The 124975-nt window shown below is 34.4% G+C and overlaps 1 protein-coding gene across 1 annotated transcript; it reads right to left on the bottom strand.

Annotated features, from left to right (window-relative positions):
- Nucleotides 1–2416: 2416 nt before the first annotated feature.
- LOC128994304 (roundabout homolog 2-like) lies at nt 2417–88021 on the bottom strand. The gene is made up of 22 exons (XM_054418747.1): nt 87923–88021; nt 86928–87158; nt 71077–71233; nt 70341–70480; nt 30938–31091; nt 22004–22134; nt 20928–21073; nt 20320–20446; nt 19389–19594; nt 18772–18951; nt 18127–18235; nt 17264–17514; nt 16646–16785; nt 15907–16090; nt 15053–15278; nt 11592–11707; nt 10489–10700; nt 9537–9706; nt 8813–9030; nt 8449–8590; nt 7634–7749; nt 2417–4711 (listed from the first exon to the last, which is right to left on the bottom strand). Exons 2-22 carry the CDS (start codon nt 87049–87051, stop codon nt 4490–4492), a joined length of 3471 nt encoding a protein of 1156 aa, XP_054274722.1. The 5' UTR covers nt 87052–87158; nt 87923–88021; the 3' UTR covers nt 2417–4489.
- Nucleotides 88022–124975: the final 36954 nt, after the last annotated feature.

Below are 124975 nucleotides of genomic sequence, written 5' to 3' on the forward strand. Positions count from 1 at the left end.
ACAGTACTGTAGTTATCCTCTGTACAGTAGTATAATTTTGTTAGGCTTTAAACTAAATTCATAATTATTTTTTCAGAGTGGTTACATAAAGAGGGTGCTAAAATTATATTATGTCCAGTAAAAGTTAGTTTCAAACAAATACTTGGACAAACAAATGACCACAAAATATAAATATAATATACTTGGACTGAATATGTGGCTATTTCTGCCTCAATTCTTACTATTGTCCAAATAATTTTAATCTGAAATGTTTTGATATTCATTCAGGGTTCAACTGCTACATATAAATCAGCTCAGTTGAACTAGTTTCTAGTCTTTATTTGACTTATCTAGTTATATACTGCGCCTCGAATTTTAAGGTCAACTATAAATTTAATCTGAAACAGGGATTTGCTCTAGTTCTTTTGTAGTTGAGCTATCTTCTTATAGGATTTTGCCTTGAATTTATAATGTCAACAGTACTTCAATCGGAATCAGCTAGTTTTTTTTTAATTCGCAACGTGAGCTGAATCATCTAGTTGTATAATTTCGTCTTCAGTTTATAAGACGAAAATATATTTTGTATGATTTAAAAAAATACCGATTTTTATAAACAAAAACCAATAGATAACCTTATTTGTCAAATTATATAACTGCTACGTTGTTATTTACAGACAAAAAGTTTTTTGAGCCTCAAACAACAAAGTAGTAACCCTAGGATATAGTATTAGTAATTAGTATTAGTAGTAACCAAGAAATATTGTTTGGGAAAATAAATAAACATTATATTCCAATTACAATCCCATCTTCTGCCAGTTTATTTCCACTTTGCATACAAAACAGTTTTTTACAAAAGTACAAAATATGCTTCCTTAATAAGCCTTATTTACAGCATTTCAAACTGCATTGGAATTCTATATCGATTGGTTTGTAATTTTTATTTTGGTTAAAAGTAGAGTATAAATAATTTATGAACTATTGAGAATTTCAATGATATAGCTAAGTATAAACAAATAAAATAAATTTGTAACTAAATTCCGCACCGATTCAACAAGGATTATTAATAATAATAGGTTCAAAGGTAAATAATCGTGGGTTTAAGATACACATATTAAGTTTAATGGTAGAATGACGATGATTTGAAAATAAAGAAACACCATTGTATGTCATTGTCTGAATACATTGTGAAACATTAAATTTAAAATCAATACCATAGAGAATAGTAAACATAAAATACAAATTAAGATCTTTTATTATTATTTACGACTTGTACAGTTTAAGCCTTTGCCTGCAAATGTCTTCTTTTCAGTCTATGTTACTAACAATAAATTATTTTATGCATCGACTTTTTATTTCTAAAACAAAATTAGAATTAGAATTCACCGTGGTGGCAAAAGGTTAAAAAATAAAAATTGTATAACTGCCTGGAATTAAAAAAGGGGATTAAGTACAACCATAGACAATTTGTTTGTCTATGGTACAACTCTAGTCTCACTAAGGTATGACTGTCCAAGTCGTAGACAATATTTTAACAGTATAATATTCAGGGAATCAAAGATCAATTATTTTATTATTGATATTCTTGTAATAATAAGTTTAAATTGTTATAGAAAATAACAAATAGGATCGTAATTTATTCGAATTGATCCTCACCATGTACAATTAATGATTTATAGTTGTAAGAGATTGAACCCTTTAAATAAATCAGTTGAATAATATTGAAGAACTATAAGATATATTTTTATTCTTAATCTTCCCAACTATACAATTATTGGAGTTAAACACATTTGAAAATACAAATAATTAAAATAATATTTTTGGACAGAGTTACTTATTTTATATACTTTTGTCTGCATTCAGTTATTCTTCAGCCCATTTTTTACAACACTAATTGATTGCATTGTGCAATTCTAGTATTCTAGCTATTCTGATATGTGTCGTAGATATGTGACAGAATTTTGTGCTTTTGCCAGAACCGTAGATTGTGTTGTAAAAATCTATATAAACCTTTTAAATATGTAATTTATATAGCTTGCATTTGATGGTTTTTGTATTTTAGACACAAAAAATGTATTTAAACTATTCACATAAAAACATAAGGTACTGTACATGCAATTTAAATATAAAAAATGACTCCAACGAATTATATATTTGTGTGAATTTTGGGTACTTTCCTTTTAAAGGGAACATTCATTATTATCGATGATTTTTTTCTCGATGAATCGATATTAACAAATTGAAACATATCAGCTGACAACTACGATAAATATTGTTCAGTATCAACAAACAATAATAAAATGAAACTGTTAAAAAAACCTAACATAACTAACCAAAATTGCTGTGTAACATTGAAAAATTCCGTGTTTACCTTGTCTTTTCTGATATCAAAAGGAATTTTTAAATAGTACAACAAGTTTGGTTGGTTATGTTAGGTTAGCTTAGAACAGTTTCATTTCTTAATCCATTTAATAGTCTATTTTAGCCTAAACAAGATCAGTTGTCAATTTGTAATGGATCGGAAAAAAAAATATCGATATATTGAAAAAAATCATTGATAATAATGAATGTTCCCTTTGACAGGAAAGTACCGAATTTTGTTTGATGACTAGAGTCAAATGGTTTCGATAGATTTTTACAACAAATTTGATGATTATCTAATTACATGAACATAGTTTTTTACACATAATTCTAACCACCAGGCAATTTTGTTTAACATTCTGGCGCGGTTTCCTTTATTGTGCTGGAGGTCCTACGAAGGCTACACCTGGAATTTGTTTACAAAATAGTGCTATTTTCATGAATTTCTAAAGACTCAAAGAACCATTCAAATGACAATTAATTGACAGAGGACGTTTGGCACATTTATTATACATTATGTATTTTACTCAGGTCTAAGCTAATTTGTGTGATTTCAAAACTTATTTGAAAACTATTATTGTGCGTATCTATGGTGAAACTATGTTATCCCGAAGCTTGTCCAAGACTACTCAATATATTCTTACATCTAAATTTGTTTGAAACAAAAATAAATTCAACTTTTTATAAAAATAACAGCAGCGAAAGAGTCACAAAATTTTATAAGTCTAAGAAAAGACACTTGACAAATATTTTATGACGTAAGCATGAAGAAAGACACGTTTCGTCTATTTTACAAAATTACATCACCTAACATTGAGTATAGATACAAAAATGATATGTATACAAAATGAGAAGTTGAAACACTCATTGAATAAATGAAAAGCTTATGAGAAAATTTGGCTGATTTTTTTACTGGTTTCCCCAAAACTTGAGCCAATATGATATGTAAAATATTGGACCATTTCTAGGTGGACGGATGAACAATTTTGCCAAACAAAATGTCCGAAGAAAGATAAATCATAAGTTTTTCTTGGTTTTTATTATCATGTGCACTTTGCAATATGATATTGCACCATATCAGTATTAAAATAGTTATTTATCTTAGATTTAGAAATGCTACTGATGTATACTTAAGAGAAATATTTGAAACCTAAAAACAAAATGTTCGCCAAGCCCCAATTGTTGGCTTGGTACGGACCTTATGTTATTGGGGTACAATTTAAAGTGTTAATACTTTTAGATACATTAATTAATGTTTATTTTGCCCTAAAAATGTTTCCTTAACATTACCAAGAGAGACCTGAAAATTAATGATTTAAACCAAGTATTTTCTGTTAACCACAGTTTCTGTTCCATTTCAGAAAGAAGCTGTAGCATATTTTATACACTAACTTTAATTAAATTTAACGTAGGCCTATAAGAAAATATGACATGATAACTTAAAAAATATTTATAAAATTTCGAACATCGTGTGTACTTTTTTCAGATTTTCCATTGTAAACGTGCAAAACCCAGGATCTTCACTCGAGTTTCTTATCAAACTTCTTTATAACAACCTACGAACACTCTTCACTTACTGAAGGTTGGGAATATTCTTCAAGGAATATATCTTCAAGGGAATATATCTTCACGGTTTAAAATATTCTTTAAGGTCGAGAGAAATATTCTAGATTGAAGATTATGTTTGAGGTTGTCAAAACACTCAATCCTTAATGTTAACCATACTCTTTAACTTGTCAAGGATGAAAATATTCTTTAGGTCTTCAAGGTTAAGAGCACTCTTTCCTAAGTCTTCAAGTTTGATAACACTATTTGCCCTCAAAGGTTGTGAATAATCTTCAAGTTGACAAAACTAATTTTACGTCTTTAAGTTTAACAACACTCTTCGCCCTCACAGGTTGTGAACAATCTTCAAGATTGAAAATACTTAAGTCTTCAAATCACCAACTTTCTTCGACCTTAAAGATCTTAAAGGTTGAGAACAATCTTCAAGGTTGACGATACAATTCAAGTTTCCAAGTTTGACAACACTCAGTCAAGTTGGCAAAAATCTTCAATTTCGACAACCTTAATTCTTCAAGTTTTACTCCGTTCTCCTTGTCCTCAAGGTTTATCAAGGTCTCCAGTCACACCAGTCCTGCACGCGCTGCTGCTATAACCTCGCCTGGTAATGCTTGTTGGAGGGTTCGCTTCTAGCAGAGTTGTGGTAAACTGGGTTGTAGCCTCGAGTAAAGGTGGTGAGGGTGTTGGATGGGTTGGTGTAGCCTCCCACCCCGACACCTTGTAGCCTCCACCGCAGAGAAGTGGGGGAAATTACGTCTGGAGGAGGATGTGCCGGAGATTGGGGAACGGCTACGTACTCCCCTAGGCGATCCTGAAACATATTAACAAGTCGTGTATTTAAATATACTAGTGGTCGTCCTGTCGTCGAAACTCGACCAAAAATAATTAATGTACTTACTGCTCTATTTTCTCCCCACACTGTAAATAAAACATGTGATTGGGATTTCTTCCATTTGTTTTGATTTTCTGTTTACATTTTGTTGTTATTTCGTCACCATCATGGCAACCCAGTTGGTCCATGTTAATTTTTTGAAGTTTTCAAATTCGTTTTTTGTGCTTATTTTTTGGCCTATTTTAATTTATAAAAGGATTCTGCACATCTACAGGCTAATATCTTTCTAATGCGTAGTATGCGTAGATTTCCCCTGCGATGCACACGAGCTGAGAAAAAAGGTTTTAAAGAAACATGCTTGCCTATTAATATACAGGGTGTTCATTTGAAAACTTTCCATATCTGTTGTGTGCAAAGGTAAGGCTTTTAACACTTGTTTGTTCTCAATTCCCCCTAATTTGGACATGCCAAATCCAATAAAATTATTTTCAATTTTGAAAAATGCCCCAAAAGGGCCCAATTTGGGGGGTAGGGGTGCTTTTTGAGAAATTTTCAAATGTAAACATGGGTTGTGTGATACATCAATTTAAAGCTCTAATCACCCCGATCATTTTGGTGCAAAAAAAGTTTAATTATCTTTAACCGTATTTACAGGGTGGGTCAAAACGTTTTAAAAAAGGACTTTGAAGTTAAGTACCGTATTACCCTAACTACTGAACGGAACAGCGCCAAATTTCTTTCCAAGCTTATTCTTGAGCTACTCTTTAAGATAACTTGTAGTAAGGGCATTTTCCAAGCTATTATCTAATTTTAAAAAAATCTCAAATTTTAAGAATTAAAGAAAGCTGAAAACTAAAAATTCTTAAATAGCAAGGTATAACAAACTTCATACCACGTGAAAGGTCCTTTTTTAACAAACATTTTACGTATTTAAGTTTTCTTTCTATCTCTTACCGTTTAAAAATTGCAGTGGAAAAACATAATTTTCTATGGTAAAATTGTAACTAGTTTTCTAATAAAACACATTGCACTTTGTACAACGATGTAGTAGGATTCATAACAAATTGATCGACTACTTTTACGTGTGTCAGAATTCATCCTGTTCTTTTCTCATTGGTAACTGAGCCAGTTTCAGAAAACTTCCTAACTAAATCATTTACAGCCATATGACTCAATGTTATACCTGGATATCTATTGTTAAAAACTTTGCAGTTATCCTGGAACACTTTTGTTGTGACCAATAAGTAAAAATGAAGTCTATTTTTTTAAGTTTACACCATATTTGATTAGGTACTACAGGAAATGGTACTTTTGAAATTAGTACTACCATTGACTAGTCAATGGTACTACAGAAAGCGGCCCACGCTTGGGTTTTTCTCATCAGCTATAAAACTTGTTTTTCACAAAGTAAAACGTAATGACTTGTTTGCCTATCTGCCTAAAAATAATTATGAATTGTTTCCTTCAGTTATTGCACCACTTAATGTGTCTAGAGACGAATTTTGGCTGTTTTATTAGAAAACTAGTTACAATTTTACCATAGAAAATTATGTTTTTCTACTGCAATTTTTAAACGGTAAGAGATAGAAAGAAAACTTAAATACGTAAAATGTTTGTTAAAAAAGGACCTTTCACGTGGTATGGAATTTGTCATACCTTGCTATTTAAGAATTTTTAGTTTTCAGCTTTCTTTTATTCTTAAAATTTGAGATTTTTTTAAAATTAGAAAATAACATAGAAAATGCCCTTACTACAAGTTATCTTAAAGAGTAGCTCAAGAATAAGCTTGGAAAGAAATTTGGCGCTGTTCCGTTCAGTAGTTAGGGTAATACGGTACTTAACTTCAAAGTCCTTTTTTAAAACGTTTTGACCCACCCTGTAAATACGGTTAAAAATAATTAAACTTTTTTTGCACCAAAATGATCGGGGTGATTAGAGCTTTAAATTGATGTATCACACAACCCATGTTTACATTTGAAAATTTCTCAAAAAGCACCCCTACCCCCCAAATTGGGCCCTTTTGGGGCATTTTTCAAAATTGAAAATAATTTTATTGGATTTGGCATGTCCAAATTAGGGGAAAATGAGAACAAACAAGTGTTAAAAGCCTTACCTTTGCACACAACAGATATGGAAAGTTTTCAAATGAACACCCTGTATAGATAGATAGATTGGTGAAAGATACAATTGGAGACTTGTACAAACAAGTTAGTGCACACAAGAGTTTTCCAGTTATTGACTTATTGGTGTTAAAGAGAGGCAGAGTTTTACACCACGATTAAAATGAAACAATAATTCTTGATTAAGTCAAAAGATTTACATATCAATTTGTGGATTTCATTTAGACTTAATTTTGGGAAATCACCGATTTATGATTTTTAACATTATATAGAACATAGGTTGGCCTACTGACAGTTTCTTGCTCGACGTGACTTTAAATATAAAAACAATACGTGTACGTAAAAGATACAACGGTTGTTAGAGAACACAATCCTCTCCGTGAATGAGTCATTCTACGGTTTATGTAGGGGTTTCTACGTGTTGAATAAAAAAGTACAATGTTAGTGACACTAAGACTGATAAGAATGAAAGTTCAAATTCGTGGTAGGCAAGAAGAAGCTTCATTACCTGGTGACTTAAGACCTTTAATAAGAGGAGTGTGGTGACTGGTAGGAATCTTATTAAAAAATACTGAAAATATAATCGTTGACATTGAATAATGAAAAAAGCTCAATTACTAGATGATTGAACGATAAACCAGACTCGAGAGAAAATGTTAGTCGTTAATGGCGAGGGACTTTCTTTGAATATAATCCTCGCCTGAATAATTGATTTTAGAAGACATAAAAAAATATTAGCACACCTTAAATAGGATCAAAAAGTAATGGTTACCAAACTTACATTGTAAAACCTATGGACAGGATTGTGGCGGTGTCTGGAAGGTCTGCGTAAGGTTTCTGTTCTTTGATCTCTGGCATGAGAGTCTCGGCCGAGTAGAGGACTGTTGGAGCAACTCCCTGTAAAACAGTTCATTTTGGTAAAAAATGTTATAATAGTCGTATAGAGATATTATACTCGTGATCAGATTGGGAAAATGATTGTGAGGGGCTTTCTTAGAAGAAGATCCATCTTTGTTGACCCATAACTTTTAGCAGTCTGAAGAATGCTTCTTGTCAACAATGGCAACCCAGTTGACTCTACCAGTTAAAGTGACTATTTTAGAGTAATTAGGAAGCCATAATTGTTTCAGTGTATCCAAGAAATCACAGATGGTTAAGCATGTTAAACATCGTAAGCAAGACTTCTCAGTACATTATTTGCGATCCTAAACGAAAATTGACTTGTACATCTTCTTCTTCGTGATGTTAAACAAAAACCAATTTTGTTTAAGAACTATGTCCTATGCGGTTGTCTTAGGACTATGTCTGGGTTGGGATTGCAGCTGTGACAGATTCTTAGTCTTCGGACAACCTCAGTTTCAAAACCAACGAAACGATTTCACCTGATGTTTCGGCCTTGATGCATGTGCCATTCTCAGGGCGACTTACACACTCTTTGCATTTTGCATAGATTTTAACACGGACCACGAAGACTACAAATTTACAATAAAAGGTCACAGCTTAGAAGCCTATCCAGTAAAAGTATGCCATTTTAGAAATCGTTTATATAGCTGAGCATACTTATACTTTATGGGAAAATCTATCCCTCAATATCACCTGTCTGGTAGTTGTACGCCTGATGAGTTCTGGTCTCTCCGTTGAAGCTTCCAGGGTAATGATGAGGATCGTACAGCCGCCCTGGACCGTACATATCAGACCCTCTGTACAACTCTCTACTGGACCCTTGGCCTGACCAACTCTGAAACAATCAAAACCATGTTAGTACTAAAAATTACACTAATTTGTTTTAGAAGAGAATCCATTTTGAACAAGATTGACATTTGAGAGGACAGATACGACAAAATCGATATGATTGAGAATGCCGGGATTCTGTAAAGCAAAATCACAAAGGGTATAAACCAGTTTAGTATATTATAGTATATCATGTAAGAATTGTGCTGTTAAGCGTTGAATTGCTCACCATCATTCGGTTGGACGGTTCCACAGGCGAGACGAGGGTTGTACTGGCGTAGGGTTCAGGTGAACACGACCTCTCCCTCTCGCGGTATTGAGGCGGGGGTTGCTGATGGGTGACCTCCGCGTAGTCCGGGGTCGTGACCTTGACTACAGCGACCTTGAAGTCTGACAGAGGCTCTGACAACAGCGGTTTCGGCTCCTGCAGAACTGTCACTGTGTGCTCTGGCAAAACAAACCGATGTTAAAGAGAAAACCTTTGCCCTAACTTTGTCACCTTAATGAAAAAGAAAGTTACCGGTCAAGCAATCCTTCCAAAAATACCAAAGTAAACAGCAGTAAAAACGGAAAATACTACAAATGAAAATGCTTTTAACTATCCATTTTATTGGTGCACTAAAAGGTGCAGGTTGATACGACAAACCCAAAAAATAATAGAGAAATTTAAAGGAGGTATCTAAATAAAAAGTAGGGAAAGGAGAATGGACTAACTAGTTGGAAAATTACTGATTGAATTACTGAGAGTTGAAAAAAACTTGAAAATAAAATAGGGATTCAATCAAATAGAAAATACAACACAAAAACAGGTTGATGAGCAAAGGAAAAGAAATTGAAATTGAGGAGCACAAAGATCCGGAAAAAATTGAATCAACAAAAACAATCTATAATTTATGTAACAAACAAAAAGAATAAATAAACCTTATTGTAATTGTGAGATTATGAGTTTAAACCTGGAAGAGCGGTCATCTTTGCATCCAACTGGCGTCTGCGCACAAAGAGAAGAGCAGCAAACAGCAAACACATGATGGCGACCAGTGACATGAGAACAACCACGAACCACGTCTCCGTCACGAACTTAGGAGTCGTCGTGGTGAACTCGGGTTGTTCCAATGTGGGGTACCTGAAGAAGAACAAGGTCGTAAGGATAGTAATAGAACTGTTGACATGCTAGTTGTATCACAATATAGATTGGAATATAGAGTGAAATGAAATAAATTATCCGTATATGGAAAGTCCAGAGATTTAATAGACGCTTTCGTATTTTGATTTTCCTTACTTCATCTCCAAAAGACGTTTTGAGAGTTAAATGAATATTTTGTGTTCTTACTTGTCTTTGAACAATCAGGTGATATTCCAGAGTCGAATATCCACGAATGGAAAGTAAAAAGACAAGTGGTACAAATATTGTTTTTCCGCAACCTTTCTTTGTTCCATCCATCTTCAACAGACTTTTTGAGGTGATTTTTTTTGTGCTTCATTTCCTTCAATTAGCAAGGTCTGATACTCTAGACTAGGTTATCCGTGGAAGGTAAATGTTTTTTTCTCCTGCGACCTTTACTTTCTTCATTGCAATAAATCCTTAATGATAATTTTGTGTGATTTATTGCATTTGATAAACAATAGTTCGATTTTTAGCGTCGATGTGTCAGATTTGCGGTTGTTTTAGTCAATAAGCTGGAAACACTCTTATTTAGAAGTTTAATGAGTTTCTAAAATGAAGATGGCGCATACCTTTGAAGATGCACACCTCTTATTTTCTTTGCTTAAAAATAACCAGTGAAGCAGTGAATAAGTAGTAAATCGGCACCTTTCATAAAAGGTATTGCAATGGCATTCAGAGAGATGGCGTTTGTCTTCCAAGAGATTTAATAGGAGAAATATCATTTTTTAGCTGCATCTCACCTGTAGTTGTTGAGAAGTCTGCTATAAGGGTCCAGCCTCAAAGTGGCAGGGCTGCTGTACGGACCTGATCCTACCCTGGTAACTGCAGCAGCTTGTACCAAGTACATCAGCCCGGCAGTGAGGTTCGTCAGCAGCAGTGATGGAGATGCAGCATTCACTGTCACATTCGTCAGCAATGTGCCGTTGAGCGCTGGGCCTCCGCGCACTACCACCTGCATAAACGAAAATCCCTCTAGATGATTTGGATTCAGCTCGACACAAACATTTCATAAAGATGGTTACAGCACGATTTGGAATGAATATTTTCAAAGAACTTATCAATAAAATAAATCACAACTGCGACTATCTTGCGTAATAAGATACGTTATTACGGCTTCATGGAACAGGAAAAAGGACCGTGAAGGAAAGAACAACGCATCTAAACTTTGTTAATGTTTTCATAATTTATTTGGTAAATAAATTCAAACTAAGCATATAGGTTTATATACATATCAGAAAAAAAACTCTGCAGAACGAGACGTATTGCCAAACAAGTTTAAAATGAGTTGATGTTGGTGAATACAATATTGAAATGCAGTTCAACCTTACGAGTTTCCGGCTTACATACTTTATCCTACAATACATTTGAAAGAAGAATTGGAGCGGTCGTGGCGGTCCACGGAAGGTTTAAGACTAACAACAGAAAGAAATCACCAAAAGGTTTAAGCAATTATTTAGGACTTTAGCAGACAGTATCAGTGATCGAACTAACAAAAATTAATTACATTTAAGAGTATATTAAACGATGTATTGGACAATAGAGAAGTATTAATGCCAGAGGGAAGAACGAGGTGTAAAAAGAGCAGACACGTAGAAATAACTTAAGTCATAAATTACTTTAGTCTGTATGATGGGACCTGTCTCCTGATCCTCCATATACCTGGACCGGCCCAACGGCTTAAGACCCGGGCCAGTCTCCAGGTAAACGAATGGTCAGGAGACAGGTTCCATCTTACTGGCTATACTGGGGTAGAGAGATGGTGTTATGTTCGTGATAGCTTCATCAGGCTATGATTGTGTAAAATTTAAGATTCTTATGGGTATACGTTGATGGTATACTTTACCTGATAGTAGCGTATAACCCCACGATGTGTATGTTGAGGCGGAGGTTTCCAAGTGACCAGCACAGCTGATCCGTTCAGCAGCTGTGCTTCCATCTGTGTTGGTGATGCCGTGGGTACTGGAGAAAAAAAAAAACATTACAAAACACTACATGTACAATCATTACAGTGATAGGTGTACAAAAATACACTTACAACGCACTGCACTTGAGAAAGCATTATTACAACAAACTGTCCGTAGCGGATCATCAGTTGAATTATTAAATTCTGAACTAGACTAGACATCCCATCTATATGGACCAGCTGTCACCAAATATTTACTAAAAAAGAACGTAGTTATGCGAGTTATACACGGAAAGAGCTGGTGTCAAAAACTCTATTTTCTTCGTTATTTTTGTTGCTGACATAGTTTGTTGCTATGCCTCACAATAAATTGTTCCATCAGTTTGACTTGGTGAAAAGGTTTGTGTGTTCGAAAACAAACAGGAATTTAGATCAGCACAATCTGACGGTGGCTCACATCAACTACGACGATTTTGATTCAAATAAAAATCTGGTGACAACTTCAACATGGGGATGGAATGTCTGGTTGTATGAAAATAGTCAAAGGTTGAACACACTGCGCTAAAGGAAATACTGTATAATGGCAACCCACTATAACCAGAGCAAATTATCCAGTGCGCAGAGCAAACTATCACTAATACCATAGACTAACCAACACAAGTAGACTTCTCATCCCATTGTAAATTTTGAAGCTCGTTTTTCGTGTCTAGTTCATGTACGCCACACTGGGCGCTAGTGTCGACGAAATTTTGTTTCTATTATTATAGGGTTAATTTATTTATTTGTGCTTTACTGTTTGGTTAAATTACTAGGGGACAATTTATTGTTTATGGTTATATCGTATTATTTGGCTAAACGAGGTTTTAAATGACTGTATTAACGAGAAACAAATTATAAACAAAACACGACCTCTACATAAACCGTACAGAACTAACAAGAAAATTGTCTTCAGCTGTTCCATTAGGATGAGAAATTTACTAAGGGACTATGTTTTATGTATGCTAATACGCACTGAGCAGAGCAAACATCTGAGGATTGTATTTATTAGTTTCTAATTGAATTGAAATTAAAAATAAGATTCGTAACAAAATTATTCGTGATTATCACGAAGAAAATTATATAATTACCAGAAGGTATAATTCAGCTGTTGAAATGTAGCACTTAATGGTTAGAAAACAGGTCAAGCAGTCTAGCAGGTGTTGTTTTGAGTGAGAGAGGCAAAAACAAAGGATCAAGGGGGGTAAAATGTAACCCTTTGTTGACGTCCGTGTGGCCACGTCTTGTTTTACAAAGCACAGCTGTTCAGTGATTAAAGAGCTCAAATAACTTCAGTCTTTTTGAATTAATTTAGTTGATAAGCTAATTAAGCCTATACTGAGATAAAATTTCAAACAATTCGATTTGTTCACTTTTACCAAATATGCTAATGTTTTTTTTTAGTTTTTACTATCTGTAAACGTGTTTTGATACTGTCTTCAAAACGATGTGTTCTGAAATTTATGATTTATCATGTCTTATCCATATATATAAATACCAAAGTCCCATGAACTTTTGAGAACACTAAAAGTCACATCCCCATAAACCATATACGTAAAATGTTCATCATGACGAGAAACCTTGCGCAAAATTATCCATTATTTAATAAATTGCCCTTTAATGTCGTAATTCCTTTCTAAAGGAAGTTTTCTATTATACCTAATGCTAAAAATAGCTCATCTGTTCTTATTTGCTTATTCTTCTTTCAATTTATTAACTTAACTTTTTATTTTCTAATAAAATCAGTGTATGTTAGATCGTGAAAAATATTTAAATGAGAGTAGTTTGTTGATAGGGGTTTTAGGGGTATAGTGATATTATATTGTTTAGGGATTGGCAGTAAACGAAATATTAATACTAGTAGTACAAATTAAAATTACAATTGACGGGAAAGATACGATATTTTGGAATACTCTTTAAAATCAGGCGGAAGCACACCTGGGGGGCTGTTTTACGTTTTTACTGATAAAATAATAAAATTTGATGACAACTTTTTATAAATACATTTTATATAAAAAGACGGAGAAGTCCACAACACCGACACAATACTTGCTCAAGACCTCTCGACATCTCGGAGTGTTACAATTTGGGCTCAATCTCACCTTCCTTCTTTCATTTAGGTTTTTGTTCCTCTTAAATTGCCTTTGTTCCAAATTTAATCAGCTTCTCTAGCACGTATTGTTCTCTTCAGGTTCAAGTCTTAATTAAATGTTGTCAAATTTGTTGAATTATAGATTGTTGAGATTTTTGCCATGTATATTTTTTGTACTTTTTAATAAAACTGTAAAAAAATGAAACTGCAGTATATGCGAAAATAAACAGTTTTAGACTTATTTATTTTAAACCAACTCAAACTTGACTATTATCATTGAGTATAAACCTAACTAATAGCATTGAGTTAGGTTTATACTCAATGCTATTATTCAGTCAACGAACAAATCCTCCATATGCAGACTCTGTATTGATATTTTATTTATAATTAAAATAATACGTCAGTAATTAGTTTATGGTTTATTTAGGGACGACATAAGAAACACCATGCAATTGGTTTTTATGGAAAGTAAAAAGTATTCATTCACGCATTCTAATCGTGCTAAAAAATTTTATGAACGAAAAATGTTTCAGAAAAGATAAAATTAATTAAAAAATAATTGTTTTCCATAGCTGTTGGTCAATTTAAATGCTTGGTATCTTAGTATATTTTCACTAAAATAAAGCCCATCTACCACACTAACAATCATATAATTCCGTAAAATTTCATCGACCCTAAATCTATTCTGACCACATAAAATTATTCATCTGTAATGTATCTTCTGGCAGCATAATCAAAGAGTAAATTGTAGGTAACTTAAAAAATAAAACTGAAAATGATATTTAATTCAGGATTATTGGCCATTAAGAACTACACATTGAAACATATTTCAGATTATACTTGTAAAGTAAATAATTAAACATATTTTTTGTAAATTTTTCTTTTGTTATGAATTTATTGAAGACAATTGATTTAGTGCGTTGATGTAATTTATTTATTGTTATTTCTCCTATAATTATAAATCCGTTTAGCTTATCGAGCAGCATACATGTTTGTAATTCTACAATAGCACAAAGAGTGTTTGTGGTATCCATTCAGAAACGTTTTTGTCCTAGGTCAAAATAAAACATGTATACATTCTTTTGCGAAATTCTTTTTCAAAGTTTAATATGGCTATTACCCCGGAATCGTTTCCTTCAAGCTAGACCCAGGGGTCGCGGCCTTATCACTTAGACAAAATCAATTGGTAATTTGGCTGGATTTGAACCCAGGATCTCATGGACCGAAGTCCAGAGCTGTGCTACTAGACCACCCCATCCATTCATCAACTTACCATCCTCCAGAGTCCTGACAGTCCGTGAGTTAGATGGTCGACCGTCGATGTGCTTGTAGAAGGGTACGAGGAAGAACTGGTAGCGGGTGTAAGGCATCAGACCTGTCACTATGAAGCCTGACGTGTCTCCGGCGTGGAGGACCGTTAGAGCGTTGGTCGTCTTGGATCTAACGTCGAGACCTCGGGAGTAGATGTACACTCCCTCCACAAAGTCAGAGATCAGTATCTAGAGACAGAGACATGTTATAGTCTGTATGATGAAACCTGTCTGCTGTGAAGCCTGACGTGTCTTCAGCATGGAGGACCGTGAGAGCGTTTGTCGTCTTGGATCTAACGTCGAGACCTCGGGAGTAGATGTACACTCCCTCGACAAAGTCGGAGATCAGTATCTGGAGACAGAGACATGTTATAGTCTGTATGATGTAACCTGTCACTATGAAGCCTGACGTGTCTCCAGCGTGGAGGACCGTGAGAGCGTTGGTCGTCTTGGATCTGACGTCGAGACCTCGGGAGTAGATGTACACTCCCTCCACAAAGTCGGAGATCAGTATCTGGAGACAGAGACATGTTATAGTCTGTATGATGTAACCTGTCACTATGAAGCGTGACGTGTCTCCAGCATGGATGACCGTGAGAGCGTTGGTAGTCTTAGATCTGACGTCGAGACCTCGGGAGTAGATGTACATTCCCTCCACAAAGTCGGAGATCAGTATCTGGAGACAGAGACATGTTATAGTCTGAATGATGAAACCTGTCTGCTGACCCTCCTGATTTTGGTGCATTAGGCATTTCCCAAACGTACAAAATCACGTTAAACCCAATTACAAGTGTTATTTAAGACTTGCAATGCTCACCTCCCAGCCTAGCTTGATGGATGTAGAACTGATTGGAAATATAGAGGAGAGCTCCAAGATGTTGCCTGTAGAAAGGGTGGCCATTGCTTCCCTCACTTCCTCTGGTAAATCAGCTGATTGCTCAGGCAGAGTAACGGGGGATGAGAGCGGACTGGCGGGAGAGAAACCGTGGGCGTTCTCAGCCCTGGAACAAGTGGTCAAAAACGTGTTTCAACAAACATAACAGTTATAGAATCGTGCAATTGCAGTAAGGTTATTTTTACTTAGAGCTTTTGTATGGTTGCGTGATCACTAGGGCCTATTTTATATACAACAACCTCGAAAAACACCAAAAGTCACTTCAAATGAGTACAATTCTTTTTCAGTGGCCTCTTTTTTATCAGTCATGAACAACAGTTTGTATTATTACATATCTTGTAAAGTTGAAATTGTCCCAACCATTGAAAAAGAGAAGGTTCAGTTCAAACAAGAAAGTATGTTATTTTATGGTTCAAACTAGCAGTACTTGATCAATGGGCTTTCATTATCATCATCATTTGGGGAGACTTTACAGGTTAATGTGTGTCAGCACTTCGGGCATTTTCACTTCCCTGAAAAGCATCTAGAAACTTAACTGACCTGCAAGCCTGATCTTTCATATTTACTTGGCTAGAGCTTCCTGAGGAATTTTCTGTCCCTTATTCGATGGGATTTTAAGTATGATAAACTACACCTTAAGTAGAGACCTCAGAGTACCCACCTGACAAGGAAGACGTAGGTCATGTTTGGCAGAAGGTGGTGAAGTGCGTGAGTAGGACCAGGGACCCTGTGAGCCACGGTCACCCATCCCACTGTGTGTCCTCCAGGCTCACCTCCAACAGGGCGTCCTGACAGTTCCACCTGGAATACAGGAGAAACGTGTTGAAATGGAACATAGGGATTACGGCTGTAGTGTAGTAGGAAAACATTTTGGTGTTGTGTTTTTTACTTTGTGTGAATACATTTCTATGGATTATGCAAATTGTTTATCAGCATTTTGTTATGCATTCCAAAACTGCGGAAAAGCATCACACACGTCATCTATTGATAATTGGTAGATCTATTGATCTATTGATAATTGGTTACAAACTAAAGTTTGTGCAGTATCTGCCATAGAGATCGACTCTCTGTGCAATATCCTCTGATTAAATATATACATGAAAGAGGAGGTTAAAGTTGAAATCGTTAGAATTTCGCTGTTGGAGCAAATCACTTTTTTATTTGGTGTGGTTTACAATTGAGTGCGAATCACATCATAATCAGTCGTTAATAATATAGTTTTATTTGGTGTAGCCCCTACCTAAGCCCCCATTCGAAATTCAAACCTCAAAGTCCCCACCTGATAGCCTAGAAGGGATGACGAGCCTATCTGCGAGTGGCGGCTCCAGGAGAGGGTGACGGAGCTGCGGTGGGCGGCGACCACCAGAGGGCGGCTGGGCGGGCCTGGGAGGGCGGCCAGGGTGGGACTCCTGAAGAACGCGATGTCAGAGTTCCTGAGGGACTCTAACCGCAACTTGGCGGTCCAAGTAGCCTTGCCGTGTTGAGATGCGGCCACACAAGTATAGAGGCCCTCGTCTGTCCGCTGCAGATCTGGGGATTCATAAAGCATACAACTATAAAAAAACTTCCCTATTCTTCTTTGGATTTCAAACAGTATAGTAAGCGAAATAAATTTTAATGAAATGATTTTTAAGTAAGTCACTGATGGCTAAACCTTTGTATCTACCACATTCTCTTGTATTTTGACTGTAAGGACTGTGGCAGTGTTGACTTCAACGTTTATCCTTTTTCGTTTTCACAATTTTATCTTCGTGTCTGTGTTTTCTTTTAGTTGGTAGCTATTTAATTCTCTTAAGCTAAGACTTCTTCAGTGCTTCCCAGTTTGTGTAATAAGCCTGCAATTTTAGGTTCCCTCATCAGGTTTCCGATCCCAAAAAGTAGCGAAACTTGTTTTTTACTCATCAATAAATCTTTTTACTGACCTAATCTAGCCATCAATTGCAATAAACATAGCCAGGAGTGCAGTAAAATGTCTATTTGTAATGTTAATTTAAGTGTACCATTAAAAATCCTTGTTGAAACGCAAAGCATGTTGAATGTTACCAGCTGTGTTTAGACAATGGAAAAAGAAGAATACAAATGCACGACAAATGCATATGAATCCGACAGATGAGTCTATGCTACATAAGATGAATACTGTACCTTCAATGTAAAGAGTGCCATTGTCCAACACAGAGATCCTGGGATGCATCGTGAGCACTGGGGAATGGTCCTTGTACCACGTCACTTGTGGCGATGGCTCTCCACGGACCTGTCAAACAGTAGAATCAGGGCAAATGAATGAAATGTGACACACTCTTAATGACTGATATATTCGATACTTTAAATCAAAGATTGAGAAAAGTCATTACCACAACTCAAGAGAGAAAAATCATGATTGACAGAAGAACCGGTCACTCTTCCTGGGTGTTAGTGTGTAGATTTTTCGATAGGGTTACTAATAAAGCTACACATTTTTTCGCTGAGCAATTCATCTCGCGCTTTTGTAGCCTCGATATTATAAATAATGGCTTCTTACTTTATGTATGTCTTGTACCAGACGATACTCATGAGTCATTATTCTTTCAAGGTGAAATTCTAATTTAGAGGGCATGCAATTCGTCCGACAGGCCACTTTGTCGACAAGCCAGTTAAGCAAGTGACACGTCGGTTAAATGTTGGCATCCTAAATTCATTCAAAATATTAATTAGAGTAAAAGAGAAAATTGTAATCTCAGAAACTTGATTAGCAACAAAGTCGGCAAATAATATTTCTGAATCATATTTTGGACAACTCGAATGACTAACCTCGCACTGGAAGCTGGCCTCCGTCTCCAAAGGTAGTGTCTGGTTGGCCGGGCCGAGGACGATGACCGGAGGAGGATGAAACCCTTGTGTCACCGTCAGTCTGGCAGCCCAGCTGTCAGATCCGGCGGAGTTGATGGCGTTACAGACCACCCCGAGGCCAGTGTCGTTTCTGGTCACCTCCTAAAGTAGATTTAGAAAATAATATGTTTTCAAAATAATCAAACTCAAAAGACGAACTTTTAAGAGTCGTGGCTTTTGGTTGTAGTGTTGACACCTTTTACCTCTCGTCTCAGTGGTGGTAGAGAAAACTTTTATATTAAAAATTCTCATTAAATATCTTTGACAAATAGTAACCTTAAAAAGGTGTTTCAATGAGACAACGAACTTTTTCTGTCCCCCCTCCAAAAATAGTTTTTCATTTTAGTTCTTGATTAGTTTACTACTTATTTTTGGCCAAAATGCTAAGTCCATTTAAGTTTTGTGGCAAGTATCCTTATCCGTTCAGGCAAATTTTCTCTTATTATTAATTTACATCTTGTACCACAGCTTACTTTAATAAATTAAGTCCAGGTAACCCAAAATTTGATACGTAGTCAATCCCTCCTCACTTTTCTTACCTGCACTGAGAGTACGTTGATCCCGTCGGTTCCCAGGGACGCGGTGAACCTTCCAGCAGTCTCCCCCGGGAACAGCAACACCCTGGACCCCTGGACGGTCCAGAACACCGAAGGAGAAGGTTTCCCCTGCGCCTCACACTGGAACTGCGCCGTTTCTCCTGTGGCCACGGTCAACTCCTCGGGTCGCGAAATGATCACCGGTGGTGCTGCGCACACAACGATGAAATAACTTAATCAAACTTGATAGATACTGAAAATCCGCGATTTGCAGACTAAGATTTTGTCATGGCTTGTAATAGAAACCAGTTTTTGTAAAATCTACCACAATTATACCCCGACCTGTACGAGATGTGATGGATCTCTAAAACAATTCCCATTGGGTGGGAGCGAGCTGAAAGTAGTGGTTAGAGCGCGGGACTTCAGTAAAACAGTAAACAAGTGTAAACTAAGTCATGGCCCTCCCTTTCCACTTTCCCACACTGGTAGGCTCAAGACCCGAATTTGTACCTACCACGTGGAAACTATTTTCAGTGTAAATATATAACAAAAATACATTATAAAATAATACAACACATAAAATACATGCACTAATATATGTTTTATTGTTTCAGACTCATAAAAACGATTCAGAACGATTTCAGATTCGTAGACTATAGTGTCTACGATTAAAAATACAATTTAACACAAGATAAATAAGGCTTCATGATTGTAAGTCAAACCTGATTCATGATATTAAGAAAGCAAACATAAAAGACAGAAGAAAGAAGAACATATAATTAAATAGTTTATTTTAAACTTTTTGCTCTTCGATTTTTAGCCAAATAAATGATTCACCATTTTAAATCTTTCAATTTTTTTCATTAATGCTATTGTTTAGAAAAGGTTTTCTATTGTTCCAATAACATATTTTGTAGTCATGTAGTATACTCACAATGCACAGTCAGTGTTGCTGAGGCTGTTAGACTTCCAACAGCGTTGTCGACTTCACAACTGTACTCGCCCTCGTCCTCTGGTACCACAGAATCTAGCCTGAGACTACGATCTTCCAAAACGTGGACCTAAAGAAAAACAAAACTCAGTAGGAAAAAAAAACAAAAACTTGTAGGAAAATAAGACTTAAGACTGAGACTACAACTTTCCAATACGTCGAACTAGGAGGAACGAAACATTCATATACGTTAGATGAAACTTAAGACCTAAGGCTAAGACTACAAACTTAAAATAAATGGTCATAGGAGGTCCACAACAGTACTAGCCAAAGATGAAAGTTAAATATTTACTGTAATCTGTACAGCTAAAGCTGGGTTTTTATTCAAGTTTTACATGCTATATAAATAGAGTAGCCATATAGAATAGATTTTGTCCTGTTGGAAGTGCTATTTTGGGAAAATGAGGCTCAATTACGCGATATTTACCTACCCATTTATTCATCAGAAGAGCTTTAGAGCATAATTGATCAAATTAAATCAAGTTGGCCTTAGACACTAGTTATGATTATTTTAAGATACATAATAACACCCTCCCTAGACCCATGCTCACCCTGCCTAGAGGCATGCTTCCACCTCCAGCGGTTCGCCTCCATAGCACGTCCGGTGGTGGGTCTCCAGCAGCCTCGCAAGCGAACACTACACTGGCTCCTGCCAGAGCCACCGTGTCCTTGGGGCCTCTCAGGAGGTGGGGCTTAACTGTTGGGAAGGAAGAAATATTAGTTTATGTATTAGGGGAACAGAGATGCTGAACGGGTGACATCATTCTTCTCACGTGGTAACTTGCATTGCTGTAAGCTGATAACGTCACGTCTGGCTCAGAAATCCCACTTTACTACTACTTTTAGCGAGTATTATGTACAGCAGAGTGAATTTGGGGTGGATATTCTACATAAACTGAATTGCTCTACCCTGAACCCACTCGTGAATCAGAGAAAAAAAAACATAATGTGAAGAGCAATTATCAAGAAAATGATTATAGGTTGGAAATAGAAGTTGGGATAAAAATTATTAATTGTACTAAATATGTTTAAGCATATATTAAAGGAGTAGAAAATGTCCTACTCGTTAAATGCCTACTCCTCCTCTGGTTCAAGTTAGTAATGTGTGTACAGCAGTGAAACGAGTTATGTTTTAACTTTTTAATTGTGCATACAGTAAAGGACAACATTTGTTTTAAATACAGTTGTTTTAAACATAAAAATGTATGTGATCAATGATTATTCTAGGTTTTGTTATAATATTATGTGAAATAATATATAATGGAGTCCCTGACAAAGTTTTAGAAGTTTCAAGGAAAAAATGTTTTTCGACATTAAAATATAAATTTTTATTTAATTGGTTGGTTTCAATATTTTTGAATATTTTAATTACGGTCATCTAATAAACTATCGATCAATATATTCGTCATTTCATTCGAGGACCTAGAAGACTCTAGAAGCTCTTAATTTAAAATGCAACCAAAGTCAGATTACTTAATTATTATGAAGTGCAATAGATACTGTGTTTACGTAACCAATGAAATGTACTGGAATTAACTACTTGTTTTCTTTCCAGGATGTGTTCAGAAACTGATTTGGTTAGCTATCCTTTAAACACCCTTTTGCCGCTTACTCTGTATATACTTACCATGGACCTTCAGCTGGGCCACCTGGGACTCCCTGGAGCCAACGGTGTTCTTGGCCACACACTGGTACCTGCCTTCGTCCCCTGGTCGTGCCTCCTGGATAGCTAGGTTGCCTCCATCCACAATCTGTAGTCTGCAACATGTGTAAAAGCCAAAAAATGAGTTTACGTTGAGGAAACTGCGATTACGTTTTGGCTAAAAAACGAGACACAACTGTTTCTTCCTTTCCTTAGGCGTTAACACTATATAGAACATACTCTATCGATGTACCTTGTAAGAACGATTTTCACCCACTAGGTGTACAATGCAGTTGTCTGCTTGCAAAATTGAGCGGAGCAAGCATATAAATCCAACGCACAGTTAAGTCAATGCTAAACACATTGACTGGTTCACATAAATGAAACGCCTCCCTGCAGTATCCAAAGTCAATAGTACGTCTGGACGTAAATGGAATGTCTACTTTCAGTATCCAAATTCAATGGTGTATAGCCTATTTTTTGTTTATACATTTTGTAGTTAATATGCTCTACGGTTGCTACATTTAATTGATCCGATTGCGGGTCCCTTTTGTTCTATATTTGCTACGTGCTAGTTTAGATGACATGTTACCTTTGAGAACATTTTTATTGTTTTATTGGAAAATACTGACATGGCAACCAATCAACCCTTAAGGCCCATGTTAAGTTTATAAAATTTTAAATAACCGTAGGGAAAAGTCCTGTCCTGTAGTCTGTTTTGTACCATTTCAGATTTATACCTTCCCATGATTGTTTACTATGACTGTGCTAAATTTCGTGCGTATTGCCTCAATTGCCTTTCAGGAGGAGTATTTGTAAAAAAGTAGAAGAGTTTTTTAAGAGCTTTGCTCACTCCTCTCAATAATTGTTCCAGATACACTTTTAACAACGATTTAGACCTAATATTGTTTCAACTAACCTTATATGAACGATTTCACCTATTTCCATTTTTAGCCCTATAAACGATTGTCGTACCTAAGTAATTTGAGCAAAACCGATAATTCTCTACGCCCAACGGATCGATGCCCGGCTAATGCCCGATTGTTGCCGGGGAGTTTCAGTCCCGACCGGGCAATAAGTTATTCAACAGAGGTAATTGCCCACATCCATCTCGCTGAGATGATCAATTCAACAATTCAACCCAACTCTCTCTGGACCACTTTATCAGTAAACTGTTAAATCCTCTCTTAAACTCTCGAGTCCATCATGTACTTACATTGGCGATTAAACACTAAAAAAATTTGTTAAAGAGTTTTTACGTAAGTAATTTAGTATTTTTTATTTTTGAGTTTGAAGTGGGTTATGATTGCACCTAAACATTTTGGGTAGTGGATTTCGTTAAACAGCATAGTGTGAAAAGTAAAGTTGAAAATACGTTGTAAGTAGAGAAATTAGTTGACCGGGTGTCCGATAGGGTAAAATACTCCCCTTACAATCTGAACATCGTTCAATACTGGACCAAAGTGATATATATCGGGCTGATGTGATTTCTATGGAAATGTTGGCGTTAGGTGATACGAGTTTTTGACGTACCCTTAAAAAATACATAAAAAACTCCATGAAAACTCTAAGACGCAAAAAAAAACTTTTGAAAAAATTGTATAGTCATTGTAACGTTTTCAAAAAAGAAAATTAAAAATACTTACATCCTGAAGAGACATTTTTAGATTTTTAGGTTGAATTTTAAGTAATCTATTTAAAGGTAAAAGATTTTTCATCACTCCGTAACGAAAGTAACTGTTTTCGGTAACAGCTGACATCAATGAAAGTAGTCGTTTCCTAAGCTCTAATTTAGGGCGAGGGAAAATCGATCAGCTGATTTTCCCTCGCTCTAAATTTACTTTCCCTCGCTCTCAATTAGTTCTACATTTATTCACTACGCGCGCTAGTGTTTTGTAATGGTTTAATTTAATGATTTGAATCAGCTGTATGCATTGTTCAAAGTTGTTTTATTCTTTTATTTTGACATTTAAACAAAATGTATTGAGAAATATGTGTAGGTTTCCTTTTATAAAATTTTATTTTATTTTATTTTGATGTTCAATCAAATTAATTGAGTAATAAAATAGTTGTAATATTACTGAGGTCTGCTATTCTGTGTTGGTGTATTTTTGCGTCGTGATGAAAAGTATCGTTCATAACTCGTACCGAAGTTATTATCCGGCACTTGCTCCATTATTCCCGTCCTCGGCTTCGCCTCGTACGTGAAAATAGCCCTCACATACTCGGCTTCGCCTCGCACGTGAAATTGGTGTTCCCTGTGTTCGGCTTCGCCTCACACAAAAACTTGAGCGCGCGACAGAAAATGCCACTTTCGGTCCTAGTAATGAAATATACTATTCTCTTACTATTCACATCCTGTGATTGTGGATGTTATATACAGGATTCGTCCAAAACTTTCTTAATTATAAAGATTATGCTCGGAATCGGTCTATGAATTTTCTTCAGCTTGGTGCTTGATGCAAAACCTGCACAACTCCTATACCACGGAAATATTTCACCGTAAAACTAAATTTTGAAAAATTAAATTAATAGCTTTATTTAGTTTGTGATGTGTTTATTCATCTTAATTCATCCATAAAGCGAACTCAGACACAACATTCGTCTTTTTAAAAGACTTGTATACTAAACACTGCTAACGCTACGAAAACAACACATTCTCCAATGGGATGGAAAGCAACCTTTTCAAAAGATTAAAGCGGGAATGAAAAACGAAATGAGAAGAAAGGAGAGGACAAAACACGTGGATCAGAATCGCTCAGCCGGGAAAATAGCCATTGTTGTATCTTAAGCAGCCAACTGGCGACAGGCCAGGTATTGAGTAGTCGACTGACGTTCTACAGCAAGTGTAGCAGATACAAGGCGAAACTCCGACAAAATACATTATTGAAGGTATAAATCTGACAATGCAGTGAAGAAATTAGTATCTAACAAAAAACCACTAAGTGGTAACACTTTCCCCACCAAGTCAGCAATCCAAAAAAGTTAATAAATCATTACTTTTTCCGCCAAGAAAAACAATGTAATGTATGTAAGTTTGGCAACTTGGCGGCAGACTTTTGCTTGGTTTTTTTCATTTAAGTTACGTTCGTGGATAATTTCACAAATCAACTTCCCTAATTAATTAGTCCAACTAAGTATAATTTATGAAATGTGGCACAAATAAGGTCAAATTTTGTAAAATAAGCTCTCACCTAGCAATGTACCAATGGGAGGGATACTTGCTCAATGAAACTAGTTTTATGGTATTTTTTTAAAGGGATCGAGCAAAAGTCTGCCGCCAAGTTGCCAAACTTACATACATTACATTGTTTTTCTTGGCGGAAAAAGTAATGATTTATTAACTTTTTTGGATTGCTGACTTGGCGGGGAAAGTGTTGCCACTTAGTGGTTTTTTGTTAGATTTTATTTATTTTTGTAGAAAATTAACAGTTAAAATAAAAATCCTCTTTTCTCTGATATATAGACCACGGCACAACTACATCTCATTTAATTTCAATAATATTGTTAATGTAGAACTAAATTCTACATTTTTGGTCTTATCTGCTTTAAACAGATTAAAAACTTTTTGACACACGTACCAAAATTACTATTTAACAAACCCACTGGGCTTAAACTCAGTTTCAAATTTCATCAATGCTCATCTTGAACAACATAAAATGTGTTGATGTTACAAAGGTGTTCTAATAATTAAACCCGTATATCTAAAGACTAGTGTAAATTGAGCCCTTATTAGAGATGTAAAAATGTAATCAAACTAATTAGGTTTGTTAGAAATAGCATAAGGCAAAACAAATATTGAATAACTCATTTATCCTAAATTTACATATCACTTTTTAATTGCTTGTTTAACGTATGTAGAGTGATTTTCCCGATCGTTTTATTTGTTTTAGTGTATCAAAACATAGAACAAACCTTAGTACTAGCGTACTAGTACTAAGTTTCAAGTTCCTAGGTTTCATATGTTTTGATAAGTAGTATTAAACTGTTAAAAATGACGAGCTGCTGTACCAGTGTACCATCGGTACACTGCATTTTTCAATGGAAAGTATCGGGGAATATCACTGCTCTAAGTAATTTTATATAGTAAGTAATTCAAATCATTCAGTATACCTGAAAAAAATACTTTATAAAAGTATTAAAATAATTTTTCAGCTGTTCCTATGAATTTCTCTAACATTTAATTAATTAAGATTTAATCGCAGCTGGTCCTTCTTTTGTTTTGATTTTAATCCCATGTTATTTAAATGGGCCAAACTCGTACTTTGAGGGCTTGCCAAGGGTTTATGGGTCAACGCACCGACTTGAGACCCTCAAAAGGCACATCTACACGCTAAGGGCTTTCAAACAACATAAAAAACATTAAAATTGAGCCAGTGGTTTGGGCTGTAGGTCCGTCAACATTTAAGGAGAAGAAGGAGAACACGGAAAATTTGTGAATTTTCAAACTAGTTTTTCTTGGCTCAAACACAACCGTTTTTTAAATTCTTTTTTTTAATTTTGTTGAGAATGATTGCCCCTATCCAGTAGATGAACAATTATTTTAATAGCTTTTGTTTCTTCAGAGCTATAGACGAGTAAAAAAGCCACTTTGTCACGTCATGTATATATACACTGCAGCAGCTGTGTACCGCTGGGGGACTTGGCGGGGCGGAACGCTGCCGCGTTCCTTAATCAAGCGTGTGGTATAACTTACCAACTAAATGTAATTTGAAATACCTTTGGATGCATAGTAAAAATGTCTTACACATGCCAGAAACGACTAAGAAAAGGAGGCACGAACTCTAGGAATGAAAAAACATAAAAGATGGTCTATGCTATAAAGCATCAACCTTCTGTTGAAGCTAAACTGCTCAGCTAAATTCACAATAGAAATGAAAATCATAAGTAAACGGTATCAGCAATCTGACACACTTCATCCTATTAGGTTGTCGATCCATTATTGGAAGCGGTGGAAGTAACTATGCTATTTTATGGGGGAAATCACAAAAAATGCAATTACTCTGAACCGTAATGTTTACAGCATTGGTTATAGTAGGCTACCGTTTTGTTTAGCCAAAAGAACTAGAACATTATGAGTTTTACTAAAATTATTCGACCAGTCTTAAATCAGATATATTTTATGGAAAATACACTCTTTGCTCATGTTTTATGTCTTCGTGGCTAAATATAAACAGAGTCTGTGTCGAAACTAAGATTGAAAAGGAAATCAATGTATAGTTTTAGCATTATTTATTTTGGCATAGTAAGAGAGAACCCCCCAATGTGAGGCATCGGTTACGTTCAATTTTTCTTCTTCTTTACTTCTTCGCGATGGCACAGTTCAGAGAGCTGAAACCATCTGAAACCGTAATGGAATGAGGCTGTTTTAGGACTATTATTCTTGCGATACTGAAGTAGACATTCCAATATAAACCAGCTGCGGTTATTTTAAACAATTACAATATATCTTTGGTGTTCATTTTTGTCTTTAGTAATTCGTGAACTAGTTGATGAGGTCTACAAGATGACGTAGTCTTCAGAATATGCGTCTAGATTTACATGTTTTACAAGTTGGTAGAGAAGACGAAATCGTTTACGTCTGTAGTATCATTTTTGTCGGTATAAGCTACTTGTCCGATTCGGTCCGGTCCGGTTCGGTTCGGTCCTACCCGGAACTAAGTTTAAATCGAACTAGGTTTTTCTTTATTCTGAAGCGTTATCAATGTATGAATAGCATGACAACTTACGGTAATATAATCAACTAAACAATATTCGTGTTTAATTAGACGATTTGTTTAGGATTTATGTAAAATGTTTTATGACCTAAATTGAGATTTTGCAAAACATATACAATTCTTGCATGCGGTGCGATTTAACAAATAACATTTGTTTTCGTATTAGTAATTTTTACACAGTTTAGAATTCAGTACAAATTTCAACATCAATGGGGGATACTTTAAATCTATATAGCATTAGAGTAGACACCAAGTTAAAATAATTCAACATTAGCTGGGTGTTTAATGTGTTGGACAGCTCTTAGAATAGAGCTGAAGAATGCCACTAATGCATTGTTGAGAGCTTCTAGGGCTTTTGTTTGTCTTGTATGTTATGCTTGGAATTAAATGTAAAAGTTATAGCTAAAATTAGTTAAGAACTAAAGTGTTCTACAAAACGTTTTTGACACAAGCCGCCACGGTTCAAAAATACATCGTGTATAGTATGTTTCTAAATGGGTTCAGTCTAATTTGTTCTACATATAGTTTGTTAGGGGATACAGTGTTGAAAAAAACAGTTGTATGGTAGTATGTAATGGTATACTGCGTAAAAAGTCTTAAAATATGATAAAAATCTACGTAAGTATTGAACTTTTTGGGCTTGCTGAATTTAGGATGGTTGTCGAATTTTTATTTCATTCCATACGTATTTTTGAGATCAAATTTAAAAATACAATTGTTTGATTGTTCCTAAAAAAAAATACATATATGGTTTGGTGCCTACTCTAATTTTATATCAGTATTTAGGATAGGACACACAACGAAGGTACGCCTAATGTAGTTCAGTTACTAAGACCTGCTGTTTATTTAGCTAGTCAATTTAAAAAGTCCAATAATTACCAAAACATCCAGTTTAAAACATTTTAATCTCGGTTTGCAACGACGCTAATCCGAATATTATATCGCGCTTAGTACTTAAATATTTTATAACTAATTAGTCAAACTAGATTGGCCAACAAAATAGGTGATGCAAATATGATGTCTTAATTAATACATAGCAATGAATGAGTATGTATTAAAAAATATAAACGTGTTTCTTTAAGAAATCGTTTTTAGTTCGAGTCGATTAGTCGTTCATCTTTACTCTCAACTCCTAACTTGATCAATGATCATCCTTCATAACTCTGAAAGGATGAATGGAACACTTGAAACTTTCCTTTTCCTTCCGTTCATCTTTCCTTGAAGTCACGTCTAATCTCGAGACTTTTAACTGTGCGTTGAATCCTAATACACTCAATTAATTGTTAGAAATTATCATTTATCAATAGCCCAATGAAAATGTAACATATTATTTGGTTATATAACTGAATCTCCGTTACACAACTGGTTAATGGTTTTAGAGTGGAAGTTAGGTTCTAATGGCTCGGGTTTGAATCTCGTCTATCACCAATATTTTAAAGCATTGTGATAATTTCTTGACCACTCTGCACTTATAAAGGAGAAACAAATATTCCATCAAAGGTTTATCATTCTTATACATAATTTAAGGGAATTTTAAGGTTGGTTCTCACCACTTTTTCTAGAGAGCGTTTTGTTGTTTACTCCACCAAAAAAGGAGAAACAATAAATTAGTGAACACCAAAATCAAATGTCCCTAGCATAAAATTGTTATCAAGATCATTATTGTATTGTTGAATTTATTCTAGTCTATAAGCACAGAATTGATTATTATTGTCAGGATTATCAACTATGTATTCTAATCTTCCACTTTCAGTATTATTCAAACTCACTCTGATTTTGTTCCTATTTGCATTAGACTGTTTGTCTAAGTTTGTTTTATTTACAATGAACTATTTCATCCTTTCAAACTGTTTCTGTTGTGTTTGTTATATGTCCGGTATAAGCCATCCTGAGTTGTACTGATTCGATTTGTATGGTTGTAAAATGGAGATGCCCGTTGAAATAAATAAATAAATCGAAAAGGTTTTATAGTTTACAATGAAATGAGAAGTGTGAGTAGTACAAAATTCAGAGTTTACTGTTAAAGCAAGTTGTATCAGTATCACCGTCACCCCTTGGTGTGAGGTATTGTAAGAACGCCTCACGTTTTGGCTTTCGATCCATCAAGAGGGTTTTATAAATCGATGCAAAGCCAACTGTCTTATCTCCCGGGGGATCCTGCAAGTTGAAATATTTATCGTCCGGTCGTAATGGCTTTATCCATCACCTGACACGGGGAACAGCTGACAGGAGGTTATGGTGAAAATAACGAGGGTAAAATGCCGCGTTTTGGAGGGAAACAACCGAGTGTGCCCAGAGAACGGTGGGAAAATTTAACGTGCAAGAATCGGTCGCAATACAACAAGATTCAAATCTTAAGCTGGTGTCTTACATTTTCAAAATAGCAAACCCATAAACTATGGAACTGAAAATAATCGTTTTCAACTGTTTGTATCGTTTCACATAACGGATAATCAATTATTGACTTAAAATTGAATCAGCCACAGAGTATACTATGATCATAGTTTTATTTAAATACATATTAAAAAGCTGCAATTTGTTTGAAATTCCTTTTTGGTTAAGATTGAGGTTATGTAATGTAAAGGATTGTTGAGATCTTTACCATCAAGATTAGTGAAAATATTTTAACTACGATTTGGAATCTGATAAATAAAAAACTTATCTGTTAACTGGTCGTGAAAACTTTGATTTTTCTTACTTATCCAAAATGAAAATTCGTCTTAACAAAAACTTTTGAATTGAAAGCTATTTAATTAGACAGTTCACTAAACTTAATAAACAATCATACCAAATAAATTTTCCTAGACATGCAATGACGCAAAACTAATTCATACACTCCATTAACTAGTTTTACTAATTACAGTGTATTTTGTTTTATCAGATTGTTCATTAGTAGGTTCATTAGCTGGGAATGTAAAACCAATAAGCATGTCCATCAACCAATCCACTGTTGTCATACCCCTGTAAATTAGGCAGTTCTGGTTGGAAAAGGTTATTCACATTTGCCTGGTAAATAAAGCTGTATTGTTTTTGTTTAATGTTTCTACGCCATTGACATTTTTATGGCATACAACCCGTCCCTTCCGCACTTAAGTCCGAGACGCTAACCACCATAACCACACCTGTTTGTGATTGTTGACTTAAGTCAGTTTGAAAACTATTGCACATGAAACTCGATGGTAAACAAAGACCTCTCACTTACCGATGGTTGTTGTCCAGGTCCAGCACTTGGCCGTCCTTCCTCCAGAGGACCGTCGGCTCCGGGTGTCCTCTGGGGGGAGAACACTCCAGTACCACGGTCTCTCCTTGGGCCACCCTCTGGCTGTTGGGCTGGATACGGAACTCCTCCCTCAGAACTGTAACAAAAGAGTATCATATGTATCATAGATAAAACATACAGACTCCCTACAGATTTCTCACCCTTATGGATCATCTGAAGACATTTTTTTTAGTTCTGGCTGGTGCACTGTAGAGATCGTGTTTTGTTGACATTTTGTTCCTTGTTATTTTAGTCATTTAAAAACCTCGTTTGGCCAAATAAAACGATCTAATCATAATCAATAACTCGTCCCCTGGTTATATAACAAAACAATAAAGCACTCATCATGGAATTAACCCTAAAACAAAAACAAAATTTCGTAGACAGTAGCGATCAGTGTCACCGGACATGAACTAGACACGAGCTTCAAAATTTACAATGGGATGAGAAGTCTACTTGTGTTGGTTGGTCTATGATAGTACTAATATAAAACTCTAGGAGGATGTCCTACGTCATTATCGAAGAAGACAACTTGTTTTGGGTGGGATTTAAAAACAATTTAAAATACAATACAAGTTTCAGAATCTTATTGGCTGAACCGTTATCATTATACTGCATTGAACTCCTAGAATGCACTGAGAGCTGAATCACCGTACACCTAATCTGTATAGAAATCATATCCTTGACCGAACTAGATTATCACAAGTGGTTTACTAATTTCATCGTAAGAAAATTTGGGATACATAAAACCAATTTTTAATTGCATACAATACTGTTAGAAAGATATTTTCCAGTAGATGTACAGAATCAATTTATAAATTAAAATAGATTAAAAAAACAAAAAAAATTGATTAAAAATTTAAAAAAATAACATCGGCCTTACGGGTTGCCATGCTGGTGACGAAATATAAACAGAAAATCAAAACAAGTGGAACAAATTCTAAATACATGTTTTATTTACGCGTGGGGTAAAAATAGAGAAGTCTGTACATAACGTATATTTTTGTTCGAGTTTTCGACAACTGGACGACCTCTAGTATTAATTAATACACGTTTTTTGCATCTATAGCATTAATTATTATATTATTAAAAGGAAAAATCCACAAGGGACCAATTACAGAACTACAAGCTGGATACACTATGACGAATGTTGCCCCACTAAGCCATATTGTTCTCAGTCCTCCACGCACGCCCCTTCTCGAGAATAATTGGAGCGCCGACAGCCACCTCTCGACGGCTTATTCCGCACATCTCCAGTTTTTCTTGGATCACGTGACATTTTATTAGTTTGGGGTGAGGGTGCATCGTTCCGTCCCCTGATTGCACCCCTCAGAGTTAACCCTAATCTGTCATGATATGAGGAATGATTCAATCAATAAGATCGCACAGATTGCGTTTCAAAGGTTCCACCCCCAACCCGGCGACACTTGGTGGAGACAAAGATTTAAGGGGAGGCAGGTGGATGTTATTGTTTTATAGGGTTATTGGATTTCAAAGTGAATAGTTCTAGGGTTGTCAATTAGAGGTGTGATTTCATTGAAATCCAACCGGAGGAGTTGAAATAGCCCTTATTAATTAATTACTTAACATAGGTTTCGATTTTCAATGGTCTGCATGTCAAAAAAGCAAAAGTAAATGTGATAAATTATTATGAAGATATGACCGAAACTAACGCTTGAGGTGTTCCTCAAGAGTGTGTCATTTACTTTTATTTCAACCCTGTTCAATTTGTGACATTTGCACTCTGTATTGCTGTCTTGTGATCCTAGTCAGTAACCTAAAACGATATTTAAGTTAATCACAATTGTGCTTTTTACTTACAATTATTGAACAATTTTTACCTACAATTGTGCTTCTTGTACATACAAATTATTGTCACACATTACAATTTCTTTCCCCACCTGACGTATCGTAAATATAGTATGCTAAAGTCATAATATGTAATCAATTCAACATTATGTAACAACGTGTATATTCATTTAACATCCATCCAATCGTTTTTTATGTTTAAACAAACGTAAACAGCATGTAACAGGTAAGTGATAATATGTAATCAATTCAACATCATTTTCAAAACTTCGTACACACTTCCCAAACATCACACGTTTGTTTAGCACTAACCATCCCATTTTAACGGAAAACAACAGCACGTAAAAGTTTTAAGAACACTTACACCTAATGCAATTCAAAGTGTTTTAAGATAAAGGAAAAGAAATCCCTGGGAAAAGAAAGGCTGGTGGAAAGAAAAGAATTACGAGCCCAGGGTTAGGGAGCTCATTGCCTCTTATCACGAAAGAGATATTTCAAGGTCGAAAGCGCCTCAACGATGAACACCCGGTTTAATGGGGTTACTTATCTTAATTAACTGTGGCTTTAATTCTTTTTTGAGTGTCAGCAGATAAATAGACTTTCTAATAACAATCTAAAAATGTGATTTTAGTTAATTATTGCAAAGCAAAACCTGCAGTTTTTAATTTAATACAGGTTTGAATAAGTTGTTTAAAAAGCTGAATGCTTAATTTTGCGGTATTTTTACGATTTATGAGCAATTTAATGTATAGTTGTGCATTAAAGGTTTGTATAAAATTTAAGTGTCGTATTTTTGTCCTTAGATGAAAAAAATGAACAAAACTCCTTTCCTTAGACCGATCATGTTTGTTTGCGAACTCGTTTAAATAAATGTAGGTTTACACATTTGTACCAACTTTCGTCAAAATCGGATCATTTTTATTCGAGTTACCATGCTGACGGACATGTATTACTGATGCATTGGCATCTGCGGACATCAAATCGAAAAAGTAAATCGGTCCTAGGTCAAGCAAGGTCTTACCATGATACCTCGGTATTGTTCTCTATATGAAAAATAGCTAAATTCACGCACCACAGATAATTTATAAATAATGGTTTAAATACCAAATGCTCCTTTGTAGTCCAAATGCAACTGCAGTTTCGTTCCCGATGGGAACTTCATCAGGCTGTCAAGGACATCAAATTTCGTCCCAGAGGAACGAAACTGCAGTAGCCTATGTTTGGACTACAATGGATCACTTGATAATATAAGGTATTTAAACCATTATTTATTATTACCAGTCATCCGGAGGCTAACAACATGAAAAACAGAAAATTTGTACATCGTCGTATGAAAGTATAATATAATTGGAACACAAATAATAGTTATGTTTTCAACTGATACAATTGTTTAAAAGAAGTGCAATTTCTTTGACCGAATGCATTATACAAAATTCAACCGATTGTCAATAAGGTGTATGTATAGTGAGTCGGTGGCTCAGTCGGTAGCGTCGCGGACTTCGGGCCCAAGGCAGCGATGTCGGGGGTTCGGATCCTGGTCACTGCCGAAAACAATGTAGCAGTACAGTTCATCTTTGTACTGTACCGGCTCACTCCTTGCTTTGCTGTTAACGATCCACGCACGGGCGGTTAGTCTATGTGGACGGGCAAATGCAAGGTTAAAAGAGGCCACCAACCTCTTAAAAAAATTCAACATGAATTAAAATTATTTTAAAAGCTACGCTGAATGCAATGAGCTATAAATCTAATCAGTTTTCAATTACCATCCAACCCCTAGATAACGCAGCAATTATTTACACCGAAACTCGATACATCACGACAAATAGCGTGAGATATCTGAACAAGTTTTATTGCCTGTAAAACACTCCGGGGTTAATCTCAGGTAGATTTTTGGATTAGGGGTTTCTTTTTAGGGGAAGCAGACGATAAACCTCCCGTTTTGAGTTGTAAGGTAATAAATTGAAGTTGTAGAACCCAGATGGGTGTTACTGTGTTGAGTTGTGAGTTTATTTAATGTGTTTATTTTTTGAAGATACTCGTGTGTATCCTTCTGAAAAATATTATAATAATTTAAAACCACCGTTATAGAAATGCTGTGGACCTAGCACATTTTCATCAGTGTGACTTGATTTTCCCTAACATATTTCGTTATTAATGTCAGATTTACCTCCTAACATTTGGTTTAACGAGTATTTAGACAATGTGTGGTGATATTTTCATCAAATTTGACTAAGTTATTTATTTAATATTATACTATACACATTTTACCGAAAAACGTCACAGTTTTCCCCACCTCGTTTAACAGTAAACCTTAAACTCGTTTATCCTAAAGTCATTTAAGAAGGGCATGTTTAATGCAAAATAAGTTGTTTTTTTATACATTTTAGATCGTTTGTTTACAGAACCGGTTGAAAGTAACAGGGCTTCAACCTTTCTGTGTTTTTTAGTGTCCTAAAAACTTTATTTAAAGCAAAATTACTTTGCTTCATAAGAAATTCTCAAAATCCACCCCTAATGCTTAACCCCAATTAAATATTAAGCACTTTATCATCTCCTAATCATCTTTCTTCTATCTCCCTGATAGTTATTAGTTTTTTGATCTGCTCCCCTGATACTTTTTAAGCAGCTCTTCTGTTATCCTGATAGTCTGGACATCAGCTAAAGACATCATTACACGGTTCGTTTAGTGGAGTCTCTCAAGATACTCTCTGTGATCTACCCCTAAATAAGACGCTCCAAGATTACCTAGGGGTTGGAATGGCTGCATCTGTTCTTGTATCATCTACAGTGACAGCGGCTGTGTCTTCATTTTCTACTTTATTGTCAGTGAAATAGGAAGGAGCAAGTAATAAATTGTTGGGGTAAAGTGCTTAAGGAAAACCAGAAGTTGCTTATAGTATTAAAACGTGTTTTCATGAGTAAACGAAAAATAAATATTACTCGTATAACCATTTACTATTAGATTTTCTTGAAATATCTCAAGTGTCTTATCTGTTCCATTATAAAAAGCAGTGCAAATCACATAGTAGGTTTAAAGATCAAAAATCTTTTTAAAATTAAAGATTCACTCGTGGTCCTAACTGATATAACATCGTTACACATGAGTTTATAATTTATATAAGCAGGATTCTTATATTTGTTAGCAGTTAAATTTAAGGAAATTCACTCAAATATGTCTATTTCAGAATTTATCCTAATTTTTTAGTTTTTCAAATTTCTTGATCGGCAAACTACAGATACTATTTATTTAGGAATATAGAAAAAAATCAAGATTTTCAATTTCTCTTCCCTGATTTTAGTGATTTTTGTTCAGATGGATCTAGTGGATATTTTTACACCCAAAACTCAAACTCTAAAACTGTACAAAAATAATACTTTTTCCATATACTATGTATAATGGGAGAAATTAAAACATTGGTATTTGTTATAGTACAGACTTAAAAGTACAAATCCAAACAATATATCCTTATTTCCGTTTCTTGAGGTTCTGATCAGATGTCTTGTATAACCAGTATGTATATACAGTACTGCATATAACCAGTGATATATGTAGGCTATTCTCATCCATCATAACACCCTAAATCGGTTTTGGGCTTCATACAATGTATCGTCTTCGATTCGTTCTGTCAGAGTCCTCTTTTCTTCTGGGGATTTATTGGGAATACATTCATGGATGTAATATTTTTGTGTTTGTGAATCCCCCTCAATGTTTGGCGTTTTCGAGTGCTAACCACCGGTTTTAGTATATCTTCGCTGCTGTTATATATGTAGGTTTGGAACTACATTATTATAGTATGGTTTTTAAACAACTTGGTTCCTTATACAGGCTCAACAGTCAGAGAAAACCTATTGGAACCCAGTCTATACCCGTTATTAAGGATAATTTTATTGTAACTAGGTCGCTTAGTTTTCATTAGCTGTATGAACTATTAATTAACAGCTGTGGCATTTTCCTACAGTTAATGTACATGTTCTCTCATCGATTTAAGAAAGCAAAGTGGCCAATTCGCTCATCAGTGAGGCAATGTTAACAATGCAATGTCTCACTCTAATTACTTTGTCTCACTCCAGATTTGCAACGTGAAGGCACGTTTCTTTACCAATTTATTTGTTTTATTGTAACTGTAGGAAAAATATAATGTGCAACTCGAGTGCAAAGTGCAATCGCCTCACTCGAGAAACAATTCACGGCTCGTGAGTAAGGATTTCTCTCGAGTGAGGCAATTGCTCACTTTGCTCACTAGTTGCACAAATAACTATTTCAATTCATTTTCATAAACTATTTCGTGTATTGTTTACCATCTGTGGTTGAAAAATAAACTGAAGGATCGGCTGTTAAATTAAAATTCACATCTTAAACCGTTATAAAGAAAGTTGATCAACATCACTAGATATTTGAAAGCGAAGTATAGTGATAAATCTAACGCTAGGGGGACGAAACACAAAGAAATATTTAGTTTCTATTCGTCACTCTGCTGGATAAGCTTTACAATTTCACCTTACTTTAAACATCCATTAAGTTGGGACGGGTGAAAAAGGGGATTGTTTATGATTAAATATCATGTATGTATTAAAGATGGACACATAATTATGTTTAATTGATTTGAAATTGGTAGAGTAATTTACACGAGCTTGAATATTTGCCCTTTCCGAATGTATATCATCTCAGTAACGGTATCTCCATCACAATTACATCTCACATCCATGGCTGAGTTATGACTCTCCTGGGGACACTCTTGACTTGCACTTCCAAACTTCTCAGATCTTACAGACGAATGGCTGCGTTGGGTATCCTATCCTCAACAAGGGTGTAGCAGTTGTAGATGATTAGTGATATAGATGGAAATTGACTCTATATCCATATAATAAAGAAAGGTTCAATATCCTGTATTGCAAGTCAATTTAATCCTCAAAGACGGTTTGTAAAAGAAATGGTCAATAAAAGAGGAGGCTGTGTTGCATATCCAGATTGTTGTAATGGATAGCATATTCATAAAACATAATACGTATGGGATACCTTCGAAAAAAAATCATTATGTATAAAACAGATACAAAATCGTTGGATAAAATGTGAAAATTTATTACGAAGTTTGTAATAATTTTATTGTAGAAAGTTGAATCATAAGTGAAAGATTTTATCACTGAAGAAAAAAGGAATTACTTGTTCCTGTTATTTAAAATAATGTTATCAGTTGTTATGTTGTCAGTTGTTATGTCATGTGTTATTTAAAAACGTTGGTAAAATATTTAATATCATATCACGATGGTCTTATAAAATTTTTATTATGCATTTTAACGGATGGCGTTTTTATCGTCTTGGGACCTCAAAACGAAAAATTTAACCGATCCCGGGACTAGTCTTAATATGATACCTACGGTAATAGCTTACTCCCTAAGTAGGAAATTCTAAAAAAAAAAAACAATAAAACATACATACATTAAAACTAATAAACCACATAAGTATGTTGGGAATGTTACCAGTTTCGGTTTGTTCGTGCCAATCATGATCAATAAGACACCAAAGCTGTTTAATGTTCCCATCAGAGAAGTCAAACAAGCATCTTGGAACAAGGAATGGCTCGCAAACTAATTTAACTTTATGAATGAAGATCTTCAACTCAAGTTTAACTAACATCAATCTTAGCAAATATATCATTTCAAGTTCAAGATCAATTAATTAAAAGCTACATTAAACATTCAAAGTGATATTAATGATAAATGGATATTAGTTTAAAGATGAATTGTGTGTTTGTCTTTGCTACGGTGGTATACGTATATTTTGTTCCATATGGAAGCTGCTGATTATAGAATACATATATTAAGTTTTGTATTCTTATTAGATTAGATTCGATTAAATTTTATATTACTAAGAAAGTAATGGGCATATTACATATTTTCCACCCTTAAGTCATTAACCATGTTGTCTGCATGTATAATGTGACTAGTTGAAATTAAAAAAACTCCCATTTTAATATGTTTTTCCATCACGTACCCTTTTACTGATATTTTTCATAAGTAAGCCTAAATACTGTACATCGAATAGTGTTGGGCGATTATTTTTTTATATCCGTATGAGGTAAATAAATAAGCATGGGAACCAACACTAACCTTCACTAAGGAAATAACGTTCATACAAATTTCATTAACACTTATCCCCTGATACCCATGGGGCGTCCCCCCTGACCCCCTAGTCGTCCAACTGACGTACACCATTCCGTCATTTCATGCTTGGTTAGCCAAAGGAGTTTTAAAAGCTGCTTCCCTGATACTCACCCCCTAAATAAGACCGAGTAACAAATACGATTATGTTAGGAGATTGATACACCCTATATCATTTATGTAGGGTGTAATCCTAGCTTCTACTGTAGTGGTGTTATGGATCGAGAAGTGAGCTGGTGCTAAGGATAGAGCAAGGGTCTTCGGTACCCGAGGTCCTGGGTTCAAGTCCCGCCAATCAGCAATGGATTTTATCAATGTGATAACGCCACTAGACATTCCATCCCCATGTTAAAGTTGTAGCCAGGTTTTTAATCAAATTTGTCTTAGTTGATGTGAGCCACCTACAGATTGCGCTGATCTAAATTACTCATTTCTGCCGATTACATGATGGTTTTTACCAAATTAAACTGATGGAATGACTTATTATAAGCTATAGCAACTGTTGTGACCCAGCAACTATGTCAGTAACGAAAAATAAGTTACAAAACAGAGTTTTAGACACTAGCGCAATCTGTGACTGGCTCACACAACTACATTCTTTTTTAGTAAAAAATTGGCGACAGCTGATCCATATAGATGGGATGTCTGCCACAACCCACTAGGTATAGCCAGAAATAATGTGTAAAACAGTTCCGGGCTAGAACTAGCGTCCAAGGATGTGAAGGTGGGACATCAATGAAGAAGAAAAAAAATTGGAGGCAATTTTTTTCTTAATTGAACACAGACGGTTAATGCGTTGTCAATACGAGTAGTTATCTTCGACTTTCATCAGAGCCCATCCACATCTCTTTCAACCTGGCCCGACTTCTAATCCATAACAGAGTAGACTGACAGCCATTTGGGGTTGATAGTAGTTTGAGGGGTGGAAATAAGTGGGGGGATGAAGGGGGGGATAGTCACGTGAGAAAACCAGCGTGTTGACGCAATGATGACAAGGCGGGGGCAAAACGATGAAACACGCTACAAAACTACCCCTAACCAACATTCGTTGAAGGAGAACATTTATGTTTGATGCCGTAGCATTAACACCAAATAAAAAACCTGGTAATGTCTAAATTGGGAATACAATCATACCGTGATGTCAAAGTATTTTTAGCAATAAGAATAATTAGTTGTAATTTTCAGCTTTTGAAGATCGTGAATTTTACCAATTGTTCAGTTTGGATATGGTTAGGTGTGGGGGTAGACGTACAAACATCAAATATTTTTCTACAAACATAGCCTACGCTCAATTTTTGACAATCTGGAGTTTTATAAACTACAACTTAATATTCCACGTCTACGAATAAGATGGTAGAACGGTTTAATGATGGTCATCTTTTCTTGATCTCCAGTTCCTGAAAATCTCAAGTTATTTATAAATTTAATCTATACCAAAACCTGCTGACTTTGGTGATCAAACAAGAAAACGTTTGTTGGAGTTAGGTTTTGAACAAAGGAGAGAATATTTCCAAGTACCAATCAGTTTCAAGAAATTGTCCATGTAAAATACATAAATAAACTAAACTTACCTGTAAAACCTTGTTTTTGTAACTAGGTTTTAACAATTCTTAAATGATATTTTTTTAGTCTAAAATATTTAGGTGGGTGCATTGTGATCTCCCAGACAATTTGCAAGGCAAAAGACAACAAAGAAATGTTAAATTTTGTGAAATAATTCTATAGATCATAAGGGAGGATTGCAAAGTCCCGCTATCTGTAACGGTGCAGTGGATAAGGTTAATGTTGCGAGGGTTGGGGATTTCCTAAACGCTTTTTTATTTTGAATAACCTGAATTTTCAAAACAGTTTCAACGATAAAATAAACCATAACCAAAGTATGAAAATGTGTTTGCCGCCAAACCATATAATTTCGTAAAGTCTATTAAACTTTGGCCCTAATTTGGTTCACGCCTAACCCTATGCAGGGTGCTGCATGATAACAATTTCTGCAATAATGGTGAAACACACTTTTTGACAGAAGGAAATTATAAACTCGTGAAACACGAGAAATAGCGTGGAGATGGCGCTATTAACAAAGGCGGGAAAACTTAAAATTGCATCAATTACATCCACGGAGTTTTAACAACATTATCGTTAAAACGGGGTTTGATGGCGTATAAAAACTAAGTTTGTTAAACTGTAAGCTGAAGGTGAGTCTTGAACTCCAAAACATAGTATTGAAAATATTTGGAAAAAAACACAATTATTTTGAACTACTGTATTTCAAAAGACAATATTTTTAATATTTATGAATGTCACGACTGGCCAGATTTATTTTCACAATATCAGTACCAGAGTAAATATAATATAGCAGAGAAAGTTCAGGTGAAATACTTTCAGCGTACAACGTATTGTTAAGTTGAGGCAGTAAAAAAGAGTGGGGGGGATGAAAGGGGGAATAAAAGGGGGGTTGAAATAAGCGGGGAGTCTTAAGAGACAGGTTCCATGACATCTGTTGTCACTTATATCGGGAAATACGCAAAACGTGACAAAAATGCTTTAAAAGACTTTTGAGTCTCTACAATACTTAGATGCATTTTATTGTGAAATATCACAGCGTAGATTCATATTTTATCGACAATATCAACGCTTTTCGTGTTCTCAATGTAGGTTATTATTTTTATTAAAATACGTATATTGACGGAGATTGTGTTAGTTTAATTAACACAGTCTCCTTTAAATTTAAATCTAAGTTTGTTCTACAAATTTCACCTTGGCACACAATGTTATCCACAATTGTTATATTAATACATTATTGCCATTAAACACGTGGTTTTATCGATAGTAAAGTATATAAAAGTTTGGGCGTCCGAGTAGTTAGTTGTGCTCTTTTTCAACCCCGAGATTACTGGTTCGAGTAGGACCTATTCTGGACCTTAATGCCAGTTTTCATTGGACAAAAAGTTATTGACGAATTTCTAAAAAAGGAACATGTCTCCTTAAGCTCTGTCTACGTTGGGTTTAAGTCCCAGTTAAACAGAGGAGCAGGAGACATGTTCCAAAATACAGACTATACAACCGTTTCTCATACAACAGCAGATGTTAAAGAAAAAAAAATCAAGAACAAATAAAAAAAGATAAAAACGGAAGAAAATCTTGGAATTGGAACCAGTCAGTAAGATGAACCCCCCTGTCACTTGACGTACCCTCTCCCGCCCCTGGTGATACATATAAGCTGGAGTTACGCCACCATAAATGATAAAGGCACAGATGTATCCATTCCGCCCCTGAGGTAATCTTATTTTGGACGCGGTCTTGTTTAGGGGAAACGCTGGAGGGAAGTTTCTTAAAAACGTCTTTTGCTAACGAACCGTGAAATTACGTAGGCCAGACTGACGGGTATCAGGGAATCAGGAGACGTAAGTGTATCAGGATACCTAAGTGTATCAGGAGACTTATGTGTATCAGGATACCTAAGTGTATCAGGAGACCTAAGAGTATAAGGAGACTTAAGTATATCATGAGGCTTAATTGTATCAGGAACCTTAAGTGTATCAGGACATCTAAGTGTATCAGGACATCTAAGTGTATCAGGAGACCTAAGTGTATCAGGAGATCTAAGTGTATAAGGAGGCCTAAGTATAATAGGAGGCGATAATCGAGCATTAGGAGTATCATTGTTTACTTTTTCGTAAATATTTATGTATTTTTGTATGAAAATTATAATATTTTTAATCTGAAAATTATAATATCTTAGATATAATTATAATGGACGGATCTTAGATATATACTGTATGTCTTAGTAAAGTTGCAGTATAAATGTTTACAGATTGGGGTTCTTCAATTTACACTACTTAAAATCTAGTATGAAAACACGTTGGTTTATGCTTATTGTTAAGATCGAAATAAAAAATATAGTGTATACAAGGTACCTTCCATTGATTAATCCAAGCCTTCGAGGAGAGCCTATCTGACATTACAAACAAAATATAATTCATAACAGATTATAAATAATTAGAGATTGAAGAAACCTCGGTTTTATGAATCAATAATAGTAGCCTACTGTTTATTATTGTCACAAGTAGATAGGGATGAACAAAGGCCACTTATTCTTCTGAAGTCGTTAATAAGCGTATAACGTTGCTTAGACTAAACGTACTTTTAATAATCCTATAATGGTATCAGGACATTAAAATAAGTATCATTAGTTTCAAATCTACTATTAGCTGCATCAATATAAGAAATAGGATCATTTAATGAATGTTGGCTATTTCTCACTTAAACTTTTGTTGAAATTATACAATGCATAAAATGGAATTCCGGAAAGTCTTGATACCCAAATCCTCTTTGAATTATCTAAATCCAAGTTTATTCAGGTGCAGTTATTACTTTTCCCCAATAGGGATTTAATAAATCCAATATTTTTAATTTCTCATCCCAATGTTGTCGACCCTGGGAACAATCGCCAGCCAAAAGCCGTAAAGGGGAAGGAAGTCCTGCAAAATAAATCTGCAGGATTATAAGGGGAGGTTTATCAAGAGCCTGGTATTCATCTGTGGGATTAGCTTAAAGCGGACTGGCAAAAGGGATTCTGGAAAATATTTTCAACATTTCCTGTACGTTTTAATTTAGATAAAAAAATTTCATGACAAAATATTTCAGTAAAAAGTTATACGAAAAGATTTTTTAACTTTAATATGCTGGGTTAGAAAGTTGTAGCCAATTCAAAAGGCGAAGTGATTAAAAACCAGGATTTTATTGATTTACGTAAAATCTAATAAAAAAATAATTCTTAGTCTAGAAAAAATATCAGACCACAAATTACTACTTCACAAAATACAGGAATTTCGCTATTAAAACTAGATATTAAATTCCTGATTTCTTTAAATACATTTAAGCTTAGGCTAATCCTAACCGGTTTACGAAGTGGACTCTTCGGAGTTTACCATTTGTTTCCCAATATTTAACCACCATTAAAAACTAGTAACTAAATAAATGAATTAATTATACTATTGTTTCCATAAATAAATTAGTAAATAGCACACTGTGAAGTTATCTAAAATGTGTGAAATTTAACGTTTTATCCTTAATAATGACACTCAAGTTTGAAGGAAGGATTTGCAAAATAGGATGAGAACTTCACTCGTATCAAAAGTCAACGTGAATGCCGAGGTTTTCAAAAAGTTTAATCCCTAATGTGAAGAGAGCTAGGGGAGACTGAGTCGGTTTACTTGACATCTTTCAACGTTCAAATCAGACGAGATACGTGATACGAATTCTGTGTCGCTGATTTCAATGTTGCTTTGTTTGGATGTTTAAACACTCATGTCACAAGTTTTTATCCGTTCTCAATCAAAATTTATGTTGGATAATTTGTTAATATTCTTCGTGAGATGTATAGAAACTATTACAAATATTCAATTTTTGTTAAATTGTATTTATTTTAAAACTGAGATAGGATGGAATTATCTTTAAGTCGAAAATTGGAAATTCTAGCTAGGGATGGTGTAGAAAGCATTCTATAAAGGTTAAGGAAAAACCTTTCCCTAACATTTTTTCTCTAACCCTTTGCATCCTACGTAATATGTAAGGTATTTGTATGCGGTTTGTTGAAAAGCAACTGTATGTTTTGGACGGGTAGTTGCATACTTTATTTTTATCTAGTTTTTAAAGTAACTTATTTGATTTTGAAGGAACGCAGTTGTCAACCAAAAAGCACAATTTGGATAATTTTAAATGTTTTAATTGCCTCAAAATTTATTCATTACTTCTATGATTCGTTATGAGGTATTTCATAGACTTAGAAGTTTTGAAAAATTCCTACCACTTCATCTTTTACAAAAAAACTGAAGTGTAAACAGTACCGTACATGACACTGCAACTGCAGATTTGAATGGATTGTATTCGATTCGAACAAAACCGCCCCGGTAGTTTAAACCAAAGGCTGATTCGTGAGCAAGGTATTTAATAGTTTTGTTTCTGGTGAAAATCTGTTGGTAGCAGAAAAATTTCATTAAAAGCTTTCCATAAGTCAGATGGGTTTAGTCTCACACAATCAAAAGCTACAGCTGTTCTCAGAGTCGAACAGGCGACTTTTGTTACCTAGGCAAGACCACTAAGGACTCATAATAACAAGTTTTCGTCAAGTACTGTTCCACCATAAATTCCTGACATGCCTAAATATTCCGTTAGCCTCAAAAGCAACATAATATATCGCAGGAGATGGGGCAAGTTTGTGGGGTTCCCCAGAGATACATCATTCACCTGTAGATATAAGGCAAGAGTGTGATCAGAATAACTACCTTGCTCTAAGGCTAATCGATATCTTCAAGCAAATATTTATATTCATTTTAATTTTTATCGTCTTCCTTTTATTCAAATACTCAGGAATAGTCCTTTACTCCTATACTCTAATGAACTTTCTGGGGAATCTTTGTTATTGCAATATAAAATTTGTATTATTTGAGTTTTTCCACTTTGGCAAATACTGAACCTTTTTGAATATTTATTATCTTTTTGACAAGTCTCTTTTTTGGCGTTTTTCTATGCAGGGCGGTAGTTTTTTTTTTAATATTTTTATGGCTGGCAGTGGAGTGACCACTAAGACATTTATCTATTTCAAGAACCCCTTTTGCAGCAAGCCTGAGCTCGTTACGTTGTTTATATTTTCGCAGCTGCTTATTCATTAGTAGTTAAATTTAGAAGCATTGTTGGCAGAAAACAACGAAATACAAACGTTCAATTAGTGCTAAATCCAATCCGCTTTCGTTGGACGCACCTTTGTCGATAATTAATGTCAAATAATTAATTAAACAGGGAAAACATAAATTACTATGATCAATACCATTAGTTCATTATTGCACTTAAAATGTCCTACATCGTAAAACACCTCTACATAATAATACTACAGTTTTGCTTCATATGAACTATTTTGATAGGAAAACAGTATCGAGTAAATAACTAGAAAAGCCAATTATCAAATTTGCTGAATTAACAACGATCACAGGCTGCATAACACTCCCTAATACTTTCTTTAGTATTTTCTCTCTTTTGCATCTGAGAAGTAGAACAAAAACGGATTGAATTAATCCTACCACTCTAGAATGAACCTTTGAGAATTCATATATAAATCCCAAAATACACCCATGAACTTTTGAGAAAACTACTAAAAGTTACACCTCATAAACCATATACTTAAAATGTTCGCCATAACGAGAAACCTTGCGCAAAAATATCCATTATTTCATAAACTCCCCTTTAAGGTAGTAGTTATAAAGGGAACTTTCCATATACCTAATGCTAAAAATACCTCAGCTGCACTTGTTTGCATGTTTATCTTTCAATTTATTACCTCATTAAAATCGTGTGATTATTTGTTTGTATTACTGTATTCTGTTTAGTTTATTTCAGCTTAACTTAAACAATCAATCGTTTTATTGATACCCTAATACTTATGAAGTGAAACGGGGTTTCTAATAAGCGGTCTAGAGACTTCTGTTCCTTTTGGCTTTAAATAGAGATATCAAATGTTTAATTAGATAACCTTAGTTAGCCTATACTATTTTACATGGTTTGATGCTTATTTAATGATAAATTGCAAGAACAACAAATTACACAATACAATTCGACTATCACAAATTAAAACTGTACATGATCAGAAAAAATTAAATACTTCATCTATTTATTGATATTTTGTTTGTTATGTTGAGTCAATCAAATTAATATTAATAATTGTTATTTTATAAGGGAGTCTTTTCACCCTATATGCACCCCTCATACATTGTAAAGACATTATTCTGCAGTTAGAACTCATCTGAATCACATGAGCTTGTAGCAAATACAAACAATATAGAGGAAGGTTACTATTGTTTTTGTTTTTATCAAGAAATTCAATTACTTTCCTTCATATAACTTAATTAAATCTTCTAACTAGATTGAAACATTTTTATTAGACCTTCTATCACAGATATCCTTTTAAATGTAAATTTTGAATAAGAAATATACAAAAAATATATAAGTTCATATACCGTATTTAACTGTGAAATGTTGGTACGATAACAATGATATTATAGGACACGTTTGGGAAACTAAGTGAATTTTTACGCTACCGAAAGTGAAATGCATTACAATGTTCTTTAGCTAATTCCTAATCTAATCTTATTATTGAGTGTGCAGCAGCATACAAGGAAAAACAACGTTGTCATCTATGGGATACCAGAACTTCAGAGGGGGGCAGATGTTTTCCCGATATTACACCAGATTGCCAAACTACTCCAGCTCCCGTTTTATCGCCAAGCCATAAACGCTGCCCATTGGCTTCCAGTAATAGGGCGTGGACATAACCGAAGTCAGCCTATACTCGTTTCGTTTGTGTCGCGCCTCGTGAAAAATGACTGGATCTTTGCTAGACGACAGAGAAAAACCCTTAAAGCCAGTGAAATAGACGTCAGATTTCCCGAAGTACAGGTGTACATCAATGAACAACTCTCTAAGCAATCACGTATACTCTTCAATGCCGCGCGGGACATGGTAAAGAATAAGAAGTTGATCTCTGTTTGGACCCACGACTGCCGAGTAATGGTGAGAAAGACACCTGATGGTAGACCCATCCTCGTGACCTGTCTGCAGGATTTGGAAGTAGCTGCACCACCTGCGATGATCAACTCCAATCCTCTACCAGATGATCCTGCCAGCTCCACCCTCACTCCTGTTGACAACACCAGCATAGCCGCCACCTGCGACACCGACAACGTTACCACCTCACATGCCGCCACCAACGTCACAGCCTCCTATGCCGCCGCTACCAAGAGCGCCGCCGCCTCCCAGACCGCTGCCCCTACACAGCCCGACACTGAGTCCAGCCCTGCCAAGTAGGCACAATGAAAATAATAATTCTGGCTTAGTTATTTAGTTATCTTTTTTGTTTTATTTGATTGAACTGTAATATTGCCATTTCCTCTAATCATATCGTAAGTAATGTTTTTAGTGTTTTAGTATTTTATATCTAAAGAATATAACCCAGTACCTTTACATGTTTGCAAAATATAGTAATGTTTTTTTTCTCTGTAAGCTATGTGTCTGAAAAATAGTCTTTCTAGATCCACAATAGTTAATATTTTCTTCTTCTTTTTTTTTATAATTGTGTTCACTTTAAACCATATATTAGTTAGTCCATGGTCCACAATAGGTTGACCTCATTGCTAAGGCAGTTGCAAAAATACCACATAAGTCTGTGAATTTTAATTTCAGTTTATTTTATTTTAATTCAATCATTATTTTACTATCATTTAAAACATGTTGTCATATAAAAGGAAAAATGTGTTTTTGTTCAGTAAGAATTTCTCGTATCCGAAAGCCGCAGATAGGGTAACAGAAGCAGGCATTCCTACAGCCAATCCAGGCATGCCGAACGATACGCTAGCATTATCTATGGATAAGAATGATTATCAGGACAAACCTATTATTGAATGTCAGGAATTTTCCGATATAGATGAATTTAGAAATAGTTTCAATAGTTCAGATTTACCTTGTAACCAAAAATTCAGTTTTAGAGTATTACAGTTAAATATTCGGAGCTATAATAAAAACTTTGATGAGTTTTTAGTTTTATGGCAGGGTCTCCAGATTAAATTCCATTGTATAATTTTGACTGAAGCTTGGTTGAGGAACGACAGTGAGCTCACAGCCCTAGAAGGCTATACCCTGTTTAGAACATACAATAGCCTCAATCAGTGTGATGGTCTGGTTGTGTACTTAGATGACACGTTATTAGCAACATGTAACCAGATTTGTATAGGTGGAGTCGCCACCAGCTTGTCCATAGTTTTTACATGGGCCAATATTGATTGTGAATTAATCTGCATCTACAGAAGTCCCTCCTCGTCACTAGTTACATTTAACGACGGTCTTCAAACATTCCTTAGTATGACAAACAAAAAGTCACTTAAAATTATCGCCGGTGATATTAACTGTGACATTCGTAATCCATGTTTAAATTCACAAGAGGAACGATATCTTGACTTGCTTTATGAGTTCGGATTTATTCCTTGTATAGATAAAATTACGCGGCCAGTTAGTGATACATGTATTGACCATTACTTTATAAAACTGCCAAACAGGCTGAGTGTCAACACTTCAGTTTTACAAACTTACATTACAGACCATTTTATTGTTGCTCTTGAACTGAAAAGTAATACTGGTATTAGTAAGGGCAACGAGTTTATTTACAAGAATACTAATTGGAAAAATATAACAGAAGCTTTGAAATCTCAAAATTGGCAACAAGTTTTAAATTCAAATGACTTAGATGCAGCAACTATAAATTTTAATTTGATTTTGCAAAATATCATAGAGCAGAACACGTCCCAACACATATTGAGAGCTAAAACGGCTAAATTAAAACCATGGATTACAAATGGTCTTCTTACTTCTATCCGCAATCGGGATAAATTAAGTAAGAGAGTTAAGCAAAACCCATTCAACATACAGCTTCGTGCTAGATATGTCAGATACCGTAACTCATTGAAATCCTTACTAAAACGCGCAAAAAATGATTATTATAAAAATAAATTAGACGAATCTCAGGGAAATCCACGAAAATTCTGGGAAATTGTTAATGATGTAGCGGGACGTCCTGCTGGCAAGTCTAAATTTCCGTTGGAAGTTTTCCATGTGAACCGGGATACTGCCCCCACCAACGATATTAAACACATTTGTGATAATTTCAACGAATACTATGCCTCTGTTGGATCTCAGCTAGCCGGAGCGCTGCAGCCCGCCGGCCCCTTGGAGGTCGACGACGCTGACCACGCCACCGATTCCCAGTTCTCACTAAGGCCTGTCACCGTTGAGGAGCTTTTAAAAGTCATTAAAAGTATTAGAGGCAACTCTGCACCGGGATGGGATGGCGTTCCCTCAAAATTTATAAAAAATAATGTAGACTCTCTCATTTTACCAATATTATACATAATTAACCTTAGTATACGGGAAGGGAAGTTCCCAGAAGTGTTTAAAATTGCAAAAGTCATACCTGTTTACAAGTCTGGCCAAAGAAACCTAACAATAAATTACAGACCAATTTCATTAATTTGCACAGTATCTAAAATTCTTGAAAAATGTGTAAAACTTCAGCTATCGGATTACCTTGAACAAGAGAAAATTATATGTGACGCGCAGTATGGATTTAGACAGAACCGCAGTACATCACACTCATTATTTGATATAACCAAATTTATTTCTGAAGAAATAAATAACAAGAAGCGTGTATTGGTAACATTCCTAGATTTGGCTAAAGCATTTGATTCCATTAACAGACAATATCTAATTTCTAAATTGAGACTAGTTGGCATCGGTGGTCATTCATTAAACTGGTTTATCAGCTATTTAGAAAATCGTTTACAATATGTGTCCATCAATGGTGTTGATAGTGATAAAACTAGCATTGACTATGGAGTGGTCCAAGGTAGTACACTTGGGCCCATCCTATTCTTGATATATATTAATAACCTTTCAAAAGTCAGAATTAAAGGGAAAGTTTTTTTGTTTGCTGACGACACGGCCATAGTATCGTCTGGACGCACGTGGGACGAGGCATATGAACAAGCATCTACAGACATTTATAAAGTTAAACGTTGGTTAGACCAAAACACGTTAACCCTTAACATAAGTAAAACAAAAAGTTTACCAATATTTTTTAAGAATGAAAGTGACCCCAGCCCGAGGCAACTATTTCTTCATACATGCGGCGACTTTCGGTCAGCGGCTTGTACTTGTGACGTTATAGAGCGGGTAGAGAAGTACACGTACCTAGGCATTATAATTGATCAAAAGTTTAGTTGGGCTCACCACATTCATTATCTCAAACAACGACTTAGAAAGCTCATATATGCATTTTCTCAACTTGCTGGAGTGCTGACCACGGATTACTGTAGGACAGTTTACTATGCTTACGTGCAGTCTTTGCTTCAATATGGTATATTGGCGTGGGGCGGTGTCTCGGCCTCTATGCTTGAGCCTCTGGCTGTTGCGCAGAGGTCATTAATCAAAACGATACTTAGCAAACCATCGAGATATCCAACAGAGGATCTGTACTCAGATTTTCGTGTTCATGATATACGACAGTTATTTGTAAAAACTCTTTTAGTCTTTATTAGGTCAAACAAAAACATAATTTTTACCAATTTGCAGCATAACTATCCCACAAGACATAGAATCAACTTTGGTTACCAATTTCCTAGATTAAATATAACCTCGTTAAAAAGTAACCCATTTTTTATCGCCCATATCTTATATCGCAATCTTCCGCCACAAATCCTGCAGTATGAGGAGAGCAGTGTCCCGGTTTACAAAAGAAAGGTGAGTACTTGGCTTGCCAGCATTGGCCGGACGGCTACGGAGGCGCTGGTAAAATCCCCATATAATTAGGCTCATTAGAAAGAAAAAAAAAAACGTAAACATCTTAGTAATCTGCTGAGACCCTTTCACTGTAGCTATTGTAGCTTCTAGTTGCTTATTTTAATCTTTGGTTACATTAGGAAATTCTACTCTAAATTAATTTTGTGTTATTGTGTCTTAATTTTGTACATATTAACTTTTAAATTATGTTTTTATGTAATATATAATTATTTTTAAGAAATGTAGTAAATGTTTTAATTAGACAATAAAATTCACTGTTTATCCACAATATACCAGATAGCAGATTTAGAACTCTTTTTCCGCACACGGGCTTACGCCTATGCGGAAAAATATATTTCTTTTTAATTTATATCTGTTTATTGTATTGTTTATATTTTGGAAATAAACGATTTGATTTTGATTTGTGAATAATATATGTCTTTAAATAAGTGGTTTCACTAAATACATTGAATTCACTAACAATACCACAAATAACGATTTTAAAGAAGTTTGTTAAATATTTTTGAGTTTACACAGTACAGTTCTTCAAAATAAAAAAAAATAGTTAGCATATAATTAAAAATAATAAATTTGTTCCTGGATTTTAAGTCCATATTTTGATAATAAATTCGGCTTTCAGCTATAGTCTGTATGAGAGAACCTGTCTTTTGACCCTTTGTCCACCACTGAACTGCCTTACCTTACGAGTTGAACTCGGGGAGGCCATTCCCCAGTTAGACTGAGGGGTAGGAGACAGGTTCTATCATACAGGCTATATTTATCTGTGGTGTAAATTCATATTCCAAAAATACAAAGACAATATCGTTGGCCCCGATGTATATACAACCCTCCCCCAAATATATGCGGGCTTGGGCTTAAGTGTGCATTATTTCTGCTTTACCCTCTTCAAAATTTAATGCACGTTTGCTCCCTGGTTTTACACTTTCCAACCGTAAAACTCCCTCAGTCTGAGAGTGTTGCTTTCACAAAACACGCCAAATCAGCCTCAGTAAAATTATAAATAAATAAATAAATAATATTATTTATTAACAGAATAAAAAAAAATTGTAAAAACTTTAGATGAAAATTCAACTTAAGTAAGGAAATATCTAAACAATTTTTACCATTCAAATATGCTTAAAAAGACAAACAATTCAATAATTTAACAATTTAATAATGTTAACATTATTATTGACATAGTGTAAGCCAAATTTGAACTGAGATGCTCAAAGTAAGACGTGGTACCATAGACTAACCAACACAAGTAGACTTCTCATCCCATTGTAAATTTTGAAGCACGTTTATCGTGTCTAGTTCATGTAAGTGACACAAAGGCGCTAGTGTCGATGAAACTTTGTTTCCGTTATTTTAGGGTTAATTTCTTGATTTGTGCTTTACTGTTTGGTTATATAACTAGGGGACAAGTTATTGTTTATGATTAGATCGTATTATTTGGTTAAACGAGGTTTTAAATGGCTGTAATAACGGGAAACAAATTGTAAACAAAACACGACCTCTACATAAACCGTACATGAACTAACAATAAAATTGGCTTCAGCTGTTCCATAAGGATGAGAAATCTACTAAGGGAGTATGTTTTATCTATGGTGGTACGTTGTCTCCCATGCTTCCATCTATTATAGTAAAGTAAAACTGATATAAATTATTTATCAATCAATTTATAAATTACTGATAATAAATTATTCAACTCCCAGTGGTGATTTTGGGTAGTTTTTACCATTACAATATTTTTATACTCTGGACAAAATTAACCAAAATAACTATCCTGTGAACCTGTAAAAATAAAATATCTTTAAATTAACTAGAAATAATAGATAGGTTTATTTTATTTCAACATAAGGGGACTACTGTCAACAACGAACTTCATGAAACCCCTTAATATATTGGATGAGAATAATGCTCCCCTTCATATCTGAAGGTTGTTGGTTCTATCTCAACCTCGAGCGAAAACTTTGAACCCTAACGCCATTAATTTGTTGTTGGTATATTAATTATGTTAGCTAACATAAAATCAACAAAAATAACAAACCAGGGGTTTGACATCTGCAGAGATGTAAACAATTCAAATGTCGTTAAACACACAAAATAAAATTACAACAACTTTAAGAAAAAATAATTGGAGTTTAAATACTTGAAATCCAGGTATACTTAATTCACTCGTCATTATAAAGCAGCTCATCACTACTTAGCAGGTTTGCTGTGACGGGGGATTTCAAATGTAAGAAATCTGGTGACAGGCAGCTTCCCTTGTCAACTCTGCAGCTAAAGTCTGCCATCTTTGTTGAACGTGAGTCTACTGCAGTGCAGCAAGGGGGGAATTGCATTAGAATATGTAGCGTTCCCCTTGAAATTGCGCTGAAAGTTTATGCCTTAAATGTAATTTTGGTTCGTAGGAGTTTTAAATAAATTTGATTGTTTTCAGTAGTTAACAACTGTGAAGAACAAAGTAACCCGTAAAATGTTAAGAGTTTTCGAAGAATAACACATAATGTATAGTTTCTGGATTAAATAAAAACAGCTCGACCGAAGAAGATGGTCAACGTATTACAGAGAAACCTTATTTACCAAAAAACTTAAAGTAACAAGTGGAAATTTGAAATTAAAAAGTGTAATATTGTGAATTTTGTATGCTACATTGTTCGTCAGTAACCAATGTAAAATTAATAGTTTTATTAATTGAATAAAAGCTACAATATTTTGTTAAATGTTAGAAATGGTACCCTTTTCCTTATAAAAATTGTATTTAAATTAAAATCATCTTTCTATCAATTATTTTTACAGTTTTTTACCTTGCTGGACTTGAGAGAGCCACTATGTGTGCGTATTTTACAGGTTAAATTGAGTGGAGTCGATGATCTGTGTATCATTGTTGTAGGTAAGATCGCTTGTTTTAAAATTGAGTCAATAAGAAGGACAGCTGATTCTACTTCGAAACTTCACAAATATTTTGACGTTTTCTGATACCAAACCCTTCTGAAACCACCCCCAAACCCTTTGGATTCCTTCTGGTATCCAGGAAAACACCGTAACATCGTAGCTACTTATTTTACGAAAACTTGAGTCCTTTCCAATGTATATTTTCACTCAAAAAGAGTAAACAATTTTCAAATTAAAAAATATCACCGTTGATATTTTACTATAGTTCGTATTCCGCAATTCGTGGCACATTTTATATTGAGCCCATCGCCATCAATCACGACACCCCTACGTGAGTTATGTTTTGTTGTACATCATCTTTGATGTCCCCTACGTGAACAGGTCTGTGGAAATACCGAAATACTCGTACATCTCCCCAGCAATATGTCTGGATTTGTGGGAATCACATGGTGAAACGTGCGCCATCATGTTGAAAGGATGTTGGATATGTTTCATACACATGGAACTCGTGATAAGATATAAAGATATAAAGATATAAAGATATAAGATATAAAGAGGTGTTGCTCCGTGGGTATCTTTCAAATGCTACCAAATGCGTTCAAATGCTTTTATTCTTGTTGCTATGCAATGCGGTGGCTTCTAGTTTTTTGCAAATTTTAACATAGCGATCTCTTAAGATAACTGCTCTTTTATTGTAAGTTGGTATTTACGAAGTTTATCTAAAGCCCATGTTAATACTTTGGTATGCATATATTTACTTTTTCTGTTATTTTTTAGGTTTTTTCGTTTTTATTTACGTCATTGGATTTTTTTAACTTATTTTCAAGTCCAAACCTATTGCTATCTAACTTTGAGCTTTTTTAGAAAGCATAACTAATTTATAGTCCAATATAAATGGCATATGAGTTTGGCAACGCTTGGAATCGAACCAGCGACCTTCAGATGGAAGGCTTGCACTACACACTATCAAGGGGACGCCCTTGATAAACTGATAGTAACCTGTATTAATTATGTTGGACCTTAAAAGTGACAATTACTGTTGAATCAATTAGCATCTAATATTCCATCAATTATTGAACTAACCCTATGTTCATATTGAGTCTAGATTCAAAAGAGTCTTTAAGAATTGAGTGGTTTGAATCACCCAACACACATATTCTTCGAAAATTCATAAACAAAGTGAATGGTTCCCCCCTCGACAGTGTCAGTGACTCTTCATTAATCAGACACACTTCTTCTTCTTCCACCCCCCTTCAATAACCCCCCCCCCATTTCCCCCCTCACACTTGTGCCCGCCAGCAAGAGCGTCAAATACATAAACATGACTGTTGATCACCAACACTAATGATCTGTAATATCTACAAAATCGTGGTTGAGATCGTATTGAAAGTCGAGGGGGGTGTTTAAATAATCGGCGTCGTTTAAAAGGGGTTGTATGGACAGATTCAACTGTTAGTATAAATTTAAGGGTTGTGAAAACGGCTGTGTTGTTCGAATACGAATATCTTGGTAGTAGTGAGCTCAATTACTTGAGGTGTTATGATTTATACAAAACAATGCATTAAAAACCTACCCCATGGCCAAGTGCTACCACTTATACTTATTTGTATATTGATTTCAAATAAAATTTCAATGAAAATTTATGTATTACTAGTCTTTTTAGTAGTTCAATGCGATACTTTTCAATAGTCTAGACATTTGACTATTAATACAACTAGACATTCCATCCCCATGTTAAATTTGTAGCCAGGTTTTTTTTGCAAAGTAATTGCCTTCGTTGATGTGAGCCACCTACAGATTGCGCTGATCTAAATTACTAAATTCTGTTGAGTACACAAACCTTTTTACCGAGTCAATCTTAGGAAATGGGTTATGGTGAGCAGTAGCAACTGTTAGGACCCATCAACCTGGTCAGTAAAAAAATAAGGTATAAAATAGAATTTTAGACACTAGCGTGCTCTGTGACTGGCTCACAAAACTAGGTTTTTTAGTAAAAAAATGGCGACAGCTGGTCCATATAGATGGGAAGTCTACTTCAGTATCCAATAGTCAATGATACTAGACTGTATATAAAATTTTAATTCCAAAGTATAATTTGTCGATATATTAATATAGTTTTTTTTATGGATAAGTTTAAAGTCGTTAGGAATGGGAAACCAGAGACCAATAGCATAATTTAAAAAAAAAAGGTTGGCAGCCTCTTTTGTCGTTGCATTTGCCCGTCCACATAGAATAAATTATATATTGATAGAATACATAAATGTCTTTACTTTTAGCAGTGATCGTAAGTAATTATACTATAAACTAATTTATATGCTCAGATAAATTTGCTATACCTTTCATTTATTGTTAGACCTTTTTTCTTAAAACCTTTCATTTAAGTATGTGGTTGATGGGTGTGTGACGCAATGTTTACTCAAAAGTTCGTGTTCCTTATTTGCTTTATATGTAGATAATATATTTATAAATGTACATTAAAATTATAAGAGACAATAGGCCTATTTCCCTTGCTCAGACCCCTGTTTACTCTAACCTCTCAAAATATTTTTCGTCAGAAATTTCGTAAGTCAAGAATGCTTGTGTGGGATGAAAACTCTTCATTACACCGCGACCCCACACTTGCGCTTCCATCTGAATTTCATGAGACCCTCAAATAAATAAACAAGGGGAGGCTCTTGATAAACCTTGCTGTTGAATTAATTACCTGTATTAATTAGGTTGGATCTTCGACGCGGTACAACAATTACTGTTGAATCACTTAGAATCACTAAGCATCTGAGACTGGATGTTAGAAGGAGATACAATCGTCCATTTGGAACATTAAACGTAGAAACGTGGTTTTCGTTAGCCCTACTAATATTATAAATAAAAAAGATTGGATGTATGGATGTATGGATGTATGTTTGTGACAAGTAAACGCGAAAAATACTGGTCGGATTGGGCTGAAATTTGGCATGATGGTAGATCACATTCCCGATTAACATATAGGCATATTCTTATCTCAAAAATCCTTTTGGGCTTCGTCCCGGTGGCTCTGCAGTTCCCCATGTTAACCTTATGAGTATTCATATTTAAAGGGAATTAAAGAATCTAGCCAGCTGTTTCAACTAAAATAGTTGGTTCTATGATATGCAAAAGCATTAAAAAGTTATAAGATTTACCAACAGGGTGCAGCACTATAATTTTTTTTTTTCATTATTTATAAACAATAATTTGAACTAAGCGGCAACAAAAAACTGTGATACGCAATGAGAACTGTCAAAGTAGGATTGTTTAAAGTTTTTTTTTATTTCATGAATAATTTGTGATATTTTGCGAATTTTTAATAATTTATCTTTCTCTAGTGTGTAGGTGAAGTGGTAGAACATAAGGGCTATGGCAGATGTGTAATACTTTTGTAATTCTATAGCATACCGTAAATTTTAGGAAGCTAATTTGCTCAAACCGTGTCTTCTCACATTGCAAACGCAAAGATCAAGTATAACTGCAATAAGCATTTTATACTTATATGCCAACCCCGTACGAAGGACGGGTACTCTGCTAGTTAAATATATAGATAGATGTTGAGTGTATTATTTAACTTTGTAAAAAATGTTATTTGCTTCTATAGATAATGCAATCACCTGAGACAAAAACCAAACGAACAAAAACACACTTACATAGAAACCACCTCTTCTTTATAACATTAGATATCACATTGTTGTACAAATACTTTACACGCTACACAGAGGAAAAACACTAATTTGCTCGTATTTATTCTAGTCAAACCAATTAAAATCCGACAATTTTTCAACACACATCGTTATATTTATCAGATTACAATGCAATTGTCGAACAACAGCTACACTGCAGAGGCTATTATTGTTGTATCCAGCTGAGTAATAGGACAACAGCTGCTACTCATTAGTGAAACACACCAGGGTTTTGTCCAACAGTGATTAAATGGCTGAAATCTGTCTGGATATTGAAAAATAAAATGGTATCAAAATATTTCAACAAGATTGGGTAAAGATTTTAGTGATATTCAGGAGAACATTTATTTGCATGTATGTAAGAAGTTGGATAATGAAAATGTATATTAAAATTTTTGATGTTTTGTTTTGTAAAGTTGAAATAATAAATTTTGATTTTAAACTGTTAAATACAATTTTACAGCCCTCTAACTTTAGTATTGGTAGGTTTATGACACCTATTATTTGTTCTAGTTTTAGCATTCAGAATGTTATAGGTTTTGGTAAGATGTAGTGAAAACCAAGTATTTAAACCATCAACGATGGTACTAAAGTTAGTTGAATTTAATTTCCTGGATCTGATGTGTTCTATAATTCCATCCCACCTAAATGTGTTAAAATCAGATTTTTACAATTGAAAATGCTGACAGACATTTGCATCTACATTATTGAAATGTCACGCATTAATATACACCATAGCAAAGTTAAGTATTTTAAGTTTATATAAAAAAATATGTATGTTAAAAGTTAAATTCAAGAAAGTATGGATCAAAATATAATCTTGCTAATCCTAAAACTATTGTATCATGTGTGAATAATTTAAAATTTAACACTTCTACGAATAATATGTAAACAAATTACATCCACGTATTTTACTGTCCAATCTCTAAAATATGCTATGCATACGAAAAGTAAACAATATAAAATAACATATTTAGCTTCACAATAAATTTATCCAAACTAAAAGAGTATTTAATATACGATTTCGTAATCTACCATGACGATTTACAGAATAATAGTTTAATAAACACTGCAAACATGTTTATATATGTCCCTTAACTTTATACTGTTTCAACGAAAATCAGCGAACCAAATTCATCCCCAACCACCATCACCGAGCAACCCCATGGCTGAAACCCCACACTTCATCTTAATTACATGAAATTCAAAAGCGTAAACACAAGGTCAACCATGCGTTGTATTGATGACAGCTGATAAATAGTGTAATTGATTAATGCATTGTTGATCAGCTGATTAAGGGGTCGAGGGGTTGACTGTGGTGTAAATTTGACGTTGTGGTGTATTCGTTCGTGGCTTTGGATATATTGTGTATATACTATTTGGTTAACGTTTGTTATTTAAGTTCTTTGATCTATAAAGTAAATAATTTGCCATTTTGAGATTTCAAAAATATTAATTTGGTCTCCTACTGTATTTGTATACAGTATTTGGTCTGTCGCTATTTTTTTTAATATTCATTTTATTGACTTTATCTAAGATTTAACTAAACGATTTTATATTTTCTATATGTATTACTTCCATTATACATATTATTGAAAACAATCCTTCTGGTGCCTATATTATTGAATTACTTATTTCTTTATTGATGAAAAACTGTGTGGATTAATTAATAAATAAAATTTAAAATAAAAAATAATCTACACCTATCTACTTTAACCTCACAAAAAGTAGTGTTTTGAAAGGCAGCGGCCTTTATTCACAGCCTTTCATTATCAGAAGTATAACGAAACGATAAGTATCAACATATAATTCGCCGATGTAAAATATAGTTTTAAATAAAAGAAAACATCGCTGAAAAATATAATTATAAAAATATATTTCCTAAAAAACATTTTACTATTTCAATAACGACAATAATAATAAAACCAAAGTATGCAACATTAGCATGGGATCTCTATAAGCAAACGCAAGTTCAAATTTAATATCTGCAGTCAGAACTTTATAAATCTATTTTTATTCACAGTTATATTTTGTTTTCTATAGAATTTATTTTATTTAAGCAAACTAGTGGGCACGACTTATATAACTGCTGAGGAATCACCTGTTTAAAAAAATATATTCTTATACTTATTCTGTTTCTACTTACAAAATAAATTCTCTAAACTTACTATCGAGAGTAAATAATTGTTATAAAATCAATTTAATCTTACTGATAGGAATCATTTTCTTTGGTCGATGGCGAATTGTACATTTACAACCGTCTGGCTTTCAGAGGGAACTTTGCTAGGGTGTAAGTAATCTAAGGGGAGGACCACCCTTAGCGCTTAATAAGGCAATTTCAAGTGATGAACAATTCAGCACCGTAATAAGGTAATGTATTCATTGGCCATACCTGTTTTATGTCCTTTCTAAAAGTGGTAAAAGGGGGAAGTGCCAATATTTTATCAAATAGTATAAGGATATTGTCCTGTATTCGAGTAACTCTTTTTAACAGTGTAGCTGAAGATGAAATTTGTTTTTCTCATAGTAAGACGATAAAGCAATGAAAGTAATAATTAAATAGTACAGTACCTTTGATAGTGGATAAATAAAAATTATACATTTCGTTTCTACATTAAATTTGAAGTGTATCCAGATTAAGAAAAATAAACAAGAATATTGGTTTAATTTAGTTTATATAGTGGTTAAAGATTGCTGATTTAAAAGCTAACTTTTGTAAATTTCATACACCAATTTGTTGTGAAATGCATCGATTTTTTAGAATAAAAAACAAGAATCACAAATTTAATAGTACCCACACTTTGTAGGGAGTTAAATAAGATATAAAATAAAAAAAATAAAAAACATTAAATATAAAATTGTTTAAAATAAAACTTCCTTGGCCATTTTATGTAGATGTATGTCTTCTTCAGTACATTTAGCCACTCCCACTTATAGTAAATACCTCAAATTTCACCAGTGCGGAGACAAATTCAAGTATTTTCATATTTCAAATCACAATTATTTAACTATTTTACACATTCAAGAGCTACGAAGATCATTACACCAGTATTAGTCATGACGTAACTTTCCGCAGTGTGAGGGCAACGGTTTGTAGGTACTTATGCAAACCAATCCCTGTCTCTGAGCACGGACGGTATGGTTATCTTGAGTGTGGGGGGTTCTTCCCGGAACCTCAATTGAGTTAAGGGTGTCGCCACCTCTGGTGGATAGGTTCATCCGGGTGGGTCCCACTTCTATACCTGCCTCCTTTTGGGAAACCCTGATGGCCTGGCAGTGATGTTGGGTCTGACGGGCAAACGAAGTAGATCGGGTGCTGGGTCCGAGCCCGCCAGGGGTATCTGGGGATCTATCGCTCTGGTTATCTCTGGTTTCCCAGCAATGGGTAAGGCCTCGATCGGGCAGCGGTGTAAATGGGAGGTTGGGGTTCCCCCCGTCAGCGTGCTGATGGTCCCCTTCCTCCTGGCTATCGATGGCGGGTTCTGCCTGTCAGGGATTAGATAGGTCCCGAGTGTTGCTTGCACTAAATGCGTCGGGGCGCTCTACCATGGACCTCTAGGTCCCGACCTAGTGGAACCCAGGTGGAGTGACGCTTAAACAAGCAGCCGGAATCCCTGGTTAGGATTGAGGGGCAACCCTCCTTCCGAAGGGTCTGCTTCGGCAGCCGGCGAGCCTGATGACCTTAAGTCATCCGCCCATGATGTGCTAAAGGTTGATGCGTAAGCTTCGGCCTACATCATGGGGCCCGGGTATGTCCTAAAGGATAGGTACCGGGTATGCAGTCAGGGGGCTTCGGCTCTCATGACAATAATAATAATAATAATAATAATAATAATAGTATTAGTCATGATCCATAAAATTACCTCAAATTAACTCAATACTTAAACTAAAAGTACAAAACATCAACCAGTTATTTATAAACTTATAAATTTATCCAAACTAAAAGAGTATTTAATTTACGATTTCGTAATCTACCATTACGATTTACCAAATAATAATTTAATAAACACTTCAAACATGTTTATACAATATGTCCCTTAACTATATACTGTTTCGACGAAAATCAGTGAACCAAATTCACCCCCTAACCACCATCACCGAGCGACCCCATGGTTGAAACCCTCGCACTTCATCTTAATTACATGAAATTCAAAAGCGTAAACACAAGGTCAACCATGCGTTGTATTGATGACAGCTGATAATTAGTTTAATTGATTAATGCATTGTTGATCAGCTGATTAAGGGGTCGAGGGGTTGTCTGCGTGGAATAAGTGTGGTGTAAATTTGACGTTGTGGTGTATTGGTTCGTGGTTTTTGATATGGTTTTGTGTTTGTACTATTTGGTTAATGTTTGTGGTTTAAGTTGTTTGAACTATAAAGTAAATAATTTGTAATTTTGAGATTTCAAAAATAAAATTTGGTCTCCTACTGTATTTTTATACAGTATTTGGTCTGTTGCTATTTTTATTTTTATTTTATTTACTTTATCTAAGATTTAGTTAAACGATTTTATATTTTCAGTATGTTTTACTTCCATTATACATAGTCTTTTGCCTATATTATTGTTTTATTTTATTATTGGAAGCAGTTTCGGTTTTGAAAAAAGTCAATGTAAAATAAATATCATCTACACCTTTTTCTACATTAACCCCATACATATTACATGCCTTTTAGAAAGGCAACAGTCTATATGCAAAACCATTTGACATCTGGTGTACAACGAATTAATAAGTATAAAAAATAATAAACCCATAAGTCATAAGTCACAAGTCATCCAAATTCAGCCAAATCAACCAAATACAATTAGTGTTAGCTATGTCAAAATAGATAAAAATAATACATATAAAAAATAGTCATCAATGAAGAAAACCATCGTTGACAAATAAACCAAAGTGTTTGGCATAAAAAAACATTTTACCAATACGACAATGACTTCAAATTTATTTTATATAAGTAAGCTTAAGTCAAACTAATTAATAATTGATTACGAATGGTATGTTTAAAAAATATACTCTTATACTCCCTCTATTTCTATAAATAAAAATCGTATACTTGAAATTAAAGGTGAGAGATATTATTTGTTACAAATCAATTTATTTTTACAGTTAGGAATCATTTTCACATTTGGTCGGAAGGCGAATCGTACATTTACAACCGTCTGGCTTTAAGAGGGGACTTGCTAGGGTGTAAGTGATCTTAGGGGAGGACCACCCTTAGCGCTTAATAAGGCAATTTCAAGTGATGAACAATTCAGCACCGCAATAAGGTAATGTATTCATTGGCCATACCTGTTTTATGTCCTTTCTAAAAGTGGTAAAAGGGGGTGGTGCCAATATTTTATCAAACAGTGTAAGAATATTGTCCTTATGTATTCGAGTAACTATTTTTAACAGTGTAGCTGAAGATGAATTTTTTTCTTATAGTAAGACTGCAATAGTTTCACTGCAATAAAAGTAATAATTAATATTAATTAATATTATTAATGTTATTTACTTAAATTGTACAGTACCTTTGATAATGGATACAATAATAAGTATACATTTCGTTTCTACATTAAATTTGAAGTGTATCCAGATTAAGAAAATGAAACTAATATATTGGTTTAATTTAGTTTATATAGTTGTTAAAAGAGATTGGTGATGAAAAAGCCAATTTTTGTAAATTTTATACACCAATTTGTTGTGAAATGCATCGATTATCCAAAATAAAAATTGTATCACAAATTTAATAGACACACACTTTGTATGGAGTTATAGTAAGACATAAAATTGAAAAATAGGAAAAAACTTAAAATATAAAATTGTTTAAAATAAAACTTCCTTGACCGTTTTATGTAGATGTATGTCTTCTTCAGTACCTTTAGTCACTCCCACTTATAGTAAATACCTCAAATTTCACCAGTGCGGAGACAAATTCAAGTATTTTCGTATTTTAAATTACAATTATTTAGCTATTTTACACATTCAAGAAAGAATACGAAGATCATTACACATAATCACAATATTTTATTGCACTATCAAATATTCAATTTTTTTTTATGTTTTCCTTTTCGATCCTGTATTTAGCGAAGCAGGCTGTTAATGTTAGTTCAATTTTAAGACCATTGCATGTTTTTTTTCTCTTGTTTGCCGATGTTGTATGTTCATAGTATATATATTTCTTTTTCATTTTTCATTACTCAGTTGCGAATCATTAGTGTTAGCATGTTCATAAAGCATGTTTATGTTCATTCATAAAGGATGACCAAATAGCAAGATGTAAAACTTACCAGCATGTTAATAGTATTTATTGATCCACAAATTGTTATGCATGTAATTGATTGTACAAATGGCGATTTGCCGTAAATAAATAAATAAACAAGTATTATACATGAGCCATCACATTAACTCAAAACTTAAACTAAAAGTGCAACACATCAACCAGTTACATACTGACTCGAGACACTCTTTGTACTGATTCCCAAATAATAAATAGCAAGTAAAATGTTAAAGAAGCTTAAACTGAAATATGTCTAGAAAATCAATATCCAAAACTATTGAACCCAACAAAGTTAAAAACTGCATGATGAAAGAAGACTTCAATTGTTGAATTCTTCTTACTTTGGTGTCATCGCATAATGTGCAGCAGGTTGCAGATGACTCTAATGTGTTCAGGATCTTGTTTTAGACGTTGACAATAAGCCTGTCTCGACATGTCCAACAATAGAACATTGGACATCTGTGAACCGCTTCTCTTTCGACTGCAACTTGGAATTCAGTTTGATTTGTGGAACATAAATAGCGAAAACAGCTGGTTTTGTGTTTCGTTTTATTGTTGTCTTTGCAACATTTGACTCCGAGTTTGTTTTAAGTAAACTATTTGTGTATTGATGGATCCGAGAATTTATTTTCTTTTCCTACAGTCACCTAACAATGTACATGTTCTCTCACTGATTTGAGAAAGCAAAGTGGCCAATTCGCTCATCAGTGAGACAATGTTAACATTGTCTCACTCTAATTACTTTGTCTCACTCCAGATTTGCAACGTGAAGGCACTGAATAGTGAGCGCGTAACATGCAGGCAACGTCGTATGCGCGCGAAATACGTTGGCAGCACTGGCTGTAAATCAGCTGGTCAGCTGTTGTACTGTTGTATTTGTCACTTCACATTAAATGTTATATTAAAAGTTCACTTCTGTGTAAAAATAGGTTATGTTTCTTCACCAATTTATTTGTTTTATGGTAACTGTAGGAAAAGTATAATGTGCAACTCGAGTTCAAAGTACAATTGCCTCACTCGAGAAACCATTCCTCACTCGCCTACGGCTCGTGAGTAAGGATTTCTCTCGAGTGAGTCAATTGCTCACTTTTCTCACTAGTTGCACAAATAACTATTATTACATATAATGTTGATTCCTTTGGCTATGCTGCTGGTATTTTTGCTAAACATGTGTTTTTTGTGTAACTTTGCAAACTTTGTTCCTTTAGAAAGATTCACTAATTAATAATCTAAAACCATACTGTTATTGATTCAAAGAAACTGTATGTATGTCAATATTGAAATGAAACAAATGAATGATTTTGAATGAAGTAAAAATAATCTGACATGATTTCAATTTACACATTTAAAATATGAGTCTTTAAGCCCATTTACCACATAGATAATTTTATCTCAGAATTACATATTTAGCCTTCAAATCGTTCAAAATGATCCAAAGCTTGCTATTAAATATTCATTGTTACACTTTTTAGTATTTTGAGACTAAATATTACTTCTATTATACACGAACACTGGTATATGGGTTTAAAAAATTTATTTCTTTAAATGTTTATTGAAGATAACTTGAGTATTTCATTACGTGTAAGTAATGAGCCTTTTTATATATTTTTTAGTTAATATTATCGATGTTAAAGAGTAAAAATACAACTTGTATACATTATCAAAACTAAATTTTATCATCAATCAATTCCAAAGTTTACAACCAATTATAATCAATCTGAAATAACTTGAAATACAAGCATTGGATTTTTAATTACTTTTCTATTTCCATATGGCTAAGACAATATTACTACAGCTGGTGATAAACGTGCATTACTTAAGATAGTAATTAGGCTCATTAAGAAATAAGGGTCGTTCGCGCCGTTGATTATTACCCTCTTGAACAACACTGCAACCCCTTGGATTCCGGAATTTCATTTAACATTCATGAGTTTTCACGCAATCAAACCAACAGTTGTAACAAAGAAGATGAAATTTTAATCAGGAATAATTAGGGACCGTTACAGGCTTCAAATAGAATGTTTCCTTCAAATTAAATAGGGAAATAGGGTTTAATAATTGTAAACAAACTTTAGCATTAAAGTTACTATTCTAAAACAATTGAAGATTAAGTTTTGGTCTTACAATTTCGGACGGCTTTTTAATACAATCCTGGAATTTATCTTGCAACCTAGTAGTAACTATATCATAATGTAATATAAGTGTACTCGATGAAAGCTATTTAAAACCTATTCATACTGTTAGTCCTTTAAACAAATTTGCTGTCTCTTTCGTTTTAATTCACCTCAAACTCAGTTATAATATTAGTAAAATTAGCGTGATATTTTGTTTCAACATGATAAATTAAGTAACAGACTCAAAAGTTGTTAAACTCATTGAAATTGGTTATTTTTTTCAAAGTTTGAATTTGAGGTTGGCAGGTTTAATGGCTAGAAAGTATGATTTTTGCAAGTCTGCCATCACTAATGAATTCAAGTCATGTAATAATGCCATTAAATGGTATTTGATACTTCGTGACATTTATCTAGAAAATAAAACATTGTGGATGTCAAAGGCAAGAACTCCCCTCATACCGAAGAGAAACCTCTACTGAAACTCTTAAGTTATTTTTTAAATGCTGTACTTTTATGAGTTATATTCTTTCATATACGATAATAATTCATCAGATGCATTTAAATTAATTTCTTACGTATTGCTTGTTATTTAAATTTCACCAAGACACCACTTGATCGACAAACCATTTGACCGCAATGGCACTTGACCGACATGCAAATTGCTCGCTATTCCATTTGGCCGAAATTTAAAACCCACCAGTGAAACAAGGGTAGTAAATAACTCGCAAAAACTAAATACATATCTATACAATACGCATTTACGCAACTGCTGATAACAATGACTATTCTGGCCCCACCCCTCTTACCCTTCCCCCCACCACTTTACCACCTCCCTATTCCAGGAGCTGCGACATTAATGCCAATTAACTTTGTTGAATAAACCATTGTCTAACTGTTATAGCTGTTACCCGGACAGCTGGAATGGTGAATAGATTTAGTTCACGTTTTAGTGGAACATTAGTCATGAAAAGTGAATAGTTCATAGAATGTTCATTTACCAGCTAGATTATTATCTCTTGCATCCTTGTTTTATTGTTTTGTCTTCTTTAAATTTAACCTCTGCGAAACTGGTTATTTTAAGCCGATCAGGGAGTGTGGGATTAGTTTAATTAGTTATACGCTTAAGGGGTGTTAGTGACAGCAACTAAATGTGAAAAAACATCTCGTATTTATCATTGTATGTTTTTAGGTTATGATTTACACTTGCAAAGGGGGTTTAGAATCGGTTTGTTAAGTAGCACACAAAAGCTCTTTGAGGTTTAGGAGTAGTATCCAACAGTGATAAAAAAATAATTTTGTTTGGTTGTTAAAAAAAAGACTCCCACTTTGAAGAAAAGTACTACATGACATTCAAAGCAACGAAGCATCTACACAAGTAGTAAACACGCTGTGCCAAGCGCAAATGGCTTGTTCGACAGTTTCTATTTAGTAAAAGCCATTAAACCAAATGTCAGCTCCTACTAGACACATCCACTGTCACCGCTGGACTCATTGTTGTGTCTAAAAGCGGCTCTTAGAATCATTCGATAGTGTGGTTTTGTAAAAACAGCAACTAAAGATGTTTGTGAAATATGCAACTTTTAAGGTATATTTTTTAACATTACGGATTGTTTTTGTAGCTTCTTGTGGACAGAAATTGCGTATGAATAGATTTATACGATTCCGATATAGAATACGTGTTTTGGGCAAGAATTAATTTAGGGTAACATTTGAATAGAAGAATTGACATAGCCTTGCTATTGACTGAGATTAGTTCGTTCTTTATCCTGAACTAATTAATATTTATTAAATGATGAGTCTAGTTTCTATTTTTAAAATTTACTAAAATTCTCAACACTTCTCAGGTTTAAACTAATGACATTTAAAACTAAGTCCTTAATTATTCGGCTGGATTATATTATACACTAAGGAAGTCCTTATCTCTTATGTATAGTATGGAACCTGTCACCTGACCCTTGGGCCTGAAACTATTATCCTCAGGTAGACGGAGAGCCAGAAGATTGGTTCCATCATACTGTCTATAATCATTATTGAAATACCTAATAATACTTTTCTCAGATTTAATTTTCCATCCCTAAAGAAATGTTGTCACCAATTGATATAAACAACGTGTTAAATTTTTTCTAAGAATAAGCACAACACATTAATATAAGGTGAATTGACAAGAAATATATATGATCTTTTCTTAGGTTTCATACGTACTAATTAAGAAACCATCCAATGTTGCATCTAAATTTGTTTAGCCCAAATTGAGTTGAAATCTGTTAGGGATATGTGTACTTTTTAATAAATGACATTAGTTATTTCAGAATTTTTTAAACGGTTAATTATATGTGTTAGGTTATGAAAAAATTCCACAAAGACTTCTAAACATGAAAGATTGTGTGCTATTGTAGCTATAATGAAGTCATTCGTTCAGCCGTGCAACAAATGTAGCGTTACTGACACAAATGACTGGAAATGCAGTTTGTGTGATGTGTGGAGGTTAGAGAACATAGCATCTCTGTGTGTTTTGAGGTTCGTGTAAAATTATTTAACGTTTAACAGGTTGTGACAAAGAACCTTCATTTTACTATTACTGTAGTAGTACAAAGATAGATTAAAAAGTGGACCTAATCTTTAGTCTTTATCTACTCCCAAGTCTGTAAATATTTACAGATATACACGTATTTTAGTTACAACATTATCATTATACGTAGGTATAGTTGATCCATTCCCAATACCGTAATAATTATTTGTCTAGCCATGGCAGACCAGTTAGTTTGCTTCGGCTTGCTCCTTAGTTTAGCATTTCAAATGAACACTTCAACGCTAACAAGTATCTCAACCCTTACAAATCAAACACTTAAGGGTGACGGATTTGAAATCGAAATCGGAAGGTTTCTCAGTTGGCTTAACTAAAATGTAAAGCTATACTCTGTAAGATGAAACCTGTCTCCTTCCCCCCGGGGTTGGCCAATGGACCGAGCCAGCCCTGGTAGACCTCCTAGGAGACAGGTTCCACCGCACAGACTATAATACTTCGTAAGAGCTTAACTTGTTTAACCCTATCATATTTGTACCCAAGCCATAATTCCTAACAAACAAAACCCACAAATTCAACCCCTTTGATACAATTACACATTAAACCCATAACAGTAATACCTGTAATATTAAACGTTCCCAAGTGGTTTATTGCTAATTAATGTCAACGGCCTTTGCTGAAGCTATGTCCGTGTTATGTCTCGTCGGACATATTGATATATGACCCCCCTGCCCCCCTGTCCCCCTGTCCCCCCATACAACCACACCAGTGTATCACTGCAGTAGCGACGTTACCACCAATTAGCTTCGGTGAATAAATTATTGTCTGTTACAATACAACCGTGACAGTTTGGGGGACTATGTTGGCAACAATGCGATTACTCGGTAAAATGCGTGCGAGTATTTAACTCATTCGGTTGTGTTTTTTCTTTGTGGATGCAATTGCGAAAATATTTTGTTGTTCTATACATGAGGAAAATTTGTATCTGACAGCTTAGGGGAGTCTGTATAGTAACAATGCGATAGCTCGGTAAAATGCGTGTATGAGTATTTAACTCATTCGGTTGTGCTTTTTCATTGTTGATGCAATTGCGAAGTATTTGGTTGTTCTATTCATGAGTAAAATGTGTATCTGACAGCTTAGGGGAGTTTGTATGTCAGAAACAATGCGTTTACTAGTTAGAATGCGGATATGCTTATTTATCTCATTCCTTTTCATAGGGAATATGAATTAGCAATATATTTAGTTTGGGTGTTTTAATTTATAGTCAGCGTATGTACATGCAACAAATAGAAATGAGTAGTTTTACTTACATTTCGGAAGGAAAAAAACCTATCCTAATCCAACCTGTGAATTTAAAATCGTGTAGTCCATTATTGCAACATGTGTTTCGGTAAGCCGGGATAGCGGCGTTGCCACTTTTCTCTTGCCATGATCTTGTATTAGAATAGACAATGCCTTAGCCAATCCAATGACTAATTTCGTCAGAACAAAATATTTGTCAACTACTAAATTACCTGCGACATCCAAAGTAGCGTTTCTGCTCCTAGCTGACCCTGCGGAGTTCCTGGCCTCACACCAGTAGACACCGGCGTCCGTCTCCTTGCGACCGTGGACCACTCGGAGGAAGAACAGGGATCCGGCGGGGAGGAGTACCCTGGAGAGACAAAAAACTTGGTGTTAGAAAAGCATTTTCATTCAGAGAGGCTAAAGGCGTAATTCCATCTTTAGTGCAACTGCTGTTACGGTAGGACGGAACTGCGGCGTTGCCACTTTTGTCTCACCATGACAACGTATCATATCGGGGGCTATCTGGCTAAGCAGAGTTCATACTGAACTCCATTCAAGAGTTAATTCAAGCATTGTAAACCCACAGCAGATACTGTATCGTATCACTTAGCATATGTGGATCACTTATAGACGATCAATGCATTTCAATTAGCTTTCATAACAAAAAAAATTATCAATACTGAGCATACGAACAGTATGCATTTTACTATAGCGCACAGTTTGATTTTCAAGCTGAAATAAAATAGAATCATTTATTTAAAAAAACTACGGACTTAAACGTAACGACGAGAAATCTTTTACAACGTATAACATAAATTCAAAATATATTAATACTCACTTATTTTGATACTTAAGTGAACATTAATAGGAAAATCGTGTTGATTGTGTCTCTGTTTAAAGCAATTGATAGATATAGACAATTTAAAAACAAAAACATCTTAAAAGCTATAGATTGAAATTTACCTATGAACTGCCGGCGTGAGTGGTTCCCCATCCCTATACCATGTAATTGTAGGGGATGGCCTCCCCTCCGCTTTGCAGTTGAGGGTAGCGGGCTCATGGCGAGGTACCACAGTGTCTACAGGGTGTTCTGTAATCCATGGGGGCGCTCCTTCATCTCCTGAAACAGAAATAATGGAGGATTTGTTAGATTCAGTCATAATAATTTGATCCAGGTAAACATATGAACTTGTTCGTGGTAATGTTCTCGAACCAATATGAAAGTTTGACCATAGACAAAAAGAATTAAATATAGACTGTCAGCCGTGCTGCGGTTACCATGGCTACCATAGGTTCTGGCGCACACCGCTGGGAGCGCCAATTCTTTTTGCTATGGTTTGACTCAATGTGTTACTGACTTTCGGTCCTAAGAAATTCTACAGTGCAAGCTTTTTGAAGACGAATGTCAATTTGGGTTCACAACATTCATATCCATATTATCCACCTTTTACTTCTAGAAATACAGATCCTTTACTATAATAAACATCTCAAATAAATTAGCAAACGCCACTTATTATTAGCTAAACGATATATCAAACACTACCTTTGTTCACATATCTGTGGACAAGAAAGATCAAAGTCGTAAGAAGCAGCCTCAATCGTAACTCTTTGCCAAAGACATGCGAAGTTGTGCAGCTTGTTAGTGGTAATTTACAAGTCTTTGCGTGTGGCACTCTATCAGACCTTTCATGTTCGTGTTTCCTCAATTGCGCGGTAAAAACTTCCTCAAGAAACTGATATTTTTATGGGGTTAATGGTTAAGTACAATGCAAATCAGCAGTGGAGTTTCCTATGGGGAATGGCATAAATTATGTACCACAAGTTTACATTGTTGTGTCTTTTGCAATTAGTAAGAACAACAGATTATTTACAACAATGCCCAAACGTATTTTTATAAATCTATATGTACTACAGCAATAAAATTTTTGAAAAATGCATTTCATACACCTAGAAAGGAAAGGTGGTCCTAACCCCATAAAATTCTTGGATATACTTTAATACTTTTCAATGAAATGGCGACCATACAAAGTAGGAATTTTAAGCCAAGTATAAAGGAGATGAGTGTAGGATGAGTGGTGCGATCTTGTGGTCTTGTTAGTGACGAAGGCTGACTTATTCCTTAGACACAGCTGCTAATTGATAGCCCATACAGCTTGACATATGACTATAAAGTCATATGGTTCTTAATTATTATTATGTTGTTTTTTGTAAACAATGTTTTAGTAAACAAACTTACTTGTAGCTCATTAAATAGAATTCTTCATATAAAGATTTAGTTTTATTTTAAAACAAGAAACATGAAATGGAGTTAAAGACGTATATAGTAGAAAGTCATCGCGAAGAATAAATCCTCCCAAAAGACTTGACTTATAAGTGAAGAAGGGAGATGACATATGACTATAAAGTCATATGGTTCTTAATTATTATTATGTTGTTTTTTGTAAACAATGTTTTAGTAAACAAACTTACTTGTAGCTCATTAAATAGAATTCTTCATATAAAGATTTAGTTTTATTTTAAAACAAGAAACACAGCTAATGGCAACTAAGGGACCTGCAGTTTATAGTGGAATCCGAACCAAATTTTTGCCTCGGTATTAACGAATTGGTCAAATTTTTAGGATACCCTTCAGTCTCCCTGAAGTCCGTGACATTACCTACTATAGTCCTCGCCACCCTAACTTGAGGCAGCCAAAGGCCGCACTAGATATACGCCGTGCGGCCTTGGGTTGCCTCATTTTAGGGTGGCGAGGACTATAGGCTATCAGTATGTATATTCTTCATTTTACAATTTATTTTCTAAAATAGTTTATGTGCAGATATATAATGGTACTAAGACCGAACTTCCCATCATCAATTACACTAACAACGCACACAAATTACACAAGACACCACGGGACGGTTTGGCTGTGGTCAAGTGGTTAGCCGCATTTTCACCCTCGTTTGCGCCCCAACCCTTCCAGAGGCATTCAAATATTTGCGTACATGTCCACGAAATATGTCCGCGAAGAATTTCATAAAAAGTCCCCTCGTTGGTCGATTGCCACGAGAATTTCAGCATCATTTCAACTCCAGTTTGTAAATGTTTGCATTTCGATTAGCTTTGTTTACAGTTCATTTTCAACGTTTGGAATGTTATGGACGTGTTTGCGTTTAAAGTTAAATCATGCTGGGTGGCTAATGTTTAGGGTGCTATCTCACCGGAAAAATCCTTTGGATGAATTGGAAATTGGGGTTGGTTTGAAAATGTGTTTATGATCAATTGATTTGAATATTGTATCCAAAGTTCATCCAAACAGATTATTTACTAAAACACTTCCTATGGGGATTTGGGATTTGTGAAAATCATGTAATATTTTAGCTACGTACTTTTCATACAGCAAACACAATATCTCGTGGACTATGCAATAGCAATGTTATTGTGTTTGGTTAAATTCATTGCATACACTCCACCAAATCTATTATAAATCATAATCACAACTAGTAATATATCATTGCATTTGGTTTATTTTAAATTTTGATAATAGAGGTTTTTTAGTGATATATAATAAAGATAAACGCAAACTACTGTAATTTTACTAAAGATACGGGTTAATTATTTTTTTTTATAGGAATTATTTTCTTTGCCAAAATCGGTTAACAAAGAGAACATTTACAGCTTAAGTCCTCAACTTCAACTGATTATTGTTTTACCAAACGTATAACTAAGAACGACTTCACATTAGCAATGCTTGTGTTTTAAATGGCAGTTTTTTTGTGTTATGACAAAATAGTATATATGATTACTAGGTTCTGTGACTTTTCTTCAGAAAAAATATAGTTTTGATTTCAACAATTACGAACAGACGTTATTGTGTTTTGGATACATTAATATTACTCCACCTGCAATAATTTTGCATCCCAACTCATCCAAATATCGATAAAAGTATTTGTTGCAGCAAAATATAAAATGTTACTCAATGCTCAATTGGCTCAATTACTCAATTAGCACAAGTATTTTTGAAAAACTATATAACACATTTTATCGTTACTACTTTCTTTGTAATAATCGTTCAAAAATTAACTAATTTCTTTAACTTTAGCTGATTTTTTGTACCGTTGGGCAAAGTGCAAAAGAAGAAAAGAAGAAAGGAAGAAATAAGGACATTTTATAAAAGGTCAAACTAAAAGAACTTCCTTTCATGTTTTATGGTTATGAAAAAAACCTGTTTGTATTTCTACGTGCATTTTTATCCATTAACGCTATTACAGAATTTTCAGCAGGCCCTTTCGTGTTGACAGGCTAATATCATCTGCCTTCAATTACGGTCAATTAAGGTCCATCAATTAACAATGGCTGTCATGCATGTATGACTTCCCCCCCTCCAACCCCCTCCACCCCGCAAATGGACAATAGAATATCTCAATCAACCGTGTGAAGTGCTGTGTGGATATGTTTTGTGTGTTAAATAAATGTGGGTAATTGAAAACGTCATCGAAGGATGAGTTTACCGATTAAAATATTGTTGAGTTTTACGTCATGAAAAATGTTTTTCGTATAAATAAGCATATAAAATTGTACATACATCTTCCATATACCACACTTCCCCATCTTTCAGTCATTAAAGAATTCTTGAGAGAAAATAGGAGATTTTGGAAACAAACAGCAATACTCAAATACTTATTTCATTTCATGATTCAAACCATCAGGATTTCCACCTCCTTAATATAATAATGATACGTTCTACCTCTCATTTTCCTTTGTTATTATTAATTTCAGAATTTGCAGAGCGATTCACAAAGGCACGATTGCCAAGAGAATGTTTAGAATGTTAACTTTGACGAGAAACAAGACAAAGTACTCTCTTGGGACTAGGAAGAGTGTAGACGTACAGAAACTTAGGTGTTTAAGAAGATAAGAACTTTGAACGTTGTTTTGAAAATTTTATCTCTTGAAGGTATGTATAAACTAAAATATGTTGCAAGAAAAACTTCAGTCCATAAAACATTAAAGTTTATGACTTCCTCTCGTGTGTATTGTAATTTTATTGTTTGATTTCATTTACAATTTTAAACTGTTTAAATTACAGGAACAAAAGATATCCAGACACAAATGGACCTATAACTTACTTTCGCGGACAATAAATGTGTAGAAAAGAGAATGCAAATCATTTTAAAATAAAAGAAAACAATCAAAATACTGTCGTATATAAAGATTTATACCATTAAAATTATATTATTTTATTTACTTATTGACTTTATTAAAGCAATTAATGTTGTCTGTGTATTAAATTCCAAAACACTCCCAAAAATATTTGTATTTTCTTTTGAAATTATGTTTCATAAAATCATGTTACTTGCCAAAGGACTAAATTTCCAAAACAAAAAACCCAATTGAGGCTAAAATGATTTTTTTTTTCAAACCTAAAATATATTATTTGTTCATTCCCCAATTATTAGCATACATTTCACTTTTGTAAAATTACACTAAAATCAAATACCTACCCGTTACGTAATAATTTGCATCACTAGATTCTACGTAAAACTAGCATTATGGTTGATTAAATCTTCCAACAATGTCAGATTTAATCAGAACATCTCTGTAAAGCGACTTATCCAGCACATCTATCCAGACGCTTAACACATCACAAAGATACATTAAACACAGGGATCTGTTGGTGAAGTTTTAGGGATGGAGCGTCACTCGCACACAGAGGAACAAAGGAAGCAAATAGTACCTCTCAAAGTAACATTAGGGGATGTGCAAACTGCGCTGGTGTTTGATTTAAAGACACTGATGGATTTACAACACGTTTTGTTGGGCCATAATTAATCAAACAGTTATAAAATAAAGAAAACTTATTGTTAATTAATATTTCTTCTAGGATGGTCTAGCTTGGATTTTTTTCACATTACTTCAAGGTACGCGTTCGTGGCGTTATTCCAAATGAAATTAATTGGTGATTGGCACGATTTGAACCCAAGACCTCAGGGACCAAAGTCACGCCAACTAGACCAGCTCACTAGCAAAGTATATCTTACTGACACCATACACTTACATGCACCGTTGTAGTACACATACAAATTAGGAAAGGTATTTATTCCACAATTTTGAGCCCAATACATTAACAGGCATGGCTGGTCTAATTGTAAATGCAAAATACTTTTGCCATGAGGCTCGAGTTTAAATCCACACAATAACTAATGATTTAAAAGCTTTATAGTGATGTTGTGATAAGTAAAACATAGGTATCTGAAGTAAGGATATCTGGAGATGTTGTAGGTATCTTGTGGAGCAAGCTGGTATAATGGTAGAGTGAAAGGCTTCGGTGTCCGTGGACCTGGGTTTAAATCCCGCCAATCACCAATGGATTCAATCCATGTGACAATTCCATAACTGAACAATGCATAACCTGAAGTAATGTGACAATACAATTATATGCAAAAAAAACTAACAAAAGAAAAGGAATGATGATCTCTATTTTATACTTTGAGTCTAAAGATGCTCACAGCTTTATGATATTGTATTTAATAGCACGACAAAACCTCAACCAACACATGTATCGCTATTTGAATTAATGAATAATTAACAAAAAACTAAGTAAAATACTATATTCCATCCAATAAATGTAACTTAATTTGTTAGCAAAATAGCAGTATTCATGTCACAAATATATTGATATCTTGTAATGATTATAGTTTTTTTTTAATAAACAGATTATTTTGATTCTATTGTGTGAGGTAGTTAGTAAACAGTGGATTAATAGAATAAATAGTTAAATTTTAAATTCACCTTCAAGTGATTTAAAAAAAAATTGTGATAATTTCAAATACATTCCTATCAATAAACAATTTATCACTCGGAACGCCTCAGTTCCCTTCAAGAAATCTTTCCCAGCTGTTGCAGTAATTTCTTTGTTGCATTTCCTCCCCTCCCCTGGACCTTAAGGGTGGTGGAGACTGGTATAAATCAAAAGCCCCCTCGGCCAGCAGCGTCCAGTTTTAATAACACTAACCATTATTTCAACCGGTCAAGAATCCCATTATGTTAACATCCCCCAAAGTCTCAGAAACCAGGAGAATATTGCAACATTGCTATTGTTCCAGTAATTGCCTTTTCATCACTGGATCGTTACCAAGATTGTTTTTCATAAAATATTTGTTACATTTTCAAATAATAAGCAAATTAGTTCAGTTGAATCGATCGTATACTTTTAATGTAAACAGAAAAACTAATACAAACAAAACAAATGCAAAATAACAGGTGATCATTAATTCACATAAACATATGGTCCTAAGTTATTACATCTGTTAAACACATTGATATTTTATTTAGTTATTCGTTAGTTTTATTGCGTGATTTTGTTTGGAACAATTTAGAATAAATAAGGATTTCAGATTCTGAAGTCTATATGGAAATCACTAGTGTTAAAATCATAATTTGTATGTGCCTCCCATAGAGAATGCTATAATTAATAGTCGATTATTCGAGTGGCTAGGGTGCTTACTCCAAATCTGAAGGTTCCTAGTTCAATCCCTGATGAATTAGTTTATGGACTCAAATGTCATCGCGCTATAGAAACAAGACGAGGGCTTATACTTTTATCCTACAAAAACATGAAAATTCTAATGGCGTTAAAAACACAAATTGAAGTTATTTTTATTTATTTTATCATCCTATGAATGATAGAGGCATCCTTTATGTTGTTGTGGATATATTATATAGTTGTGCTATAGATTACAATAAGTTGCCCTTTTAAGGATTCGTGGTAAAAGATTTGAAAATGAGAAGTAAAACTGTGTTTTTCAACATACTCTGTTTTTAACGCTATTAATCTTAATTACTTTCCATCGAAAAATTTTCAAAAATTTTAGCTTATTGGGGAAATAAGTCTACTTCACAGTTATTATAGTGCTTGCCTTAGAATCTAAAGGTTGCTGGTTCGAATCCAAGCGAGATCGTTTCCATACTTAAATGACATTTGTCATTGGGCTGTGAAATCAATGATGCTATAAAACAAATAGGTCGACGTTAGATAGAAACAAGCCCAGGGTTTGGACCGTTCCCTTCCAAAACGTAACAAATGCCACTGGCACAAATAAACACAAATAAAATAAATAATTCAAGACGAGAACACTTAAATACTTTTCCATGAAATGACAACCATACAAAGTAGGTATTTTAAGCCAATTATGAATGGAGATGAGTGTAGGATGAGTGGCGCGATCTTGTAATCTTGTTAGTGACTAAGGCCGACACATTCCTTAGACACAGCTGTTAATTAATAGCCCATACAGCTAATGGCAACTACAGGACCTACAGTTTATAGTGGATTCCGAACCACATTTTTCCTTTGTATATACGAATTAGTGCATGCCTATAAATATCCACAATTCGTAACCTTGTAGTAGCTGGATTACAGGACATCGAATCTTACATAAATATAACTACAGTGCAAAAATATTGAACTTAGCCCTTAACTTGTTTGCAAAACATGCATTGCAATCTTTTATAGTTTATTAAGGCAAATTGATACAACATTCCGTGTAGAAGAAGCCATTTCACAGCAGACATCAGGTACAAATTACGGCCAATTTCTACCTACAATGTACACAGTAATCTACTGTATGCGTGTTCAGTGCATATAACACTGATTCTGGCTATCTTCTTGGAATATTCTGATAGCGAAAGTTGCTAAACTAAATTATATATTTGAGTTCTACTTTACCATTTTTGTGTAAATAAAATTTCACTTATTTGACAACAAAATGTCGCTAAATTGATATTTAGAAAACAAATGTACCTAAAAATACGGTTTTATACCAACCGCACCTATATATAATAATATATAGTATAATAATAACCTAACCCGTAACATCTAACCAAACCTAACCTAATCAAAGTTGGTTATGTTAGAAAGATGTTGTTATTTAAACTAATTGAAATCCTATTTGGAAGTCGATTTATTGTTGTGGTCGGTATAATACCAAAGTACCATATCTTTATATAGTTATTGTATGTAATCTCTTTGTGAATAGTGTTTATTAAACTAATTTTATAATGTCTTTTGACTATCTATTTTATTATATTGTTTGTGAATGGCCATATCTTATTAAGACTGCCTTATTATTTTTTTTTGTCCCATCTTCACATTGTAGAACGCTAGGCTTCATCCGAAACATTTTCATACATTATTTAGGCTAGGCCACAGAGGCATAATTACATAGATAAAATCCGTTAGTGATTGGTGGGCTTTGAACCCGTGATCTCAGCGACCGAAACCTCGTGCTCTACCCCTAAACCAACAATTATTTATTATATATTTTAAGGACATATATCAAATTGGAACTTATCAATTCTACGTTCAATAACTCAACAACCCTCATCACACAGCCCGATAAGCGAGGACTAGCGAGACTTATAAATTGCCGTTTTGGAGATGATACTTCTGAAAAATGACTTCTGGTATTAAACCCTGACAAGACAAAGTTATAAGATTACACTCTGAGGAGAGTTTCACGTGAGTGAGGGGATGAACGTGGAAGGGTGGGGGGGGGGTGAGAGGGGAAAACTAACGGTGACGTATACGCTTTACTCCTTAACCTGAAAATAAATGACTAATTAGTGTTCAACGACTCTATAGTCTTAGAACTACCCTAAACATTTAATTACTCTTTTCGAAACAATGTGTCCTATTTAAGAAATTTAAATTTATTTTAGGTTATTCACAGCTGAAAACATATATAAAATGATTCATACACGCATTACCAGATAACATTAAATATAACCTCAACCTTATTCAATAGTCTACTATAAAAGGATCCAATTTAATTAGTTAAAAAATAATAAACAACTTTTCAATCCTAACTAATTTAAAATAACCTAACATAACCTAACCAATAAAAATTTGGCAAAACAATTTAAGTGGAAAAGATGAATGTCAAATATTAAATGAAGTGTATAATAGCAATTAACTTAGACTAATAGGAAGAAAACACGTTTTTTTACTAAATCTACCTAAACCATACCTAACCTACCCTTATTTTAATTAACACTTAATTTAGTTGCATTTACCCAACAACACAAAAGGTCATCAATACAGAGTAAAGAATAATACTGTAAAAAGTGTTTTATGAAAACTAGCTTAACCTAATTGTATTAACACCTATATGGCCATTTTGAGCTGGTTGAAGATATTTTGAGCTTGGGAGAATTTAAATATAGGATTTATCCTTTAATACAATATAATACTGGATGCCTCGATAGTTTTAGAGATGAAATACTCATTAGAGGAGAAAAGACAACAAATCTTAAGCGATGTTTTCAAAGTAATTGCACAACGCTATACATTTAATGAACACAAAACCACAAAAACACGAGAACTGAGCAAAAAGAGTGGTAACTATATCAATCAGCTGTGTGCGACATAGAATGCTGTAACTATATCAATCAGCTGTGTGGGACATAGAATGCTGTAACTATATCAATCAGCTGTTCTACATAGAAAGCTGTCCAAGTAGTCTTGGCTGCATGGTTAAGTCTGGATCATACCCAGACTCGTTTGTCTACAGATAATCTGACTTAATTAATACTCGAGCAACAGACCGGCAAATATGCTGGCAAGATTTATTGTGGTTGAGAATATTTAACTGTTTCGTCCGTTGCTTTTGAAGTGGTTGAATTTAATTTGCGATTAACGTGACGATCGACTCACACATTATATTGAAATAAAGTTTAGCGGGATATGGTGTTCGCCTGACAATCAGAAGGTCACAGGTTCGATCCTATTTTAGTAGGGTTTTAATGGTTTGGGAAAAAGATCCAGCTTTTAATGATTTTTCGGCTTTAATTAAATGGTCCTGACTTGATATAGCAGAACAAAGTCAGTAACTTGGCTGAAGTTAGATAATTTAATTTGTTTCAATCATTATGTTCAGCATAAAATGCGCGTCCCAAAAGCGTTGGTAAAGATAATGATGAATAGACAGAAGTGACTAATCGGTAGCTTAATGTTTGACCAATTATTGGTTGATACTATCACACAATTTTTAATAAGCCTAGTCACTTTGTTAGAACCCCAATATGTATTTACAAAGTTCTTTTAGTATGCATTTAAATCAAAATTCACGTGTTATTACTTTTTAAAATTGAAGGTAAATTTTACTTAACTGTTGTATAGTGCTGTAATCAGTCTATATTTTATAACATATTCGGGTTTACAAAGAAATATTCGACCATTAAAATCTCAAATTTTCCACCTGTACTGATGTCTATACCTTCAAAACAAGGAATTATTCAACAAGTTCACACAACAGTTAAGTGAAATTTACCATCATGTCCGCGTACAGTCCAGTCTACTCTACCGTGACTCACTCTCATAATACTACAGTGAGGTTTACTAGCTACAGTAGCCTACTTTCAGTACTTGATACTTAGCCTAATCTTGATAAACCAGATACATCCTAAGCGGCAAAGTATAAAGTACAGCTTAGCGTAATTTATATTTAAATTTGTTTACGCTAACATTTTAAATTTAGTTCATTTCACTAGGATGTATATTTTTATCTTGATATTATTTTAAGTTTAGGATTAGGAAGAAATGTTAAAACAATTGTAATGTCTTAGATATATTATAAATCCATACATTCTACGCAATAAGTGAATAATGTAGTCTTATAAGATAATTAGTACCAGTACCGAGTAAAAAGTTCAATAACAAAACAAACAAATTAATTTGATATTAATCTATTTTTTTACATGTTATCAATAATTGACCTCAAAATAAAAGATTATTTCAGATCCTTTGCAAATAATGTAGACTGTGATTTTAGGTTTAAGGCTAAACCCAAAGATCCGTACATAACACAATTATAGAGAAAGTATTAAATTAGACACTGTGCAATTTAAACAGATTAGTCGTCTGCCTATTGGTTCTGATGATGGAGTATCCAATCGACATCGATCACCACTTATCATTTATATGTATTTACCGTCTTGTGAGTAAAACAGTATTAGTGTAAATATTACTCACAAGTGTTAATTGACGTATTTTTGTACTTCCAGGTCAAACAGATTGGCATAGAACAAAAACCATGTATTTCAAACCAGAGTAGTCTTAAGTTTGGACGGTTTCTCGTGAAGCGTGACCGATGTTAGGGTTGTAAGAAGCGCCCGGGGCGTGAGGGATGATCAGGTTAGTTGATTGACTTCCACCCCCCCCCTCCCACCAACACACACACACACACACACACGTGCGTGTATACACAATAATCACGAATCCAAGGCCCTGGACAGTGGGCCTCCATTTGTTCTCTATTTTCTATTGCATTGCTTGCCCACCTTTTGTGTGCTTGGAACTTACACATGGCAGATACCACTGGAATTATTACGGGGTTTCCAACATAAAAGGGTTTAAAACATAGTATTAATGTTGGTATAGTTTTCCTGGTTTTAAAACTATGCATTGTTTTACCAGAAATAAATCTGGAATTTCTAATAGGATATTATTTGTGAAGTAATTCTTTAATTGTGATCCTAACTGTTATAATTGTTTACCACAAGTGTTGTGTAAGGTTGATATGAAAAAATAACAACTGTCATGTGAACAATTTAAAAACTGGGAACTTTTTTTACAATAACAGTTTTTCATGAATCAATACCAACAATACAAACTTCCTAAAGCATTTCAGTCTGTTTGGCTACAGAATAATTTGGAAAAATTACTGTACCTCAATTTATTAAGTCAATTATTTTATGTTTAAAGGTGAACCTGTCCAATTCATGTGTTAACGTTAATTTTATCCGAGTTTTTTTTTTGCAACAAAATGGTATCACATGGTGTATATTTTCGAGAAAATATTTTATTCGTTTAAGTAAAAGTAGACTTTTTTGGATAAACTGTTTATGTATCAATGCAAAATGTACACTTCTGTTCGTTATAATGTCTGTGTGATTTTTTGCTGTGATAAACAAGATTGATAACCGACACCTTATTAAATATAAATAGCTTAAATTACACGTAATCAAATCATAAATAATACAGCCGTCACCTTAAAACACATCGGAAAAGAAACACTAATCAATCACTTTGTAACAGTCTCTCCTACCCTTCGGTGTAATATCTTTTGACTACCTTTTAGTCACACATTAACACGTGTTTTAATCCTACCAAGGTGTTAATAGAGGGGAGGTTTCACCTCAACAGATGCTAGAGGGGATGAATAAAAGAGGGCGTTAACTATAGCAAGGGTCACGATAGGATGATTCATAAATCACACTGTGCTACACATTTACTAAGCACGGTTAAGGAAATAAAATTTATAAAAGTCGCAGTGAAATAAAAATTTTTTAGAAAGGCTGCCAAAGTAATTGTTAAATACCCTACCCATACTTTTCCCTAATTCTAAAGTAGCTGGTGATTCTACACCATCCCCATTAAGTATATAGCTTTGTATTTAGTGGTTGCATAATCAATCAAGAATATTATTATTAAAATACTGTTTATGAATTTTGTGAAATTACTACATTTTTGTCACATACAACTGTGAAGGGACACAAAATCAATTTATATGGAATGAGGTGTTTTGAAATTATAAGTGACAGTAAAAGAATAACCACCAAATAAATAGAAAATTAATTTAAGTTATTCGTAGTCTTACTTGTTAACAATTTTTATGGTCCTTCGAGCCAGATCGAATTTAAATATTCAAATATACATGCAAGCTTTAACGGCTTAAGTAAATCGTGCATTGCATATAGTATAATTTCGTTACTTATAGTCATTCATTTGATGAAAATGTCACAATTTAAAAACATAAATATTCATAGTTCTTTTCTTAGTTTAAAGAAATTTAAACTAATTTCCTACGAATCTGTAGGTAAATCAAGTGTGTGTACAGTTCCTCATAAGCTAGTTCTTCAATGTTGATTTTAAGACACAAATTGTGAAGACGAAATAATATGAAAGTAACGAAAACATAACCCCAACCCTCCTTATAATCGATATTTTTATTGGAAATACTGTTTTGGGCGGAATAAAGTGCATTTTATATTAAAAACTGCAAAATCGCTCCAAAAATTCCAATCCACATTTCCCTTTGCAGTAAACGTTTATTAAAACTGTCCCCTCGGTCGTTCGTACGCTGTTCGTCGTTCATATGTAGTAATTTGCTACATTTTGACGCAATAACATCGTCGGTGCATACGATGTAGATTCTGTGAGTTTTAATGTCCAATATGTCCAAAATGGCGAGCATTCCGGGCGTGGAAAGTTCAATTTCAGTATCATTCACAACTTTCGTTTCGAGTCTGTGAGATATGAATCCTCCCTTCCGAATATTTTGGGATGAATGCAACATGTATGCAACTGTTCGAATCACTTCTTCTACCTCAATTATAATCCAAACCTATATAGAAAAAAAATATATATATATTATAATCTATTTACATTGCTTAAAACACAACAATTTGGAATGAAAAAGTAAATTTTGAAATTAAATTAGCAAAATGCAGATAACGCTTTCTAGTGGGTAGCCCAAACCCTTGGTTTTGCATTTTTTTTACAGTAGCAGTTTTTTATTTTTATTTTTTTTGTACTGTAATCGTAGAAGACATGTTGTTTCGTAATTTTGTTATTTTCTATGTTTCTTTTCGTCTAAATACAGATCAGATCAGCGATTAAGATAAGCTTTTAACCGATTTGCTTTCAGTAATGAAAAATCACCACCATAATCATTGAAAGAACAACATTTTTTTTGCAGAATTCAAGTTTTGCCTAATAAGGCCTTGTATCATCGGGCTTGCATTATCAGACATTCATTACAAGGCTGAAATATCTCTGCAGAATTATTACAAGTTACTATTTTCGGACATTTTCAACAGTGTTCAGTCCCACCTCATTTACTGCAGATCAAACGCCGAAGCTTTAGACTAAAGACCACCATCGTTGTGTGTGTGTGTGCATGTGTATGTGTGTGCGTGTGTTAACAATTTATTGTTGGAACCAAACAATGGAGAAATTAATGAGAGATGTCCACCACCAGGGCTTTTTGTACCACTTGTTTGGGAGTTCTGTAAATACTTGCCATTTAGCTCATAATTGAAACTCTCTATCACTCGCTGGCCAGAAGCGTTTGCAGCAGTGAGATATGTGTAGGACAATGTTTAGGGTAACCTTTTTAATTGTTTTTCATTATAGGTACTGCAATGTATGTAAAGATGTCTTTGGGCGTTGTTTTTATTATGTACACAAAATATAGTTATTAATTTATTCAAAAGTCTTTCGATTTAAATGCATTTTAAATGTATGTATTCAACGGAGAGCTGCCTTCAACATAACTTAGTTCTTTTTATTGCGAACAATTAAAATATGAATTGTATGATAATCCATATATAAAGTACAAAGTACCCATGAACTTTTGAGAAAACTACAAGTCATACCCCCATAAACCATATACTATGTTCGTCGTGATGAGAAACCTTGCGCAAAACTATCCATTATTTCATTATTCTTTTCTAAAGGGAACTTTCCACATACCTAATGTTAAAATACCTCAGCGGTATTTGTTTGTTATTCTTTCAAATTACTACTTTAATAAAATCAGTTGTGATTATTTGATTGTGTTACTGTATTCTGTTTGCATCGTTTATTTCAGCTTAACTTACCTGATCAATAGTTGTATTCATACTTATGAAGTCAAACGGGTTGAAGTCCCAGGGTAATAGCTAGTATTGTTAATGCACAAAATAATTAACATTTGCACTGAAATTATCTTCGGTAAACACGTTTTAATGATTTTAAACATCAATTTTCGTTAGTTTATTTTAAATATTGAAACTGAATTTTCCTTTACAAGTAAGAGTGTTCTAGCAATTCTTTAGAATATATCCAAAATATATTTACTTAATGTTACTTTTAATTAAAACCAAGTACGGTTAATTAAGTACAATACTCTGTTAATACGTGTTTTAATCTCCCTTCCATAGACGAATTAAACATATTGTAATAGTAGTTAAAAAGAACAAGTACCAAAGATAATAAACATGACTTTCATTATTTTTTTTATTTTTTTTTTTTTTTTTAAAGAAGAGGTTGGCGGCCTCTTTTAACCTTGCATTTGCCCGTCCACATAGACTAAGCGCCCGTGCGTGGATCGTTAACAGCAAAGCAAGGAATGAGCCAGTACAGTACAAAGGTGAACTGTACTGATAAAATGTTATCGGCAGTGACCAGGATCCGAACCCTTGACATCGCTGCCTTGGGCCCGAAGTCCGCGACGCTACCGACTAAGCCACCGACTCACTAAATATTCAAGGTATTGAATTACCTTATAACAGAATGGGTTTGTTATCATTTAAGAAAAGCCAATATAATAATCAGGGAACTTAATTAGTTTTAAGTAACATCGTCTCAGTGTTTATTGTATGTATTGTGTTTGTATAAAACGATGTTTTGAACTCGTTGGTATTTTGGTGATTGTTTTCTTATATGACCATTTTAAATTTACTTACATGTAATTCAAACTATGTGTGTTCCTTTAACATTTATGCCAGTTTGAGACTTTTTCTAATAATACACAAATATACAGTAGACATCGAAAACTTAAGAGAAAACATGTTATTATTTATCATTAACTAATCTGCGTTTTAAATCTCCATTGCATCATTCTGTTGGTTAATTTGGCTTGGATATTTGTTTTACTTGTATAACCTTTTACCAGTCAAGTCAATTGTCAAACTAATTTATTATTTAATAAGTTCATCCATAACTTATCAAATAGTAAATTAGCCTTATTTAGAATCTTTTTTTCAATAGAAGTATCAAAAAGAATACTGACCTTTTACCGAATCCAGTAGGAGAATAAGCACCAGAATCATCCACATACGGTAAAGGTAACCACATCCGGTATGTATGATCCACATCCGATTATCGTGATCACTTCCGGAAACTGACGTCATCATCCGGCTTGTATCCGAACTTTAGTCTTTGATGACGTCATTTTTGAGTCTTTTTACCACCAACGGGATAATTCACTCGCTGTCATCATTGGAACTGTTTTTACTTCAAACTGTTGAGGGTGTATTTAGAAATTAATTTAATACAATAAAGCTTAAAAACTATTTAAATTACAATACCTTAACAATCGTTCTACACTCATTCTTCACTCATAATTGGGTTAAAATACGCACATAGTGGCGTCCCCATTGTAAATAATTGATATAAGGATGGTAAAGTAGAGATAATGACTTGTTCAGTGATACTTTGAATATCTTATGTGTTCAACAAACGATGGTAAAAACGCCTACTCAAATAAATAATCATGTTTTAGTCTTGTGAAATATATTGTATACAACCTTTGCACGGTTCAAATATATTTGGATAGGTACACGACAGTAAATAATATAAATACATAAGTTTAATTAAATTAATGGACAATTGCAAACACCCTTTAATCCATACAACTTAAATATTTTAAACAGTATAGAAAATGTTCTTCTATAGTGTCCTTAAGACGTATTCCAACATTTAATTACTTTTCCCCCTGATTATTTGAACTTATAAACCAGTATGTTTTACTACAATAAAATAAGTAAACAAATTCACTACTAAACTAAACTTATATATTTGTATCCACTAATTTATCTATACCGGTGTACTTTAAAAAATGTATGGATAGAAAAAATCTATTGCAATTAAAATTTTATAAAGCAAAACATGTTTAATTTTATTTCCCCACCGTCAGTTTGACTACAAAAAATTAATTTTTACAATTTCCCATGTTTATGTTCTTTTTGATAAATTTATCTATTGAAACTCCTTATTCAAACATACCAGATGGACAGTTCACTATGACATTGATACTACTCGAACACGTGACCACACGACGCCAGCGACGCGATGACGTCACGACAGGTACGCGACACGACGCCGGACGATCACAGACTGGGCGTCGCGACGCGCGGCTCTCGCCTGGCGCAGGTGTGGACGCCACCCCACCTAGCGCACACCTATGTAACTACACTTGCTACAGTTGGAGTTTGTAGTAGATATATGAGTGGTGATCGTTTTGAGTTGTGCTTGTTTGATTTGAACAATTCTACGAATCCATTTTAGCACGTCGTTCATGAGTTGAAAACAGATGTTTTACCTTCACTGATGAAACGTATTTTATTCTAGGTATTCTGGACGTGGGCCTACACTGTAAAACCTTAAACCACAATTATATGTACCCATATAAATACAATAAAATCATGAAGTAAATTTATGCGTTTATATGTTTTAAGCATTAAATTTTAAAAAAGCTAATTTTAATTTTTAAACCCCATTACTCTCTGTTCCTATGACCCGATCTTGCTGGTTTGTAAATTATTCAAGTTTATCCTGTCGTACGCATTCATGAAAGATTTGATCAAAATGGGATCATAACTACTCAATCATTCGTGTTCACCTACACATACATGTATTAACAATCCGATCGACTCGTGTTTTGGCCTCTGAGGACATCAAAATGAAACAGTGTTTTGGTCCCGGTTCTTGGCCGTGATACATACAGTAATAGCTTTTCTTTATTTTTATAGTAATAATGCATGTTTTTTTTATTACATACAATTTAAAACGTTGATATGCCTGTGATGGTATGTTTTAGGTTGTAAAAATATATAACAAGGTTAAATGTAAGATTGAATCTAATAGCTTGGGTAAATAATGTTGTAGTCAACGTTGAATTCATATTTTTTATGTTCCTAACAAAGAGAATGTGTTACTTTTAGAATCATTATAGTCGTATTGAGTGTAAAACGAGAGTAAAAATATTAAAATTTTTCCTTAATTTCATATTATTTTCAATTTTAATTAATTTTCCTAAAGTTAACAACGTTTCACATTTTGAAAACAACATGAAATATTACCATAGCTAACAGATCTGCAAAAATCACGGTACAAACGTACAACAATCTGCATAACACAGATCAGTCAGGTGTCACGTGATGTGGGGGGAAAGGAGGGGAAAGGGGGGGAAACTCCCAGACAATATCCCCAGAGACTCTACTTGCTGGTCACGTTCGAGCGATCCCCCCTGGCTGTTCCCTTTAGCTTCACCACCCCCTTTTGTTCGCTTGTCGAATACCTTTCCGTATACCTGTCGAAATGCCCAGTAAATTTTTAGCAGTTTTCTAATATTCTTATTAACTACATGCTATGAATGTATAGTGTTAGTAAAACGGGAGTGCCGATGGAGACCTGGGGGTGCGTGCGTTTGAAGGGACTTGACCTGGTCTCCATCGGCACTCCCGTTTTGCCAACACTCTGATGCTATAAACATAATGTACTTTTATAGTGTGTTTACTTTCTAGATAGCACAGTAATACTTTAATACTTTTAATACTTTTCTTTGAAATAGCGACCATACAAAGTAGGTATTTTAAGCCAAGTATGAATGGAGATGAATGTAGGATGAGTAATATAAATAATTTTAAACATGTGCAAGACTTGCTATAACTTTTTGTGTTTAATTTAATTTATTTTACCGTGGGACACTATGGTGATTTTCCTAGTAATTTCAGATCACCCTCTTTTCTCAAGTGTCACTGCAAAGCCAGAAGTCGTAACTAAATTACGAAGTCATACATTCCGTCATTCTGTAATTCTCTGTCTACAGAGGTAGCAAACTCACCAAAAGTCCTGTATACTATTCTCCTGTTTCTGATATTTTGTTTCTGAAAATCTCTCTCATTATGGTATCGTGCTAGAGTTACTAGGTAATTGGTGCAAAATATATTATAAATCATTTTGTCGTTAGATTAAAATATGCCTGATCGTTTGACTACTTGAAATAAGTAATCAGTAAACTTCAGTCATGTAATTTTCAATTTTAAAACAACACTTAAGGTAATCTGCATATTTTATCGACCTTAAAGTGAAAATCCTACAAGAGGTGATTGTCGGGTTATTGGGGACGTAAATCCGCAAGAATGATGATGATCGGTGAAAGAAAGGGAGAACATCCCCCGATACGTGACTGGGGTGGGAATGGCCGAGAAAAGTTTGGAAGTGGAGGGGGAAAAGAGGAAAGGGATCTTAAGACTGTCCTTGAAAGCGAATGACCTTTGCACCATGTATCGGTTGGAAAAACGGAAGTTCAGTTTTGGTTTGTTGTGTGTATGTAATATATCAAATAATCTACACGATATATCTGATTAAATAGTAAAAGACCAAATGATATTAATTACACAAACTTTAGAAGTATGACACATACTAATTCATGCAGGATGCTAATTTTGGTGTGGGGAGAATGTATTAAGTGCACAGTTTGTGCAAAATTTCGAACTTAATAAATAAACCATTCCTACGAATTTGTATTTAAAGAAAAGGAATTTAAACTTATCTAATACTGTCACAAGCCATTGAATACACAAACATTTTGTTTTGTGAGTAAAATAATATAAAAAAGGGTACAAATGTTATTTTACATATTATTTATTAATAAATATATATATGAATTTAAACGGATGGTGTTTTTGGCCTCTAGGGACCTCAAAAATAAATAATAAAATCGGTCCCGGGTCCAGGTCTTACCATGAGTACTACGGTAATAGCTTATTCCCTATATGGGAAATTCGCTAAAAAAACTAAACCAAATTTTCATTTTATTTTTAATTATCTTTTTTATCTTTTGTGATATGAAACAAAAAGTGTTAACTGCAAATAAGCCTAGTTTCAACTCATTAATCGAAATTTTAATCATACGATTTCTTTTTATATGACGAGCTTGTACAAATATTGGGTTTTTTGCTACCTAGTAAGAGTAAAATTTTATATTAAATTCACATACTAAATTGTTTATGCTGACTTATGTATTTGTCATTACCGCTACAGTATACTCCATTTACTAAATCTTGTGACGCAGGCGTACCTGGCAATCATGATACAGCGTCTATATTGCGTTCTCCTTTCTGCAGGCGTAGACGGTATCAGACGTTTTAACTCCAAGATAATGTTTAAATACAATAAAATCCTTCATGAAAATTAATGTGATGAACAAACTTCCCTGTTTACGTTCATCCTTGATGTCCCGTAAATACAAACAATTAGGAATAGGGGTTATGGGTCGAAATAAAAAGGAATCATACATGTTTCCCAAAAAGCCTTGTTAGCTAAATATTTGCTATTTAGTTTTTCGGCATTTTAAATTTATAACTGTTAAACTATTGAAGATATACATATGAAATTCTGCGTATGATTCGAAACATTAATACGTTTTTAGGAAAAATAATAACTAAAAAAATATTATTTAATTTCAAAATAGTGGCTATTGAGATTTATTTAACTAAATTACCGTACTTAAAATTTAAACCGTGACTTTGCTAGTTAAAAGTCGAATTTAAATGTTAGTAGAAGCAAGTTAAAAATCACAACTGATACCAAGTTGACTAGAAAACAATGTATTGTAGAAGGCCTACTGTGATCCTCTTCAAAGAGCATCATGAAATAGATCGTGTCAACTGGAGTGGCAAGCGGGATTCGCATGCGCACAGGAACCCCATTACAGTACCACCATCGCTTTTAGAGCCACTAATAACAACAATAACATTGAAATTAACCTTTTCAAGCCTACCACTTCTTTCGGTACAACCTGTAGTGACTAAACCAAACAAAGGTTTTATCAAGATTTTGTAACTGGAAACTTAAAAGGAATATGTAGTTCTCAAGTTTGCTGGTTCCCAACTGTTCCCTAATTCCCTCCACTTCTCGGCTCTCTTCCCCTTCGGTCACGTTTCCTTAAGGATCCTCCACATGCAGTTGGAACGTGCGGTTAGGGTAATCAACTTACAGGTTATTTTAACAAAACTTGCCACGGCGCACAGTTCAGGAGGCCCGTAATATAAATGCGGTGAACCTCTTGTACGCTACAGATAGACTAATAGCTAGTGTTCAATAGCTCTGTCATGGACGTTCAAATCATAGCGTTCATCGATGACTATAGTCTGAGTGATGGAACCTGTCTCCTCACCCTCCCTCTACCTGGGGCTGGCCAAACAGATTAGGCCCTGACTAATCCTAGGCCTTTCTTCTCCACTATAGTCTGATTGATGGAACCTGTCTCCTCACCCTCCCTCTACCTGGGGCTGGTCAAACACATTAGGCCCTGACTAGTCCTAGGTCTTTCTTCTCCACTATAGTCTGAGTGATGGAACCTGTCTCCTGGCCCTACCTCTACCTGGGGCTGGCCAAACAGATTAGGCACTGACTAGTCCCAGGTCTTTCTCCTCCACTATAGTCTGAGTGATGGAACCTGTCTCCTGGCCCTCCCTCTACCTGGGGCTGGCCAAACAGATTAGGCACTGACTAGTCCTAGGTCTTTCTTCTCCACTATAGTCTGAGTGATGGAACCTGTCTCCCACCCCCCCTCCCAACCTGGGGCTGGTCAAACACATTAGGCCCTGACTAGTCCTAGGTCTTTCTTCTCCACTATAGTCTGAGTGATGGAACATGTCTCCTGACCCTAAGTCTACCTGGGGCTGGCCAAACAGATTAGGCACCTGACTAATCCTAGGTCTTTCTTCTCCACTATAGTCTGAGTGATGGAGCCTGTCTCACAGATTAGGCACTGACTAGTCCTAGGTCTTTCTTCTCCACTATAGTCTGAGTGATGGAGCCTGTCTCACAGATTAGGCACTGACTAGTCCTAGGTCTTTCTTCTCCACTATCGTCTGAGTGATGGAATCTGTCTCCTGGCCCTCCCTCTACCTGGGGCTGGCCAAACAGATTAGGCATGGACTAGTCCCAGGTCTTTCTTCTCCACTATAGTCTGAGTGATGGAACTTGTCTCCTGGCCCTCCCTCTACCTGGGGCTGGCCAAACACATTAGGCACTGACTAGTCTCAGGTCTTTCTTCTCCACTATAGTCTGAGTGATGGAACCTGTCTTCTCTACCCTCCCTTTATCTGAAGACTGGACAATGGTTTCGGGCTAGGCAAGCTCCAGGTGATGAAGGGTGGAAAGACAGGTTCCATCATACAGACTATAGCGTGCGATAACACCGTGACCGAGTGGCACGGAACCACCGCATGTGTTTACGTTTAGATAACTAAATGGTTTCTTTGGTCAATCTGGTTTTGTAGTGAAAATCCCTCTACGTGAAAAGCTATTCAATACTATTTTTTAAAGAGTTCGTGTCTGTAATGTCTGAATGAAGCTTTGAATATAAGGTTAACTAGATATTTAACTTTGTAATAATTTCTTAAAATTATATTTAAATGTTTCCTGCATCATTTTAAACAATTTTCAAGGAGCAAACTTCGTGGTTCCATCGTTTTATACGTTACAGAAATAGGAACATGTCATATTAACTTCGTGCTAATAGGACTGAATAATTATAATACGATAGGTTACGTGCGTTTTGACCGTCTTGAGACTTTTAATTAGTATGTCGTGACTAGTTTCGGGTACATGGACCCATTTTCAAACCCATTAAGTTGAGCTAAATTAAACTCAACTAAATCCATGAACCGCAAATACATCAAGAGAATCACATGTATTAAAGTGCCAACACCAAGGTGGATTTGAAGTGTTTGAAAGATCAATTGACCAATCGTACGCCAATTGAACATTTTGAGAAAACCTGTTGGCTTTCAGATTTGCCTGTTTTAGATTTTTCCACGTTGTTTAGCCAACTTAAAAAATCGCATTTTGTAACAAATATAAATCTTTTTGCATCTATAACTTGCTCTTTGTTACTACGATTAACACAAAAATCGTGAAATATAACCTTAATAAGAAATACATACCTAACGTTTATCGACCCAATTAATCTTTGGACGAATAGCTAATACTGCATATTAATAGGATAAGTACATGTTTTTACAATTAATTTCTCACTTACAAAACTCTAAGAAAATCTACCACCGACGAATCTTACAAATTAAATACATTTAGAACATCATTTTATGGACATGTTTTAAAAGTAATGACAAAACATGTTTTTGAACACATTATTGTATGAATACTATGCCAACCCTTTATACAGATCTTTTGACTACTGTTTTTTTGTATGCTAAGAAATCAATGTGCCATAGTTTTGCAAAGTATGTATTTAATGAAGCACTTGTTATATCACTTGTTGATCATTAAATAAAGGTTTGACAAAAACAGGATAGTTAATGAACATTTATTTTATCACATTTATACATTTGATACATCAACTAGTGCAAATAACCCTTGACGTAGCTCCACAGCTTGAATGTCAAAAAGTAGAACAGTTCAAAAACAACTAAGACATTGAAACCGTTAAAAACAGCAACAATACCAATAGCATACGCCATGAATTGAGTCATGCTGTTGGTAGCGATGCGGATCTTGGAGTCGTAGAATTCATATCGTTCGAAGTTGAAAGTAAAAAAAGAATTAATTTTTCTATCCCAGTATTTTCTTTTTTTGGTTACTTTAAAATCATAAGTTACAGAATTGCAATCAGGCAAGCAACCACATTCACATTTCATTGAATTAAAACAGTCTCCAATGCAAACTTTTACAGAACTGTTGTGTCTAGGCAGGTAATACGGGACACAGCCACACATTTGAAGTGCACAGTTCACTTGACATTCTGTCTCACAGTTCACCTCACTATAATGTTTAAACATTGACAGCTGATTCTCATGCGTAAAATAACATCCTCTTACAGAAGGATCATACTGCTCAAGGCCTTCTTCAGAAGTCACTAGGGTAGGAGTTATAGATATTTGTTTATGGATGTTGTCTTCTACTGCAATATGTTTTTCAAAGGTGAAAGGAATTTCTACTGGGTTGTGTATGGACATTAAACCTCGATTTTTTAAATTTAAGCAAGGTTCAGCATTTTCGGTTTTGGTTGAAAAAACAAAATCAATAGTATGATTCGTGTAAATTGGCATCGTGGCGTAGTTTGCTCTGTAATAAATCATATTGTCCAAAGTCCAACTTTTTCCTTGGTAAAGATTATTAGAGCTTAAGTTATGAATAGAATAATTTATCGCAGGCAAAGAACCAATCACGTTTTCTTTGTAAATATCTTCGTGATGGAGACCATTAATAGTAAAACACAAACCCGAGGAAGATACAAACTTTTGACAATCATTTTCATCGCATCCATTCTTGGAATTAGAATGTTCTTGGCGTATGCCCTGGTTTATGTCAAAATCATCAAGTTTGAAACTATTTGTAAGGTAGGTAAAAAATTGGTTTATTGGTATTGAACGATTAATATGATAACGATAATTTGCCCATGGAATAGAATACACAGGTGCTGGAGAACAGATCGACGAAGAAACAGCGAGAGACGTCACCTCTTCAAAGCTACATTCTTCATTGAATGTACAATTGTGATTATTGAGGCACATGAAACATTTCTCCATAAGTCCCGTGTAGTTGTACTTGATGTCAAGAGAAAGTGGAAAACAAAAGGTTACTGCGGGAAAAGGAATTTCATTGACATAGGTTACGTTACTTGAAGTTATTTTGACAACAGGAGAGTTTTGCCATCCGTCATACTCTATCTTGATGAGAGTTGAACTTGCTAATACAGCGAGCATGTGAACAAACAACCACAAGCAAGTATGAAACCAAGATTGGTTCTTCCCTACGAGAAACTTCATGCCTGGTAGACTCAATGACTGAATCAACTCTTGAAAGTATGTGTGCGGGAAACAGTTTGTATCATAAAGTGAACGATTACACTTGTGTGTAGAAACCTTACTAGTTTGCTCAACAACTTCAGATTCAACTTGCCTTGTAGATTTAGGTTCACCAGCGTTGTGCGATTGTAGGTCTTTTAAGCTTGACATTTCTGTTTTCATAGAATCTTCAAGTTGAATTATTCTTCTGTTTTGCTCATCTATGGAATCTTTAAGAACTTGAGTGACATTTCTCATGATCACTTCGATCAAATCCTTTTGGTCTTGGAATACTTTAGATTCTGGTGCGATTTCCATTTTTAGAAATGTTTGAAAATCTACTCTGGTGCAACTTAATTAAAACTCTCTTGAATCACCACAAAATATGTTCTTTGAAACTATCTCGTTGTTTTCAGAAGGGAACTTTTTACTCCATTATGATACACATGCAAGACTACGACCTTCTATTCAATAATTAGGGTTTATGATTATAACCACACCTAGTTCAATTATCGTCAGCATTGCGTGTATTTTATGAACCCCTGTATCAGCAAACCTGCAGACTGAGAAATTACCATCAGCTTGATTAGATTTTACTAAAATTGCTTCCTTCGTATCTAAATATACAGAATGTTTTTCACGCAGCATTTAAAAGGTCCGGCGGCACATTTTAACGACAAAACAATTATGTGTTAATATCCCCGTTTTCTTTACTTCATTGCCGATCAGCTCATATCTATTTATTTGTTATAATATCATTATTTTTCACTGTCTGTTAGTTATATAAATTTTTCTACGGGTATAACTTTCAAAATTAACCATCATTATTGTAGCCCCTCATGTCTATGAAGGTTGCCACAACCCGAATTCAAATATCTCAAATGGTTTAAAAGTTTAGGGGTGCAAGTTAATTTTCAGCCATCCTGATGAACCTAACAAGGAACAAGAAACTTTTGAGAAAACCGTAAGTCGCACCCCCATCAACCGCAGACTTGAATGAAAGACCTTGATGTGAAACTTAACAAAATTATATCAGTTTTTCAGTAGAACTTTTTCAATTGAATCACATTTAAAAATATATTTTACATAGGGATGAAAAGTGTACTTTCACTATTTAAAATGTCTTCATCGAAATGATTATTTTTCAACCAATTATTTTACTATATTCAAATATCATAAGTAAATATGTCCGTTACATTTTAGACATTGTTCTCATCTGAACAGGTTTGACCACAATGTGTCCATAGTGTCTAGTTTCTTCACAAAAAATATAACTTAAATCAGCTGATTTCCAATCTGTTTCCCCGTCTATAATCGTCACCTCCACTAGTGGCGGACCAGCTGTAGTAAATTAGGGAGAGGACGACGTAAATTTAGAGGAAGGGAAGGGTCTCGGCCTTTAATTATGGAAAGGTATTGAGAAATAAATCACCGTCCCTTTACATACAACCCTTCGCCAAATTAAATTCATGAAATGTAATTAAAATCTTTATTCATAAAGTTTTTTCACAGGTGAAAGTTTCTGGTAAACAAGGATTCTGTTAAAAGGGTGTGATGCTTTGGAGAATTATTTTGTGATTTGAAGATACCATAAAAGTACGTTTAATTCTTCAATTATTTGACAAAGAGTGTAAATATATCAAATGCTGTATTTCTTACTTTGGGATTATATTAGCTAAGAAATGCCTGGTAAAATTGTCTTGGTTCAAAGTCTACTTTTATGGTAATTTCTTTTAAGAACATGTTAGGATGCTTGTCAAGGATTGAAAGAGCTGTTGAAATAGTATATTTCGTTACTAGTCCTGAAAATAAGTGTTTACCGGACGGATTACCATACGAGTCCGGTACACACATTTTGGACGAGTTACGTACGATAGTTTACGCCATACTACTTAATCCGTACAAATCCTTATATATTTCCACCAACTAAAGGCCTAAAAATCACTAGTCATAACCTCTGAGAGAGGTTATGTTTTTGTTTATAACCACTAATTGCCACGCAAATACAGTATAATCAGCTGATTGGTGTCCGGTAAAACTCATTGCAGAACAGTATTACGCAATGAAACCCCATTTGAATAAGCTGGCGGCAAACAGCTGTTTTCTGGACTAAATCCTTGCGTGGGAAGTTCATCAAAATAATGTAGTGTGGCGTAAACTCTATTTTTTCCTTGTAAACATTTAGCTTACTACACACTACCCCAATCTCGTGGTAAATTTTAACTGTCTTCTTTTATTCTATTCAAAACCATGTACAGAATAAATTGTAACAATGTATGCAATGTTTAACCTATTTACAGAATATGTACAGAGCTTAAGCTCTGGTATTATCTTATTTCTTCCGGGTTTCTAGTTCAGCTCTGTTTTCTTTGTTATCCTAGCCAAAGAAAGTAACTCATGTTTAAGTGATTTCTTAAGGTACATTTAGTGTTGGGCTTTCTGCACATTCTGCACATCATCACATTTAAGATATTACTAGATTAGAAATCACTTGCAATACAAGTTTTAATGGTATTACTTAGGGTATGAACTTTTGCCCTTATTGTTAACGACCTTATTCAAACAAATAACTAAATCCAGTTTAACCAAAGTGATTTAAATTAGTTTCCTTACGAAAAAACGCTTACATTTTGATTGTTTTCTCAATGTAGTTGATGATAAAAAAACATTATCTTTGGATATAAGAGTGTATTTATCCTATACATTCTACATTATTTTTTATGTATTGAAATTTGTATTATTTACATCCACAATCAACGCATATTTTCAGTCCTGTCTCAGTACAGCCAATGTCTTTCGTCCCTCAGCCAATCAGAAGCCCTTCTGACAATGTCATACAATATTTAGCCAAAAGCTCCCTCTGCAATAGCGTCTGTCCCCTGAAGTCAGGGATTACTTGAGACTCTCTGATTCACAAATTCAAATTTGGAAACGCTTCCGTAAGGATGTTTGGGAAAGGTTAAGTCAGTAAAATTTGAGATTTTGGGATTTTAAGGTGTTAATTTATGTCCGTCCATAAAAATCTAGATTTTTTAGGACTTCTTCAAGCTGGACGACCTTTGATACACTTAAGTTCATAATTAATAAATTTTAAATATGAAAATCTACCTTATTATTTTAAAATGAACTTGCAGTAATTCAAAGTCAAGAGACAATACGAATTTAAACGGGTATAGGTTCTTGCAGAACCTCTATTCAGAAAAACGTTTGTTTTTACCAGTCCCAGCAACTTCTAAGAAATCTTGTCAATAAATTCTACGCCTTTCCGATAAGAGTTGCTAAAAGATTTTCTCAAAAACTACATAAGGCAAGTGAGCGCAGCGAACGAGCTCCAACCCAAAGGTGAGTGAGCGTAGTGAACGAACTTCAACCAGGACGTGAATGAGCCATGCGAATACTTATGAAGTTAAACGGGGCGAAGCCCGCGGGTACAGCTAGTGTAAAATATAAATTCACATTGATATGCCAGTGATTCACCTTTATTAGATAGTAAGATGGCTTGTCTCAAATAAGCAACATCTGGCTTTTCAGCTGGTGAGGCTACAACTAAATTACAGAGCACAGTAATATTTGTCACACAATTTAATTTTAACACTTGAATAAATTAAGTGACATATTTTATGGCTAGGATGGATGAAGACGTCAATGCCTTTTAATTTCTTCCTTTACATCGAAGAAAATCCAACATACTTTTATGGGGAAAACGCTTACTGGGACTTGACAAGTAGTCTTATTAACTTTAATTTTTTGTCTTGACCCTTTCCTTCCCCCCAGGTTCTTTCAACCCTTAGGGCTTCAGTCACGTGCGGCATGACAACCCTCAAATCTCATGTCTCGTTGTGGGTTTGATAAAGGGTTCTTCGAGACGGCTTAAACAAGAGTGTTGTATTAATAAACGCAAAAAACAAATTATAGGCTGTGTTATGTTAGTCTTGAAGTGTTTTCAGTTAATTAGTTTCATAATTTGCAATCGAATACGTCTTTGTTGTTACAATTAAATATTAAAGCAGCATTATATAATGTAAATACGGTCATTATATATTTTTATCAGTTGATAGAAGGACCTAAGTTGTCGATATAAGGACGCCAATATCCTAACCCAAATACGAGTAAAAGATGAAATTAGCTTTGTTGCTGTGTCTATAGGTTTCTTTAGCTAGGATCAGTTATTGAAAGCTGAATTATCAAGTACATCTAAGACCAGTTTCAAACCATCAAGCAAAACATATTAATATAAACTGGCGACCTTTACATTAATAGACAAGCTTACACAAATTAAAATAACAACTATAAATAATCAAAAAATAATAAATCAAAACTCGTATTCTGCATGTGTGTCACAATCTAGGATGGTTAAACTATTTAACATTGAATTTACATTTTCCTTGCACATTTATTAGGAGAAAAAAACGTTATTGTGAAATAGCAACTTAAACTGGTAACACCATTTTTACACTTCCTAGCTTTAATGCAGTCTTAACTGGTAGTTCTGGAATCTTATCTTACTAATATTATAAATCTGAAAGTTTGTGAGTTTGTGTGTTTGTTTGTGTGTGTGTTGCTCAATCACGCATAAGCTACTGGACGGATTGGGCTGAAATTTGGCAAGATGATAGCTCACATTCCCGATTAACATTAAAGCATATTCTTTCGCGGACAATAAATGTGTAGAAAAGAGAATGCAAATCATTTTAAAATAAAAGAAAACAATCAAAATACTGTCGTATATAAAGATTTATACCATTAAAATTATATTATTTTATTTACTTATTGACTTTATTAAAGCAATTAATGTTGTCTGTGTATTAAATTCCAAAACACTCCCAAAAATATTTGTATTTTCTTTTGAAATTATGTTTCATAAAATCATGTTACTTGCCAAAGGACTAAATTTCCAAAACAAAAAACCCAATTGAGGCTAAAATGATTTTTTTTTTCAAACCTAAAATATATTATTTGTTCATTCCCCAATTATTAGCATACATTTCACTTTTGTAAAATTACACTAAAATCAAATACCTACCCGTTACGTAATAATTTGCATCACTAGATTCTACGTAAAACTAGCATTATGGTTGATTAAATCTTCCAACAATGTCAGATTTAATCAGAACATCTCTGTAAAGCGACTTATCCAGCACATCTATCCAGACGCTTAACACATCACAAAGATACATTAAACACAGGGATCTGTTGGTGAAGTTTTAGGGATGGAGCGTCACTCGCACACAGAGGAACAAAGGAAGCAAATAGTACCTCTCAAAGTAACATTAGGGGATGTGCAAACTGCGCTGGTGTTTGATTTAAAGACACTGATGGATTTACAACACGTTTTGTTGGGCCATAATTAATCAAACAGTTATAAAATAAAGAAAACTTATTGTTAATTAATATTTCTTCTAGGATGGTCTAGCTTGGATTTTTTTCACATTACTTCAAGGTACGCGTTCGTGGCGTTATTCCAAATGAAATTAATTGGTGATTGGCACGATTTGAACCCAAGACCTCAGGGACCAAAGTCACGCCAACTAGACCAGCTCACTAGCAAAGTATATCTTACTGACACCATACACTTACATGCACCGTTGTAGTACACATACAAATTAGGAAAGGTATTTATTCCACAATTTTGAGCCCAATACATTAACAGGCATGGCTGGTCTAATTGTAAATGCAAAATACTTTTGCCATGAGGCTCGAGTTTAAATCCACACAATAACTAATGATTTAAAAGCTTTATAGTGATGTTGTGATAAGTAAAACATAGGTATCTGAAGTAAGGATATCTGGAGATGTTGTAGGTATCTTGTGGAGCAAGCTGGTATAATGGTAGAGTGAAAGGCTTCGGTGTCCGTGGACCTGGGTTTAAATCCCGCCAATCACCAATGGATTCAATCCATGTGACAATTCCATAACTGAACAATGCATAACCTGAAGTAATGTGACAATACAATTATATGCAAAAAAAACTAACAAAAGAAAAGGAATGATGATCTCTATTTTATACTTTGAGTCTAAAGATGCTCACAGCTTTATGATATTGTATTTAATAGCACGACAAAACCTCAACCAACACATGTATCGCTATTTGAATTAATGAATAATTAACAAAAAACTAAGTAAAATACTATATTCCATCCAATAAATGTAACTTAATTTGTTAGCAAAATAGCAGTATTCATGTCACAAATATATTGATATCTTGTAATGATTATAGTTTTTTTTTAATAAACAGATTATTTTGATTCTATTGTGTGAGGTAGTTAGTAAACAGTGGATTAATAGAATAAATAGTTAAATTTTAAATTCACCTTCAAGTGATTTAAAAAAAAATTGTGATAATTTCAAATACATTCCTATCAATAAACAATTTATCACTCGGAACGCCTCAGTTCCCTTCAAGAAATCTTTCCCAGCTGTTGCAGTAATTTCTTTGTTGCATTTCCTCCCCTCCCCTGGACCTTAAGGGTGGTGGAGACTGGTATAAATCAAAAGCCCCCTCGGCCAGCAGCGTCCAGTTTTAATAACACTAACCATTATTTCAACCGGTCAAGAATCCCATTATGTTAACATCCCCCAAAGTCTCAGAAACCAGGAGAATATTGCAACATTGCTATTGTTCCAGTAATTGCCTTTTCATCACTGGATCGTTACCAAGATTGTTTTTCATAAAATATTTGTTACATTTTCAAATAATAAGCAAATTAGTTCAGTTGAATCGATCGTATACTTTTAATGTAAACAGAAAAACTAATACAAACAAAACAAATGCAAAATAACAGGTGATCATTAATTCACATAAACATATGGTCCTAAGTTATTACATCTGTTAAACACATTGATATTTTATTTAGTTATTCGTTAGTTTTATTGCGTGATTTTGTTTGGAACAATTTAGAATAAATAAGGATTTCAGATTCTGAAGTCTATATGGAAATCACTAGTGTTAAAATCATAATTTGTATGTGCCTCCCATAGAGAATGCTATAATTAATAGTCGATTATTCGAGTGGCTAGGGTGCTTACTCCAAATCTGAAGGTTCCTAGTTCAATCCCTGATGAATTAGTTTATGGACTCAAATGTCATCGCGCTATAGAAACAAGACGAGGGCTTATACTTTTATCCTACAAAAACATGAAAATTCTAATGGCGTTAAAAACACAAATTGAAGTTATTTTTATTTATTTTATCATCCTATGAATGATAGAGGCATCCTTTATGTTGTTGTGGATATATTATATAGTTGTGCTATAGATTACAATAAGTTGCCCTTTTAAGGATTCGTGGTAAAAGATTTGAAAATGAGAAGTAAAACTGTGTTTTTCAACATACTCTGTTTTTAACGCTATTAATCTTAATTACTTTCCATCGAAAAATTTTCAAAAATTTTAGCTTATTGGGGAAATAAGTCTACTTCACAGTTATTATAGTGCTTGCCTTAGAATCTAAAGGTTGCTGGTTCGAATCCAAGCGAGATCGTTTCCATACTTAAATGACATTTGTCATTGGGCTGTGAAATCAATGATGCTATAAAACAAATAGGTCGACGTTAGATAGAAACAAGCCCAGGGTTTGGACCGTTCCCTTCCAAAACGTAACAAATGCCACTGGCACAAATAAACACAAATAAAATAAATAATTCAAGACGAGAACACTTAAATACTTTTCCATGAAATGACAACCATACAAAGTAGGTATTTTAAGCCAATTATGAATGGAGATGAGTGTAGGATGAGTGGCGCGATCTTGTAATCTTGTTAGTGACTAAGGCCGACACATTCCTTAGACACAGCTGTTAATTAATAGCCCATACAGCTAATGGCAACTACAGGACCTACAGTTTATAGTGGATTCCGAACCACATTTTTCCTTTGTATATACGAATTAGTGCATGCCTATAAATATCCACAATTCGTAACCTTGTAGTAGCTGGATTACAGGACATCGAATCTTACATAAATATAACTACAGTGCAAAAATATTGAACTTAGCCCTTAACTTGTTTGCAAAACATGCATTGCAATCTTTTATAGTTTATTAAGGCAAATTGATACAACATTCCGTGTAGAAGAAGCCATTTCACAGCAGACATCAGGTACAAATTACGGCCAATTTCTACCTACAATGTACACAGTAATCTACTGTATGCGTGTTCAGTGCATATAACACTGATTCTGGCTATCTTCTTGGAATATTCTGATAGCGAAAGTTGCTAAACTAAATTATATATTTGAGTTCTACTTTACCATTTTTGTGTAAATAAAATTTCACTTATTTGACAACAAAATGTCGCTAAATTGATATTTAGAAAACAAATGTACCTAAAAATACGGTTTTATACCAACCGCACCTATATATAATAATATATAGTATAATAATAACCTAACCCGTAACATCTAACCAAACCTAACCTAATCAAAGTTGGTTATGTTAGAAAGATGTTGTTATTTAAACTAATTGAAATCCTATTTGGAAGTCGATTTATTGTTGTGGTCGGTATAATACCAAAGTACCATATCTTTATATAGTTATTGTATGTAATCTCTTTGTGAATAGTGTTTATTAAACTAATTTTATAATGTCTTTTGACTATCTATTTTATTATATTGTTTGTGAATGGCCATATCTTATTAAGACTGCCTTATTATTTTTTTTTGTCCCATCTTCACATTGTAGAACGCTAGGCTTCATCCGAAACATTTTCATACATTATTTAGGCTAGGCCACAGAGGCATAATTACATAGATAAAATCCGTTAGTGATTGGTGGGCTTTGAACCCGTGATCTCAGCGACCGAAACCTCGTGCTCTACCCCTAAACCAACAATTATTTATTATATATTTTAAGGACATATATCAAATTGGAACTTATCAATTCTACGTTCAATAACTCAACAACCCTCATCACACAGCCCGATAAGCGAGGACTAGCGAGACTTATAAATTGCCGTTTTGGAGATGATACTTCTGAAAAATGACTTCTGGTATTAAACCCTGACAAGACAAAGTTATAAGATTACACTCTGAGGAGAGTTTCACGTGAGTGAGGGGATGAACGTGGAAGGGTGGGGGGGGGGTGAGAGGGGAAAACTAACGGTGACGTATACGCTTTACTCCTTAACCTGAAAATAAATGACTAATTAGTGTTCAACGACTCTATAGTCTTAGAACTACCCTAAACATTTAATTACTCTTTTCGAAACAATGTGTCCTATTTAAGAAATTTAAATTTATTTTAGGTTATTCACAGCTGAAAACATATATAAAATGATTCATACACGCATTACCAGATAACATTAAATATAACCTCAACCTTATTCAATAGTCTACTATAAAAGGATCCAATTTAATTAGTTAAAAAATAATAAACAACTTTTCAATCCTAACTAATTTAAAATAACCTAACATAACCTAACCAATAAAAATTTGGCAAAACAATTTAAGTGGAAAAGATGAATGTCAAATATTAAATGAAGTGTATAATAGCAATTAACTTAGACTAATAGGAAGAAAACACGTTTTTTTACTAAATCTACCTAAACCATACCTAACCTACCCTTATTTTAATTAACACTTAATTTAGTTGCATTTACCCAACAACACAAAAGGTCATCAATACAGAGTAAAGAATAATACTGTAAAAAGTGTTTTATGAAAACTAGCTTAACCTAATTGTATTAACACCTATATGGCCATTTTGAGCTGGTTGAAGATATTTTGAGCTTGGGAGAATTTAAATATAGGATTTATCCTTTAATACAATATAATACTGGATGCCTCGATAGTTTTAGAGATGAAATACTCATTAGAGGAGAAAAGACAACAAATCTTAAGCGATGTTTTCAAAGTAATTGCACAACGCTATACATTTAATGAACACAAAACCACAAAAACACGAGAACTGAGCAAAAAGAGTGGTAACTATATCAATCAGCTGTGTGCGACATAGAATGCTGTAACTATATCAATCAGCTGTGTGGGACATAGAATGCTGTAACTATATCAATCAGCTGTTCTACATAGAAAGCTGTCCAAGTAGTCTTGGCTGCATGGTTAAGTCTGGATCATACCCAGACTCGTTTGTCTACAGATAATCTGACTTAATTAATACTCGAGCAACAGACCGGCAAATATGCTGGCAAGATTTATTGTGGTTGAGAATATTTAACTGTTTCGTCCGTTGCTTTTGAAGTGGTTGAATTTAATTTGCGATTAACGTGACGATCGACTCACACATTATATTGAAATAAAGTTTAGCGGGATATGGTGTTCGCCTGACAATCAGAAGGTCACAGGTTCGATCCTATTTTAGTAGGGTTTTAATGGTTTGGGAAAAAGATCCAGCTTTTAATGATTTTTCGGCTTTAATTAAATGGTCCTGACTTGATATAGCAGAACAAAGTCAGTAACTTGGCTGAAGTTAGATAATTTAATTTGTTTCAATCATTATGTTCAGCATAAAATGCGCGTCCCAAAAGCGTTGGTAAAGATAATGATGAATAGACAGAAGTGACTAATCGGTAGCTTAATGTTTGACCAATTATTGGTTGATACTATCACACAATTTTTAATAAGCCTAGTCACTTTGTTAGAACCCCAATATGTATTTACAAAGTTCTTTTAGTATGCATTTAAATCAAAATTCACGTGTTATTACTTTTTAAAATTGAAGGTAAATTTTACTTAACTGTTGTATAGTGCTGTAATCAGTCTATATTTTATAACATATTCGGGTTTACAAAGAAATATTCGACCATTAAAATCTCAAATTTTCCACCTGTACTGATGTCTATACCTTCAAAACAAGGAATTATTCAACAAGTTCACACAACAGTTAAGTGAAATTTACCATCATGTCCGCGTACAGTCCAGTCTACTCTACCGTGACTCACTCTCATAATACTACAGTGAGGTTTACTAGCTACAGTAGCCTACTTTCAGTACTTGATACTTAGCCTAATCTTGATAAACCAGATACATCCTAAGCGGCAAAGTATAAAGTACAGCTTAGCGTAATTTATATTTAAATTTGTTTACGCTAACATTTTAAATTTAGTTCATTTCACTAGGATGTATATTTTTATCTTGATATTATTTTAAGTTTAGGATTAGGAAGAAATGTTAAAACAATTGTAATGTCTTAGATATATTATAAATCCATACATTCTACGCAATAAGTGAATAATGTAGTCTTATAAGATAATTAGTACCAGTACCGAGTAAAAAGTTCAATAACAAAACAAACAAATTAATTTGATATTAATCTATTTTTTTACATGTTATCAATAATTGACCTCAAAATAAAAGATTATTTCAGATCCTTTGCAAATAATGTAGACTGTGATTTTAGGTTTAAGGCTAAACCCAAAGATCCGTACATAACACAATTATAGAGAAAGTATTAAATTAGACACTGTGCAATTTAAACAGATTAGTCGTCTGCCTATTGGTTCTGATGATGGAGTATCCAATCGACATCGATCACCACTTATCATTTATATGTATTTACCGTCTTGTGAGTAAAACAGTATTAGTGTAAATATTACTCACAAGTGTTAATTGACGTATTTTTGTACTTCCAGGTCAAACAGATTGGCATAGAACAAAAACCATGTATTTCAAACCAGAGTAGTCTTAAGTTTGGACGGTTTCTCGTGAAGCGTGACCGATGTTAGGGTTGTAAGAAGCGCCCGGGGCGTGAGGGATGATCAGGTTAGTTGATTGACTTCCACCCCCCCCCTCCCACCAACACACACACACACACACACACGTGCGTGTATACACAATAATCACGAATCCAAGGCCCTGGACAGTGGGCCTCCATTTGTTCTCTATTTTCTATTGCATTGCTTGCCCACCTTTTGTGTGCTTGGAACTTACACATGGCAGATACCACTGGAATTATTACGGGGTTTCCAACATAAAAGGGTTTAAAACATAGTATTAATGTTGGTATAGTTTTCCTGGTTTTAAAACTATGCATTGTTTTACCAGAAATAAATCTGGAATTTCTAATAGGATATTATTTGTGAAGTAATTCTTTAATTGTGATCCTAACTGTTATAATTGTTTACCACAAGTGTTGTGTAAGGTTGATATGAAAAAATAACAACTGTCATGTGAACAATTTAAAAACTGGGAACTTTTTTTACAATAACAGTTTTTCATGAATCAATACCAACAATACAAACTTCCTAAAGCATTTCAGTCTGTTTGGCTACAGAATAATTTGGAAAAATTACTGTACCTCAATTTATTAAGTCAATTATTTTATGTTTAAAGGTGAACCTGTCCAATTCATGTGTTAACGTTAATTTTATCCGAGTTTTTTTTTTGCAACAAAATGGTATCACATGGTGTATATTTTCGAGAAAATATTTTATTCGTTTAAGTAAAAGTAGACTTTTTTGGATAAACTGTTTATGTATCAATGCAAAATGTACACTTCTGTTCGTTATAATGTCTGTGTGATTTTTTGCTGTGATAAACAAGATTGATAACCGACACCTTATTAAATATAAATAGCTTAAATTACACGTAATCAAATCATAAATAATACAGCCGTCACCTTAAAACACATCGGAAAAGAAACACTAATCAATCACTTTGTAACAGTCTCTCCTACCCTTCGGTGTAATATCTTTTGACTACCTTTTAGTCACACATTAACACGTGTTTTAATCCTACCAAGGTGTTAATAGAGGGGAGGTTTCACCTCAACAGATGCTAGAGGGGATGAATAAAAGAGGGCGTTAACTATAGCAAGGGTCACGATAGGATGATTCATAAATCACACTGTGCTACACATTTACTAAGCACGGTTAAGGAAATAAAATTTATAAAAGTCGCAGTGAAATAAAAATTTTTTAGAAAGGCTGCCAAAGTAATTGTTAAATACCCTACCCATACTTTTCCCTAATTCTAAAGTAGCTGGTGATTCTACACCATCCCCATTAAGTATATAGCTTTGTATTTAGTGGTTGCATAATCAATCAAGAATATTATTATTAAAATACTGTTTATGAATTTTGTGAAATTACTACATTTTTGTCACATACAACTGTGAAGGGACACAAAATCAATTTATATGGAATGAGGTGTTTTGAAATTATAAGTGACAGTAAAAGAATAACCACCAAATAAATAGAAAATTAATTTAAGTTATTCGTAGTCTTACTTGTTAACAATTTTTATGGTCCTTCGAGCCAGATCGAATTTAAATATTCAAATATACATGCAAGCTTTAACGGCTTAAGTAAATCGTGCATTGCATATAGTATAATTTCGTTACTTATAGTCATTCATTTGATGAAAATGTCACAATTTAAAAACATAAATATTCATAGTTCTTTTCTTAGTTTAAAGAAATTTAAACTAATTTCCTACGAATCTGTAGGTAAATCAAGTGTGTGTACAGTTCCTCATAAGCTAGTTCTTCAATGTTGATTTTAAGACACAAATTGTGAAGACGAAATAATATGAAAGTAACGAAAACATAACCCCAACCCTCCTTATAATCGATATTTTTATTGGAAATACTGTTTTGGGCGGAATAAAGTGCATTTTATATTAAAAACTGCAAAATCGCTCCAAAAATTCCAATCCACATTTCCCTTTGCAGTAAACGTTTATTAAAACTGTCCCCTCGGTCGTTCGTACGCTGTTCGTCGTTCATATGTAGTAATTTGCTACATTTTGACGCAATAACATCGTCGGTGCATACGATGTAGATTCTGTGAGTTTTAATGTCCAATATGTCCAAAATGGCGAGCATTCCGGGCGTGGAAAGTTCAATTTCAGTATCATTCACAACTTTCGTTTCGAGTCTGTGAGATATGAATCCTCCCTTCCGAATATTTTGGGATGAATGCAACATGTATGCAACTGTTCGAATCACTTCTTCTACCTCAATTATAATCCAAACCTATATAGAAAAAAAATATATATATATTATAATCTATTTACATTGCTTAAAACACAACAATTTGGAATGAAAAAGTAAATTTTGAAATTAAATTAGCAAAATGCAGATAACGCTTTCTAGTGGGTAGCCCAAACCCTTGGTTTTGCATTTTTTTTACAGTAGCAGTTTTTTATTTTTATTTTTTTTGTACTGTAATCGTAGAAGACATGTTGTTTCGTAATTTTGTTATTTTCTATGTTTCTTTTCGTCTAAATACAGATCAGATCAGCGATTAAGATAAGCTTTTAACCGATTTGCTTTCAGTAATGAAAAATCACCACCATAATCATTGAAAGAACAACATTTTTTTTGCAGAATTCAAGTTTTGCCTAATAAGGCCTTGTATCATCGGGCTTGCATTATCAGACATTCATTACAAGGCTGAAATATCTCTGCAGAATTATTACAAGTTACTATTTTCGGACATTTTCAACAGTGTTCAGTCCCACCTCATTTACTGCAGATCAAACGCCGAAGCTTTAGACTAAAGACCACCATCGTTGTGTGTGTGTGTGCATGTGTATGTGTGTGCGTGTGTTAACAATTTATTGTTGGAACCAAACAATGGAGAAATTAATGAGAGATGTCCACCACCAGGGCTTTTTGTACCACTTGTTTGGGAGTTCTGTAAATACTTGCCATTTAGCTCATAATTGAAACTCTCTATCACTCGCTGGCCAGAAGCGTTTGCAGCAGTGAGATATGTGTAGGACAATGTTTAGGGTAACCTTTTTAATTGTTTTTCATTATAGGTACTGCAATGTATGTAAAGATGTCTTTGGGCGTTGTTTTTATTATGTACACAAAATATAGTTATTAATTTATTCAAAAGTCTTTCGATTTAAATGCATTTTAAATGTATGTATTCAACGGAGAGCTGCCTTCAACATAACTTAGTTCTTTTTATTGCGAACAATTAAAATATGAATTGTATGATAATCCATATATAAAGTACAAAGTACCCATGAACTTTTGAGAAAACTACAAGTCATACCCCCATAAACCATATACTATGTTCGTCGTGATGAGAAACCTTGCGCAAAACTATCCATTATTTCATTATTCTTTTCTAAAGGGAACTTTCCACATACCTAATGTTAAAATACCTCAGCGGTATTTGTTTGTTATTCTTTCAAATTACTACTTTAATAAAATCAGTTGTGATTATTTGATTGTGTTACTGTATTCTGTTTGCATCGTTTATTTCAGCTTAACTTACCTGATCAATAGTTGTATTCATACTTATGAAGTCAAACGGGTTGAAGTCCCAGGGTAATAGCTAGTATTGTTAATGCACAAAATAATTAACATTTGCACTGAAATTATCTTCGGTAAACACGTTTTAATGATTTTAAACATCAATTTTCGTTAGTTTATTTTAAATATTGAAACTGAATTTTCCTTTACAAGTAAGAGTGTTCTAGCAATTCTTTAGAATATATCCAAAATATATTTACTTAATGTTACTTTTAATTAAAACCAAGTACGGTTAATTAAGTACAATACTCTGTTAATACGTGTTTTAATCTCCCTTCCATAGACGAATTAAACATATTGTAATAGTAGTTAAAAAGAACAAGTACCAAAGATAATAAACATGACTTTCATTATTTTTTTTATTTTTTTTTTTTTTTTTAAAGAAGAGGTTGGCGGCCTCTTTTAACCTTGCATTTGCCCGTCCACATAGACTAAGCGCCCGTGCGTGGATCGTTAACAGCAAAGCAAGGAATGAGCCAGTACAGTACAAAGGTGAACTGTACTGATAAAATGTTATCGGCAGTGACCAGGATCCGAACCCTTGACATCGCTGCCTTGGGCCCGAAGTCCGCGACGCTACCGACTAAGCCACCGACTCACTAAATATTCAAGGTATTGAATTACCTTATAACAGAATGGGTTTGTTATCATTTAAGAAAAGCCAATATAATAATCAGGGAACTTAATTAGTTTTAAGTAACATCGTCTCAGTGTTTATTGTATGTATTGTGTTTGTATAAAACGATGTTTTGAACTCGTTGGTATTTTGGTGATTGTTTTCTTATATGACCATTTTAAATTTACTTACATGTAATTCAAACTATGTGTGTTCCTTTAACATTTATGCCAGTTTGAGACTTTTTCTAATAATACACAAATATACAGTAGACATCGAAAACTTAAGAGAAAACATGTTATTATTTATCATTAACTAATCTGCGTTTTAAATCTCCATTGCATCATTCTGTTGGTTAATTTGGCTTGGATATTTGTTTTACTTGTATAACCTTTTACCAGTCAAGTCAATTGTCAAACTAATTTATTATTTAATAAGTTCATCCATAACTTATCAAATAGTAAATTAGCCTTATTTAGAATCTTTTTTTCAATAGAAGTATCAAAAAGAATACTGACCTTTTACCGAATCCAGTAGGAGAATAAGCACCAGAATCATCCACATACGGTAAAGGTAACCACATCCGGTATGTATGATCCACATCCGATTATCGTGATCACTTCCGGAAACTGACGTCATCATCCGGCTTGTATCCGAACTTTAGTCTTTGATGACGTCATTTTTGAGTCTTTTTACCACCAACGGGATAATTCACTCGCTGTCATCATTGGAACTGTTTTTACTTCAAACTGTTGAGGGTGTATTTAGAAATTAATTTAATACAATAAAGCTTAAAAACTATTTAAATTACAATACCTTAACAATCGTTCTACACTCATTCTTCACTCATAATTGGGTTAAAATACGCACATAGTGGCGTCCCCATTGTAAATAATTGATATAAGGATGGTAAAGTAGAGATAATGACTTGTTCAGTGATACTTTGAATATCTTATGTGTTCAACAAACGATGGTAAAAACGCCTACTCAAATAAATAATCATGTTTTAGTCTTGTGAAATATATTGTATACAACCTTTGCACGGTTCAAATATATTTGGATAGGTACACGACAGTAAATAATATAAATACATAAGTTTAATTAAATTAATGGACAATTGCAAACACCCTTTAATCCATACAACTTAAATATTTTAAACAGTATAGAAAATGTTCTTCTATAGTGTCCTTAAGACGTATTCCAACATTTAATTACTTTTCCCCCTGATTATTTGAACTTATAAACCAGTATGTTTTACTACAATAAAATAAGTAAACAAATTCACTACTAAACTAAACTTATATATTTGTATCCACTAATTTATCTATACCGGTGTACTTTAAAAAATGTATGGATAGAAAAAATCTATTGCAATTAAAATTTTATAAAGCAAAACATGTTTAATTTTATTTCCCCACCGTCAGTTTGACTACAAAAAATTAATTTTTACAATTTCCCATGTTTATGTTCTTTTTGATAAATTTATCTATTGAAACTCCTTATTCAAACATACCAGATGGACAGTTCACTATGACATTGATACTACTCGAACACGTGACCACACGACGCCAGCGACGCGATGACGTCACGACAGGTACGCGACACGACGCCGGACGATCACAGACTGGGCGTCGCGACGCGCGGCTCTCGCCTGGCGCAGGTGTGGACGCCACCCCACCTAGCGCACACCTATGTAACTACACTTGCTACAGTTGGAGTTTGTAGTAGATATATGAGTGGTGATCGTTTTGAGTTGTGCTTGTTTGATTTGAACAATTCTACGAATCCATTTTAGCACGTCGTTCATGAGTTGAAAACAGATGTTTTACCTTCACTGATGAAACGTATTTTATTCTAGGTATTCTGGACGTGGGCCTACACTGTAAAACCTTAAACCACAATTATATGTACCCATATAAATACAATAAAATCATGAAGTAAATTTATGCGTTTATATGTTTTAAGCATTAAATTTTAAAAAAGCTAATTTTAATTTTTAAACCCCATTACTCTCTGTTCCTATGACCCGATCTTGCTGGTTTGTAAATTATTCAAGTTTATCCTGTCGTACGCATTCATGAAAGATTTGATCAAAATGGGATCATAACTACTCAATCATTCGTGTTCACCTACACATACATGTATTAACAATCCGATCGACTCGTGTTTTGGCCTCTGAGGACATCAAAATGAAACAGTGTTTTGGTCCCGGTTCTTGGCCGTGATACATACAGTAATAGCTTTTCTTTATTTTTATAGTAATAATGCATGTTTTTTTTATTACATACAATTTAAAACGTTGATATGCCTGTGATGGTATGTTTTAGGTTGTAAAAATATATAACAAGGTTAAATGTAAGATTGAATCTAATAGCTTGGGTAAATAATGTTGTAGTCAACGTTGAATTCATATTTTTTATGTTCCTAACAAAGAGAATGTGTTACTTTTAGAATCATTATAGTCGTATTGAGTGTAAAACGAGAGTAAAAATATTAAAATTTTTCCTTAATTTCATATTATTTTCAATTTTAATTAATTTTCCTAAAGTTAACAACGTTTCACATTTTGAAAACAACATGAAATATTACCATAGCTAACAGATCTGCAAAAATCACGGTACAAACGTACAACAATCTGCATAACACAGATCAGTCAGGTGTCACGTGATGTGGGGGGAAAGGAGGGGAAAGGGGGGGAAACTCCCAGACAATATCCCCAGAGACTCTACTTGCTGGTCACGTTCGAGCGATCCCCCCTGGCTGTTCCCTTTAGCTTCACCACCCCCTTTTGTTCGCTTGTCGAATACCTTTCCGTATACCTGTCGAAATGCCCAGTAAATTTTTAGCAGTTTTCTAATATTCTTATTAACTACATGCTATGAATGTATAGTGTTAGTAAAACGGGAGTGCCGATGGAGACCTGGGGGTGCGTGCGTTTGAAGGGACTTGACCTGGTCTCCATCGGCACTCCCGTTTTGCCAACACTCTGATGCTATAAACATAATGTACTTTTATAGTGTGTTTACTTTCTAGATAGCACAGTAATACTTTAATACTTTTAATACTTTTCTTTGAAATAGCGACCATACAAAGTAGGTATTTTAAGCCAAGTATGAATGGAGATGAATGTAGGATGAGTAATATAAATAATTTTAAACATGTGCAAGACTTGCTATAACTTTTTGTGTTTAATTTAATTTATTTTACCGTGGGACACTATGGTGATTTTCCTAGTAATTTCAGATCACCCTCTTTTCTCAAGTGTCACTGCAAAGCCAGAAGTCGTAACTAAATTACGAAGTCATACATTCCGTCATTCTGTAATTCTCTGTCTACAGAGGTAGCAAACTCACCAAAAGTCCTGTATACTATTCTCCTGTTTCTGATATTTTGTTTCTGAAAATCTCTCTCATTATGGTATCGTGCTAGAGTTACTAGGTAATTGGTGCAAAATATATTATAAATCATTTTGTCGTTAGATTAAAATATGCCTGATCGTTTGACTACTTGAAATAAGTAATCAGTAAACTTCAGTCATGTAATTTTCAATTTTAAAACAACACTTAAGGTAATCTGCATATTTTATCGACCTTAAAGTGAAAATCCTACAAGAGGTGATTGTCGGGTTATTGGGGACGTAAATCCGCAAGAATGATGATGATCGGTGAAAGAAAGGGAGAACATCCCCCGATACGTGACTGGGGTGGGAATGGCCGAGAAAAGTTTGGAAGTGGAGGGGGAAAAGAGGAAAGGGATCTTAAGACTGTCCTTGAAAGCGAATGACCTTTGCACCATGTATCGGTTGGAAAAACGGAAGTTCAGTTTTGGTTTGTTGTGTGTATGTAATATATCAAATAATCTACACGATATATCTGATTAAATAGTAAAAGACCAAATGATATTAATTACACAAACTTTAGAAGTATGACACATACTAATTCATGCAGGATGCTAATTTTGGTGTGGGGAGAATGTATTAAGTGCACAGTTTGTGCAAAATTTCGAACTTAATAAATAAACCATTCCTACGAATTTGTATTTAAAGAAAAGGAATTTAAACTTATCTAATACTGTCACAAGCCATTGAATACACAAACATTTTGTTTTGTGAGTAAAATAATATAAAAAAGGGTACAAATGTTATTTTACATATTATTTATTAATAAATATATATATGAATTTAAACGGATGGTGTTTTTGGCCTCTAGGGACCTCAAAAATAAATAATAAAATCGGTCCCGGGTCCAGGTCTTACCATGAGTACTACGGTAATAGCTTATTCCCTATATGGGAAATTCGCTAAAAAAACTAAACCAAATTTTCATTTTATTTTTAATTATCTTTTTTATCTTTTGTGATATGAAACAAAAAGTGTTAACTGCAAATAAGCCTAGTTTCAACTCATTAATCGAAATTTTAATCATACGATTTCTTTTTATATGACGAGCTTGTACAAATATTGGGTTTTTTGCTACCTAGTAAGAGTAAAATTTTATATTAAATTCACATACTAAATTGTTTATGCTGACTTATGTATTTGTCATTACCGCTACAGTATACTCCATTTACTAAATCTTGTGACGCAGGCGTACCTGGCAATCATGATACAGCGTCTATATTGCGTTCTCCTTTCTGCAGGCGTAGACGGTATCAGACGTTTTAACTCCAAGATAATGTTTAAATACAATAAAATCCTTCATGAAAATTAATGTGATGAACAAACTTCCCTGTTTACGTTCATCCTTGATGTCCCGTAAATACAAACAATTAGGAATAGGGGTTATGGGTCGAAATAAAAAGGAATCATACATGTTTCCCAAAAAGCCTTGTTAGCTAAATATTTGCTATTTAGTTTTTCGGCATTTTAAATTTATAACTGTTAAACTATTGAAGATATACATATGAAATTCTGCGTATGATTCGAAACATTAATACGTTTTTAGGAAAAATAATAACTAAAAAAATATTATTTAATTTCAAAATAGTGGCTATTGAGATTTATTTAACTAAATTACCGTACTTAAAATTTAAACCGTGACTTTGCTAGTTAAAAGTCGAATTTAAATGTTAGTAGAAGCAAGTTAAAAATCACAACTGATACCAAGTTGACTAGAAAACAATGTATTGTAGAAGGCCTACTGTGATCCTCTTCAAAGAGCATCATGAAATAGATCGTGTCAACTGGAGTGGCAAGCGGGATTCGCATGCGCACAGGAACCCCATTACAGTACCACCATCGCTTTTAGAGCCACTAATAACAACAATAACATTGAAATTAACCTTTTCAAGCCTACCACTTCTTTCGGTACAACCTGTAGTGACTAAACCAAACAAAGGTTTTATCAAGATTTTGTAACTGGAAACTTAAAAGGAATATGTAGTTCTCAAGTTTGCTGGTTCCCAACTGTTCCCTAATTCCCTCCACTTCTCGGCTCTCTTCCCCTTCGGTCACGTTTCCTTAAGGATCCTCCACATGCAGTTGGAACGTGCGGTTAGGGTAATCAACTTACAGGTTATTTTAACAAAACTTGCCACGGCGCACAGTTCAGGAGGCCCGTAATATAAATGCGGTGAACCTCTTGTACGCTACAGATAGACTAATAGCTAGTGTTCAATAGCTCTGTCATGGACGTTCAAATCATAGCGTTCATCGATGACTATAGTCTGAGTGATGGAACCTGTCTCCTCACCCTCCCTCTACCTGGGGCTGGCCAAACAGATTAGGCCCTGACTAATCCTAGGCCTTTCTTCTCCACTATAGTCTGATTGATGGAACCTGTCTCCTCACCCTCCCTCTACCTGGGGCTGGTCAAACACATTAGGCCCTGACTAGTCCTAGGTCTTTCTTCTCCACTATAGTCTGAGTGATGGAACCTGTCTCCTGGCCCTACCTCTACCTGGGGCTGGCCAAACAGATTAGGCACTGACTAGTCCCAGGTCTTTCTCCTCCACTATAGTCTGAGTGATGGAACCTGTCTCCTGGCCCTCCCTCTACCTGGGGCTGGCCAAACAGATTAGGCACTGACTAGTCCTAGGTCTTTCTTCTCCACTATAGTCTGAGTGATGGAACCTGTCTCCCACCCCCCCTCCCAACCTGGGGCTGGTCAAACACATTAGGCCCTGACTAGTCCTAGGTCTTTCTTCTCCACTATAGTCTGAGTGATGGAACATGTCTCCTGACCCTAAGTCTACCTGGGGCTGGCCAAACAGATTAGGCACCTGACTAATCCTAGGTCTTTCTTCTCCACTATAGTCTGAGTGATGGAGCCTGTCTCACAGATTAGGCACTGACTAGTCCTAGGTCTTTCTTCTCCACTATAGTCTGAGTGATGGAGCCTGTCTCACAGATTAGGCACTGACTAGTCCTAGGTCTTTCTTCTCCACTATCGTCTGAGTGATGGAATCTGTCTCCTGGCCCTCCCTCTACCTGGGGCTGGCCAAACAGATTAGGCATGGACTAGTCCCAGGTCTTTCTTCTCCACTATAGTCTGAGTGATGGAACTTGTCTCCTGGCCCTCCCTCTACCTGGGGCTGGCCAAACACATTAGGCACTGACTAGTCTCAGGTCTTTCTTCTCCACTATAGTCTGAGTGATGGAACCTGTCTTCTCTACCCTCCCTTTATCTGAAGACTGGACAATGGTTTCGGGCTAGGCAAGCTCCAGGTGATGAAGGGTGGAAAGACAGGTTCCATCATACAGACTATAGCGTGCGATAACACCGTGACCGAGTGGCACGGAACCACCGCATGTGTTTACGTTTAGATAACTAAATGGTTTCTTTGGTCAATCTGGTTTTGTAGTGAAAATCCCTCTACGTGAAAAGCTATTCAATACTATTTTTTAAAGAGTTCGTGTCTGTAATGTCTGAATGAAGCTTTGAATATAAGGTTAACTAGATATTTAACTTTGTAATAATTTCTTAAAATTATATTTAAATGTTTCCTGCATCATTTTAAACAATTTTCAAGGAGCAAACTTCGTGGTTCCATCGTTTTATACGTTACAGAAATAGGAACATGTCATATTAACTTCGTGCTAATAGGACTGAATAATTATAATACGATAGGTTACGTGCGTTTTGACCGTCTTGAGACTTTTAATTAGTATGTCGTGACTAGTTTCGGGTACATGGACCCATTTTCAAACCCATTAAGTTGAGCTAAATTAAACTCAACTAAATCCATGAACCGCAAATACATCAAGAGAATCACATGTATTAAAGTGCCAACACCAAGGTGGATTTGAAGTGTTTGAAAGATCAATTGACCAATCGTACGCCAATTGAACATTTTGAGAAAACCTGTTGGCTTTCAGATTTGCCTGTTTTAGATTTTTCCACGTTGTTTAGCCAACTTAAAAAATCGCATTTTGTAACAAATATAAATCTTTTTGCATCTATAACTTGCTCTTTGTTACTACGATTAACACAAAAATCGTGAAATATAACCTTAATAAGAAATACATACCTAACGTTTATCGACCCAATTAATCTTTGGACGAATAGCTAATACTGCATATTAATAGGATAAGTACATGTTTTTACAATTAATTTCTCACTTACAAAACTCTAAGAAAATCTACCACCGACGAATCTTACAAATTAAATACATTTAGAACATCATTTTATGGACATGTTTTAAAAGTAATGACAAAACATGTTTTTGAACACATTATTGTATGAATACTATGCCAACCCTTTATACAGATCTTTTGACTACTGTTTTTTTGTATGCTAAGAAATCAATGTGCCATAGTTTTGCAAAGTATGTATTTAATGAAGCACTTGTTATATCACTTGTTGATCATTAAATAAAGGTTTGACAAAAACAGGATAGTTAATGAACATTTATTTTATCACATTTATACATTTGATACATCAACTAGTGCAAATAACCCTTGACGTAGCTCCACAGCTTGAATGTCAAAAAGTAGAACAGTTCAAAAACAACTAAGACATTGAAACCGTTAAAAACAGCAACAATACCAATAGCATACGCCATGAATTGAGTCATGCTGTTGGTAGCGATGCGGATCTTGGAGTCGTAGAATTCATATCGTTCGAAGTTGAAAGTAAAAAAAGAATTAATTTTTCTATCCCAGTATTTTCTTTTTTTGGTTACTTTAAAATCATAAGTTACAGAATTGCAATCAGGCAAGCAACCACATTCACATTTCATTGAATTAAAACAGTCTCCAATGCAAACTTTTACAGAACTGTTGTGTCTAGGCAGGTAATACGGGACACAGCCACACATTTGAAGTGCACAGTTCACTTGACATTCTGTCTCACAGTTCACCTCACTATAATGTTTAAACATTGACAGCTGATTCTCATGCGTAAAATAACATCCTCTTACAGAAGGATCATACTGCTCAAGGCCTTCTTCAGAAGTCACTAGGGTAGGAGTTATAGATATTTGTTTATGGATGTTGTCTTCTACTGCAATATGTTTTTCAAAGGTGAAAGGAATTTCTACTGGGTTGTGTATGGACATTAAACCTCGATTTTTTAAATTTAAGCAAGGTTCAGCATTTTCGGTTTTGGTTGAAAAAACAAAATCAATAGTATGATTCGTGTAAATTGGCATCGTGGCGTAGTTTGCTCTGTAATAAATCATATTGTCCAAAGTCCAACTTTTTCCTTGGTAAAGATTATTAGAGCTTAAGTTATGAATAGAATAATTTATCGCAGGCAAAGAACCAATCACGTTTTCTTTGTAAATATCTTCGTGATGGAGACCATTAATAGTAAAACACAAACCCGAGGAAGATACAAACTTTTGACAATCATTTTCATCGCATCCATTCTTGGAATTAGAATGTTCTTGGCGTATGCCCTGGTTTATGTCAAAATCATCAAGTTTGAAACTATTTGTAAGGTAGGTAAAAAATTGGTTTATTGGTATTGAACGATTAATATGATAACGATAATTTGCCCATGGAATAGAATACACAGGTGCTGGAGAACAGATCGACGAAGAAACAGCGAGAGACGTCACCTCTTCAAAGCTACATTCTTCATTGAATGTACAATTGTGATTATTGAGGCACATGAAACATTTCTCCATAAGTCCCGTGTAGTTGTACTTGATGTCAAGAGAAAGTGGAAAACAAAAGGTTACTGCGGGAAAAGGAATTTCATTGACATAGGTTACGTTACTTGAAGTTATTTTGACAACAGGAGAGTTTTGCCATCCGTCATACTCTATCTTGATGAGAGTTGAACTTGCTAATACAGCGAGCATGTGAACAAACAACCACAAGCAAGTATGAAACCAAGATTGGTTCTTCCCTACGAGAAACTTCATGCCTGGTAGACTCAATGACTGAATCAACTCTTGAAAGTATGTGTGCGGGAAACAGTTTGTATCATAAAGTGAACGATTACACTTGTGTGTAGAAACCTTACTAGTTTGCTCAACAACTTCAGATTCAACTTGCCTTGTAGATTTAGGTTCACCAGCGTTGTGCGATTGTAGGTCTTTTAAGCTTGACATTTCTGTTTTCATAGAATCTTCAAGTTGAATTATTCTTCTGTTTTGCTCATCTATGGAATCTTTAAGAACTTGAGTGACATTTCTCATGATCACTTCGATCAAATCCTTTTGGTCTTGGAATACTTTAGATTCTGGTGCGATTTCCATTTTTAGAAATGTTTGAAAATCTACTCTGGTGCAACTTAATTAAAACTCTCTTGAATCACCACAAAATATGTTCTTTGAAACTATCTCGTTGTTTTCAGAAGGGAACTTTTTACTCCATTATGATACACATGCAAGACTACGACCTTCTATTCAATAATTAGGGTTTATGATTATAACCACACCTAGTTCAATTATCGTCAGCATTGCGTGTATTTTATGAACCCCTGTATCAGCAAACCTGCAGACTGAGAAATTACCATCAGCTTGATTAGATTTTACTAAAATTGCTTCCTTCGTATCTAAATATACAGAATGTTTTTCACGCAGCATTTAAAAGGTCCGGCGGCACATTTTAACGACAAAACAATTATGTGTTAATATCCCCGTTTTCTTTACTTCATTGCCGATCAGCTCATATCTATTTATTTGTTATAATATCATTATTTTTCACTGTCTGTTAGTTATATAAATTTTTCTACGGGTATAACTTTCAAAATTAACCATCATTATTGTAGCCCCTCATGTCTATGAAGGTTGCCACAACCCGAATTCAAATATCTCAAATGGTTTAAAAGTTTAGGGGTGCAAGTTAATTTTCAGCCATCCTGATGAACCTAACAAGGAACAAGAAACTTTTGAGAAAACCGTAAGTCGCACCCCCATCAACCGCAGACTTGAATGAAAGACCTTGATGTGAAACTTAACAAAATTATATCAGTTTTTCAGTAGAACTTTTTCAATTGAATCACATTTAAAAATATATTTTACATAGGGATGAAAAGTGTACTTTCACTATTTAAAATGTCTTCATCGAAATGATTATTTTTCAACCAATTATTTTACTATATTCAAATATCATAAGTAAATATGTCCGTTACATTTTAGACATTGTTCTCATCTGAACAGGTTTGACCACAATGTGTCCATAGTGTCTAGTTTCTTCACAAAAAATATAACTTAAATCAGCTGATTTCCAATCTGTTTCCCCGTCTATAATCGTCACCTCCACTAGTGGCGGACCAGCTGTAGTAAATTAGGGAGAGGACGACGTAAATTTAGAGGAAGGGAAGGGTCTCGGCCTTTAATTATGGAAAGGTATTGAGAAATAAATCACCGTCCCTTTACATACAACCCTTCGCCAAATTAAATTCATGAAATGTAATTAAAATCTTTATTCATAAAGTTTTTTCACAGGTGAAAGTTTCTGGTAAACAAGGATTCTGTTAAAAGGGTGTGATGCTTTGGAGAATTATTTTGTGATTTGAAGATACCATAAAAGTACGTTTAATTCTTCAATTATTTGACAAAGAGTGTAAATATATCAAATGCTGTATTTCTTACTTTGGGATTATATTAGCTAAGAAATGCCTGGTAAAATTGTCTTGGTTCAAAGTCTACTTTTATGGTAATTTCTTTTAAGAACATGTTAGGATGCTTGTCAAGGATTGAAAGAGCTGTTGAAATAGTATATTTCGTTACTAGTCCTGAAAATAAGTGTTTACCGGACGGATTACCATACGAGTCCGGTACACACATTTTGGACGAGTTACGTACGATAGTTTACGCCATACTACTTAATCCGTACAAATCCTTATATATTTCCACCAACTAAAGGCCTAAAAATCACTAGTCATAACCTCTGAGAGAGGTTATGTTTTTGTTTATAACCACTAATTGCCACGCAAATACAGTATAATCAGCTGATTGGTGTCCGGTAAAACTCATTGCAGAACAGTATTACGCAATGAAACCCCATTTGAATAAGCTGGCGGCAAACAGCTGTTTTCTGGACTAAATCCTTGCGTGGGAAGTTCATCAAAATAATGTAGTGTGGCGTAAACTCTATTTTTTCCTTGTAAACATTTAGCTTACTACACACTACCCCAATCTCGTGGTAAATTTTAACTGTCTTCTTTTATTCTATTCAAAACCATGTACAGAATAAATTGTAACAATGTATGCAATGTTTAACCTATTTACAGAATATGTACAGAGCTTAAGCTCTGGTATTATCTTATTTCTTCCGGGTTTCTAGTTCAGCTCTGTTTTCTTTGTTATCCTAGCCAAAGAAAGTAACTCATGTTTAAGTGATTTCTTAAGGTACATTTAGTGTTGGGCTTTCTGCACATTCTGCACATCATCACATTTAAGATATTACTAGATTAGAAATCACTTGCAATACAAGTTTTAATGGTATTACTTAGGGTATGAACTTTTGCCCTTATTGTTAACGACCTTATTCAAACAAATAACTAAATCCAGTTTAACCAAAGTGATTTAAATTAGTTTCCTTACGAAAAAACGCTTACATTTTGATTGTTTTCTCAATGTAGTTGATGATAAAAAAACATTATCTTTGGATATAAGAGTGTATTTATCCTATACATTCTACATTATTTTTTATGTATTGAAATTTGTATTATTTACATCCACAATCAACGCATATTTTCAGTCCTGTCTCAGTACAGCCAATGTCTTTCGTCCCTCAGCCAATCAGAAGCCCTTCTGACAATGTCATACAATATTTAGCCAAAAGCTCCCTCTGCAATAGCGTCTGTCCCCTGAAGTCAGGGATTACTTGAGACTCTCTGATTCACAAATTCAAATTTGGAAACGCTTCCGTAAGGATGTTTGGGAAAGGTTAAGTCAGTAAAATTTGAGATTTTGGGATTTTAAGGTGTTAATTTATGTCCGTCCATAAAAATCTAGATTTTTTAGGACTTCTTCAAGCTGGACGACCTTTGATACACTTAAGTTCATAATTAATAAATTTTAAATATGAAAATCTACCTTATTATTTTAAAATGAACTTGCAGTAATTCAAAGTCAAGAGACAATACGAATTTAAACGGGTATAGGTTCTTGCAGAACCTCTATTCAGAAAAACGTTTGTTTTTACCAGTCCCAGCAACTTCTAAGAAATCTTGTCAATAAATTCTACGCCTTTCCGATAAGAGTTGCTAAAAGATTTTCTCAAAAACTACATAAGGCAAGTGAGCGCAGCGAACGAGCTCCAACCCAAAGGTGAGTGAGCGTAGTGAACGAACTTCAACCAGGACGTGAATGAGCCATGCGAATACTTATGAAGTTAAACGGGGCGAAGCCCGCGGGTACAGCTAGTGTAAAATATAAATTCACATTGATATGCCAGTGATTCACCTTTATTAGATAGTAAGATGGCTTGTCTCAAATAAGCAACATCTGGCTTTTCAGCTGGTGAGGCTACAACTAAATTACAGAGCACAGTAATATTTGTCACACAATTTAATTTTAACACTTGAATAAATTAAGTGACATATTTTATGGCTAGGATGGATGAAGACGTCAATGCCTTTTAATTTCTTCCTTTACATCGAAGAAAATCCAACATACTTTTATGGGGAAAACGCTTACTGGGACTTGACAAGTAGTCTTATTAACTTTAATTTTTTGTCTTGACCCTTTCCTTCCCCCCAGGTTCTTTCAACCCTTAGGGCTTCAGTCACGTGCGGCATGACAACCCTCAAATCTCATGTCTCGTTGTGGGTTTGATAAAGGGTTCTTCGAGACGGCTTAAACAAGAGTGTTGTATTAATAAACGCAAAAAACAAATTATAGGCTGTGTTATGTTAGTCTTGAAGTGTTTTCAGTTAATTAGTTTCATAATTTGCAATCGAATACGTCTTTGTTGTTACAATTAAATATTAAAGCAGCATTATATAATGTAAATACGGTCATTATATATTTTTATCAGTTGATAGAAGGACCTAAGTTGTCGA

Source organism: Macrosteles quadrilineatus, unplaced genomic scaffold (genome assembly GCF_028750875.1).
Source record: "Macrosteles quadrilineatus isolate MER2022 unplaced genomic scaffold, UCM_ALF_1.0 Scaffold_1__1_contigs__length_201487025, whole genome shotgun sequence".
NCBI classification, from domain to species: domain Eukaryota; kingdom Metazoa; phylum Arthropoda; class Insecta; order Hemiptera; family Cicadellidae; genus Macrosteles; species Macrosteles quadrilineatus.

Coding starts and splice junctions, on each gene's coding strand:
- LOC128994304 (XM_054418747.1), bottom strand. CDS start 87,051: ATGATGACGTCAGTTTCCGGAAGTGATCACGATAATCGGATGTGGATC. Junction 31,092..70,340: donor CGCTACTTTGGATGTCGCAG/GTAATTTAGTAG, acceptor CTTTTGTTACAG/TTCTGAGGGAGGAGTTCCGT. Junction 11,708..15,052: donor TGTCAGGACTCTGGAGGATG/GTAAGTTGATGA, acceptor TTTTTTCTCCAG/TACCCACGGCATCACCAACA.